Source organism: Tiliqua scincoides, chromosome 1 (genome assembly GCF_035046505.1).
Source record: "Tiliqua scincoides isolate rTilSci1 chromosome 1, rTilSci1.hap2, whole genome shotgun sequence".
NCBI lineage: Eukaryota > Metazoa > Chordata > Lepidosauria > Squamata > Scincidae > Tiliqua > Tiliqua scincoides.
This window is the reverse complement of record NC_089821.1, coordinates 43,134,014-43,255,909: the sequence shown is the minus strand read 5'-3', so window position 1 is coordinate 43,255,909 and position 121,896 is coordinate 43,134,014. Positions and strand designations below refer to the sequence as shown.

General features: G+C 42.3%; 3 protein-coding genes across 5 annotated transcripts; all 3 read right to left on the bottom strand.

The window, feature by feature from the left end:
* Nucleotides 1–4,164: 4,164 nt before the first annotated feature.
* On the bottom strand, nt 4,165–21,590 carry DEPDC7 (DEP domain containing 7). Its single transcript, XM_066638404.1, has 9 exons — nt 21,518–21,590; nt 17,360–17,753; nt 13,784–13,914; nt 12,500–12,689; nt 11,771–11,985; nt 6,239–6,381; nt 5,602–5,727; nt 5,438–5,516; nt 4,165–4,379 (listed from the first exon to the last, which is right to left on the bottom strand). Exons 1-9 carry the CDS (start codon nt 21,588–21,590, stop codon nt 4,165–4,167), a joined length of 1,566 nt encoding a protein of 521 aa, XP_066494501.1.
* Nucleotides 21,591–29,396: 7,806 nt separating this feature from the next.
* QSER1 (glutamine and serine rich 1) lies at nt 29,397–69,325 on the bottom strand. Of its 3 annotated transcripts, none has more exons than XM_066638066.1 (13): nt 68,845–69,325; nt 56,418–56,524; nt 55,395–55,556; nt 49,735–53,388; nt 48,652–48,920; nt 46,632–46,748; nt 45,023–45,156; nt 44,247–44,446; nt 43,146–43,283; nt 36,959–37,056; nt 36,452–36,604; nt 35,471–35,566; nt 29,397–33,920 (listed from the first exon to the last, which is right to left on the bottom strand). In XM_066638066.1, exons 1-13 carry the CDS (start codon nt 68,973–68,975, stop codon nt 33,780–33,782), a joined length of 5,400 nt encoding a protein of 1,799 aa, XP_066494163.1. In that variant the 5' UTR covers nt 68,976–69,325; the 3' UTR covers nt 29,397–33,779. The 3 variants fall into 3 exon arrangements, with proteins under 3 accessions (XP_066494163.1, XP_066494179.1, XP_066494172.1); XM_066638082.1 differs by lacking the exon at nt 68,845–69,325 and adding an exon at nt 66,837–66,873; XM_066638075.1 differs by lacking the exons at nt 29,397–33,920; nt 35,471–35,566; nt 36,452–36,604; nt 36,959–37,056 and adding an exon at nt 39,007–41,434.
* Nucleotides 69,326–72,939: 3,614 nt separating this feature from the next.
* Nucleotides 72,940–85,160, bottom strand: PRRG4 (proline rich and Gla domain 4). Its single transcript, XM_066611773.1, has 5 exons — nt 85,055–85,160; nt 79,308–79,471; nt 78,001–78,049; nt 75,931–76,066; nt 72,940–73,153 (listed from the first exon to the last, which is right to left on the bottom strand). The coding sequence occupies exons 1-5, from the start codon at nt 85,158–85,160 to the stop codon at nt 72,940–72,942; spliced, it is 669 nt and encodes a 222-aa protein (XP_066467870.1).
* Between the last annotated feature and the right edge of the window lie 36,736 nt (nt 85,161–121,896).

Sequence of the window (121,896 nt, the reverse complement as noted above, 5' to 3'; positions counted from 1 at the left end):
AGTGACTAGGTTTCAAGATGAGTCAAAATATATGAACCCAGGCTTATAAAACCAAGAATAGGATGCTCCTTTAACTTAGTATAGCACTTAGGCTACTCTACAGTAGCACTAGCTACTGACAGGGACCTGAATACCAGACATTCTTGAACAAATCATTTTTCCTGCTGTAGGACAGGAACAGTCATAACCAAACTCACAAATGATGAATGTGCTAGGACTGAGAGCACTTTTGAACATTAGCCTTCCAATCCTGAACATTTGTGCCAGCCAGCATGCCTGCAGTATTACATCATTGCAGCTGACATTTTGCTGGCACAGATCACTACATACACACATCCTGCTAGTAGCTCTTTGCTGATGCAGCAATTTGTGAGAGTAAAACACAATGTGGAGAGGTACTTCAGGCAGGCAAGAATCCAGTGTGTTTTTTTCATTTTTTCCTCCCTTATAGCAATGCCTTCACCTATTCCCCCTCTATGACAGGGGGAGTGATGGTTGAGAGAAATTGTAAGCTGAAGTGTTGACGACTGGCTAGTCACTATGAAGGTTAACCACCACTGCTCAAAGGGGCCAAAAAGCATATTCTTTCTATATAGAAGGCCTCAAGTGTAATGGCTGCTGTCTCTAACTAGGACAGTCCTCTGCTCCTGGCACTGGAATGCCACTGCCAGTTTGAGAGGTCATAGTGGACAGGTAGATGACCAGACAGCCTCTTCTACCCACTATGACTTCTTAGCTCACTGTATACAAATATTTAAATTTGCATAACATTGCAAAAGGAGAAACTTCCTCCTTGCACCTGGATGCACTGGCTAATCTTGAATCTCTCTCTCTCTCTGTGCCTAGTTTGCCTCACAGCTTACTTTGTGAGGATCAAAGAACAGCAGAAATCATGGATGTCACACTGACTTATATGGAAGAAGGGTAGACGAAAAGACAGAAAATAGTATCAGTGTAGTAATTTTTGTACTGATGTTTTAGCTAGGATGAGAATATTTTTCCTCTTTAATACATTAGCAAGAATTCCCAGAAGGCAAAGGACACTTAACTCCTTTTCATTGACTGACATTTTCTCTGCAAGCTTCTCCATTGTTGGGACAACTTTTGTGAACTGTTCCAAAAGCCTTTTCTGAAGAAAATACACAGTAAAAATTTGTTTTTCACACAAGCATCCCAACTCAGTTAATTATAGTTTAGTAGACAGAGGTTCATATGTTTTACAAACACTAATGTTTTACTTTCTTTTATTTAAATGCACTCCTTTTCTATTAAACTATTCAAAGTGGCTTGCATAAAACGCAAATAATAAAATTTAAAACTGGCAAGGACAATAAGAGTCTTCAACAAGGCCAAAGCCATTTAAGCAGAACAGAAAATGGCAGCAGTATTTTAAAATATTTATAGGCTACTTTCCAGTTAAAAATACCTCCTTTTCAGTGGCATAGCTAAGGGGTGCAGGGGGTAGCAGTTGCACCGGGCATCAAGCTTTGGGGGGCAACAAGCTGAGCTTGACACAAGTGACCAAAATTGTGAAAATCTTGGTATTATGAATAATACCATCATGTTATATATCATTGGAAAGGTAATTTAATGCAGACTAATCAGCATTGGAATATCTATATTCTGTCAAACGTTATGGCCAATTAAATAGAAAATGAAAACACAATTGCCTTATGGAACAAGGTAATAAGGAACAAGTGGATTTCTTTAACTCAAAACCAACCTATGAGACTGATTGTTCTGAGAGCCAGTGACATATTATCATGTTATTGACATGTTGCAATGACATGTTATGATACAGCATGAAACCAATAAGGTGTTAATATAGCTCTCATTTCCATGTATCATAATACAGTTACCCCTGCTAACTTGGTAAAAGGCACTTTCTCAAGTGGTGCCCCTCTTATAGTTAGCAAGGGGAGAATAACCATCTCTTTTCACTCCAGCACAGTTTCTTGAACCTATCAGGGGCACACTTTTTATTTATTAATTTGATTTTGTCAGAGGGGGCTACAAATCTTCTTTGACCCCAGATAGCAGATAGATGCCTTAGCTATGCCAGTGAGTGGGGGGAGGCAGCAGAGCAATTAGGTGGCAAGCTGCTGGGGAGGGAGGAGCTGGGTTTCTCCCAATTTTCACTTTTAAGAAGCCTGGGCATGACATCACTTCTGGTTGTGACATCATTTCCAGGGCAACATTCTGAGCTTGACACCAGGCTACATGATCATTAGCTATGCCACTGCTCCTTTTTAGTAAGTTAATGCGCAAATTTTTCTGGGACATATTACAGGACAAGTAAAAAATAGATCAAAATCTGATAAAATCACTATGGACTTATCTAGATCCCTGCTTTTTGCTTCTGAACATCATGGTAGTTCTGCCAGAAAGAGCAGTTACACAATGAGGAAATAGGAAAAACTCAGATAAGAACTATGGCTTGGGTACTAACCTACTCAAAGCTATCTGAATGAAATCCATGGCTCATTCAGAATACAAATGCAGGTATTCAGTCTCCAAATTTAAAGTACTCTCTCCTGACCCACATCAGTACTGTTCCCTATGTAAAGAAGGCACTGCAGATCTTTCTCTGCAGTATATCCCATTCATTTTAATGGACTGACATGTTTAAAATGCAGGCATTTCAATTTCTCATATTAGTAGAAATGTATTCAGTAGAACATGCAGTAATTTGTTTCTTTTTGCTACTGCTCTCTGGGGCCTGTGCATTTGCAGTCATCATATACAAACTTGTTGCAAGTAAGCTCGGAGACTGGAAGGCTGTGGGGCAGGGCATTTAAACCCAAGTAGATCCAGCACACCACTTACAGCAAGATCAGGAACACAGGTATTTCAGTTGAGAGTTGCCTATTTTTTGCTATGTAGGATGGAGTCTGCCTTCTGCCCATTAAGCAGCAACATTAATTGATAATTCAAGCGGTACATTGTGAACCAACTATAAAACAAGCATTTCAGACACAGAAACCAAATAAGGTTTCAACTGTGACAGGATATGTTGGAAACTTACTCAAAGCCAGTTAACACTGCCTGTTTAGTCCAATAGAGTTAATCTTCTGATTGTTACACACAATAGCAATCGCTACTAACAGTCCATTTTTACATGGATGAAGTTCTTTGCCTTGGCAGTTGAAGAGCAGAAGCAGCTCCATACTACCAACAATGATTTACAATTGCCCTCTCTAGTCAGAGAAGAAAAACAGAACCCTCCTATGTTACAGTTCATTAGGTTTCTACTGCGGATTCATGTATGCGTTCCATTGACCAAGATCATGTTTTAAACATTCTTTCCATGCTATTTATTCCAAATCACCATCAGCTGCAGTTTTAGGTTTGTAAATAGAGAAGCCAGAAGCAAGTGCTCAGTCGCAACTTCATATAAGCCTCAGCAATTCTGCTTTTTCATCCATCCTGCACTGAATTACATGATAGTTGGCACAACTGACTGCTTACTTTTTAAGTCAACATTTCCTCAGATTGGATTTTGCTGTGCCTAAGGAAATTTATGCCCATAAGCATCATGGGCATAAATCTCACTGTTCCGTTGTCCAACAACATTAACAGCTGAACCTCAAGTATGTTTACTCAAAAGTAAACCCCACAGAGCTTAATGGGTAACAGTGCATTGGACTGCAACCCAACTGGGATAGAAACTAAGGGAGTACAGGAAAGAGCAAGGGGCACATGAACTAGCCCATGAAGCAAAACCCAGGAATTATCATAATGCATACAGCCCAATCATATGGCTATTGATTCCAATGGTTCACAGTGTTCAGTGATGCTTTCATTCAAATATGCAGGCATAAGATTTCAGCCTTCAACTCTTCTATATTCTTGGAATATAAGATTCAAGGAATCAAGGATTCAAGGAATCTTGACATTTGGGGGAAGAGTCCTCCAAGACAGACATTAACTAATGAGCCTACATTAGTGTAGGAACAAACTGTAATGCATATACTTGTTGCTCCCCACCACCAAAAATGAAAATCTCTTAATAAGGTGATAGCAGAAACTTTATTTTAAATATAATGTAGTGACTGGTGCATTCCATCCATATTTACAAAATAATTTTATTTAAGTAGAATAGAAAAATCTCAAAAAGATACAAAATGAGCATTTCAAAAGATATAGTATTCACTATGTCTAAAATTATACTGCCCCATCTGAAGTTCTTTCACCAAAATACTGCAGAAAAATTGCTGGATTACTGGTATAGAATTGATTTAGTAACTTCTTTCGTTCTTTGGCAGTTAAGTTGGAGTCCTCATCGATAGATTTTAACAAAATTATGAGTTCATCTTTTGTAGTCCTCTCAGTACTACAGCGATACTCACTTTCATCAAGCCTCTGGCAAAAAGTGTAACCTAAAGACAAGCACAATGGGTTTTTAATACATGTAGTTATACAGCCGATTCATCTCCATACTGCTTCACATCTATTAGCTGTGCAATCTACACAGCAGCCTTGGATGGGGCAACAGTACTATCTGCATTTTAGAGATAATGGGCAAGGCAGAGGACATTAAACCAGTCATTGCTTATGCTTTGCCTGTCTACAAATAACCTTCCCTCCCTCTGTTGTCTCTCATCTCAATATCCAGATTGAAAGCCGCTTGGGGCAGGGACCCATCTTTTCACTCTATGAAGACCTCCACCATGTATGTCAATGGAACTAGATATGTAAATAAAGTTCTTCATCCCTAATTACCTACTTAACACAAGATATAGTTTGATTCCAAGACCATGTTTGCCTATGATCACCTAATACGCTCAGGGTTGATAAAAGATTTGAACCAGATTTTTCAGCTGATGATCTTCATCGGGGCCTCCAAAGTCCAGCCCACAGGCCAGATCTGATGCGCCAGAAAATCAGCTTCGGTGCTATGATGGCAAAGCCTTGCCATTCCGCCCTGCAGCCTCTTGTCTTCATGCCCAATCTTTGCAGAAGCTCATGCCAGACAGCCACTCCCCCTGAGAAATTGGGGCACAGAGCCTTCTGGGGCAGTGTGCAGTGGAAGCAGCTGCCCAGTGTAAGGTTCTGCAAGGATCAGACACCAAGAGAGGAGGCTGTGGGGCAGAACGGCAAGGCTTTGCCACCGCTACACCTGGATCGATAATCCTGGTGGGTCAGTTTGAGATCACTGCTCTTAACCATTACAGCCATTTTCTTCTCAGTCTAATATATTTACTTTTGTAAGCACGGAACAATGTTTGACTGACCCAGTGCATCACTATCCAAATCCCTGTCTGACGAGGTCTAATCCTATATTAAAAATTTCAGGATCACTGTATTCACAATTGGATCACTCTCTGTACTAGTTTACAAAAAGACAACTGGGTAAGACACAATTTTGTATTAAGACATAGAATAACTCAGGTTTACAAGGCATTTCTTCAGAAGCAGAAGTTAGAGTGATAGTTACCAGTTTTCAGGTTGGAATCTCTCCCTTGCTGCATGGCCACAAGCTTGTCACTAACCATTTTATGCAAGGTCCCTGGGATCTTGAGTAAAATAATTTATAAGTTACTTTAAATCAATAACATTTAAGTAGAACAATTTTTTTAAAATAAGCTTTCAGGCACTTACCTTAAAAACATCTTTTTGATGGTCCACCAAAAACAAAACCAGAAGATCAGTTTTTCCTTTACATAACACTTTGTTGTTGACTATGGCTTTAGAAAAAGTTCTCTTCACAATCATTCGGTTGTCACTCTACAAAACAGATTTTTTAAAATCTTTTTTGGTTTTTTAAACCAATATCTAGTTCTTCATTTGCCACACAAACACATATCCTTCAATTTCAATATATATAATTTTCAGCATATAATTTGCTTCATGAAGTCCACTGTAAACTAGAGAGAGGGTCATATAGCTTAAATTTGCAAGTGATCCCAATCACTGTGTTAAAACAGATAAGCCTTGTATCACATTTATATACAAATACATTTAAAATCACACCCGAAGGGTTTCTTCCAATATACTTTAGTGGTGAGAGCGCTCCTGTGGTATAGTTCCTTCCTGCACTATATTTGTTATCAAATTCCTTCCTGAATTTGATAAAATTAATGTTAATTCAATGTTCAAGGGTTTGAAGAGAAGCCAACACTATGGCTTCTCATTTTAGCATTGCTTCAGTTCTTAGGAAGGCAATTTGACATATGCCCTTACCATATCTCAGATTTTTAACGCCAATAGGATGGGGCCCGCATGCAATCAAACTTGCCTCAGTTTGCAGTTTTAGCTCAGAATTCTGAGCTACAACAGCCATGAAGTAAAGCAGCCTCCTGAACTCCTCTCTTGTTGGGCTATCCAGTAGCTTCAAGTAGAGCTGAACAGCTTCCAAAGCCTGATCAGTCTTTCCATTCACTAAAACAAAAAAGAACTATGCAGTTTATGATGAACACCCACATTGCAGTGCTTTTCTATTTAAATACCAAAAACTCCTGTCACCACAGCTTGTCCAAGCCTATTTGTAAAACCACCGTCAGAATTCACCATTAAGCTACAGTATACAAATTTTTAAAAAAGATTTTACTCCATAAATCTGAATACAAGAAGTAGTCATTTGCTGAGGAATGTCACCAATTGCCTAAAAAGAGGAGATATCTTTGTCTTAGAGTCTTTGTTCCCGTTCCTTAACCAGGATTCTATACAAGTTGCCTTGCTGTAAAGATCACCCATTTCCTGCAAGAGCTGTCCTTCTGAGGTATTCCCTTATTTAGTATTGAGACACCGATTTAAGACACAGGATGTGCCCTGAACTATAGGGGGCAAAGAACCAATACAGAGGGCCAGCCACTTAACCGCCATCAAGCACCACACATAGCAACAAATATAAATATTAGATATTCTACCCATGAGAGTCAGCTGAAAATTAGTCCTATGCTCCTTTCAGGACAGCATATACAATACCTTTATAAGCACACTAGTCTTAGCTTCCCTATGTCATAGCAGAAACCAAAAACTACAGGTGCACCCCATATCCATGGGGGTTCTGTTCCAGAACTCCCTGCAGATACCTGAATCTAAGGCAAGATCCCGAGGATCAAGTCACTAACGGGGATGCAGGAACTGGGATGCACTCACCAATCCCTGCAGCAGCCATCCTGGGGTGCGGGGAGCCCCAGCTTGCTAGAAGTGAAAGTGGAACAATTGCAGTTTGCGGTTTTCTGGTTTTGCGGAAGTGGAGTGCAATTGCTCCACTTTCACTTCTAGCAAGCTGGGGAGCCCTGCAGTCGCTTGCACAGGACTCCCCTCACCCCATGCAGGATGGCCGCTGCAGGGACTGGTGAGTGTGCCCCAGTCCCTGCAGCCCCCCCCCCCCCGAGTGGCACAATCCTGGGAATCGCATCACTGTCTTCCCCCGCAGCCTCCTCCCACCCCCACAAGGACTTATAGTGGTGCAAACTCTCCATGAGAGTTTGAAAACCGCTGATCTAAGGATATGAAGGACACCTACCTCCATCCTCCAGAGGTGAGCAATGTCCCAAAGTTCTCCAAGCCCAAAAGATGCCGCAGACATCTATCCATGTCCTCTGCTGGGCTCAGACTGAGCCGTAAAAGTAAAAAATGTCACTTCCAGTTTTACAGAAAAACCAAAGTGACTTTTTTGCCTTTAAGGCTCAGTCTGAGTCCATAAAAACCGCATATGTTTATAGCCTCTGCTGGGCTCAGAGGATCCTCGCCTCACAACGCTCCCCTCGCCTCCAGAGGGGGTATGTACTGGGGCATGCATGGGGGGCCCTGCGGACCTGATCTGTGGATAAGTGAATCTGCAGATATAGGGACCCCTGTCCTTAAGAACATAAGAATAGCTCCACTGGATCAGGCCATAGGCCCATCTAGTCCAGCTTCCTGTATCTCACAGCAGCCCACCAAATGCCCCAGGGAGCACACCAGATAATAAGAGACCTGCATCCTGGTGCCCTCCCCTGCATCTGGCATTCTGACATAACCCATTTCTAAAATCAGGAGGTTGCACATACACATCATGGCTTGTAACCCATAATGGATTTTTCCTCCAGAAACTTGTCCAATCCCCTTTTAAAGGCATCCAGGCCAGATGCTATCACCACATCCTGTGGCAAGGAGTTCCACAGACCAACCAGACACTGAGTAAAGAAATATTTTCTTTTGTCTGTCCTAACCCTCCCAACACTCAATTTTAGTGGATGTCCCCTGGTTCTGGTGTTATGTGAGAGTGTACAGAGCATCTCTCTATCCACTTTATCCTTCCCATGCATAATCCTCCCCATGCATACATACATAATTTTGTATGTCTCAATCATGTCCCCCCTCAGGCGTCTCTTTTCTAGGCTGAAGAGGCCCAAACGCCGTAGCCTTTCCTCATAAGGAAGGTGCCCCAGCCCCGTAATCATCTTAGTCGCTCTCTTTTGTACCTTTTCCATTTCCACTATGTCATAACAACATAAGAACAGCCCCACTGGATCAGGCCATAGGCCCATCTAGTCCAGCTTCCTGTATCTCACAGCGGCCCACCAAATGCCCCAGGGAGCACACCAGATAACCTCATACTGGTGCCCTCCCTTGCATCTGGTCTTCTGACATAGCCCATTTGTAAAATCAGGAGGTTGCGCATACACATCATGGCTTGTACCCCGTAATGGATTTTTCCTCCAGAAACTTGTCCAATCCCTTTTTAAAGGCATCCAGGCCAGATGCCGTCACCGCATCCTGTGGCAAGGAGTTCCACAGACCGACCACACGCTGTGTAAAGAAATATTTTCTCTTGTCTGTTCTAATTCTCCCAACACTCAATTTTAGTGGATGTCCCTTTTTGAGATGTCCTTTTTGAGATGTCCTTTTTGAGATGTGGCGACCAGAACTAGATACAATACTAAAGGTGTGGCCTTACCATCGATTTGTACAACGGCATTATAATATTAGCTGTTTTGTTCTCAATACAAATGATCCCAAGCATAGAATTGGCCTTCTTTACTGCTGCCGCACATTGGGTCGACACTTTCATCGACCTGTCCACCACCACCCCAAGATCTCTCTCCTGATCTGTCAGACAGCTCAGAACCCATCAGCCTATATGTGAAGTTTTGATTCCCCCCCCCCCCACAATGTGCATGACTTTACACTTACTTACATTGAAACGCATCTGCCATTTTGCTACCCATTCTGCCAGTTTGGAGAGATCCTTCTGGAGCTCCTCACAATCACGTCTGGTCTTCACCACTCGGAAAAGTTTGGTGTCGTCTGCAAACTTAGCCACCTCACTGCTCACCCCTCTCTCCAGGTCATTTATGAAGAGGTTGAAAAGCACCGGTCCCAGGACAGATCCTTGGGGCACACTGCTTTTCACCTCTCTCCATTGTGAAAATTGCCCATTGACACCCACTCTTGTTTCCTGGTCTTCAACCAGGTCTCAACCCAGGAGAGGACCTGCCCTCCAATTCCCCAACTGTGGAATCCTTCTCCCAATATATAAAATCATCTTGTATCTTACCTAATTAGTTCCACCTAGTACCTGCTGACTGTGCTCATATTCAATTTTAAGATGGATGAAGGAATCTAGATACAATCTGGCTCAATGGATTCATCCATGTCCCACCCCACCCCCCGCGCGAAGGAATATAGCTATAGAAAGGGCCTCCTTACCCATTGTTAGCCTACTTTCTAGAAAGGTCTGAACACAGACTGACAATTTTGGTGCAAAGGACCCATCTTATAAAGCAAAACCTAATCTCAAAGACACAGCAGGGTAGAAACTGTGGGGTCAGTGAGAAAAGACACGAACTCCATGGCATAATAAAATTTTCCCAAAACTATACTATGTGGATGAGACATGATAGTTATAACACACCCACCATATTCCATAGCATCATGTCCAGAACCTAGTCAAATTAGGAGAAGGTTATGACAACTTTCTTCGACCACGGCTGCTTAAATTGGTTAAGGAGAAAAATGTCTCAAAGAATAGTAACCACTGCTCCTCAATTGAAGGGTTTATCACGCAGGTGTCAGGACAGGAGAGCTCTATTCAGACAATCCTTTGAAGATACAAAGGTCAAATACTTCCATAGTTCCCTATTCTCATGCATATTCAGTAAATTGCATTTGCTTTTCCAAGACAGGCAAAACCAATGAAGACAAGTCTACTGTCCTGACTTGATTTGTCCTTCCTAAAATAGTGTTACTTTAAAGTTAGCTGTAATGAGGTTTTGCATGTTCTCTCCCAGAATTGTGCTCCCCTCCAGCAGATTCTAGCTTTGATAAGTAGCTAGACTGCTGTTGGTTACCAGGATGAAGGAAAGTGGTGGTAAAAGTCACACAAACAAGCTGCATACTGCAGCTTGACCAACACTATTGTATTTTCCACTGGCCAAGCAAATACAGGTCCAACCTTGTTATACATGAATTTTTTATACGTAGATTTGACTCAACAGGAATGGCCACTGCAAATGAGAAGGAATCTGCTGATCCCTGGAGAAGGGGAAAGGCATCCCTTTAAAATCACAGTTTAAAAAACTGCTTTTCTTACTGTTGGAGACAGTCATACAAGTGATTACAGGTATAAGCTAATTATCCATGGATTTTTTACTATCTCAAAGCAATGAGAAGGGCCCTTTAAATTAAAGGAAAACAGTTTAACAATAGCCTCATTAATGCAAGAGAGGGCAGCCAGCTGACAATCCATCAATTAGTCTCTCACCAGGCTTCCCTCTGAGCTAGCAACCCCTCCCTTTCCCCTGAGCACATGAAAGAAAGATTTGCATTGGCATTGAAAGAAGTCACTTTGCATTGGTGAAGAAGGGTTGCAATGAAGCCTTTCTAAGCATCTGGAGAGAGACTGATTGAATTGTCTACTTAATGACTCTGTCTTGCATCACAAAGGTCAGCAAGGCTGTTTTTAAATTGCCCAGCAAAAGGACATTGTTTAAGTGGATGTGCTTTAATGTATTTTTGCCATCCAGGTGAGTTCTGGGAATGAAACCCTCTGGAATAATGAGACTCAACCTGTATACCATTCTGCTAATAAGTCTCAATCTAGGGTCTTTGAGAGCAAGGTAAAAAAAAGACTGCACAGATGGACCATGCCCTGCCAGAAAAACACAAAAATCAATACTATAGTCGCAGCCATCTAGTGTAGCAAGACCATTCACTACTGGTCATCAGGTCTGCTATTCCATTTCTTACTAAAGATTACCAACTTTGCTCTGTGGTCTGAAAATCTGTCCCACACCTGCAAGTCTCATTCACGCTCCAGGTATCTGTTAGCTGGGAAGTAATACCACAATTCATTTTGACAGATCACTGACAGACGAGTCATATGCAGACTATTAATTTACCCAAGCAACACTGCTTTTCAGCAACTTTCATTACACAAGGCAGCACTCCAGAATGTGCATCTAGTGTGCCATGAGATGACCAGCATGACAAACAGTAGCCATCTTCAATCTCCCAGTGACAAATTAAGAAAACTTGCCATGTGGTGATGCTAGAACAATTCCTAATGAGCACTCATACAATGAGGATTTGAGCCTGTGCTCTGCTATTTTTTATCTTCCCACTTGGGTTTTTGCCTTCATATTTTTCTCCCCTGCACTGTATGCAGTCTCATGAATACAAGGACTACTTTCTTCTGCCTGAGTGGTCCTGCTTTGCTGCTGTACTACTCAGCACAGGACTTCATTTTCCTTCTGGAGGCAATGTTGTATACCAGATTAAGTACCTAATCCTTCACTCATCTTTTTACTAGGCATTCTTTGCAACTACTTGCACTTACCTAGCAGCTCTGTAATTCCTGGATGGATATCAGGCGCATGCTTTAATAGTGGCTCCTTCTTTTGGTTATAGTATCTGCCAATGGCCTCAAACAGGAGCAGTTTTCCCACATGTGCTTTGTTAGGCCGATCAGGCAAACTTCGGCTGACGTCAACCACCATCTGATCGGGAAGATACTCCAAACAGTCTATTGCTGCTGACAGCCATTCGTCTGCTCTAGAAAATTAAAATTCCTACATCTTAAAAATCTGTGTGTTTTCTAAGACACTGGCACCAGGCCAGGTACATTTAGTTATGACAGAGTCCCATTGAGATTAGCAAAACAAGTGGAATCTCCCCATCTGCTGTGATTGTTACCAAAAAAATGTGGCAGGTCCTCTTGATTCTCTTGAATCAAACTAAATGTGACACAAGAGATCCAAATGAGGACCTACCACATTTTTTAAAAGGTCACACAACCTGGGAGGGGAAACAGTGTGTACCGTGTGCTCAACCCTGACTATGTCAAACACAGATTAAAAAATCAGTCCTAGCAGCTGCTATTCGAGATTCTGTTTTGAATGATTACAGCTGTCTTGCTCCACTTTCCTGTTAACTCTTTCCCTCCCCATGCTGGGATCCTGGTAGAAGTTACCTCCCATACCTCCAAAACAATTTATCTTCTGGGCAAGTAAAATATTGCATCCGTAAGTTAGCTTTTTGCCTTCTTACTCACACAGATCTAACTTACTGAGAGTCACCAAAAGCTTTCAGAATCTCTCGGTCCAAGTAATTGCCTGTGGTACTACTTTCACACTCCTGCTTGTATTGTGGAAAATTGGATCCTGTTTGCTGGTACTCAAGTAAAGAGTCTAGAAGTGGAAGGTCGATAAGCTGTAGGAGGCGGGCAATTGTTTGTTCTCTCCAGACTTCATTAATAACTGGGGGGAGGGGTGAAAAGCACAAGACGAACAGCAAGATCCAGTTAGTAATACTATAATTTATGGATCAAGAAATAACCCTACATCGCAGCATGTGTCTTCCAGACCAAGAGATTCAATATGTTACAGCAAGAATGCTTTGGAGGACAGACTTCCTGTTAGCATACTATCAGTTTACAAGTGCACTATAACCAGATTAAGAAAGCAAGCTGCAAGAAGAACTGCACTTAGAGATCCAAAATGCTTTACATTCTTTCTGGTGCAACTTGCAAGTGATCTTTTGCTGGAAAGGGAATTTGATCACATAAATCATGCTAATAAGGAGGCATAAAGAAAGGAGGCCTTGTTAAAAGCTTTGGAGCAGAAAACAATGGCACACTTAGCTTCAAGTACCTCCTTGCCATATCCAAGGGTCCCAACCCTGAAAGACAACAACTTGTCTGCTTGTTCTGTTTTCTAAGTAGTACTGAACTAGGTTTTCAGCTACAAGAAAAAAGTCAATATGCCATTTATTTTTTATTCAGCGGTGATAGCACCATACCCAAGCCTCTTATTTAAGCTAACTAGGTTTTTGAAGTAAGGTGAAATATGTTCTACTCTTTCTACATTTCTATACCACCCTTCCTCCAAAGAATTTAGGGTAGTGTACATGGTTCTTCCCCTCTTTTGTCCCCAGAACAACACTGGGAGGCAGGAGAGGCTGAGAGAGAGTGACTGGTGACCCAGGAAGCTTCATGGCTGAATGGGGATTTAAACCTGGTCTAAAGTCCAGCTCTCAAACCACTACATCATCCTGGATCTCAAAAGTGTTTATCATTGATAGTCAAGCTTTTTGGCAAGAGCACCACAAGGCCAAAAGTTGGAGGGAGCATTACCGTTGTATACACTATAGTAAATATGCATTCCTGACCTCTTCCTGTACTTTGAGATAGTTTTACCTCAGGAGAACACACCACACAGTATGCTCCTTTCACTATGAGTGCTATCATTCATAACCAATACTACAGAAGAATGCTCAGTTTACAAGTTCCTCCTGCTTTAAAGCCAGGCACTCCCTCTGGGCTGCAAGCAATTATTGTCTTTATGTCACTTACCTTGGCGAGACAAACTTGAAATGGCGCTTACTTGAGGAGAACTGACAGGCTTTAGACTCAGGTTTTCCAAAAGACTCTCCAAGCTTTCAGACTTCACTGGAGTTGAGGTAAGCAAGCCTCTTTTTTCTTGTCTGAAATAAGAAGACTGGATGATCCAAGTGCCTGTACTATAACCAGAAAGGTGCTGATAACCATGTTAACCAGTAAAAGAGTCCAGGGGGACTCAAGACCCACAAGCATATTCACTCAACAACAATTCTAATGGGATCATGCTTGGAAAAAGTGCTAGGCTTCTTGTTTATTTTCTGCTCATTCAGCGCTACCCAGCCTCAAGAAAGAGAGGCACTTTCATTGCTTCTCCATTCTCAAAAAGCCCACACATTTGGAAGACATCACTAATTTCTCAGAGAAATCCAGATTTCTAAGGCTGTAGCAGGTACAAGTCTGTCAACATTTCTGCTTCTTCACACGTATTCTGTTGCTATTCTTGACAGATAAATATTTTTTCTTCTTAGCCATGTGCCATATCACACTATGTCTTCAGCTCACAACAGAATCTGTTTTGATTAAGCTGTGCATCTCACAACCTAATTTACATTAATAACCAAATACATAGTTCCATGAAATCACATATCCTACTAGTATTTAACAGCAAGACACAACAGGACAAAAATTCATTTATTTCACTACAGTTACACACACTACAGCCAAATGAGGCCTCTGTTTACTCAGGACAATTGGGATGGTATTTATTAAGTCTCAGGAGCAGGAAGCACATTAGTAATCATAAGCCTTGCACTACTTATACAAGATTACACCCTCCCTGATATGGATACCCTGGGTGCATTCTCAAAGTCACCAATGTATTAGAATATCATTTTACCAAAGAACACAGCAAGAGGAAGACCCAATCTTTATAATTCTACCATGCAACTCCTTGCAAACATGTTTGTTGAAAAGTGGTATACAGTGTGCCCTCCTTATCCACAAACTCTGCAACTGGATTTCAGTATCTGCAGATGCCAAGCCTCAGCTCATAAAGCCTCCCAGACATTTCTGGTGGTGTCCAGGAGGCCTTCCAAGGCCAGGGAAGGCCTTGCACCTGCGACCCAGAAGTAACTTCCAGTTCACATCTGTGACTTCCAATTGTGTCCAGGAGACCTTCTGAAGACACTGCGAGGCCAACATGACCTCCGGAGGGCCCAGTGTGGCCCCCCAGGTGACTCCTGCAGAGCTGCGACCCTGGCCTCCCATGCATTTCATTATCTGTGGATTTCTGTATCCATGTGAGTTGTGGAATCAACCCTCTGCTGATACAGAGTATAAAAGTTCTTAAGAATAATGTCTTGAGAAAATGAACACACTCATAGCCAACAGCTAGGAGACAGTCTTCTTCTGCCCAAGGGTTGATTTGATAACCGCAAATGCAATGGCTTTGATCAAAAGTAAATTAGTCACATTAAGTCCTATCAAACACAGAGGGAATAAAGGGCAGCCAAAATCATCTTCTGTTTGGGAACATTACACAACAGCCATTTGCACTTTGCAACAGTTATTTTAAGGATTTAAACAAACAAACTGGGGAAGCATTCACCACTTTTTCCTATTTGCAAGTACTGTACACTGTTGGAGCTTTATGAAAAGAACTGACTGAAGAAAGACTAGAAACTTAGCCATTACAGCAGAATATGACTGGAACGAAGGATATGGAGAACAAAAGAGAAGCCAGGAACATGCTTAGCTGTAGGTCGGAATTGTGGCTGTTTTTGTTCCTGTGCTATAAATTCAATTCACCAGAAAGACAGCAATCTGACAAGATAACCAAGCAGCTGAGCTGGAGTCTGAGTCCGAGTCCAAAAATACCACGCCAAAGTCTAACTGTATCTACTGAGACAGATTGGTTTTCATTTATTCACACACAGATGTTGGAGCTCTGTTCTATTTCGAAGTGTCAAATGTCTCTCAGCCAGCAGTGCTAGTGCTATACGCCAGCCTGTTCTTCCGGGTCTTCACTGAAGGCTCTTTTCCAGGTGCTACTCCCTTCTGAGGATAGGTGGGTACAATTGGGAGACAGGGCCTTGTCTGTAGCAGCACCCAGCCTATGAAACACTTTCCCCAGGACATTTGGTCAACTCATTCTTTGTTAAGTATAAGATAATCCAGTGCTCCCAAACTTATACTTACATGACATATTTTGTTGCATTTTACTGGTGTTATTGCTTATTCCATTTTTTTTTTAAATTCATAGCTTTGGGTTTAGTTGCCTTTGAAGTTTTTATGCTGAAAGGCAGGATATTTTAAGAAGATTTTTCCCGATCAAGCAAGGGCAGTATAAGAATAAGAACCAGCTTTAGCCCATTTACCCATTTTGCGAGATGAAAACTCCTCTTGCAAACAGGAGCAATAGTGCTGGGTGCATGATTGCTGGGGTAGCAAACCCCAATCCAGGACTAAGGGATGTGCTCACAAAGCCCCAGCCAAATAGTCAGCAACAGCACTAACATTTTTTTGAAAAAAAAATGAGTAATTTAACCTTTCCCTTTTACACTCATCACAGAGCAGAGATGAGAGCAAGTTCCACAAGGAATCATAGGTTAGGAAGTGTGGTCTGGAGGTCAAACTGACACCTTGCCTGACAAAGCTAAGCAAGATCAGCTTAGGTTTTGCCTTGAATGGGTGACCAGAAGCCACTAGCTAGAGGTGAAGAAATGTGGAGGAGTCAACTGGCAAGAAATGGATAACATCCTGAGGACTGTTTTGCAGCTGCCTGTGGAAGCTTGGAAAGCACAAGAGCTATGCAGCCAGGATGATGACTGGAAACATCTGGAGAAATGGAGGGCTCTATGAGTTTAACACTTGAAAGTGAACCCATTTGAAAAAATGGGGCTTGTCATCAGCTTGCCTATGTAAACTGCTTTGAGTCTGCAAGACTCAACTCTTCAACAAGAGCAGTAAATAAGTCTTCAGTTTCTGGAGGAAAAATCCATTACAGGTTACAAGCCATGATGGGTATGTGCAACCAACCACCTGATTTTAGAAATGGGCTATGTATCAGAATGCCAGATGCAAGGGATGACACCAGGATGCAGGTCTCTTGTTATCTGGTGCGCTCCCTGGGGCATTTGGTGGGCTGCTGTGAGATACAGGAAGCTGGACTAGATGGGCCTATGGCCTGATCCAGTGGGGCTGTTCTTATGTTCTTGACCATGAAGCAGCTTGTGTGTGGTTTTGCCATTCCATAGCTGGACCCCCTCCTTTTGTAAGCTCTATGTGTGGATTTATTAATTCCATGCATTGGCTGCAACAAGTCCAACTGACTTTAGGACCTTTTCAAAGTATATAAAGGAACAACCACACTTTTCTGGTCAGTGTTAAACTACGCACAACATGAAATGGAACTTGCTTCCCTGTACATATGCTTAGGATTAAAGCCTTGTAAATCAAACCTATATATGTTTATGTAGTGGAAAGTCCCACCAAAGGCAGGGCAACTTAATTTCAAGTCAGCAATCAGGCCGTGTGTAAGCTAGGACAACAAGTCACTACACAGTCCAAAATGCTTCAGGTGGAACTTACCTTTGGCGTATTAAAGGGGCAGACTCTTTCCCAAAGGGACTATCCACTTGGTTAAGTGCATTTGGGAATCTGTAGAGGCTGCAGCTGTTATCTTCAAACACAGACCGTTTGTCTTTTCCAAAAACTTTGGTAGAAACTGCTTCAAAAACTTTGTAGTCCATCAGTGCCTGACACACTCTCACAACTTTAGTCCTGGAAATATCCACGTCACCAAAGTATTTGTTGTGGAGCAGGTGAGCATAGACAACATCCACTGCATCAGAGCCAATGAAACAATTGTTATAGCATTTGAGGTTCAGGCGCCGCTTTTTCACCTCAACTTGGGTCTGAAGTGCGTTGATAATGCTGCTCCAAACATATGTGGCTCCAAATGGTCTCTGTGCCAAGCTGAAGCCTAAAAACAAACAATGCAAGAGAAGCTTCAGCACAGCGACAGTCCAAAAACAAAACTATGAACTTCCCTAAAAATGCTGGCCTTCTTCCAAAAAGGGTGTATGATTTGTTAAGGTATTATAAACCTGCCTATGGAATTGTATCACCTCTTTAGGGGGTGGCACTAATGTCTTCCTCTAGTGGCAGATACAGGGGAATATGATAGTTATGCCCTACACCTCCAAAGAATGAAGTGCAGATTCACCATTTAGTCAAGTTGTAAGCTGCACACATATGTATACAGTCGTGCCTCAGTATCCGCAGGGGTTCTGTTCCCGGCACCCCTGTGGATGACAAATCCTGAAGATAATGAGATCTGCAGGTCAGGGCATGCCATACCTCTGAACATGACCAGAGCTGTGCTCCAGTCACATCCTGAGACCTTAGAAGTTACTTCTGATTGCCTCCCCCAAAACAGAAGTGACAGTCTAAGGCCTCCTGGAGGCCTCAAAACATCCTCCAGCTAGAAATAGATTGTAATAGACCCATGTCAGGGAGAGACAAGGTGAGAGCATACAGGTATACATAGTTGATCCCAGGTATATTAGGAAAAAAAATTGCTGGTCTTGATACTTTGAGAAGCACTGCAGTTAGCTCACTGGAAAGCAAGTTTCCTTAACCATACTGGAAGCTGTTGAATCACAGGAGTAGCATTTGCCTTCTTTGATGCATCATCAAGCTGCTGATTTGTATTCACCTAAACAAGATCTGCATATTTTCTTCCTCTGTCATTTGCAGCTAATGAGTTCCTGGGTTACAAAGTGCTATCATCACTTGTGATGTGACCAGCAAGTGCTGGTCATCACTTGCTTAATGATATTATTTCCTGCTCTCAGCAGGTACCATGAATGCTAATTTTAGCCCATTGTATGAAGTTTGACACCCCTGTTCTAGATGCTTTAGTACCATACAGTGTTGGTGACATTTTGAGCTTAGGCCCTCAGATACTTTCTTTTGTGGGGCCTTGGGCATGGCCACGCATGACACACAAAGCTTTTTCTTTCCCTTATGCAGGTGAAGAAGCTTCTCTCTCCCTCTTCAATATGTCTGTGATTCCCTCTAACTTGCCTATTATCATTGGTGATGGTATTGCTGGACCAGCTGATGGAAATGAGAGAGAAAAAATGCCTGAATGATTTTCACATTGACTGTTCCTAGCCCAAACCATGCTCATTATATTGTTTCCCAGGAAGCAAGATCCCTGCAAACAATTAGCTGGGGAGGCAGAATCATTGCAAGCTTCACACTGATCCTCCCACTTATTTTCATCTCCCTCCCCACCAGTCAAGTTTATTCTTCAAGGTCCAAGATCCCCAAAGCAAACAAGAAAGCAGGCAGTGACAGAGCAATGAGCTTGTGGGCCCAATCCTATTCAGATTTCCAGCATTGATGCAGCTGTGCAAATGGAGTTATGTGCTCCATCTTGCACTGGAGGGGCAGTCACAGAGGTCTCTTCAACATAAGGGGATGTTTGTTCCCTTATCCCAGGCTGCATTGAAGCTGGAAAGTTGGATAGAATTGGGCCCTGTGTCACTCCACTGTTGCTCTACATAAAGTTGGGCACAAGGATGCTTCAGAGGTAGAGCAGGCAGACTCAATGCTCAACCTACTATTCAAGTAGTCTATTCAACCTACAATAATAATAACCTACTACTCAAGTATTATTATTAAATACTGTTAATAATAATAATTAATAACCTGGTCATCCTTTGATGACTCCTATAATACTGGGTACAGAGCCTGGATTGGAATGGTAGAAAATTGACTTTAAAAACATGAAAGACTGTCAGTAAGGTTTAAAAGGTCTGCTGTTGCATATAAGCAACATAAAAACTCCAAAAATAAAAGTGCAACTGCAACCTAAAAGCATTTGTTGTTGCACCATTTGTACCTTATAATTATAACAGAGCCATCCCACACAGGATGACTGTGTTTTGTTTTTCTTACAGCAGATGCCTTTGGCATGCTTACCTAGTACATATGGTCATTAAACTACTAGCAACAAGAAGCATGAAAAACGAGATGGCCACAAATATGATTATTCCTCAGGATTGTATATATATATGATACATGTCCCCTGACATAAAGGGGGTAAAAGGCTCTCCTGGGCCCACTGAAACATGATTCTCAGTACTATGCAACCAAGGTAGTACAATTTGAGTGCCTATATACTTTTTTTTATTCAAGGAGAAATTGCATATTTATATTTTATTTAAAAAGTGTAGCTAACAATAGTACTTCTTACTATTGGTGCTAAATAACCCCCACCACAACTGTGTTCATTAGCAACAGCAAACTGGAGCAGATTCTCAATGGGCAACACAAAGTGGGAAGACAATACACGCAATCCCTAGTAAAAAGTTCACAAGAGGCCTATTTTTACACTTTCATCTGTGTAAACATCCCATAGGAATCTCATAGCAAAGGTGCAGCTCCTCATACTTGTTGTAAACAGCAATTTAGCCATGTGCAAGAAAGAAAGGCATGCAATATGCCCATTAACCCCACTTCTGCCCCCCCCCATCTATAGGTGAACAATTCACACCCAAAATAAATGAAAGCTTTGGCTGGATCAGATGCATGAAGCAAAATAGTTGGATTTTTGTTTTGTCTTCTCCTTTCCCCCTTGAATAAATGTTCTTAAAGAGGCACCAGCCAACCTTTGAAATAGTCAACGAGGGAAGCAGCCAACCAGCTCTGCACTAGTCAGAGTCTAGCCTGCCCAGGGTCAGGAAACAAATATGCCAGCGCTGGGAGGAGGGGTGGAAAGCTAGCAGAAGCACAGAGACCTCTGGCCAGCCAGGCCCCCGAGGCAAGGACTTCACCTGCAAGCCCCCTCAAGCGATGGAGGTGATAGCAAAGGAGTCACAGTCAGCCAGCCAGTCCCCTCCCCACCCGAACAGGGGCAGCCACGCTCAAGGCCACTGCAGGGTGACCTTCCAGCAAGCCGTGTCCCCAGCAGGGCAGGTTAGAGGGCAAAGACATCAGGGCCTGCTCGATCCAAGCAGGAGTCCACCCAGCCCAGCGTTCCTTTCTCCACGGTGGCGAAACATAGGCGGGGGGAACTTTCTTCTCCCCCACCCTACCCTACCCTACCCAAGCAAGCCCACCCGAATCCCTGGCGTCCCACAGTCTGCAACGACCCTGGAGGGCGCGTCCCTTAAGCGCAACAAGCCAGAGGGGAGCAGGGCGCACGTGTCTCTGTCCTGAGAAGGTGCCCTCCTCCAACGCTTCCTTTCTCTCCCTCTCTCTCTTTATGGATGCACCTGACACGGGCTGCAAGCCCAGCCACACTTTCCTGGGAGGAAGCGCCATTGACTCTGATGGGACTTGCTTCTGAGTAGACAGGCGTAGGATGGGGCTCTGAGGCTGCAAGCCTAACCACTTTCCTGGGAGAAAGCGCCATTGACTGATGGGACTTGCTTCTGAGTAGACAGGCTTAGGACGGGGCTCTCAGACAGGTGAGCCTGCAGCTCTTCTCCAAGCTCACCGAGTTCCTCTCCGCAGCGCTTCCCCATCCCTGGTCTTCCCCACGCGCACCACCCCACCCCAGTGCCAACCCTTCTTCTCCAACCCACCCTCAACGAGCAGCTCAGCTGAGAGGTTCCCTCCGCAGCGCTGCCCCGCCGGGACCCACCTGGTCCTCCCACCCCGCTGCCAGCCAGCCAGCCAGCCAGCCCACCCACCCTCAGCGGCTAAGGCGAGCAGCCCCGAGCCCACCTGTACCTGGGGGCTTGTTAGCCGGGCTGTACACGGCGCAGAGATTCAAAGCTGCCGCCTTCTCCTTCACCGTAGCCATCGCCCGCCGCTTCCCACCAGCGCATCCGCCCGAGTGCCTTGGAGCGCCGCTGCCTGCGAGTGGACTTTTCCCGCGAGGAAATGGGCGGCGCGACGGGCAGCGGGCGCCCCAATTGGCCCGCGTTCCGTGCGAGGGCAGCGCTGCTCTCCGCCGTCAGAGTTGGGGTGGCTCTAAGGTTGCAACCCTAAGTAATGGACCCACCTGGGAGTAAGAGCCATTGCATTCAGTGGGGCTGAGTAGGCATGCCTGAGAGACTAACAGCCCAATCCTATCCACACTTCCCTGGGAGTAAGCCCCATTGAGTCTAATGGGACTTACTTCTGAGTAGACGTGCAGAGGATTGGGCTGTTAGAGCATGTCTACTCATTGTTTTTAATCCTTACTGGGCTGGGTTGGAGCACCTCCCTTATGAGGAAAGGCTACAGCGTTTGGGACTTTCAGTCTAGAAAAAAGGTACCTGAGGGGGGTGGAAAATCTGAGAAACATACAAAATTATGCAGGGCATGGATGGAGTGGACAGAGGGGATGTTCTTTTCCCTCTCAAGCAACACCAGAACCAGGGGAACATCCACTGAAATTGAGTGTCAGGAGAGTTAGAATAGACAAAAGGAAATATTTCTTTACCCAGTGTGTAATTAGTCTGTGGAACTCCTTGCCACAGGATGTGGTGATGGTGTCTGACCTGGATGCCTTTAAAAGGGACTGGACAGATTTCAGGAGGAAAAGTCCATCACAGGTGACAAGCCATGATGGGTATGTGCAAACTCCTGGCTTTAGAAGTAGGCTACCTCAGAATGCAGGTACCCAGTGGCATAGCTAATGAGCATGTAACCTCCTGCCAAGCTTAAAATGTTGCCCTGGAACTGATGTCACACCTGGAAGTGACATCGCACCCAGGCTTTTAAAATGAAAATAGGGAGGACTCCACCTCCTCCCCCCAGCAATTTGCCACCCAATTACTCTGCTGCCCAGTTATTGGCATAGCTAAAGCATCTATCTGCTACCTGGGGTCAAAGATGATTTGTAGCCCCCCACAGACAAAATCAAATTTAATTAAGTAAAAAAATTAAAAGTGTGCCCCTGATTGGTTCAAGGCACTGTGCTGGGGTGAAGAGGGATGTTTATTCTCCCCCTGCGAAGGGGCACCAGTTGAAAAGTACCTTTTTACCTAGTTAGCAGGGGTATGATACATGGAAATGAGAGCTGACTCATATTAACACCTTATTTGTTACATGCTGTATCATAATAACATGTCATTGGCTATCAGAACAATCAGTCTTGAGTTGTGGAAATTCATTTTTTGTTCCATAAGGCAGTTTTTCATTTTCTGGTTAATTGGCCATAACTTTTGACAGAATATAGATATTCCAATGCTGTTTCTTTCATTGCATTCTGTATTAAATTACCTTTCCAATGATATATAACATGATGGTATTATTCATACATACCAAGATTTTCAAAATTTTGGTCACTTGTGTCAAGCTCAGCTTGTTGCCCCTCTAAAGCTTGATGTCTGGTGCAACTACTACCCCCTGCACCTCCTTAGCTATGCCACTGAGCTATGTACCTTGTTGTCTTGTGCACTCCCTGAGGCATCTGGTGGGCCACTGTGAGATACAGGAAGCTGGACTAGATGGGCCTTTATCCTGATCCAGCTGGGCTCTTTTTGTGTTCTTATTTTTATCTGTTGTTGCACACTAGATCCCTTCCAAGGGCAATCTGACTAAGAGAGAACACAGGTGCTCTCCCACTATGGGTACTAATAACCCAGCAAGGGTAGGGTGATTGTGAATCACCATTACTGCTATTATGCATAACCACTCTGCCTGTTTTATATACACTAAGGCTGTAATCCTGCACACACTTTCCTCCTGGGAGTAAGCCAATGGGGCATACTTCTGAGTAGACATGCATATGATTGTGGTGTTAGCCCCCAACATACCTACTGGTTTTGTTCCAGAGGTCTCTGTCCAGAAATGGGAACATACCTAGGAACCTAGGTACCTAGGAAAAGCCGGCTCTTTGCCAGCCCAGCACTAGAACACCTGAACAAAAACAACACAAAGGACATTAAGCACAACTGTCCAGAGCTCGGATGTCTGGAACTCAGGGACATTGATGTAGAATTGTCACAGAGTGTACTGATTGCAGTTTATCAGTATTTGACCCCACTGCTCCCCATTTCCCTCCTTCCCCCCCCATATCCATGCATGGACATACATATATGAAGATAACAGTTCATGCTTTGGATGAATCTAATCCACAGAAGCTTATGCCACAGTGCCAATGCCAAAATTGCAGTGACATGCAACATCCATCATATCTAAAGTGCATCCAGAACAAGGAGGGAGAGGAAAACAAGAACCCAGGCAACCCACTCAGCACACTTAACACTTGGAGCACACTTGGAGTGCTCCACACTTGGAGTGCACTTGGAGTGTGTGTGCTCCACACTTGGAGTGCAGCACACTTGGAGTGGTGGCCTGACATCAGTGCAATGTTGGTACTTTGTCAGCCTGCTGTCAGCATGAGGGCTGCCCAACCACAGCCTACCAAGCAAGGAGCCAATTCCTGAACCTACCCAGCCCCAATGTCCCAGAGAAGCACCCCCAGGGAGGGCAATGGCAGGCGCAGGTGCAATGAGATGACACCCCTGGTGGCCCTAATAATGAGTAATGATAGAGATTTTAAAGGGTTAACCTAACTTCTTCAGATGAGGAAAATAACTGAAATTAGAGCCAAAAACAGGACTAGTGTTTCTGTTAAAAACAGGATAGCCATTATGTCAAGTTGACCTGCACACGAGAACATGCATGTCATAGTTTTCCCAAAAGGGAAATTCCAGGGTCTTGTGTAACCAAAGTTGTGGGACACCACCTGGAGCTAGGTTAGACCGCTAGGTGGTGGTAGGGCTTCAGAGGTGAGGAGGCATTTGGAGTGGGCAGGGTGAGGAACCAGGGTGGGAGGAAGGTGGGACTGGTGGAGCAGGCTCTGCTGTATCCTGAACTATGTATTGGGCCTTCCTGTTTGACCTGGAGTCTCTCAACTCTGCACTGGCAAAATAGCCAGTGCAGACTTGAGAAACCCCATTGCAGGGCTTGGGGCTTCCCCGCAGAGACCTCTGGTGGCTGCTGTGATGTCGCAGGATTCAGCAGTAGCTTTGGAATTTATTTTGGGGTAGACATACATAAGATTGTTCCTAAATCTTCCAGGCGAACAAGTGTGGCTTTTATGTGGGGTTGAACTCTAGTGCTTCAAATGAATTAAGCACTACTGCATTCACAAGTAAATTCACAACAAAGGGTTGTGCCCTTCTGTCTGAAAGTGCCATTCTGTCTAAAAGACTGATTGAAATTATTGTACATAACTGAAACTGACAAGCTTATCTGGGTCTAAATAATTGTGATAATAGGATCTTTAGACAACCACTTCAACCTGGACTTATCTCTCAGTGTTATTAAGAATTGGTACCCAATAATTAATCACAGATTGTGCTACTATAACTTTGGGACAATTAATTCTCAGAGAGTTGCTGAGACACTCCACCAATCAAGGGTGTATACACGTTTGAACTATAATATCCAGGATTTTAACATTAACCACAGAGAATTTATAGGCATACGTAGCAGCATAGCAACCCATACAACGCGTTGTTACTCAAGAAATGAGTTGCAAAAAACTCTGTGCCTAGTTCTGAACATACAGAACTAAGCAAGCACATAGTGATCTGGAATCTGTGAGGACATAGCTTTCCTTGTTTTATTTTTCCGGATATAAAACAGATAAAGGAAAGCAGTTGGAACTCATTTTATCTAGTAGCACTTCAGCTAGATTTCTCTGTTTGTTGTGTGTCCGAGCGCAAGCATTCATATTCAGTATACGTGAAATATCTAAGTGTTTGTAATATATAAACTATATAAAAGTTTTATAGGACTGCAATCCTAAGCAAACTTACCTGGTAGTATGCTCAATTGAACGCAGTGAGACTTACTTCCAAGTATAAGATTGTCTTGTAAGTGAATTTAATGTAGCTTAAATCAACTTGGAAAACCTCTATTGCAGAAGAGTTTCACTTGGGTTTGCAATTTTTTATTTAAAAACAACAACACAAAAAACCTGAACCCTATTTGAGAATCACAACAGTGGAACCTAATGGATGTTAATTATTTCAGATCCGAGCACATTATGCCTTTTAAATGCTGCTGTGGCTTCCTTTCCACACTCCTTACTCAATGGGATTATGAAAGAAAACCATCTTTCTACTAAATAAAGGTCATCATGAGAGATTCAGTATAACACCTGCCAACACTTACATGCTGCCAATAATACAATCTTCTTGTTGCGGTGTAGTTGACAGCATTTACTGTTGACAGCATTTACTCTTGTCTTTGGCAGATCAAGGGACAGAGAGCAAAGCAACCTTTATATCTTGCCCTTTGGAAGTCTCCAACATAGGAGTAGCAAGGCAGTTATATATATATAAAAAATACAACATTTTACAGAAGTATAAATTTACACTAGACACTACTAAAAAGTGGAGTTACTCATACCTATGCAGATATTAAGATAGTGGAACCGATCAGCACTTTGCATCCTATCCCATTTGTAAAAGACTGACCCAATCCTAACTAACTTTCCAGCACCAATACAGATGTGCCAAGAGGATGAGTACTCATCCTGTGGTGGGAGCACAGTCACAAAGACCTCCTCATGGTAAGGGAATGTTTGCTCCCTTACCTCAGGGTTGTATTGAGGCTGCTGGAAAATTGGTTAGAACTGAGATCCCAGAGGTATTTGTATGGGAATAGTTTGTAGGTTCAGGGTGCTTGCCCACCATTCTTGAAGACATGCTTTGCATTTGATACTACTACTTAAAAATAGTGACTGTTCCCCTTAAAAGTAAGTTTTTTTAATTGAACATTGCCATAAGACATTAGCAGTCCAATCTTATCCTTTCCCCCCATTGATGCAGTGATGCCAAAATGGCTACCACTGCATTCTGTGGAGGGCAGTCATGGAGATCTCCTTTAGGTAAGGGAACAATTGTGGCAGGTCTGCATGGACTGGAAAGGGGGTTGGATCTGGTGGCCATTGCTGCTGCCAAACTTGTCCCCTTCTCAGACTGCCTCTGTCTTGTTCTGGCCCCCCCCACCTCCTACCTGTACCAGCAGATCTGCTGGTATGTGGGGAAGGCTCTGGCCTCTGCTATCTCTCCAGTAGTGCACAACTCCTCACACTGCTGGAGAATTCTTTGCTACTGCTGTAAGAGTCTATGATGGCAGAACACTTGAACCCAATAGGATTGGGCTGTAAGATTATTTCAGAGTATTGACTGATGCAGGCTTTACTTTATAACTCTTTTAAACTTCATGTTCAAGAATAAAGCTTCTTCCCATTTCTGAGACCTTTTTTTAACAAAATGAGACTTTAGATCCTATATTCTGTTGAATTACATCAAACTGTATTTACCATAAATATTCCAGCTATTTTAAAGGCCTTTTGTCTGCATCTTACTTAGTCATATGAACAATGGTTTTATTCAACCTAAATGAAGCCATTCTGAAGAACCAAGCACAAGGGATACATTTGCAAAAGTTGCTAATGAAAAATGTGCTCTATACCCAATATCCTTCAAATGCCACTAGTGAAGTTTTGCCAAATAGTTGCATCCTCACAAGAAGTACTGTAGAGAACCAGCTATATGTAAGTTTATTGCTTAAAACGAGCAAATGTTACAAATTGCTTAACAGCCAACATAAAACTTTGCTAATTGCCCAGGCATTCTGGTGCTGTGTGAACTCTATTGTAGATGTAATGGAAATGACACCTGCTATATTTCTAGGAATGACACAGACTGACGGGAATGGCCAGATTGGTAAAACGCTACTGACTGGGTAACTTTAATATGAAAAGTAGCCCAGATCTTCAAATGTAATACATTCTGAATAGCAAATACATTCTGTAGCAAACTATCCAAAGATTAGAGATTCTATAACATTGATTATAAAAAACTGACATTCATCTTCACATTAGTTCTTTGATTATATGGGCACAATCCTAATCAGGTTTACTCAGAAGTAAGTTCTATTTTGTTCAATGGAGCTTACTCTCAGAAAAGTGTGGTTAGGATTGCTGCCAAAGTCTATTAACAATAACTGTGTGTTGAGTCAAGCATACTGCAGTTTAAAGTATGAGAGAAACTGAGGGCCCAATTCTGTTGAACTCTCCAGTGCCGATTCAGCCATGCCAATGGAGTGTGTGCTGTATCCTCCTGTGGGTGGGTAGTTATAGTGGCCTCCTCAAGATGGGACAATGTATGTTCCTTTACCTTGGGGCTGCATTGCAGTAGCACTGGTGCTGGAAAGTTGAATAAGATGAGCTCCCGAGGGTGATTCCAACCATCGCACCTTGGTAACCAGCATGCAGTTTAAGAGAATATATCTTGGGGTTGGGCAAATTGCAGCACAATCCTAACCTGCCCTGGATTAGGCAGGCCGGCAGGCCTGTGCTGCATCCAAGATAGGATTGGGGCTAAAAGTGGCTCAGCTCAGGGCAAGGGGAATTGCTTCCCCTCCCCGGGTAAAGCGGCAACCCCAATGGGGCTATTTGGATCTGCACCACCTCAATTGGTGGTGCAAATCCAAGCAGCCCGGGACTAGCCCAGCCTGCCCAGGAACAGTGTCAGGATCTGGCACAACCACTGGATCCTGGCCCCGCCTCCTGCTTCCTGCCTGCCCCCAGGAACACCTGCTGCCTGCCCTTCCCCACCCTAAAATGCCTCCCTCCCAACTCCTCCCTGCCCTCCCCAGACCCCTGCATTGGCCAACGCAAACTCATCCCCCACCGGCCCGCAACTGCCTCTGGAGTGCACGAAAGTGCTTTACAGCACTTTCATGACACTCCTGGGCCAGCGCAAGTCTGCCAGCCAAACAGCACGTTAGGATTACACCCTTTAGTAAATGCAGTGAAAGAAGATCATGTAGGAAGGAGTGCCCTACACTATGAATCACAGACATTATGCAATATGCAGCAAAACTTACTGTACTTTTGCAGTAGATATATGGTGGGCCAGTGGGAAATCTCTTACTGTAACACAGGGCACAGTGCAGAAAAATTAAAACTACAGATTGATTAAAGATACCTTGGCAACCTCCTTCTAGATGGTTTACTAATGGAAGAAGTTGACTCACTCTAGGAAACATGTCTGGTTTAAAAGTAGATCTTCAGTGAGCCAGGCTCCCACTATGCATTATGAGTGGTCAGCTGGCAATGCTGTTCACATCACTTATCTGTCTGACAGATAGACTGAAGAGTTGAACCCAACATTTTGGTAAAAATAAAAAAACTAACACATCCTGCCGTCACCCTGCCCAGCCACTAACATGTTTCTTTTCCTGCGGGCATGCTGGCCATAAGAGCATGAATATGATTTACCAGCGTTAGTCTTAACATGGGATTTATGCATTATTATTATTATTATTATTATTATTAATACCCTCAGAGATTTAATTTGCTGGTTTGTAGGAAAGGGACAGGCATTTACAGCTTCCTAAAATAGTAGCACCTCTCCAAGGTACTAATTTTCCTGGGTTACAAAGAAAGGAAGATGTCTGGGGAAAGCTGCCCCACTAGTGATCAGAATTAGCTTCTTCCAATACATCTGTTTGCAGCTGATCAGAAGTGACCATAGCTCCATTCCTGCTAAGCAGGGTTGCTCTCAACACTAAATAAACAAAGCACATGCAGCACTCAATTTCCCAGTTTAACAATAAAACCACAGAACAGGATTTTGAAAAAAGTGTTTTCTCTTTAATGAGTTTAGTAACATCAAATCAACAGTACAAAAAATTGTGACTTTTCCGTAACTCTATACATTATTATGGACCACCTGAAAATTGGACTAAAAAGCGTAAGGTCTCTCATTAGTCCTAGCCTACATTTTTGCAGTATACGAAGAGATAGGTATGACCATGCATTTGTGAATGACACAATTCATTAAATAGGAAGATAGAATGATGTGCATTGTATAATAATATACAAAAACATACATTAGTGTATGAAGCCAAATGTTAATTGTGATCAACAAAATCTGAAAGTTACTACACACTGATATTTTTCAATTTCCTAGAGTTTTGGCTTGTTCATTTTTAAATTATTTTAAATAGTAGTAAATTTTTAAATATTTAAAATATATTCCATCTATGAAGACTGTTTACTGGAAGACAGTTTGAGTTTCCTTTAACATATATTACTTAAATCAACAGAAGAAAACAATGCAATGTTCTGGCAAAGATGGCTGTACAATTCACTGATGATGCAAGTAGGAATTTCAACAGAAAAGGTTAAAGGATACATGGCTTCAGATATTCATTTTTAACAGAAAACATTTGTTGGAATGCTAAAGATGCCTATAAATGTATATCCTCTTGCACTGTGTGTCAGTTTGCTTGCTCAGCCTCACTGACACCACATTCTAAGCACATTAGAAGATCAATTCAGGCATTGTTTTAGTGGGTACTGAACGTTTAAAAAAAATCACTTGAACCTGTCTTTATCACAGGAATCCAGGGGCAAGAGTCAATCATTATGTTATAATGCCTGCTTAAGGGCAATATCCAATTCAGCTATACTCCAATCCTAATTTCAATAAAATGGAAGCAGCATATTTAGGTTAGATCTCATCTGCACAACCCTGTGGAACTATCATTATGTAAAGATGTTGAAAATTCTCCAAAGAATTTCCAGGGTACACTCATAATTACTATCTATAAGCAACCAACTGTTAATTCTCAGGTAGCACTGTGGTTATTCTGGTAAAATAGTATCTTAGTCTGGACCATAATCTGGTATTATTTTCCACAATTAATCTTTTAAAAAATTAGGCTTATACCCTAAATTTTACTTTTGTTTGAATAGGGGATGGGAAAGATTTTTGCTCATCTCCTCTAATTTTGCAGCCCTATGTAGTCCTAGAAGACCTCTGAGCCCCCCTCCATTTGGTGGACATGGAGGGCTACAGTGGTGAGGAAGTTTCCTTCTGCAAATTCCCTCGCCTCCCAGACATGTTTCTTAGGGCACAAGCCTTAAAATTCTCACCTACAACTTGTTTTACACAAACGGCATTTCATTCCCCTAAAATTGGCACGCTTTGAACACCTCCAAACACCGCAACAGATTTTTTGTCTGTCTAGGACAGTAGCTCTCCACCCATGTCCAAGGAACGCCTGGAGTTCTCTGGAAGCTTATTAAGGGATTTTCAATGAAAGAATCAATAATGGTAGACAATTGTGCCTGAAATAAACTACCACTCCAGATCCTTTCCTGCAAAGTAGGGCCACAGGCAGTGTTGCATGTATTCTAAGATGCACTCTCAATTCAAGGGGCAATGAGGTCCAATAGGCCTGATCTGCAAGGATAGCCTGCACAGGAGTTCAATGACAGATATGACTGTGCTATATGAACTGTCAACAGACAAGTTCATCTAGAAAGGGTTCTCCAGAGGTAGGAAGTTTGAAATCACTGCATCTGGCAGAAATCAGAAGTGTCCTTTACATTCTGTCATAGTCCTGAGCTGTTTCTTCTATCACTTGATGGAGTTGCTATCAACCATCTTGGGAGTGAAACACAAACCTGAAACTACATTTCTTTCATGGCACAGTGAAACTCCTAGTCCTTTATGCTTCTTGAATAGTTAATTACTTCAGAGCCAAATCTGAGGGCTTGCATAAAGCCTACAGGCCTCTCAGAAGTTTATTTATAAGAACAGAGAAACATAACATTTAAACAAGTTGAAACAACTATTTGGGTTCTTTGCCATCTTTTGAAGAAACCATGGTTGGCAAGTTTCTAGCTTATTATTGTATCATTAATGAGCCAAATAATTTATTCACATGTGCCATTAAAATGCATTTTATACAAAAGCTTGTGCTAAAAGTGTATATTTACTGGTTGCAGAAGAATTATTTTACATTTATGAAGCAGTGACTAATTCTTTAGGCTTTTAATCCCCAAATCAGGAATAAATATGGCAACTCCACCTCCTTTCTATACCTTCCCCCAAATGAGTGGCCTATTTGCACAATGTCCCTAACAATATTGCATTTCTATGACAAAAGGAGGTTTCCACTCCCTCTTCTCAGCATAAAATATGTATAAAGTTTAATATGTACACCTATTGCCAAGGAACATATGTATGCAGAGGTTTCTGAGATATTTAGCAATATTAGCTTCTTCCTTGGGGGTGGATGTATGTCTCACAACAAAGCACATTTGTTTTTACAGCAAAGTTTCAGGATACAGCCCTAACAGCATATAAACCATTAATTTTTCTACATGGCCTGTGAAAGTATAATATACCTACAGTCATAGTAATACAATCTGGCTTTTTCCAAGGCAAGTGTAGTTTGAAATTTTAAGACAGGCAATAATTTAACAAATAACAACAGGATAATATCAAAATTTTCATTTGAATATTTTTTTCTTCAGAGAAATGAAATGGGGGTATCCCATATCCAACATTTTAATTTTTAAAAAACCTTTGAAAATACAGAGGTTGTTCAATGTAACAGAGATATTAAGATCAAAATGCTGCCCTTTGATATTCTGAAATCCTAGTTTAATTGCTCATGATCACAGCCCTTCATTATACTTTACAAATCTAAGGTGCAATGAATATATGTACATCTAAAGAAAATACACCATGCTACATATAAGAATATCCTGGTTGGCTAGTGAATGAGAAATCCTACTTTCTTGGTTGAAATTAAGGCACTAAGTGGCAGTGAAAGGACAAATTTAATTATTTTTATATATTATCTGATGAAGGTACAATAGGATCGGTCCTTTCACAAATCCAAGGACTCATACATTTTGAATCAATGACTGAGGTAAGGCATTCTGCTGGCAAAACAAAGAAAGTTTCCAATTGAACTGAGCTTAACATATTTGTAGTCTTAAGTGGGACTACTAGTCCTACTGAATAAGAACAACTTAGAGGAGAAAGTCAACTACAAAAGTACGTCTGAGAATTTGAAAAGGCACCGAGAATCAAACAGTTCTGCCATTACCAGTTCTAAAAAACATTTTGTCAGCTGTGTTTAACACTGCATATAGTCTATTCAATCATTCATCTTCACTGTTCAGAAGACAAATGTAGTAGCTGTTCATTTAAATTTTCAATTAAGCATGCCATTTTAGTAAGAATGTTTCAGAAAATAAAATGCAGTGTCTAAACACAACTATGCTTATAAAGCCAACTTATAAAGTCTAGTATGTCTTTTTCCTGGGTAACACTGAAGCAAACCTGTATAAACAAAAAGGTTATCTCAGAATACATAGTTTATAATACAAAATTAACATATAAAATGAATAGGATTTACTGAAAACAATGGAAAGTGTATTACAAAGATACATGAAAGAATTTTAAGCCACAATATTTTCTCTGTGAAAAATACAACTGTTATTGAGATAAAATGTACAATTGATTTCTTTCCAAAGGAAAAAAGCACAGTATAAATGAAAATATGTTTTTCTTAAAAAAAACAGGGAAAATAGTTAAGGTATTTTTTTTCAATACAATATAATTTGACACTATATAGCAGTCACAGGATTGCACCAACTCCATGTCCAGTTTCCTGAACATAACAGCAGTAGGAGAAGTCCATAAAGCCGACTGACATTTCTGAATTTGTGATGGTGATAATTCATACACAGAATTTTATATTGTACTTGCTGTGTTTTCAAAATGTACAAGACTTTACTTGATTAAAGTCAGACCAATGTAAATATTAGTTTACCATCCAGACTCTTTCTACTGTTCAGAGTCAGAAAAAGCCATGATCTCCTATGTGTTATTTTTATCATAACCAAAATATATATATTTATATAGTGCATGCTTTAATCATCTGTCAAAAATAAACCTAGGTTATTTCAATACGAGAGTTTACAAAATAGAAAAAATCATTCTTCAGGTTAAAAATGCAGTGAGGTTCATTTGTAGTTCCATTTGAATGGCAGCATGATTTTTCCTTATCAGAAGCCAAGGAACAAAAAACACCACAAATTCCTCTGACTGAGAACAGAATCTGGCATGATCAGAATAAAGCTTCTCTGAACTTACAGGGATGTTGGATTTTGCTTTGTTTTTAATGTGTGCTGTAGGAAAAAAGATGAGTTCTGGGATAATATTTGTTATGAACACTTCTGCTGTACATGATTCAAAAGTTCACCAAATTTCTCAAAGAGATCTTCTACCCATTTTACATTTTTCATGCACTGCTGTACAATTTCCTCCTGGCCTAGATCTGCGTTCTTTTTTTGGACAGAAGAAATCTATTGAGAGTAAAGAAAACAGGACATCATTAGTTTATTGGTATTTACATGCTTCTCATTGCAGAGAATTTCCATGTTTCTCACTGTAGAGATTTTGCAGAGAGATTTTGTTTTAATGTATATCCCAACCCACAAGTATTTTAGTTCAGTTTTATGATAGATGAACAATTTCAGCATAAACAAATGAAAACGAACTTAAAGGGAAGTTTCTAGCAAAACAACAGTATTTTAGCGGAAGCAACTTTTCCAACTTTCCAGTACCAACGCAGCTGCAATGCAGCCCAAGGTTATTTATTTATTTATATTTATTTTATTTACTTTATTTATACCCCACCTTTCTCCCCAAAGGGACCCAAGGCGGTATTTGTTCCCAAAGGAACAAATGTTCCCTTACATTGAGGAGGCCTCTGACTGCCTCCCCTACCACAGGATGCAGTGCATGCACCACTGCATGGCTGCATAGGCAGTGGAAAGCTGGATAGAATTGGGCCCCAAGAGACATTAAAACCCTGCCCGTTTCCTTTCATGCTAAAACTCACAGTAGTGCAGTTCCAGGAATAAAACTCTATCCCATTCTCCTGGAAAAGAAGTGAGATTACTCTTGCTGCTGGAGGGGGGGATAGTTGTCCATCACTAATTTTAGAAATAAGAGGGGTGGTGTTAAGTGTGTACTACATTCCAAGCCAGAGGAGTTCTAGAAAGAAAAAGGATTCTGAGGGATCCCTCACCAGATAAAACCTAGATAGACTGAACATTTTTCCTCTGGGGGGGTTGATTTCACTCTTCCAACCTCATCATCCCAGTATTTTGGTAAGATCAGAATTCAGATACAACTATTGCTTTGTTCTTATGTTGTACACTTTTAGGAAGGCTTCTGTTGGCATTTTTTAATGGGTTGTATCCTAAGGTTTTGCAGGGCACTGCTTTATCACTGAAAGCTCTTTCCATTCCTGGAAATAGCATTCTGCTTGTGCAAAGGACCCCTTGCATGAGCAGGAGTTCTTGCACAAGTGGAATGCTCTTTCTGTTTTCCGCCTACAATGAAGCAATGTTCTGCAAAATCTTAGGAGGCAAGCCCATTCTTAAAGCATGATTTCAATATAATGGCTAAATAACTAATTGCCTAAGATCTTTTAATACTGCTATACATACATCTGATTTTTGCACTGACTATACTACATTAGGTAATGAAAACAAATGACATAAGCTAGAGCAGGGGACTCCAAACTTTTTGGCCAGAGGGCCGCATCAAATATCTGGTACGGCGTTGAGGGCCGGAAAAAAATATTTAAATATAAAATTTATTTAAATAAATTAGAGATGGAACTTAGATGAGTGAATAAGTGAATGAATTGGTTCATTCATTCAACCTCTCTGGCCCTTGAACACCCTCCAGACGCAACCAGAGCATAGTTCCAGGCATATTTGGCCAAGTGGGCCAGAGGCTTTCAGGAGACAAAAGGCTGTCTGCGGGCCAGACAGAGGCCAGCCGTGGGCTGCATCTGGCCCCCAGGCTGGGGTTTGGAGACCCCTGAGCTAGAGAGACTCACCTCTACTTTACACCTCAGAAACATGTGGTATTTGTAATGATGGAGGGAGTGATATAAAGAGCACAATGGTATTTTTTCTGGATCTACAGCAAACTCCTGCAAAGACCAATAGACACTGTTACTCACAGAACTAACTATAAACAACAGGTTTTTTCATACTAATTTGGACCACTCAGAAAAAAACTATATTTGTAAATATTCTTCCTGATACATGAAAAAACATGAAATCACAAATTTTAACATCAAATTGAGTGTACTTTGTCCATTTTGTCCTCCAGGGCAGGAGGTCTGGTCTAGATGGTAGAGCCTCCGTCTGCCTGAAGATAACATCCACAAGGTCGCCAGTTCGCGGCCACCGGCACTGTGTGACCTTGAAGCAGCTGACAAGCTGAAGCCGAGCTATTTCCATCTGCTCTGAGTGTGGGAGGATGGAGGCCAGAATGTGAAGCCAGATTGGAATGAAAACACCTGAATGTAGTGGTTCTTGAAAGAAAGAACCTTCTTTCAATTGTAAAAATCCCTATTTAATAAGGGATTTAAATAAAGCCTGCCTATGTAAACCGCCTTGAATAAAGTCTTGAATAAAGACCAAGAAAGGCGGTATATAAATACCTGTTATTATTATTATTTATTATTATTATTTTGCCTGCTGTGTAATTTTATTTTAAGCAAGCTGGCTAGTTCTTTCAAACAGCAGATATGTTTTGAATTTTCAAGTAGTATCCCTTTTGTTTTGATGGCTGGAATTGGAGACAGAAAGATGCAGACTTCCCTCTTGTGCAGCCTGTCCTCAGTGATATAATCTGTAACACTAAATATACTATCATGTAATTTAGGAACCAATTATTTTTAAAAAGGCATGACTAAAGTAAAACAAATTTAGCACTTTTTGAAAATGTACAAAGAACAATAAAGAAACAACTATGGATTGATACTGTTGTGTTCAAAATATGACAGGGGAAAAACATTAGACACACATACCTGGGCTAATTTAGTGGTTGCTTTAGAGAGCCTCAATGTTTTCTTGTTATAAGCTTTCCCATTCATTTTGATTCTAGAAACTGCACTCACTCCGGTTTTTGTTTTAGAATCACGAGTGATTATTGTCAGTTCAGGAAAGCTTTCCAGAGCAGCCTGAAAACAGAACATAAAAGCAGTGAGTAACAGATTGTGCAGGGTTTACTGGAGAAAACTGGTCTAATATGCCAAAAATTCAACATCAAATCTGGAACTTATTTAAGTGAAGCTACAGATTCATATAATGCTAATAGATGCATATAGCATTAACATTTAATAATGCAGAATCACAGCCAATCACTTTATAAGAGGAAATAAAAACTAGAAATAGAAATCCTTTCTATTTTTAGAAAATTATTGCATTTTTAAATAGCTCCCAACTGTTTTGTTTTACTAACAATGTTATCCATAGAGATTTCAACTGATGTAAAAAGAGCAAATGACCAATGAAAGTATTTCAACTATCAGTACCTTGAATGAGCGCTCTAAGTGTAATTTGGAAAGCAGCCTTCTTCTATTGTCATTTAGCATGCCATCAATTTTTCTCATGTGAGGCAAAAGCAGCTCATCTGAAAAACAAAATGCAATACATTGAACATAGCCAAGCAAGGATCAGCTTAGTACTCATACCCCAACTGTGGTGTCCAGCACAAAATGATGTATTTTCTTGACTGCAAGCTTTGCGGAATGGCACTGATGTGCTTAAATGAAATCATGGCAGTAAACATGGCACATTAGAAGTTACATCATGGTACTAGACAAATTGAGCTACCATGGTGCTGCGGTTGGCTATTTTGAAGTGTGTGCTCCAGGCTGTTGCATACCCACATCTTACTGCCAGCACACTGCTGTCCCAAGCCATCTCCACTTCTGGTGGGATCAGACCATATAAAGCAGTGCAGTACAATACTCTCAGCAGCACTTGAAACATATGCAGAATAATCTACAAGGCCAAGTACCACTTTCTATCCTGTGACACAACACCAGAGGTACTCATAATGGTACTGCTAAGGATAAGGAACAAACAGGATAAAACTCACCCAGAAATTGCAAGAAAATAATCTTATCCATATGGACAAAGTCACCAGCCAGTTTTGACCAACATTCCTCCCTGAATCCAAATATAATGCTCACTTTGGATTGCCAATGAGCATGAAAGTAAGGCCTGTGTAACTCCATCAAGAAAATACTATACAGGGCCCCCCATATCTGCGGATCCTGTATCTGCGGTTTCACATATCACGTATTCAGGATGTGAGGACCACTCTTGCCCCCCCCCCCCATGCACCCAATAAATTATTTTTAAAAGTTATTGGGGCAGAAATCGGTTTGCTTCAACAAGTCAATTTCTTCCCTGGTAACTTTTTAAAATGATTTAATGGGTGCAGGGGGAGGGCATGGGGGTAACACATCACATGTCCATTAAACTATTTTAAAAACTTACTGGGGCAAGCCTTCTTGTTTAAACAGGCTGCCTTTGCAGCTGGCAGGAACAGCAGTGAGGTCTTTGTATTGACCTCACTTGTGTTCTCTGTAACCATTCTGGCTGCTTAAGGAGAACAAAGCAGCCAGAATGGTAAAAGAGAACACGAGTGAGGTCAATAGAAAGACCTCACTGCTGTTCCTGCTGGCTGCAAAAGCAAGCTGTTTAAACAAGAAACTGCACCATGATAAGTTTTTAAAATAGTTTAATGGGCTCACAGCAAGTGGGGGCTGGCAGTTATGCGCTCCCCCGCATGCTCATTACATTGTTTTGAACACTTAACTGGGGCAAAAATTGACTTGGTAAGTGTTCAAAATGGTGTAATGGGTTTTGGAATGGAACCCCCACAGATACTGGGGCACGCCTGTACTGCAACAATGTCCTATAGCAGTAGTGTCCTATAATGCCATGACCTGTTGTGATGATTTGTTGCATTTCAACAGTAAACAAAAATTTTTCTCCCTTGTTTTTAGGGAGACTCTTTGGCTTATATACCAATACAAAAATTAAAGGTAACCAATCAAATGGACCTACCTGTATATTTGCTATAGTCAATGAGGCAAGTAGTCTTTCAAAACTAACATCAAATCAACAGGCAGACTAATACAGCCTCTTCAACACTCAACATTATTTTTAATTAAGCCCTTTTGGATTAAAGTTTAATCATTTTGTCCTGTTCTGAAACAGGTTTTCAGTATTTTACAGTATTAAGCAAAGAATTTTCCAATGTTTTTCTTGTGCACAGTATCTTGGACAAAAATAAAAGCACCTTCAAATATGCTGCATGTTAATAATAAAACACATTAAGTTTCTTATTTGATGAGTAGGCAATTAGTAACCCTTCTTAGAACATACCAAAAACAGGAACCAAATATCAAAGAATGAAGCTGCTTGAGACAGCTTACGAAGGATAAATTTACTAAAAAAAAGAAGAAAATCTTTCATTTTCTTTACTAAAACATGTTTTATTTGTACTAACATACAGAAACAAGCAGGTATCAAACAAAATTCAAAAGCCAGCATACAAATAAACTGAAACTGATCAGAGTGGATTTGACACTACTCAAACCATCTTCCTTTACAGTTACAGTGGGTTTGCTGTATCTGTGAATTTGGGACCCAGAACTTACATTATCCATGGGTCTCTGAACCCATGGGGTCAGACCCATGTGAACCATCTAGAGGTGACACAGATCACCCTGCAGATAAGGAACCATGCAGGTGATTAAATCTGCAGGTTTCGAGGTCCCTGTAATCCCTGGCTTCAGAATGCCTTCTAAGGCCTTTGGGAGGCCTTAGAAGGTCACTCCCCTTTTTGGAGGACAAACCAGAAGTTAAAAGCCTTAAAAGGCCTTCGGAGGCGACCAGCGTGAAGTTCCCATTGCCTCCAGAGGATTACAAGGCCCTCAAAACCTGATTTCATCATTCATAGGTTTCTTTATCTGAGGGGTGTCTAGGAATTGAACCCCCAAATAACACAGGATGCCCTATATATACCATTATATAAAACTGAATTTTAGATTTTTTTTAAAATTCAGATATTCAAACGCAGTCTCATTATTAATTGTCTGACACCAGTTGTAGACATCTTTAGTAAGACAAAACTGCTCCATGATATGGGGACAGGAAGTTTTTTGTTTTAATTTATGTAATAGTATTACTTGAAATGTGGAGTGTTGGGTCATGGAACCAGTACTCTCCAAACTAAAAACATCCAATGGTCTCTAAGCGGGACTACTGTCATAGCAGAAGAGGGGAAGATAACTACTAACTGAAGTGACTAGATTGGAAAGGGTCATCTATAGCTATCTCCATTGCTGATAGCTAGCTGATTTTGAGGAGTCTCTCTCTTTGCTACCAGTTAATCTAGTGCAGGGGTGTCAAATGTAAGGCCTGCAGGCCAGATCAGGTCCACAGAATCTATTTATCTGGCCCATGTGGTGCTTGCCTTATCTCCTGGTCTCCAGCAGCAAGCAAGCAGTAGCTGGAGCAATAATACAGTACAGATCGCGCCTCGTTATCCACTAGTGTTGTTCCGGAACCCTCAGGGCATAAAAAAAATCAGTGGATACCAAATCAATGGAAAAATAGCTTTAAAGACCCACTTCCAGGTTTCTTGCGTCTTCATTGTTGCCCCAGAATGCATTGGTATAGACACTATACGACATTCAGTCACTAGATGGGGTAAATAATGGAATCTAATGGAATGAAATTATAATTATTTATTAATTATTATAATTATTTAACAGTGTGAAGATAGGAAATTTTTTAGGAAGATAGGAAATTTTTGCCTTGTTACAAGGCATTTAAAGGTGACGAGTCAGTATCAGTGGTGAGTCAAATCAGTGGATAACGAGGCATGACCTGTAATGCAGCCAGAAGGAGGAGCCAGCAATAATGCATGTGGCCAGCAGGGGGAACCTAGGAGAAGGAAATGAAGCTCCCAGCAGAGGCGGAAGCTACTTTAATATAAAATGGCCAGAACATGTGTGCCTCACTGCTGTTCCTACCCCCTCTCCCCTGGCTCCTCCTACCAGCCAGGTATTTGATGCAGGTCAGTCTTTCACAAGCTCCAAAATCCTTGATTTTAATACAGCAGTTTACTCAGAATTGAGCTTTTAAATGGGACATAACTATCAGCTAAGCATGTGTAAGGGCTGCAGTATTGAAGTATTTTAAGATGGTGCGAAAGTCTAGTGGATCTCTTTGTGGAAAAAGAGGACTGTGCCAATTGGCCTTTTTTTGGGGTGGGGGGTAATTTTACATTTGTTAGGAATATGAAATATCTTACCCTGGTCTCTCTGGAAGTGTTCAATTCCACCTGTTTTTGCTTGGCCCAGTAAGATGCTCTTCTGTTTGTTATTTGAAAGATGGATTTGGTTTGTATTAAAAATGTTTACTGTTTAGAGATTGTGATCTAAGAGTCTTTATATATTTCAGCCGGTGTTTAATACATCTTATGAATAGGAACTGCTTCGCTTTTCAGTGAGTAGGTTATGCTACTGTACAATTTTTAAAATGATAGTGGTTATGTATTGCTCATTAGCTGCTCTGTGTGGTAGGGAAAATACTAGAGGGAACAATAACTGGGCTCTCCCATATCTTGAAAATATGATCAAGATTTGCACATTTTCTCTTCCATCATTTGCAGCTAATGAATTCCTAGGTGAGAACAAAGTGCGTATTTCTGGTCGCTTCTTGCTTAATGATGTCATATCTGCCCCTCAGTAGGCCCCATGAATGCTAACTTCAGCCCTCTGTGTGAAATGAGTTTGACACCCCTGATCTCTTAACGTAATCTCTTCTCAGCATCTCACATCTTCTTGAGTCCTTCTGCCTGAGCTTGCCTTTCCTTTTTCAGAAAAGTACTGCAACAAGCCCTGCATAGCACTGGAAACATTCTGAGAACATCAGTAGCACAGAAGACACTGGTTTGTGGTGGGCCTTTTGATTGGTGTATATAGCTGTAAAGAAAGATAGACATACATTACTTGACCTGAGCAGATACTAGAAACAACCCTAAACAAACAAACAAAATCTACAGACAATAGATAACATTTGATATATCCTATGCATGCCAGGAAGGGAAATGGAAGAAGCATAGGGCCCAATTCTATCTAACTTTCCAGTGCCAATGCAGCCGCAATGCATACCTGAGGTAAGGGAACAAATATTCCCTGACCTTGAAGAGGCCTCTGTGTCTTGATACCCTACAGCAGGATGCAGTACATGTCCCATTGACATGGTTCCAGCAGCACTGGGATGTTGAATAGTACTGGGCTCAAATAAGCTTATGAAATAAAAGCTGTAGTTGCATGTTGAAAGGTAAACAGGATAATTGGAGAGAACCTCAAGTGCTAGGGATGTCTTCAAAAGCTATTTGGTTTCATATACCTTACTTTGCAATATACATAAAAAGCTGATCTCCCTCCCACCTCCCTCAATCCTGCTCAAAGGGACATCAACCACAATTTGCTAAAATATGTTTTTGATACTTACTCATTTTTGCTGTCAAGTTAGTACTCGGATTCCTGACTGGTACTTGCTGTCTTGCTGTTTAGAAACACATAGGGTTTTGCCTTGGTTCAAGCAAGTGTTCTGCCCCATATGATGGGCCTGGGCATTTTGCAGTGAATCCTGAAACATATCTGATTTTGTGTCAGCCACAACTTCCCTGTGCTTAGTATTTAAAAGGGAACCTTTGCAAGTAGATCAGGTCACCTTCACACCCAGAAACATTTCCACTTGTTCAGTGTAGGAGTTTCAGATCTATTATCACCCTCTGTTTCAGAAGTATAATGTTACTCACAAAAGCTCTCCTGGAGAGGAATGCCTGCCTCAGAAATGCAGCACAATAAGGACAGTATCAGCCCTCCTTTCAGGTTAGAGTCAGGTAATTTCCATCATTACACTAAACTTCTGAGGCCTTCTAAGCATCCCAGAAGTACAGCACAAATTGGGGAAGGTACATCCCCTACTCTACAGCACCAAGATTTGAAGGAAGTGTGGGACTTATTACACTTGCCATGTGGACTCTGTAGATCACCATAAAAAAAGCCACATGACAATTGTATGCAAAGTGCTTTATATAAACCTGGCCTAGGAGAAGAGGATAAATCCAAGCAGTGTAAATCTACTTACCACCACACAACCAAAAAACAATACATCAATCCTGTACATGCCTTCTGTTTACTTAACACTATCAATATTAGACCCAAACTGACCACTTCATTAAAAATTCAGGAGATCCATCTTTCCTCAGAGTAATTGTTTAGTATAAATGATAATTCTTTTAAAGCAACATTCACTCCAAGTACTATCTATTCTCCGTATATTTATTATGTATAGTACATTATGGACAATACCAGCTGTAAAAAATGAGTTATTATCTGTACTTTAAATTTCTAATGATAAGCGGAATAAATTCAAGCCAGCAGCTAAGATCCAAAAAGCTACACTTTTTAGTACTCTGTACCACCAAAAACCATCTAAAAGCTCCATGACCCTCCCAAGTGATGAGGAATGAAGGGCCATGGTTAAAAGAAAAATCAGTAGGCACTTCCTGCCTTCACACAAGTGCTATGCACATGCATTCTGGATAATATGTAGCTTTTGAGCACAAGTATAGAATCATAAATAGTAAAAAGATAAAGCAAGCAAAAGGTTGAACTGTACCATTGCTCTTCTCCAATGCCGCCATTGTATCAGGGTCCAAGGCAATGCTAACAAGCAACTCCATAAAACTCCTAAAGGTTTCCTTCATAGCTCTGGTATTCAAAAAGCGAGCAACTAAGGGTGCTGGAGGTCCATTGTCTGAAATATCAGAATACAAAACCATTGTTCCAATTGTTAGGGGACGAGCTCTAGGTGGGGAAACGTGTTGCATGCAAAAGGTCCCAGGTTTAATTCTTTGCATCTACAGGTAAGGCAAAGAACAATTTCTATCTGAAACCCTATAGAGCCACCACGAGTTAGTAGACAACACTGAACTAGAGGGACAATGGTCTGACTTCACATAAGACTACTTCTTAACTGCATTTTTTAAATTTAAATTGTATCTTTACTAGCATAAAGAGATTTCTTTGCTACTACTCTGGTGACCTCTAGTGGCCATTTGAATGAACAAGAAATAGCAATATCAACAGCAGATGCTACTTTAAAGCAATACTGAAGGATCCATAACAAAAGCAAAACTTCAAAATTTTCAGTAACAACAAATTATGCAATCTCAGATTAAGACAATGAAATAAATCTAATCGGAGAAAGATTTTTAAACAAAATTTTTTAACTTACATTGTAAACACAATCTAGCTCAAAATGTTACTCATTTAAGAAAAAAATCACACAGTTCTTTCTTTGAAAATTTAGGTCAGCAACTGCTGATATAATGAAAATATCAAATTAACATCCAAATAATGATTCTATAAGGGAAAGGTTAAATATGCATTTTAATCGATCATGTCCAATAAAGACAGCGATACCAAGATCTAGTATAGACTTTTCTGCCATGGCATAAATTGTAAGTTGGTCTGGCCTCTAAGAAGGTTTCCTTCCAGTCATACTACACTGTGAAACAATACAGCAAGTTTCAATCCTCACAAATGATGAAACAAGTATTAGACTTTGAAACTGATTATGAACTAGGACAGGAGATGAAATCTCAAGACTACAAACATTCAAAATGTTCCCATTTGCCAAAAAGTTTGCAAAGCATATAACTTTTTGAGGGTTAGACATAAAGAGGAATACAATTACTTTTGACTTGGGGACACGGACCTTCATCGGTTTTGTGCTGAGGTGAAGAGGGAAATTCTTCTTTCCATATCTTCCGTTTCTTTGGTGGCGGTTCAGCCTTTATCTTTGGCTGTTTAGCTTTGGGTTTCACTGAAGAAACTTTTGTTGTCACTGTAGTCATTTTTGGCGCTGGAGGATCAGGGACTTTACTGACACTAGTACTTGGCTTAGAATGTGCAGTCCTGTCCATTAAAAACAAGTAACTGAAACTGTTGCAAGACTGAGCTTCATTTACCTTTAATGCCTATCATATAAGTGAGTGACCAGGGTGCTAACAGATATCCCACAGCCTCACCATCTTGGTCCATCTGCCAAGAAGGAGCAGGACCATTGCTAAATAGTGCCTCCCCTGCTAAGCCCCAACCCGATCCAGAAGGACACCATGGTTGATGGTGTCAAAGGCCGTTGAAAGGTGCAATGGGACCAACATTGACACACTTTTCCTGTCTAGTCCTCGGCATAGGTCATTAATCAAGGTGACCAAGGCTGCCTCCATCCTGTAGCCCAGCCTGAAACAAGCTTGAAGGGGGTCCAGATAATCCAGATGTTTGAAGCAACTAATAATAAAACTTATGAATCTCCACTGTTATAATAGTAAGAGTACAAAAGATTAAAAAATTGCCTATAAAAATCTACACATGTGAAAATAAAAAGTATGAAAATGCTTCTACCTAAATATTAAATAACTTCTACCTAAATATTAAATTTGTTGAATATTCAACATCAAGACACAGAACAATTATATCAAAGTTAAATACCTTGTAGACTGTAAAGGTTTAAGTACTGGTCTCTTGGAACACACTCTGACATACTCTTTCTTGTTTGTGTTGTCTATTAACTTCACATATATTCGTTTGTACTTTGATTTTGCGTCTCCAAAATACCCAAGATACTACAACAAACGAAAACAAAGACACACCACAAAGTATTTCTACATTATACTTAATTTGCACAGTAGACTTTATTAAACAAGAAGGTTTACAAAAAATAAAAAATTAAAGTGACTGAAACACAAATCATAGATTTGACACAGTGAGGTCTATTTGGTTCACCTTTTTCTAAGTACACCCTCTAGCCCAGTGCCTTTCAACCAGTGACATGAATTTCACGGGTGGTACTTCACAGTATGACAGGTGGTATTGGGTCCCACTCCCACAGCAACTGCACAACATTGCTTTGTCTGGCATGAACCCACCAGAAACGGGGCAGCAGTTAACCAGAAGCAAGGTGTGGCTATGTGATGGCCTGGACCTTCAAAAGAGGTGTAGGTCAGATAAGAAGGGTGCAGAGCAGGGATCCAGAAGCAGCAACAACTGAAGAGGCTTCTTCCTTGCTGCAGGGCTGACTGGGGAAGTCACCCATTTTTGCACACAAGAGCACTCAGAAAAGTAGCACCTACAAGGTAGTACTTTGAAAATGGAATTTGCAAAAAACAACAAACAAAAAAACCCCCAAAGACCACAAAAATCACAAAATTGAAAAGCCCTGCTTTAGCACATTAAACCAATTGAGTTTAAGTCAATGGTTTGAATCCTTTGGACCCTTGCAACACAGCATGTCTAGCACTCCCTCAAAATCTGATACTGAGAGAGGACACTCCAGAAAGAATGGCACACTGGACAGAGGGTGGATGATTCACAAAAATTTTACACATACATGCATGCACAGCAAGCAGAAATGCCTTCTCTTGCCGATCACATGCCTTCTGTTTTGAGCAAGAGCCATACTGAATCCAGGCAAAGTCACAGAAAGAAGTAATGTGCTGTTTATGCATGAGTATGAGTTCTCCAACTTAAGTTATTGATAATGGGCAAGATCAGAAGTAATCCACTGGAGAAAAAATAAAACAAAACACTCAATTTTCCTGATTCACACATCACAGCAAACTATGGTTACTGTGAATCAAAAAGCGAAGGAGGACAAAGGCTTCTATTACTGAAAGACCCAAAATCATCACCTTTGACTAAATGTATACACAAACATTCAACTTTAAGAATCACATGCTGTTTTATTTTTAATGCCCTATGCCAGCAATTTTCAACCCTTTCCACCTCATGCCACTCTGACAAAGCACTGAAATTGTCAAGGCACACTATCAGTTTTTTGACAAGGCACACCACACTGCCAACAGGGGGTGCACATCCCCCAATGGCCCTACTAATAAATAACCCTCCCCCACACCTGTGGACCATTGGTGGCAACCAATGTGCTATGGCACACTGGTTGAAAATTGCTGCCTTATGCTGTTCAACACAGAACCTGTTAGGTACTATGAGATTAACCCATTTTTGCCCAGCCCACAGATGTATACATTTGGTCGCTGTTGTGTATATTTAACGTTGGACAGTAGGGACTCCCTGTACTTACACTGTTAGTAGCTGCAAATTCTCTCTGTCCATCTCGCACTTCAGGAACAAACTTCTGCAACAAAGCTTTCTGAACTTTCCAAATGGCTGGAGGCTCTTTTCCTGCTTTTAAAGCAGCCTACAATGAGGAACATTGTTAAAATGAAGAGCGCTAATTGGTTATCTTTTGCCTTTACTCAGCTGCAGTAATTACCTGTAACTGTACAGCACCGCCAGTACTTATTTTTTATACTTTAAACAACAACTATTTGGCTCAGGCCAGGATGTATATTGGGCAGCAACAGTGTGACTGATACTGGTTTCCTGTGAAAAAATGGCCAGGGAAGAGTCACTGGAAATTGGTGACTTTTCTTGCACCTGGGCAGCGGAGGAGGTGTATAGGAGGTCCTAGATCCTACGTTTCCGACCTTCAGACTGCCAAGATAATAGAACCCTAATTCCCAAACATCCCTTAAAAATGGAAGATTGGTTTGAGAATGTGCATATTTTGTTTCAGAAACTGCAGGGTTAAGGCTGCTCACACTGACATGCCCCTCCAGTCGAAGGAGGGATCTTCAGCCTACATGGTTTTAGACAGGGACTGTTTGATTAGACTGCTTTGCTTTGTCTCTAATACCAAGTATCTATTTTTTCTGCTTTTGAAAATAAATTTTCTTAGGAAACAACTGACTTGTCTCAAGCTCAAAAAGTGCCTCCCACTTCTCAACAGACTGCTCACAAGGCTACAAAGTCTTACAGAGTGTGTGCACATGCATAATATAGAGGAGGTAGAATATGGTCAAAGAACAACCTCTCTCTCCAGCAACCTGTTTTTATGTTGAATGATGCCTAGGCTAACAAGCTCACCACAGGGAGGAAAGACATAAGAGGGAGCCAAAAAAGAAAATTCCTCTTAGGTGGCAGTGAATTTACCCACAGCATTAGGCTGTGACAGCGCAGGCACAGCCAGGACAGATTGTCATGGTATGCCTTAGTCTTCTCTTGAGAAACCTGTTAATATTTTTAGGGCTGTAAAGAATACAAGCATTAGAAATACACATTCATTAAAATATACAATTGGCTCAAAAGCGATCTTATACTGTCAGGCTGAAATCAAACAGAGTGAAACACTGGTCTGTGCTAGCCATAGTTTGGATCCCAAGCCATTTTTTGAGTTTTTAAATGTACAACAGGCACAGATTAGAGCTGCAGGTCTGCTTTTGTTTTTCATTTACTTAGCACTCAGCTTCATAAATTCATATATTAGTGAGTTCACTCTCATTTTCAGGTGCAGCAGAGCAATGGCCACAACTATGGTTTTTCAATTCAAACATCATGCCAAAGCACAGTCAGGACAAATGGTGACTTACAAATCTACTCTAAAACATAACTTGCAGTTCTGGTTTGCTGGCCAACTGCAAACCATGGTTTGCTAATTCAGAAATCATGCAAACCATATACTGTAACAGTTAAGTTTCCTTAACCATGCTATACAGCAGTGTTTCTGAAAATGTGGGTCAGGACCCACTAGGTGGTTTGAGAGCCAATTTCAGGTGGGTCCTCATTCATTACAATATTTTATTTTTAATAGATTAGACTTGATGCCACCATAATATGTGACTGCATTTGGGGAAATATTACAGACCTGTACTTTTAACAAGCTACTATGTACATTCTTTTAACAATGACAGTAAATGAGACTTACTCCCAGTGTGGGTAGGACGGTAGTTTAGGATTGTTAAAAATTTTCCTTATGGTGGGTCCTGACAGATTCTCATTCTAAAAAGTGGGTCCCAGTGCTAAATATGTGAGAAGCACTGCTATATAGCATAATATCTGAATTGAGCCTCTATATGACAAGCAATTGTAAAACTGAAAAGTAATTTTAAAATTATGAACTCTAATCATGAATCATTGAAAACAATCATTTATAGTACTTGATTTTTTTCAGACACAAGGGGTTATATATAGAAAGTTATATCAAAAAGTCTTTTAATTTTAACAAAAGGGACTACTCATTCAAAGCAAAACTAATAGATTACCTTTAGTGACTCTATATCTTCAATCTTCACAACAAATTCATCACGTTCTCTGTACATGCCCTCACCTCCACTGTCCCCATTCTCGTCCTCAATATGTCCTTCTATTGCAGCAGTTGCCTGTGTTTTTGCTAACAGGTCTGTAGCAACATTGTCCTTCTCAGACTGCACTAAACAGGTTTTCACCTGGGGATCTGCTGGAGCAGTAATATGAGAAGGTTCCTTCTTTACAACAGTACTGATGGTGGCATTAGATGCAGTCTTTTCCATTTCTGAAGTATAAAAATGAGGAATCAATTTACTTTCATATTTGAAATATGAATAGTTATTTTTAACCTATGGTAAATCATTTGAAAATTGTTACTGCACAAATATTAGTTCCACTGCTGACATTAACAGAGCTCACATTTGGTGGAAAAGTCTCAGCTTGCTCAGTGCTTGATGGAATTGCTTTTTCATAAAATTAGTGCAGAACATAGGGGGAACATGAAGCTTCAAAACAAACTACTATCAACCCCTAAAACCTCAGGAAACCACAGATTTTATTGTGGCATCTAGGAATGAGAAAGGTTTCCAGGTTTAAGCAGCATATTTAAGTTAGTTTAAGTTAGAACAAGACTTTGCAACTATTTCTTCTAATATTGGTCTGCATGTTCTACAAGAAATGCACATCCCTTTCAATATATGTGACCTCTGTGTTTTGTTAAAACGAAAGACTGCTTTTAGATTTGTCTGCTTCAGCAGACAAAACTTGATACTCAAACTTGAGAGTTTTGCTTAGCAATTAAAGTGATTCATAAAAACAGACGGCTCCTTTAAGATTTTGTAAACATAATAATAAAAAGCCCTTGAAAGAGGAACTTAAATCATATCAAAGCAGAACACTAGTTATCCAAAATGTTGAATTTGTGAGAATTTATGTCAAAGTACCTTTTCACCAGACTCGATCCCAGTGTCTGAAAAGTAGTGGGAGACAGATATTTGTTTATCGTAAGCATTTTAGCCAAACAAGAATGAACCACATATACCTTTACTTAAAATTCTCTTTCAACTTATGCATGCAATTGTGAACATAATAAGTTTTACCTGACTTTTTCTTTTTACTGGAAGTATCGTCCAAAGTTGATAGTGCAGAAGTTATGCTTTTTTGAAGATCCTGGTTACCCCCTACAGAATCTTCATCAGAAGAAAATGAAGGCAATGCTTCTGAATTTCTCTTGGATTCTTCATTACCCTTTTTGTTTGAAATCTCAACATTGCCCTCGAGAGGTGCAGGAGCTACTGCCACCTGAGGTTTTGAAGGTGGAGTATGGCAAGGAGCTCTGATGACTGGGGCAACAGGTCTCCTGACACGATTAGGCACACGTACAGCAGGAGCTGAAAACTGTTGTTTGGGTCCAGATTTCAGAAAATCTAAAAAAGATGCAATGAATCCTGTTCTGACTTCTGGTTGTTTTTCTTCTACTTCTTTGATTTTTTGTCTCATTTTTTCTTGATGTTGGTAAGTTTCATAAGTTTCAGAAACAGGAGAAGAATATGGCAAGCTGACATCTGTTCCTCTTGAATTCTGACGTTTACATTGTCCTACTCCTCTCCTCAATTGCTTTTGATTTGTGTCATCTTCACCGGCATTTTTAATTTGATTTTGACCTTTGTCCTTTTGCTTCGGAAAGTCCTCATGTAATAAAACCTGGTTCTCTTCTTCAGTTTTGCTACCATTTCCATCCCCTGGCTGCTGCATAGATATCGGCTGCAAAGACACTGTAGCCTTACTTCCAGCCACAATGCTGTCACTATCCATGTTAAAATTACTGCTTGATACAGCACTCCCTTCATTTAGAGTCCTTCCACTTGAAACAAGGTTTACATCTTTTAGATTTATTGAACCATCCATTTGAACATTCTTTTTTCCTTCAGATTCATTATTGATGCTAGACTGTTGCTTAACTATGCCAGAAGCCTGTTCTTGCCTCTGTTCAAGTTCTGATGTGGCAACTCTAAGAGGAATGCTTTGACCAGAAGTTTCTATGTGCTGTTGGTCAAGATTCATATTTTTTGAATGCACTGCAGATACTGTTGTCAGATTTAGGGTAACCTGGCCTCCATTTAAAGAAATACTGTTGATGCCCAGTGGTTTTCCAACAACTGTTGGTGAGGTGCTGAAGCTGGGAGTTGCATGTCTGACATCTATTGTCTGGAACTGAGACTTTGAATGGTCTCCATTTTCAGCTGAATGAATTTCTTCTTCATTAGATGCTGACTTGGCAAATTCAGATGGAGTTACACCACAAGCTGCAGCTGTTGCTGCCAAGATATCATCTACATTAGACAGTATATTTCTGTCATCACCAAGAAGCATAGACTCTGGAAAACATACTGAACCAAGGGAGACAAACTGATTCTTGGATTCATGATCTGGCTGAACAAAGTTATCCTTTGATGTCAGGTGTTGTTGTAGTGGCTTTGAAGGTTCAGGGATGTCCATTTTCATAACTTCAGAGTTTTGAGGATGAAGTTGCTGCTGGGAATGTCCTCCATTACTCTGAATCATATGACCATCAACCTGAAGGAACTGATGAGTTACTTGCTGAGGACTCTGAATGCGCTGGACTTGTGGAGATGCTTTTGCATGTCCTAAACCAGACTGCAATATTGACTGCTGAAGCATGTGTAAGTCGCAGGCAGATTCTAAAAGTATCTGTGCACTAGGCAAGCACAGCTGAGGGCCATTCCGTATGGCCTGTGTGTGAAGCTGGGATGGTGAACTAGTGACTTGGCTCTGTTGCTCTGAGGCTTTTGCCTCATGCATGTTGTGCAAAAGAGAATGCGGTTGGCTTAGTTCTTTAGTATCCACATTTACCTGGGTTGGCTGCATCAAATTAGCTGTCTTTTTAATATCTTGGCTTACTACATTAGTGACGTGGCCAATCTGCTGGGTAAGTTGTGCCACAGAGCTAACCATTCTTTCATCTTTTTTTGTCTCTTGAAAAGTAAGTCCAACAACTTGGTCTTCAATACGAGAATTACTCTTGATTACGCTTTGAGAATACCGATTATCTGCTTTGGAAACCTTGTACGTTGCATCCTGAGCATGAACTTCATTATTGGTTAGCCCGTGAGTAGTGGAATCAAGAGATGTTTGAGACTGCAATGACTGCAAATCTTGCATTGAGAACTGATCATCTTGTTTTGATGTTTGATACAAGTTAGGGTCAGATTTCCTTTTAACATATGATTTTGTATCCATGGAAGATTGGCTGTTCTGCAATGCTTGTGAATGAACTGGAATTGCAAAAGAAGTTGACTGCACAACTGGCAAAAACTTTTGAGACTGTGGAGAGGATGACTCTTGTGCCTGAGAATGTAAAGAAATGTAGTTCTGAGGAGGGCTAGAAGTGGACAAGTTTTGAACATGAGAAGAAGAAAATGGAAGAGATGGTGAAGTTAATGTTAAAGATTGCCCTGTAGTATACGTTTCTGAAGGACTAATAACTGACAAAACCTGTGATTGAGATGAATAGCTAACCTGTGATTGGCTAACTGTTGATAAACCCTGAGAATGACTAGAAGAATAATTTTGAGATTGGCTGTCTGAAGAAAGATCCCTTGTTTGCCCAGAGTAGTTCTCATTTGAAACTGAACTTAATACCTGTTGACCAGAAGAATAACTTAGAGTCTGGCTACCAGAAGTAATAGCTTGTGATTGCCCAGAAAAAGCAAGAGTTTTGTACAATGAAGGCAGCTTCTCAACTTTGATGGCTGAGAATACTTGCGCAGGGCTGACAGATGGCATATTCTGTGACTGCGTCGAAACATAATTTTGTGATTGGCTTACTGACAAGAGGCTTGGGAGTTGTGCTATAGAATAGATTTGTGCTTGACCTGCTATTACAGAATTCTGGCTTTGTGCAGTTTTGGAATAGCTTTGTGTTTGCACAGTAGAGGCTATGCTTTGAGGCTTAGGGGTCTTTGTTGACCTTGATGGCTGCTTCGTAGAACAGTGTTTTGCCTTGCTATTAGAAACAGATGGGAAACCAGGCGATGTTATTGCAGATGTGTATGACTGAGCAAGTTCTACTGAAACTTGAGAGGTCTTCTGCTGTGGTCCACCATTGCTCACCTGAGCAGCATCGCCAACTGGACTACAAGATAAGGATGACTGCCGGGATGTATCCTGAAAATCAGGTCCACCTGAACTTGATAAATAGTTGTGTAAGGAATGCTGTGAACCAGTTAGTTGTGCCTGAACAGACTGTGTACTTGAAGGCCGCTGATGGTGTTTAATAACACTACATTCTCGCTGCAGTGCTCTTTCAATAGAGGCAGTAGAACCAGTAAAAAGAGATGAACTATACACCTGAGGAGCTTGCTGAGCGCCTCCAAGTGATGAAGGCAACAAACTAAACTGTGGTTGCAAGAGATGGGGTGCAGATTCTTGAGCGGAGCGATATGTTGAAGACTGTGGTGGTACGCTGGTACTTAACACGGAACTGCCAAGGCGCTCAAATGTCAGTGCAGTAGGAACTGTGCCTTGGGATGTCTTGATCTGAACTAAAGGATCATGAGCAGTTAGAAGCCCATTTGACGTGCTGAAAGTTGCATCTTGAAGTGTCAGAGAAGGTGTGGTAGCAAAGCTTCTACTGTTAAACACATTGGGATGCTGATAAGCTGAAGTTGGTGGAAAAGCTGCAGAAGCAGGCAAGGCTCCAGTAACAAAAAGTTCAGTTGAAGAATGCATACCTGTTTAAAAAAACCGAGAACAGGGAATGAGATGACTCACTAATAAACATGAAACTGTAAGGCTACCATCTATTCATTCTGTGCAGTCTTTGGCTTACTCTAAAAATATTGACCACTATAGTATATTTGGAAATAAGATATTATTAACAGTATTTATATACCGCTTTTCAACTAAAAGTTCACAAAGTGGTTTACAGAGAAAAATCAAACAACTAATGGCTCCCAGTCCCAAAAGGGCTCACAATCTAAAAATATGCAAAAGAACACCAGCAGACAGCCAGTAGAAAAGACACTGTTGGGGTCAGGTGGGCCAGTTACTCTCCCCCTGCTAAAAAGAGGAGCACCCACTTGAAAAAGTGCCTCTTACCCAGTTAGCAGGGGTAGATATTAGTGACGTCACTAATATAGGAGTAGATATTTTGATATTTTCTACACAGCAAAGCTAGTGATGAGATTGTAGCCTTCCTGGCAGCAGTTTTGGGATAATATTTTTCAAACTCATTCCTTATCACAAGTGTATTCTATTTAAGCCAAAGTCCTAAGAACATGCATCTATAATTGAACTTTAGGATCAGTACTCAAGACTCATACCCATGCAGCAAAAGAAATATAGCTTGCTTAGTAGTAGTATGGTTCTTTTCAAATGTTATAACTATTTTAATAGCAAAAGATTTGGATTGGGAACCTCTTCCTATATGAAACTATGCTGGAATTTTTACTACAGTGACATATCTTAGACTTAGCCTAAGGTAGCTAACCATTCAATGAACTTTTTGCGAGTTTTCAGGTTTTATGCACTGAACAACATATCTGATTCAGATATCTGATTCAGATAGCATTAGATGCTTTTATACTTTCAATGTGTTTCCCTTAAACTTTTAAAGACTCCTGAGGTGGCGCAAGTCCAAGGAGAGCTGAGCAGCTTGAAGCCACTCCAAACACCCCAGGAACGGGGATTGGGATCTGGCAAAACTGCTGGATCCCAGCCCCACCTCCCACTCCCCATCCACCACTCACCCTCCCCCCTGCCCTGGAATGCCTCCCTCCCACCTCCTCCCAAGAGTCTTGCATTGGCCAAGCTCAGTCGACACAAGACTTGGAGCCTCCGTCAGCAGGGAGGCTTATTCCAGCCTCTGCAGGCCGGCACGCCTTCATGTGCTGGCCTAGCCCACTCAGGAGGAGATGCAAAACTGCCTTATGGCACATTTGCAACCCTCCTGGGCGGGCGTAAGGGACTTGTGCTGGCCCATGTGCAGTTTAGTATTGCGCTGCACATACAGTACACAAAATAACTCTTTAGCAAGCCACTGACTCTATGCTATGTTTTCACAATGCATGGCTACATAGAAAGGTTCTGGTGATTGATGTAATAATCTGTTCCAAGTCCAACTTCCACATTCAGATCCAACTTCTACATTCAGGGCCTCAAAGACTGCAGACTAACATAAAATCAGCCTTGGGATCACTTAGGTTAGATTAGTGCAAGGCTCATTTTGTGCCAGTTGTTTTGTTACCAATCTGACCTTGCAAGGAAGTTTCCAACTTTTGTTGGAAGAAGTGTTTATAAGTGGATTCTATACTGCTTAGGGAGCAATAACAGAGTAGACCAGAAAGCAGTTCAATTACTGCCTGGTCTACAGGTGTACACATTTAGTCCCTGTTGCGCATATGCAACGTTATGCAGAAATGGCTTACTATTGTTGCAATGCCATCAAAACATCCAGGTTAGCATCCCAAATAGTAATTCTGCCATCAGGAGCTTCCTCCATGAACAGGAGGAGTGTTCCAGTTGTGCAAGTAGAAGGATCCTTTTGACGCAGGTGCTAGTTGGGATGCTACTCCTGTTTAACAAAGGCACCAAACATTTTATATCGAAAATAAATTGTTCTTAGAATGATATGACTAATATAAAACTCTCAAGTTTACAACACTTTCTTTAATACTTTTATAGAAAACAACAAGTGAAAAAGAATTGCCACAAGCACCAAAGACTAGGAAAGTATCACCTGGCTGCCATGTTGGAGACCTGAACTGTGGTAAGAGAGTTGCTCCTGAAGAAACAGCCTGAGCATTGCGGGATTCTATTGCAGTCAGAAAATTCATAACTGATGTTTCCTTAGTGTTGCTATTGCCACTGTGCATAGAGTTATCAAAAATCCCTGAAAGACCTACATGAAGAAAAAGACAAACATAGCATATGTAAGTATGAATACAGATAGTACATAAACAGTAGGGAGCTACACCTATAAAGTGTCTTAACAATACACTCATTCACACAAACTTCTAACATGACATTGCTCAGTTGTCCTTAGATTAATAATCACAGCCTAACTCCCCACACAGGTTTGCTGTAAGGAATGGGGGGGGGGGAGGAGAACACATGGAAACAGTGGAAAGCAGGGGTATGAATTATGTAAGCTTTCAATTCTGAAGTAAGCCCTATTAAACATAGTAGAATTTATTTCTGAGTAAACATGAATAGGATTAAACTGCAAATCAATTTTCCATCTATATTAATTGTCAGTTATTAACTCAGTTTTTCAATGAATATTCAGACTGAATGCTCAGACTCAATGTTCCGCTGGTTTTCAAGTAATGCCACAGGACAGCACATGATTGCATATGGAAAAAAGTATGAATTAGGCATCCAACTATAGTAACCAAGACAAAAGTGGGCAAATTATATGAGGCTGTATCTTTAACCTTCAATTTTTTGAAAAGGGGTTCATATTCAAAAGTAATAGAAATTCTATTTTTAATCGTACATGTAAGGGAGACGGGCAAAAAAGATGGGAACAAAAATACTTAAAGCATGTAAAAATTACTTACAGAGTAAAAGTATATTATGCTAGTACTTTTTTGATTGATGAGACATATATTGGCATTACTAGAAGCAATGTGAATGGTAGCTAACACACTCCTTAAGTATTTTCCGGTGAGGTTCTCCCTGGTGAGGTTCTGATATATGTATAATTGACTATATATGTAGTTGAGAAATTAATTTAAACTGAAATTTCATAGAATATTACCAGTGGGGTGAGGTGTGGTAGCAAATGCAGGAAGCTGATGAGAAGCTGTGTATGTTTGTCTGTGAAGCAGATCCGTTTCTGATGGATGCCCGCCTCCATAGCTTAAACTGAAAAAAGAAAATTAATACTGGTACAACATACAACCAGGAAGAAAAATATAGATGAGAACTCCTCAAAAAAGACAGATAAGACCAAAAAAAAGTCAACAAGGTACAAAGTTAGCAGTTGAGCTGTGTTGGATCTGGCTATAGAGTCAAATATTATAACTTAAGATTGGTTTTGAAAAAACTAAGTGGGCAAAGTAGGATACATTGCTTAAAAAAACAACAAAGCAACCTTTGAAACATTAACATAACAAAAACAAAGATTTGTTTCCTTCAAAAAAACATTAAGAGCGGCTATACAGGTTTGGCAACTATTTACAATTCTGAAGCCTTCGCATATCCATTCATGAACCATTATTCTAGTTTTTTGTTTGTGGTTTAACATACTTGAGCACACAGATTTAAAAAGTTGAATCAGTTGAGAATATCCAGATAGGTAGGTATATAAAAGGTTACATAAAACATGGATGCAAGAGGTTTTGCTTCATGGGTTTCTGGCCTCTCAGAAAGGAAAGCAACAGGAGGGGGGACGAACACACATTTAAGGTCCTCGCTCATCTTAAGAACACATATCTGAAAAACACCCTGAAAAAGGGTGTTACACTGTATAACGGTGGAATTTTGGAATTCTCTCATCCTGAAACCAGGATAAAAGTATACTGACAAAAGTGATGGTTACTTGTAGGTTGCATATTGCCAGAACAATAAAGAGCTTATCAGATTCTGAAAAGTGATCCTTACTTTGCTACTCAACTTTCAATAACAAGAATAACTTTCAGCAATAAATTAAGATGTCACATCCAAATGATATTAAGTGAAGTTTCATTCTTCACTTAAGTGAAGATTTTTAAATACATATTTCTATAATAAATTCTTATTTCAACAACTTACATGCATATATACATTCTCTTGTCCTTTCAAACCCACGAATTACATTTTTGAGCATGTGAAAGCACACAAAAAGAGCATTATGCATTTTAAGGAGACTACAATCCTTTTATAACACATTCTTCTAATTAGTCATGTGCTCTACACTAGTTAATAAAATTAAAAAATCTACATCTGTCCAAATCCTTGGAAAAATCTACATTGTTACCGTGGCTGTTATCTATTGGCTGTAATACCCAATCTGCAGAAAGGATACCAATGGTTTATCAGATAAAAGAATCTGAAGAATGAATTGGCAGCTTGACCAACACAGGGTCTCACTTGCACACATTCTTTAGGAATTCATTTGAACAATTCATTCCTGAGGTACCAAGATAGCAGACCATGAGTCTGACCAGAATCTCCATGCAACAAGTATAAGGCAGGGCATAATAGCTACTGCTGAAACTAATTCATATGACTAAGTCACAAAAAAGGGGGAATACAACTTGAAGCTGTACTGCAGTAGACCAGTATTCTACCAAATAAGTAATTTCTATCACAGCAGTCAGATTCAGATGCTTTAAAAGCTCAAGGAACTAAAGGCCCAATCCTATCCAACTTTCCAGTGCCAGTCCAGCCACAATGCAGCCCTGAGGAAAGGGAACAAATGTTCCCTTACCTGGAGGAGGCCTCCATGACTGCTCCCCTACTGCAGAATGCAGCACATGTCCTGCTGGCACAGCAGCACCAGTGCTGCAAAATTGAACAGGATTTGGCCTAAGTTCTCCATCAGCAATTGACATCTCACATACTCCTTTTTAAAGAAACGGATGTTTCTTTAAAGAAAGAGAAACTGATGTTTCTCCAAAGGTCTGGAAAATTACTTTAATTATGCCATCTCTGATACACCCACTTTCCAGGTTCAAATGTGTCCCAGATACCCAGTTAGCTTACAACGCAACAGTCAAAAATCAATAGGATTAATTTAGAATTTAGTAACATTTACTAATGTTTCAACTTCCAAAAAAAATTAGACTGCTAATATGATATTGTACCTATGTAAATTTCTGCTGTGGTCACATTTGGCTACAAATTCTGACATCTTCTGGTTGCAGTAGCTTATAATAGTAATGTGCTGCTTTGTTGTAAATTTTGCTATGAAAAATCTATCTATATGGTCTGAATTCTGATTTTTCAGATATTTTTCACTAACATTTTATGCATTTGGTAAACATTTATTATGATTATTTGATTCGGGGAAGGGAAGAGCAGGCAATGGACAGGCCAGTGGGTGAACTGGGTCTTGGAGATGGGTGGGACTGGCCCCCCGGCACCTAGGCTGGATCCAAACCCCTCTCTTGAGCAGCCTAACGTTACACCGGGCTGCTCAGATCAGCACCAACAATTTAGCTGCACTGGATCCTCCGCCTACTCTGAGTGCAGACTCATCTAAGATTTATATGATATATATAAATGTCTGCTATATTTTGGAATGAGAATAATTTAAAGTGGGCTCATGGTCTCCATTTTATTGCAATTTTCTTATCCTTAAATTCTATCTTGATCCTTAAAGAAGGATCATGCTGTATGCTAATTGAAGGCAAATATAAATCTTAAGTATTTTAATACCAGAAAGCAAGTACTAACTTGCCTGTTTAAGCCCTTTAAAATCTACAATGCTTTTAATAGTAAAAAGAATAATAGTTGACATGGAGTCCAGCAGCGTGGTATGGCTCCTGTGTGGTGGGGCAGGGGAAGAAGCACAATGCAATGCATGACCCACTGTTTCTCTCCCTTCCCCTGAATCTCTGGGTTCCTGAAACCACACATTTATATGAGAAATAAAGGGAATATGTCACAGATTTTTAGCTTAGGGAACTAATTAACCCCTTCCTTATTGAACTGAGAATGATTTAATTCTAGATCAGAAAGTAGCAGCCACTCAATTTTGTTACTGAGACTACTCACAAATTAAACCATGTGTCACCACTTAGTGAATGTTATTCTCTCTATATTAGTGAGAAGTCAGGAAAACAAGTAACTACAAATTATAACCAGCAAGCGACATAGCTTTGAGAATATCTTGTTCTACATTATTGCAGAATTTGTTCTAAGAAGGATTTTCTCCACTCCTATTTTAACTTGAGACGCTCCAGTAGCAAAACCAGGAGTGACAGAAGTATGTTATGAAGTAGACAGGTTATTTATAATCAACCTAGATCTAACAATTTTGATTTAACTAAAATTATAATCCTTGTTTTGGATTATGTAACAAGAAGAAAAAAATATCAAAAGTAGAAAAGAATACTTTATTTGACATAAAAATGGATGGCTAGGATAAGCACCACTAATTAGGTGGTGCTAAGGTTAGTGCAAAAGGACTGTTTAATGAGATGCTGACAGCTCAGATGAATTTTACAGAATAAAAGAAAGGCTTATCAACACTACGCTTGGCAGTACTACACACATTTACAGAAGACATTGATTACCAGAAAGTGACACTAATTGATTTACAGCATAAACCTATGATTGCATGCACAGGAAGCAAGTCCTACTGTGTTCAATGGTGCATACTCCCTAGTAAATATCTTTAGGATTGCACCTTATTATTTGAAGATAAAACAGTATCTCAAAGGACGCAATCCTAACCAATTTTCCAGCACTGGCATAGCCGTGCCAGTGGGGCATATGCTGCATCCTGCAGTTGTGGGGCAGGCATGGAGGCCTCCTCAAGGTAAGGCAATGTTTGTTCCCTTACCTTAGATTTGCATTGCCCTTATCTTGGTGCTGGAAAGTTGATTAGGATTGTGCCCTAAATCAACTTTTAGTGGTAAGGGTTGGGCATACAGTATCCTTTCCTTGGCCTGCCATGTTGCTTTTCTTCAGATAAAGAATATCACAACTCCATATTAACTATTATAGTGCAGTAACGATATGCCTATCTTTCTGTGACAGGCTCAAACTGGAAATACAGCAAGTCCTCACTTAAAGTCATTTCTGCCCAATGTTGCATATAAGCAACAGGGTTCAAATGTGTATACTTGTGAGCTGGGCAGAAATGGGTTAAAGTTATTTCATTATAAAGTTGTTGAGAGAAAAAAAATTCCTAGCTGGGGCCACTGTCTGTGTGAAGTTTGCACATTCTCCCCATGCACATTTATTTCAGCATTTAATATTAGAAGTGTTTTTGAGTCTTTATTTACGTGTTTGGTAATGCTTTTGTGATCAGAGTTATGGGAACATAACTCTTGTTTACATATATCAATCAACCTACAATAAAATTGGTTTCATTATAAGTTTTGCTTAAGGTTAACGTTTCCAAGAACCTATCAACAACTTTAAGTGAGAACTTGCTATACTGCTGAGCTGGGGACAAAGCCAGGTCTGAGACAACAGCTATGTTCTACCCTGCTATCCCAAACTGCAACTGTCAACATTCTCCTATAAAGAGACAGTAATAAATGAAGGCTTTTCACTTATACAGTATTTGACAGGATACATTTGGTGTATTATTAAGAAGCCTGCAAAAAACACACCACATATGACAGAATGAAAGCAGAACTGGCTGCTCTTGTCACCCAAGAATACCGCCACAGAATACTGCTAAAAGGCCATGTTATTGAGTGAAAGAAGATTTAGGGCCTATCAGACACACTCACATTCCCAATTCTCATTTTTACGTAATGTACAAAGAACAATAACTTCATTGACAATTTCAAGAGTGCTCTTAATTGGAACCTGATGTTCAAGAACTTGTCCATACCTAATGTTCAGTAGATAAACAATAGCTTTGGTTTTTCCAAGGCAGATCACATGCAAGCCATTTAGAAAGTGAAGTGCATATTAATCAGGTTTTTTGACCCAGAGATATATTGTGTAAACATTGTGTTATCTGGCACGCATGGAGAATAAGGGTTGCCAGTTTCTCAAATATGTGAGTTAGCACAGTTCTTATAACCCCCTCCCTCCCACAAACACTCAAGGAAGGAAGTTGAACAGCTACAGGGTGTCTCCAAAAATCAGACACACATTTTAATGAGTACTAATTCATAAATACTTCCTTGTAGAAAACCTGGCACACTCAAACATTTAGGGAAGCAATTGAGGAGATGTGTGGAACCATCCCAGCACACAAGCCAGTGCATATCTGCAGATCCTTTAACAATGTCAGGGGTTGTACAATGGTGAGCATGTTGAGTACTTGGTATAATTAATTAATCTGGGTCAAGCAACTGTTTCTGTGAACACCACATACACTGCATATGTGAATTATAATAAATTTGACACTTAGGATGCCCTGTACTTTCCCCTAGAGCAGGCTTGTCCTCCATTGTACCACTTCACATGGTCCACCTATTAGAAGTATCACTGGAAGTAACTGGAGATGACATCATAATCAGTTACTTCTGGGTTGGGAGACTAGATGCAATGCAACAAACACCAGTAAGAGGCTCAGGGTGGAAGCGAGGCTTTTTCGAGCATGGAAAAGCATGCTTTGGGCCTCTGACCACTGAGCCAAGTCTCCTACTGCTGTTTGTTGCATCATGTTCCTAGACTCGCTGCTGGGCAGCAGGTGACCAGGGATCCTGTGATTACCACCAGACACCATCTCAAATACCACTGGTGGAACCCATACTAATGGTTGAGAAACACTGCCCTAGAGGGCCCTCATGAAAAAGGAAAGAGGGCAGAATGTTACCACAGAGGGAGTCCTGTCGAGTGAGATCAGAGGGGGCTGTGGAGCTTGCTTAACTGATGCTCCTTTAACTGGCAACTCTGCCTGCTTGAGGTGGTGGGTGAAGAGTCTGGTTCACCAATTTTGCTGCTTAACCAAGGACAGGATGACACAGCTTTTACTGTATAACAGAAATACATATAAGCTCATATCTTTTGAGTTATAGTATGTCACAGTTAAACAAGGTGCACTACGCAGGGGTTTTTGAAAGGCAAGGAATACATTTGGGGGAGGGGAAACAGCAAGCTTGGAAAGTCTAGTTATCACTGATAGACAAAAAGTCAAAACACAAGTCAACTGGAAAGGTTGGAGTAGAACCCAGAAGCACGAATTTGTCAATTTCTAACACCACCTTTAATAATGCATAAAATGTCCTTTAATATATTGTAACAACATCTTTATAAGAAGCATTCATTTGTGGATCCAGGAGAAAAGAATCGTGGCTATAATCTTATAAACACCTATCTGCAAGTAAGTCTCACTGAACTACTTCCAAATAAGCCTGTAGAGAACTGCACTATTCTTAAGACAGAAAGTGTACAGCAGTGGTTCTCACACATTTAGCACTGTGACCCACATTTAAGAATGAGAATCTGTCAGGGCCCACAGGAAGAGATGTCATGACCAGAAGTGATATCATCAAGCAGGAAAATTTTTAACAATCCTAGGCTGCAATCCTACCCACACTTACACAGGAGTAAATCCCATTTACTATCATTGTTAAAAGAATATACATAGTAGCTTGTTAAAAGTGCAGGTCCGTAACATTTCCTCAAATGCAGTCACATACCATGGTACCATCAAGTCTAATATACTCAAAATAAAATTTTGAAATGAGTGGGGACCCACCTGAAATTGGCTTGCGACCCACAGTTTGAGAAACACTGGAGTACAGTATACATGTATATTATGCAAGCATTGGCTATGATAGAGCAGGGCTGCTCGAATCCCAGGGTTCAGGGGGATCTGTCCACCCAGTGAGCAGACCTTACTGTTCTGCCCAGGCGCTGCATGAAGTCCTCCATGTTGATGCATGAGTCAGGGATGCTCTGGGCAATGATGTCTGCCCAGAAATCCTGTCGCATGGCCTCCTGGAATGCCAGGCAGCAGATGTGTCCCCTGAACGTGGAAGACTTTGCGCAGTGCCTAGGTGGAACGGTATGATGCAATCTGAATGGGGACCGCATTTTTGTAACACAGTGGTCGCGACCTTCAGTGCCGCTGCAATAGAACATACTATTCTAGATATACTAAAGGCGCTTTGGCTTCCTGATTTTTGGAGAGGTGGCTGTAATGAAAAGCATGGGTGTTTAGGAACAGCTGACTCTGTTATACTTCCTAGGCATAAGATAGTACTTCTAAGTGCCATAGTACAAATCAGTGTGCAGCTGTTGTGGCTATAAGATAAGCAAATGTTTCTTTTTCTATTGCTCATTTCAGTTATTTGTGCTCTGTAGATAGAGACCTTTGGGGAGGAAAAATGTAAGTCATTTTTGGCTATCTATTGCAAAATTCTGTAATCTAATATCAGAACAAAGAGCAAAGCTGGAATTAAGGGGAATTCATAACTGCAAGATCCCTATATGTTGGAAGTGCTCTGAAATTATTTTCCTTCATTTTTTAAATGTAACAATAGAGTAACAATGGAGTAACAATAAATTTCCACCACAAATGTTCTTCCTAGAGATGCAATCAGCTTAACAATAACAATAATGCATGCTATGTTACTGGATGTACAACTTCTTGACCCTGTCTTATACTCTGCTCTCACTTCATAGGGCAGTGGATCACAGCCCAATTTTGGTGGTTCACCAGACTGACAAAGTAGGTTAAGCTATGCACATCAAGGGTTGAACAAACTGCTGGTGGGGGAGCACTGCTGCCCAATTACCATTATAGCCACAAAGGCTTGAGGGGCTGGTAAAGTGAAACTTTTTAAAGATGAGTTCTGATGCTAAAAGGTTTGAGAACCACTGGGGCATCTGAGTAATTTTGCAGCCAAATGCATTGCAGAGGAAAGAAGAAACTAACATTTTCAACTTCTTAAAAAAAAGTGTCAGTTTGGTGTCATGTGTACCATGTATGTGGAGAGGGATGACTATATGAATGGTTCTTCGTTGCATTTAATGATTAATTGCCCTTGGCTGTAGTCTCAGGATTGTGTATCTTTTTTACGAAGATTGTGAAATTGGTTTAGGTGAGTAAATAGGCTAGAAAAAAGTACAAAGATTTGTATTTAATGGAGATTTATTTTATATTAATAATTTGCTTATTTATATTCCATTCTCTTCCTTAAGGTACTCAGGTAGCTTACTGAAATGTGTGACATATTCCAGACTTCTCTGAGTGTTGAACTAGCATTCAGTGCTAGATCTACAAATTCAACGCTTAGCTCTACCAATGTTTAATTTCATTTATGCTCTTTTTCTTTGAATAGAATTTTTTTTTCAAACTGCCATGGAGAATGAATTATAAGAACATAACATAAGAACAGCCCCACTGGATCAGGCCCCACTGGATCTAGTCCAGCTTCCTGTATCTCACAGTGGCCCACCAAATGCCCCAGGGAGCATACCAGATAACAAGAGACCTGCATCCTGGTGCCCTCCCTTGCACCTGACATAGCCATTTCTAAAATCAGGAGGTTGCACATACACATCATGGCTTGTAACCCATAATGGATTTTTTCCTCCAGAAACTTGTCCAATCCCCTTTTAAAGGCATCAAGGCCAGATGCCATCACCACATCCTGCGGCAAGGAGTTCCACAGACCGACCACACGCTGAGTAAAGAAATCTTTTCTTTTGTCTGTCCTAACCAGCCCAACACTCAATTTTAGTGGATGTCCCCTGGTTCTGGTATTATGTGAGAGTGTAAAGAGCATCTCCCTATCCACTCTGTCCATCCCCTGCATAATTTTGTATGTCTCAATCATGTTCCCCCTCAGGCGTCTCTTTTCTAGGCTGAAGAGGCCCAAACGCCGTAGCCTTTCCTCATAAGGAAGGTGCCCCAGCCCAGTAATCATCTTAGTTGCTCTCTTTTGCACCTTTTCCATTTCCACTATGTCCTTTTTGAGATGTGGCGACCAGAACTGGACACAATACTCCAGGTGTGGCCTTACCATCAATTTGTACAACAGCATTATAATATTAGCTGTTTTGTTCTCAATACCTTTTCTAATGATCCCAAGCATAGAATTGTCCTTCTTTACTGATGTTGCCAATGGAATTTAAAGCTTAACTTTTGTCCTTATATTTGCACTACTACTCTAATATGAGGTTAGTTTAGTGGTGTAATTGTTTCCATTGCCAGTGGCAAAGGCTTAACTTTCCTGACCATGTTAACATACAAATAATCCTGTGTGGCATCTATACCTGCCCCAATGAAATCAGATTACAAACAACTACAGTTGCTGCTACATCTGATCTGTGGTGACTCTATTAGCAGAGGTGTTTGAAAACAGTGTTATTTATTTTACTTAGAAGCAAGCCCATTATGTTCAGTAAGACTTAGGCTGTCTCACTAGAAACAAACACCTCTATCTATTAGTAGCACAAGGGGTACATTTTGACATATTGAGTTCAATATTCCCTGTAAAGGGTCCATGCCACTGTGTGGACCCCTTCACTTGCTGTGCAGAGGGGTGCTTTCTGCTGTTCAGCAATGGCATCATATGTCATCACTGATCAGGGACTCTTTTATTACCCTTTTATTTGTGTACCCTTTTATTAAGGGGTACAAGGTTTATTTTGGGCCCCTTCCCAAAGAAAGAGGGGATGAAACAGAGTGGGGGGTGGCAATAGGGGAATAGGGGCAAAAGGGGGAAAGTGGCAACAGCTAGAATAGTCTTTGGAGTCCAGGTCTTCCGTCTTCCCAATGCAGAGCTCAGGTGTACCTGCCTGCCCAGTGCTGGCAGCTAGATATAGTAATAAAGAAAACCAAACACACTCCCAAGTCTCTAAAATCTTTGAAATACAGAATATCATTGCAGGAGATTAGTATCATTATATTTAGGCTCACACTAGAATGGAAAGTGTCCTGTGTACACCAAAATGGACTTCTGAAGTAGCTGCAGCCTCGCAGCTGTGTCACTGTTTAGGGATGTATGCATTCCTGGACCTCCTGTGTACAGAGTGCGGCAGTAGTCCTCGCTATGTGACAATAGTAATGCCCCCAGCATCTGGCATGAGCAGTGAGTCTGAGTGAGATTGGAAAATGTAAGATCCCAGGATATTTCTGGGCCCCCTCCTTTGGCTCATGGGCCCCCTTTTTGACCCTGGGCCCTGGTACAAATTATCTCCACCCCCCATTCCTAGGCCCTGTCACTGAGTTCCAGTTCACCCAAGCTCCAAGATGCATGGAGCTCAGCTTTGAACCAGGCAGCTTAGCAGAAACAATGCTTGTGTTGGTGCTGGGAACTCCAAGCCCACTCTTATGCATACTAGCAGTGTAGTGTAGTGCAAATGCAGGCCAATGTTATGGAAAGTTTGTGTACTCTCTGCAGAACACTACTGAAAAGCCCCATAACCTCAGGGCATTTCAAGTACTAATGTTCAGACATTGTGTTATATCCTGGATACATAAGTAGTAAACAGCTTCTCTATGCTAATACCTCTTTCTTTGTTTTGCTACTCCTCAGCAATGAGATGCCTACTACCAGTGTACACACCTGTCATTCAGATTAGGTAAATAGGATGTTTTGTACTAAACCTGAAGTAGAGTTCCTGACTGAAACATCCTTCTGAACAGTTTCGCTAGTTCTTCTTAGAACAGCTTGCCTCCTAGACAGATCAAGCATACAAATCACACCACAGTTTCTTCACATTTTGCATTGACTCTCAAATGAATTTCAGGTTCAAAGTGAGGTACTGAAAGCAATCTGCAAAATTCTTCAATTGTTCTAAGAAGAATTGCTAATTCTTTATTCATTTAGGGTACATTCCTACACACATTTTAAAAAGAAAAATCAGTCGCAATAAGACTATATTTTAACACTTGAAGGATGGCAGAACAACATTGCCACTCTGTCTAAACAAATGTCCAGAAAACATAAAGGATCCCACACAATATTCCACATATTATTCCTACAGCCTCTGGAGGTTGAATACCCCTGGGCAAGTTTCAGCATGAATTGAGTTTTAAGCTGCTGAGCGTAAGCATTTATAATCAAAGTGAATAAAAATCTTTATCCAAAGTAAAACAATTGATGGCACAATAAAATCCAAATGATGCAAGGATGCTGGGAAATGATTTGATGAGCTCAAAACACTCTCTGGTGGTTCAAGATGAGATCACCAAGAGTTAGCAATGCCCATCCCTGGTTGCAAGCATTTGTAGCTTGGCAATTCTGCAGCCTGTAACCTCCAAGGCTCATGGTATTGTCCTTTATACTCCTTCCCTCCTCGAATCCTGCTGTTAACAAATTGAGCCACACCTTCTTTGGGGCTTTACTAAAACACGTTTGCACTCATTATGATACAGACAGATAGAGGAGAATCCTCCCCACCCCCTGACCCTTAAAAAAGAAAAGGCTATATTGTATAGCAGTGATTTTCAATCTTTTTTTGTCTCAAGGCACACTGACAAGGTACTAAAATTGCCAAGGCACACCATCAGTTTTTTGACAATTGACAAGGAACACCATGCTGCTGGTGCGGAGCTCACACCCCCACTGGCCCTATTAACAAATGAGCCTCCCCCAAACTCTAGCAGCACACCTGCAGACCATTTGCCACCAGTGTGCCATGGCACAGCGATTGATTGCTGTATAGCATACTGGGCTTTCTCCAGGTGAGATAAAAGGTAAACATGAACTCTTGAACCCAAACTGCCTGATGAACAAACACCTTGAGAGGAGGAGAAGAAAGTGGCAACTTTCTCCACTCAGTTGAGGGCACCCTTAAAATCCTTCTGCACAGGCAACTGTAAACCCCTGCTAACTGGGTAAGAGGCACTTTTTCCAAGTGGGTGCTCCTCTTTTACTTAGCAGAGGGAGAGTAAATGGCCCTCACCCCCAGCAGTGTCTTTTCTGGTGGCTCCAATGTTTCTCAAGGTTTGACCTCCATCATACCACAGCAAGTAGTGCTTGCTCACACCACCTCGTACCACCACCACCTGGCACCACCACCTCACCTACCACCTGGTGGTACCAGTAGCATTGGTGGTGGAACTACCACTGGTTGAGAAGTACTGCTTCAAGCCTCATCTCTATGGCAGGGGTGCAGCAAGCCAATGCCCCACAGCCCAATCCTGTGCACACTTTCCTGGGAGTAAGCCCCACTGCCATTAATGGGACTTGCTTCTGAGGAGACATGCATAGGATTGGGCTGCCAAGCATGGAACACGTGTGTGCCTCTGAACGTGTGGCGTGGCTTGGAGTTACAGGGCGGCAGCCAGCCCTGCTCCACGCATCAGAACCCCCTTTGTAACCCTCATTTCCAGAGCTGCCCCCCAAACCACCCTCTACCGCGGGGTAACGGGGCTGGCTGGGGCCGAGCGCTCCCCTACTGGCGGCCCAGCTCCAGGAACGCGGCTCCGTCCTCCTGCCGCCCTCAAGAGCTCCCCTTCTTGGCCCGCGCAGCGCCCCGGGCAGGGGGAGCCGCCCCCACCGCCACCCCCAGTGCCGGAGGGAGGACGGAGGCCGCGCGCGATCCCCGGCCTTTCCTGACGCAGCCCCCCGAGCAAGCGGGTCGGCGGCGGGAGGGCGGACCCTCCTTACCTGGGCTTGAGGCTGCTGGCGCCCCGGTCGTAGGCCCAGGCGGTGGCCGGCTGGGAGGACGCGGCGGCGGCGGCGACTGGAGCCAGCGGGTCGGGGAAGCCGGGGGCCGGCGGGTAGTTCCTGTCCATCATCGGAGCGGGAGAGGGGCCCGCCGCCGCGGCTCCGCTGAGGGCCTGGCTGGGCCGGGCGTGCGCGGAGGAGGGAGCGGGCGGGCTGGCGGTGGGCGCAGGACCGAGCACTCCCCTCCCGCTCGCTCGCTCGCTCGCACGAGGAGGGCAGCGGCGGCCGCCCCCAGCCCGGTCCTCCCCTCAATTTCCGCTGCGCGGGCGGCCTGGCGAGGGGGGCGCTGCGGCTCTCGGAGGCGGCGGAGGCTGCCCGCAGCCCAGCCCAAGACCCATGTCGGGAGGCTGCCGCCGCGGCTTCCACGGCGCCCCTCCGCCTCCACAGCACCGAAGCCCACGGCTCTCTGCGGGCAGGGAAGGGGCCGCCGCCGCGGTGGCTGCGAAGGACGCGGAGAGCCCGGCAGGCAACGGAGCGGGGAGCAGCCCGGCCGCCACAAGGGGGGCCCTGGGGGGGGGACGTGGAGGCAGCGCGCCTCCTCTCCACGGGATTATAAATTGATACATGTATACGTGTGTGTGTGTGTGTATAATGCATGTATGTGTATACACCCAGCCACACACCCCATTTTAATACAACTTGCAGCCCAATCCTATTCACAGTTTCCTGGGAGTAAGCCCCATTGACTGTAATGGCACTTACTTCTGAGTAGACAGGCAGAGGATTGGGCTGTTCTAATCATATGGAGCCCTGCTTTCATGTTCATAGACAGATAGATAGATAGATAGAGATATATAATCAGCTTTGAGAGACTGGCAGGGAAAGAAAGCAAGGGAGAAAACTTGTAAATTATATATATGTGTGTATGAAAGCAGGGTGGAAATCTTGTAAATTGTGTGTAAATTGTGTGACACACACACACACACAATTTACAAGATTTCCACCATGCTCTCTCTCCTTGCCAGGCACTCAAAGCGGATACACACACACACACAACATTTTAATATAATTTATAATCCTATAGGAGGAGGAGCCCTTGCTTTCATTTTCCAACCCCAAGAGACTGAGGCGATGCTTCTTCCCCAAGAGAGATCCACATTCTGAGCTGGCTGGGCTACTTTCCTCATTCTGTATCTGTGTGTGTGTAGACACACACACATTTTTACATATTTGTATGTATTTTACATATTCATAGTCATTTTACTTATATATACATACAATATATTCAGTCATTATATATGTGACCCTTGGACCAGTCACTTTCAGCTTCACCTACCTCACAGGGTTGTTGTGAGGACAAGAAGGAGGGGAGCAACTGTGTACACCACCCTGAGCTCTTTCGACTAAGGGCGGTATAAAAATGTGAAAAATAAATAATGACTATGAATATATATAGCGTATGTACATATATGTAAAATGACTATGAATATGTAAAATACAAATATGTAATTACATTGAAATCCCAACTCTACTTATTACGTAGCAAGTTGAGGAAAAGGACTTTGGCAAAATTCTGTTTTGTTGGCAGTTGTGTGGTGAAAAACTCTTTTTGGTGAGTGTGCGCTTTATACCTCTGTGTGCACAGGTGAAATGTTTTATGTGCGTGCACAGAAATGTGCAGAGTGGAGAAGCCAGCACAGCTCACACTTTACAACTCTGCTACCAAGACACTAGCATGAGCAGCTTCCCACCCCCTTACCCTTCCCTACCCAGGGTGACCAGATGTCATAACTGCCAAAGAGGACAAGGCACCCCAGGATGTAGGACATCCAAGAAAATGTAGGATATGACAAAATAAAAGCTAAAAACACTCAAATATTATTTCATGTGGTTAGTTTAAACAGTATATTACTTGTTATTAAATTTAAACCTATAATACATATAATTTATTAATTACAAGAAGCCTATGCACTGCCTGCAGGGGCCACTCACAGGGAAAAGGAGGACAGGGAAAAGGAGGACACAAAGCTAAAAAAATAGAACATGTCCAGGAAAAAAGACATCTGGTCACACTGTCCCTACTCAGCTCAGCTCTTCACAATTACCCTTTATTCGTGTATTTGATTTACATCTTGATCTTCATTCAAGAATCTAGGAGAGATACACATGCTTTGTCTTTCCCTATTTTATTCTTACAACAACCCTGTGAGGTAGCCAAGTCATACATCTATTATTTTAAATTATTTATCTAAAAATGTAAAGCAGGGATATGACAAACCATTGTGAAAACATATGCATAATACAGTATAGTCATTAGCTGCTTCACCTTGTCGGTGGTACACAGGAGCAAAACTGAGTTTGTTGCCATGTAATATTATGTGTGAAATGCTCCAAATATTCAACAAACACCTGAAGGGGGAGAAATTGTTCCAGTATTGTAGCACTTGAAGAATGCAGACTGGACAGTACATGCACAGCCAGTGTAATCTCATAAAAAGCTGCTCAATGAGTATTTTCCCTCTCATATGAGAAGGGCAGTGGCAGCCACCAACCAGTTCTTCCAGTTTCCGATGCAAGGGGTAGGAGGGCAGCTTGGAATGAGCGGAGCTGCAACCCACAGCGATGGAGGTGGCGATGTGGGCTGCAAGCAGCCCAGCCTGAGACCCATATTAAATATTTTAGAAGATTCCCTGGGCAGAGCATGCTTGTTTAGAGCAGCAAAAGCAATGAGTCTTGTCAAACTACCTTATAATCGTATAGTCTTCTGTTAATTACTGTTCACTTCATCACATGCATGAAATGAAATCTTCAGGAGGCAATCCCTTTTTTACTCAAATGGGAAGCTACTGTTTGAATCATGGGGCTGGGCTTAGCTTAGTCAACCTCTCCACCATGACCTCTGTAACCTGCACATTCTTTGGAAAGGCATAGCATGTGTATGACGGCACCAGTTTGGTTGATACCCGTCCCTAGTAGAATAATTGGCCAGGACAAAAACAGCAATACCACACAGTGCATTGCTCATTCCTGCCCACTGGTCAAGTCTACCTACTTCACCATGGCTGAGAAGGACTGAGCTAGGTCCTGCTGTTGAATTTAATAAGCCACTTATCCAATTCCATGCATCCAGGGCAAGTAACAGGACTGTATACTTCAGATTACCAGATGCCCGGAACAGGCAGATAGGAGATAAGCTCTGTCTATCATGCCCTCCTTTGAGCTTTCCAGGGACTAATATAATGGGCCTGAGAGACAAAGAAAAGCAAACTGCAACAGAATTTTGACTATAGCATCCTTTGCTGCCAGTAAAATTAAACTAGCAAGAAAAATAAGAAACCTACTAATACAGCAATATGGTTACCAAAGTGTGAAACAGTTAATATGTTGCTAGTTCTTCTGTCCGTCATGGCCAAATATAGTTCATGCTGCCTTACTCCATGCTAGTTTGTGTTTCATCACCAATTTGATTAATTAAAAATGAACAAGTGTAACTGTAAAAATTTAAATAATTCACATTTGTATATGGCTTTTGAGTGTTCAAAGTTCACATATATTATTTTGTCATCTTTACAACCATCCTGTAATTATCATCAATGCAATAATTATAAACAACCCTACATTATTATCCCCTTATTGCAGATGGGCATGTTGAGGCTAAAAGGCAGTGGCTTGCCTTGAGGCCACCTAGTGAGTTCATGGTAGAGATGAGACTTGAACCCAAGGACTTCTTGATTCATAGCTCAGTTTCTTAGCCAGTGTGCTACATCAGCTTTTTTCAGTTTAGATGAAAGTGGAAGTGTGGCATAGCAATTCATTCTTTGGCTCAAAATGCATGGAAGCCAAAGTCACTGCAGTTCTTAGCACCTAAAAAGAAGCTTAACAAAGGAGTCTTTCATCTTTGGGCATCAGAACATTGCAGAAGGATGCCTTTCTTGTTCACCAGACAACTCCACTTCCTCTGAAGCATGCTGAGCAGCCATATCCCTTTCATACTTTGGAAGGTTAACTTGAAGTGACCATAATACCACAGCATTTCAGCTATACAACTTTTTGTCAAGGTTCTCTCTCAATCATTCCAGAAGCCAGGCTTGTTAATTAAGGGCCAGGAAGTGATAAAGATTTCTTGAACGCTTTCAACACTCCTGCAGGGCCTGGATATGGTGGAGGTGGAGAATAACTGTCTCTTAGCGCCACTGCTTGTTCATAGGTTGGCAATCCTGTCTGTTCTGCATGTAGAGAGAGTGGATGCAAGGAAAATTCTTCCTGTCTTCTTAAGATGGAAGAGTTACGTCTCCTACTGCTTCCATGCCTTAAAAAAACACACACAAACACAGAATTACAGTACCTTTTTTTTTTTTTTAACAATATAGCATTTTGAGAGGGTGGTAACTGGCCATTACCACAATAAACCAAAAGCCTGAACCACCCAGTACCTTTCCTGGGAGTATGCAACTTCCACTGGCTAGCACTTTATTTGTGCTTGTCTGTGGCCAAGATGTATCCATTCTTACAGAACAGAAGTAGATGGAATTAGTCTTGTTGACAATATATCCATGTGCTCAGGTAATCTTTTTTAAAAGACTACTGCGAAGTGTTTGTTAGTGTTAGACATGAGGAACACATACATTTTGAAGGAAAATAAAATGCAATGGATAAAAGGCACAAGGAAGTGGTTCTGAAACTGGATACCTCACAAAATGGCACCAGCTGACAGTTTAAAATGTACTCCACCCTCCCCACCCCTGCAGATTGTCTTGGTTGCAGAATCTGAATGCAGTCTGTTCTTAGTTTTGTACTGCTGCTTGATCTTCTAATATTATTTACTGTTTAAAAAAAATTTCTTCTGATGATGAAGGGCCTGCATTGGCCAAAAAGCAGCATATACATTTTGTACATGTACATGTACATGTACATGTACATGTATAATGAAATTGTGTCACCATGTCCCAACCATAAGGTGCTTATGACTCCAGCATGGTCACCTTCCTTGTGGTGAAACTTCCCAATTTCCCCTTATTTTTCACCTAGTTTGGACTGTTCTAGCACTACAGAGACCTCCATTGTGCCTCCAGAATGCCCCACCATCCTAAAGGGGCTACTAAATCATTCAGATGCAGGAGTCATTATCTTTGTTTGTAGTTTTAAAATTTTGTTCTTTTCCAATTGGCTGGTAAACAAAGAACTGGTATTTTAGCCTGTTAAGAATGGAGCCCATCTAATTTCCAAGACAGGGAAATGAAGGAAATCAGGTGACCCCCCCCTCCAATCCCACAGCAGAAAAATGATTAACCATCATAGGTTATATAAAGCAGGATCATACACACATACACATGCTTTTGTGCATTTACCGAGCCCAGAGTTGGAAAGGCAGGAGGTCTGGTCTAGAGGGTAGAGCCTCCATTTGCCTGAAGATAACATCCCCAAGGTCGCCAGTTTGTGGCCACCGGCACCGTGCGACCTTGAAGCAGCTGACAAGCTGAGCCGAGTAATTCCATCTGCTCTGAGTGTGGGAGGATGGAGGCCAGAATGTGAAGCCAGATCAAGAAAGAAACATCTTGAATGTTGTGGTTCTTGAAAGATAGAACCTTCTTTCAATTGTAAAAATCCCTATGGGGATTTAAATCGCCTGCCTATGTAAACCGCCTTGAATAAAGTCTTGAACAAAGACCAAGAAAGGCAGTATATAAATACCTGTATTATTATTATTATTATTTTAACATCCAAAGCTTCAAAAGGGCTTATCCATTCACCTTGCTGCAAGCGTGGGCGCAAGGATCAGCAATACAGTATGAGTCAGTAGCATACAGATTGTACCTACAGTTCTTATTTTAAATTTTCCTTTATCTTTCAGCATACCTGTCAAACTTTCTCAGGGGCTTTCTTCCTTTTACTAGTTGATCAGAGTTTTGTTTTTATTCTTTAAACAAAGAATATTTGTTCTTTGCATTTTTTATTCTTGCATTTTTCTCTTGATAACCTTGATTTGATTAGCCTTTTAATAAGCTTTTTACTGCTTATCTAGTCTCAGTTCACTTGGGAGGGAGCAGGTTGCCACATTTGTCAGGCCATGTTCTGCTACTAGTTGGTTTTAAGGGGACCTTCCTTGGATCCTGGTGATCTCTGTTAACCTGAGAGGGAGAATTTCAAAAGGTGGTCTCCTGTCTGGGTTTCCTAGCTTTGAGCAATAGTAATGAAGACTAGTTCAGCTTCTGAAGTAAATTGGGGGTGCAAATAAAGGGGGCAAAGTAGGCAGCAGGAGGTAGGGTGCCAGCTGTTAACTGTTAAGTGCTCTGTCCATTTTGTTCTCCATCTTACATTCCTGCACAACAATAGCCTGTAGCAACTACATTAGTTGAAGGCAAGAATTGCCCTTTGCCAACAACTTCAGTTAGAGGTACTATAGATGTTAAACAGCAGTTCACCTGCCACAGGAGCACTGTTACTTAGGCTGCAATCCTAACCACACTTTCCTGAGAGTAAGCCCCATTGAACAAAATAGGACTTACTTCTGAGTAGACCTGGTTATTGTGCTCTTAACTGCTCAAAATTCACCAATTTTGTGAGGACAAAATTGTCTGAAGTTCTGGAAAATGCCACAAAAAAGTCCCCATGTGTGATTTTACTTCTCCCCCCCCCACTCTCTCTCTCTCTCTCACACACACACACACACACACACACACACACACACACACACACACACACACACACACACACACACACACACACACGTCTCAAGGTATAGAGACACCATTAATTAAAGCACTAGGGATTATTTTATGCCATCTATGCCTTTATGCCATCTATACCACTGAAATTGTGGTAGTTAAAAAGCATATTTGTTCCAAAGGATGCAACTGCTTAACATATGGATCCATAGATTCCTTGATAAATCAGTTCACTTTTTCTGGGTGCAACATACCTACATATATACAGGTCTTTCAGAACATGCATCCTGGCAGGACATTATAATTTACGGTATTTATTCACTATGTACAGATACCAATAAGTGTTTAGAAGGCAGAAATGACTTGTCAGAACCAAATACATGGAAAATAGAATTGGCAATTCCAAAATTCAGTTCCTTACCCTGATAGTCTTCTTGGTTTACATTTCTTTTGACAGAGATAATATATAAGTATTCCAGCTATTACCAACAGTATTCCAGTTGCAACAAGCCCAGTCAAAAGCCCGATAACATCAATCTTCTGTATTGCTTGTTCACCTGTCAGAAGTCAGAATTATTAAGTGTATTCAAAACCTGGATTGTTTGTTGATCTATTCTGAATTACATTCTTAATCCAGTACTAATTCAAAACATTAGTATCCATTCCAGTTTTTTAAAAAAATGACTTCTTAAAACTGTTTGACTTCTTCAATAAATTAATAAATGCAATGTCTGTTAAACAAATATTGTACTGCAGCAATCTCCCCTAGTCTACTCTGAATACCATGCATGTATGATATATAACAATGGCCTACATTTTACTGAAGAGAGAGATCAGACTACAATAAGAAAATGCACACAATTACAAACAGACTGAGGGCCCAATCCTATCCAACTTTCCAGCACCAGTGTAGATACAATGCAGCCTTGAGATAAGGGAACAAATGATTCCGTACCTTGAGAAGCCCTTTGTGACTGCCCCACCACCATCCAGTAGCAGCGCACGCTCCATAGGCACAACAGCACTGGCATTGGAAAATTGGAAAGGATTGGGCCCTAAGGCTGCAATCCTAACCAACTTTCCAGCACTGACATAAGGACAATGCAACTCTGAGGTAAGGGAACAAACATTCCCTTACTTTGAGGAGGCCTCCGTGAGTGGCCCCCAACTGCAGGATGCAGCACATGCCCCACTGGCACAGCTATGCCAGCTCTGGAAAACTGGTTAGGATTGCACTCTAATCCACATACAAGGATCTCTGTGTACCATATCAGACCAAGATGCCCACAGAGCAAACAGCTCCAGGTAAACAAAGGCTGCAAGTTGAACCACGTTAGAAAAAACAGGCAAAAAGAAAAAGCAGTTGCCCAAAGTTACTAGGTTATGTGCAATTTTTTTCCCCAAGCTTGGGAAATATCGAAAAAACAGAAGTTAACACATTTTTGTTTTGTATGTCTTTTCCTAGCAAGAACAAAGCCACTCATTCCAATTGTCTGGAATTCCCCTAGCCTACAGTGCAAATATCAAAAGCAATAGGATTCACCATGCATGGATGAAAGGTGGCATCTGGGAATCAGTAGTGGAGCCAGGAGAAGTCTTAGCTGTAAGTCCTGCATGGCTCCAAAACTCACCATGTAAGCTGCCCTTCAGCCTTGCACTCAAGGCCATTCAGAGTGAAAGCAAAGCGGAGGTGACTCCTCCACATTGCTTTCGCCCCTGGACAGGCTCCGAGAGAGAGGGAAAAGGGCAGCTTACACGGCTAGTTTCTGAGCCGTGCGGGACTTATAGCTAAGCCCTCCCCTGGCTCAGCTACTGCTGTAGATGCCCTAAACTATATGATTAAACAGCTTCTTTTCCCCTCAAGTCCACTGCAGGAATGCCTTTAGTTCAAAAGTAAAAGGAGGTTCCACTGTGCAACTGGACCACGTAACTTGTTGTTCTATTTACCAGAGATACAAGAAACATACATTGCGTTATTTTATTTGATGTCTTGTGGAATCTAACAGCCCAATCCTATCTGGTGATGGCACGAGAGACGCAGGGCTGCTGGTGCATCACCCACTCCACCCTATGCGCCACCCAAAGAGGCCAGATGATAAGTCGAAATATCACTATCCTCTGCAGCATGGTCCTTCATGAGACTCTTCAGATCTATGCCAGCTCTGAGGAGCCTGATGGTGTGTATGGCTTGGGATGGGGGTTCAGGATCTGGCAGCCGCTGGCTCAACCTCATCCAGCTTTGATCTTTGCCCCTCTGCCAGCAGAACCCTTCTGCTGGCTAGTCTGCACCACTCTGCTGGTGGCATGCAGCAGCTGCCAAAGGGGGGGAGGGGAGCTTCCATGACAGTGGGGCCCTTGCTGCGCCAGTATATCTAGAAGTATACTGGCATTAAACAAGGATAGCATTCAAAAGTGTTTGAATTATCTGCATTCATATCTGCAATACAAAAGCAAAATACATTAAGATCTGATGCAATGTTTATTTTCTTACCCATCTTTGTGCCACGAGCTGTTTTGCTATAGTTATTCCAGAAAGCCATCTAGGACAATAAAAACATACACTTCAGATCAAATCTATAGGAGTATAACAACTAACCCAACTGCTACAAAACTTTAGACAAAAAAAAGTCAAGCAAGAATTTAATGTCTTCTGAAGTTTCAAGAGTTGTATCACTGGACTGAGTTTAGTTAAGGATGTAAGAAGATTTGCCTTTACATTGCATATATGCAACAGGGATCAAATTGTACACTTGTGTGCTGGGTAGAAATGGGTTTTGATTTTAATTAACCTGCTATTTCCACAAGTATTTATAAACAGATCTGAAAAAACCATGTTTTCGCGGTATAACGTGACAAGAGAAAGAAAATAATTCCTTAACCACGTTAGTTAGTAATTATCTTGTACTGCTACTCCTGCAAACTGACATTACCTGTTTGCATTAGTTAACTAATGTTTTCACTATCTCCTTACTGGAATAAATGCTTTCTCATTGAATTCTTTAGCATGCGTACTTGAAAGTAATAGACTAGTCATGTGAGGGCTCAACATGTGCTATTGTTTCCACATGTACGACATCCCGTCCTATGTAGAGTGTGTGTGGGGAATATGACGGTGCAAGTGTCACAGGCATCTACTGGATAGTACTCAGGACATATACAACAAGCAACACAACTATTCCTGCCCATACAATTTTTCTAAATGTTATTTTAAAGCATTATATTTTTGATGCCTTATGAGTATGCTTATACAGCACTAGAACACTCATCCACTACTAGAACCACATATATATGGAAACTTTTCATACAGCATATTATGGAACATTCTACCATATTTTCAAAAAATTTCCTGATGGGAGTGTACTGTCCCCCAACACACTGCCAAACTGATCATGCCAGTTAAGAAAAAGGAAAACGAACAGCTACACAGCTGAGTTCATGGCTATCCCCACAGGGAAATGCTCCAACAATCCATTGGAATTTCAACTCCATTGGGATAAAACACTGGGCTAGTCTTAATCCAGAGCCAGTAGTGCAAGTACAGTAGTGTAGAAAAAAATGAGAATGTGACTTATGTGAATTCTTTTTCTGCATATTTGATGGTTAGCAATCTAGATTATGGGTTCTCTCTGTACAATGGTTTACAAACAACTGAAAAAAGTTGGTCTAGGAGGCACTATCCCTCAAGACCAATAATTTCTGCCCTGCAATAATTCGTTGAACTACAGTAGAACTTCATATCAACAGGGTCTTCAACATTGATGTTTGACATGTCTCCTACACATACCGCCAAGTAATTACCGTTTTTTCTGGATCTCCAAGAACTTCCCTTGCTTCCTCAATAGTGCACTGTTCTTCTAGGCACTCTCTTTCCAGATTACCGGGAATAATCATTTCAAAGTCAAATCTGTTGTAGAGAAGGCGCCGTCCAATGAACAAATTGGCTTCCTCTGCTGAGGTGAACACTGACAAAAATAATTAAAATGCACATTTACATCCAGAAATATAGCTATGGTGTTTTAGAATATATTATACAAATGGGAAAAAAATACATTAAGGGCACACTCCTAACCAGGTCTACTTAGAAGTAAGTCCCATTTTGTTCAATGGAGCTTACTCTCAGGAAAGTGTGGTTAGGATTGCAGCCTAAGGTCTATAATTTGAATTCAAATGTGTTAAATAAACCCAACATGGTAGTCTTGTTTTTGCTTTGCATGGTTGTCGCTACATGAAGGTAGTAATACATACTGGTGGATCAGGTAGCTTCTCAGCAATGATTCACGTCTGCATATTTTTTTACCCACCACCATGCAAATCAGACCCAGAAAACTGTGTATTCTTGACAATGCATACATTATGAAGCTGCAATAATGGGATCATTTTGCATGGCAGATTTTAGTGTAGATTAGCCAGGCCTAGGAACCAGAATCTCTTTACAGCTTGACTACTATTTTATGTTACATTTGCTTTGGTATTTAAATGCGAAAAGTTTCCAAGCTGAAATTTCATTTTCACAGCAATCCAGAGCTAACACATACAAGTCTCTTCAGGGAAATAATGGCGAAGCTGTGAAACAAGTTTTTCCAGGACATTTCCTAAATGGCACATAAGTCACAGGTTTCGTGAACCCTGACACACAGAGATTTGCCCACTATTCCAATTTAAGACCACACTAGTTGCTCTGACTTTGTTGGCTTCAGCTTCACAACAACCCTTGCCAGAAGAGGCTGCTTTCATGTTATTTGACTTCCTTGACTCGACTCAAAAAGAATTCCTCTCAAATCTTGGTTACCTGCATCCCGATCTGGTACTCTATCCCAAATATATCTCAGTACTGCTTGGATCTGATCCTGCTTGTGACGTGCCTGCACCCAATTCCGCGGGCCCAGGCACACTAGATCTAACTGTGGCAAGTCTTGTTTACAGTTCCAACCCTGTAAAAAATTCTGGAGTCTATTCAAACTTCATGGCATGGTTTATGGGACACATTCTCCAGATTAGACAGGAAGCAGCTGATATCAAAAACGGAGAAAAAGTAATACTACCTATGACTTGCATGAGGGTCTGAAACGTGTAATTTTGCAGAGGGTGCACTTAGTAATAAGCTTGTTTACTTTAGATTGTATTCCGACTACATTCACCTTCCTGAACACAATAAGTGGGGAGGAGGGCATACTTAAGAACTGTAGCACAATCAAGAATCTTATTTTGGGATGCTTTTAGAAGATCTATGGGATCGGTTTCTTTACAAAGGACTCAGACAGGTGCCATCCTCCTAGAATTTTCTCACAATTTAACCATGGAAAGGGATGGTTATACTAGTACCCCTGCCATGAATTTAAGTAATAATAAAAGTAAACCTCAAACAATTTTATCAATTAAACAACGTAAATATTGTTCACATAAAATGTATTTTATAGAGAGAGGCTGTAAGTATTGTGAATCAATACTGTACTCACTACACCAGGCTTTAAATTTAACATTGAAAATATGAAAACATCACTGGCATGCTTAAGGCTGCAGTTCTAAGCACACTTAGCTCCACTGAACATAGTGGGACTTCTGAGTACATATGGATAGGACTGGACAGGAGTATGTTTAAATTTAAATCTTTACATTTCCAAATGCTGTAAGATACAATAACTCCAGGAAATATTCTTAAATTAACCCCTTTCCTTATAATTCTAAAGCACCACATACTGCAAATATAAGATATCAGCACATAGGCTGTAATAGCAGAGACTGGGACACTGAATAGAAAAGGCTCCTCATAAGCTTAAGTGCTCTTTAACTTAATGCGATCTCTTTCTAAGACTGCCTCCAATCCTGCTTGATGTAAGAAGACCAATTGATATCAATATCTAATACCACTTTCCCACTAATGATTTGGGGGGGGGGGTGAACATTGAAACTACCAAGATGCTTCCAGATATCATCTCAGTTAACAATTCCAATCAGTGAAGCAAACTATTTGAACCACAAGGTACATAAACCAGGTTCTGATAAATCTCTGAAGACTTGTAATGCACATTCTTCCCATAAAAAATATATAGCTTTTTATGTCTCTAAATTGTGCCTCAACAACAGCAGAAAGTTGTGTGTCTGTGTGCATTCTGTTCAACTGGGAAGCTTACAGTTGGGCAAGAGTTTGAGAAGTACCTGAAAACACCTTCTGAGAGTGCACGTGCATGTCTGTGTGCTTACAATTACATCACTTAGGAGTGTTTCCTTGTAAAGCCACCGCTAAAGACTACAACCACACCTCAAAAGATGCTTCCTTGACACTGTCTAGGAAAAACCCCATACACTGAACTTGTGTTGTTTTTCTGACTATTCATATAAACACCAAGGACAGTGAACTTGATATGAATTGTATACTAGAAAATTTTTTACAGCGCTTACTACAGCATTTCATCATTTAATAACAGAAAGAGGAAAATATCCATAGGAAAAACCTGAGTAGAGATAATATAGTGAGACTAGCAGGTGACAGGAAGCTGAAGAGTCTCATACTGTGAAGGTTTTCCATTCTTAGCAAAAACCTACCTACTTTCCAAATGCAAACAGGATCAGACATACTTTACTGAGACCATTTGGGCTGGAAGCTATTTCCCCATGGCTAGCTTTCCTTAACCACCCATGCAGCTTAACCCATTGCTTCTCATTCTGCTACCTGTGCAAAAGCAATTTGTTCCTTTTCACTTTTGCAAGCCAAGGAGGAAGTGGGATAGCTGTAGAACACCATCAGCAAATGTGAGCATTTCTCTCATAATGACAGGCACTTGGGATTATAAAGAATTCTATCATTTCTTTTTATTTCTAGCCATTTCTGTCCTCAAAGACTCAGGACATCAAGCTACATTATCCCAAGACTTTTTTCTCATGATAATGGGGCACTTCCATCTGCGGATCTGTAGCCAAGAAAAATCTGTACACAAAATCAGTACTGTAATTTTCTTTGAATGTTTGTACATATCAGCACATGACCATGTAGGTCTGGAAGACCCAAAGAGAGCCACCCTCTTTTCTCACCTTTGAATAATGTCTAAGCCACACATGTGGAAGGAGTTTTGTGGAAGTGAACATCTCTGCTACATTCTTGGTACAGGTGCCCTGTGTGACTGCTGAACATATGCTCTGAAGGGATCAGTGGGCCCCTCAGAACAGAGCTGCACAGACGGTTGCAGAATTAAGGGGAGGTCAACAAAAATTGCTCTTCCTCTTTTGCTCAAATGGAAGTGCCTTCTGTTCACAGAAACTTAGAATATAAGCCACTATATACAAATTGCTGAGGAAAACAGGAGGATAAAGTTACATGTGACATTATAAGATCATAAGAACATAAAAACAGCCCCACTGGATCAGGCCATAGGCCCATCTAGTCTAGCTTCCTGTATCTCACAGTGGCCCACCAAATGCCCCAAGGAGCACACCAGATAACAAGAGACCTCATCCTGGTGCCCTCCCTTGCATCTGGCATTCTGACATAACCCATTTCTAAAATTAGGAGGTTGTGCATACACATCATGGCTTGTACCCCGTAATGGATTTTTCCTCCAGAAACTTGTCCAATCCCCTTTTAAAGGCGTCCAGGCCAGTCGCCATCACCACATCCTGTGACAAACAGTTCCACAGACCAACCACACGCTGAGTAAAGAAATCTTTTCTTTTGTCTGTTCTAACTCTCCCAACACTCAATTTTAGTGGATGTCCCCTGGTTCTGGTGTTATGTGAGAGTGTAAAGAGCATCTCCCTATCCACTCTGTCCATCCCCTGCATAATTTTGTAAGTCTCAATCATGTCCCCCCTCAGGCGTCTTTTCTAGGCTGAAGAGGCCCAAACGCCGTAGCCTTTCCTCATAAGGAAGGTGCCCCAGCCCTGTAATCATCTTAGTCGCTTTCTTTTGTACCTTTTCCATTTCCACTATGTCTTTTTTGAGATGCGGCGACCAGAACTGGACACAATACTCCAGGTGTGGCCTTACCATAGATTTGTACAACAGCATTATAATATTAGCCGTTTTGTTCTCAATACCTTTCCTAATGATCCCAAGCATAGAATTGGCCTTCTTCACTGCCGCCGCACATTGGGTCGACACTTTCATCGACCTGTCCACCCCCCCCCAAGATCTCTCTCCTGATCTGTCACAGACAGCTCAGAACCCATCAGCCTAAACCCATTCTAAAGTTTGAACCCATCAGCCTAACCCATTCTAAAGTTTTAGGAAACAGTACTTATAAACAAGCTTCATGATCCAGAACAGAGGTGAGCATCAGGGGGAGTGAAGCTCTTGAATTTAGGTGGGTCTGGAGTATGTCAAGATAAGCAGAAGGTAGTTTGGGAAGGTTGAAAGACGTCTGAGAGCAGACTGTTTGAAACACTTTTAAATGAAAACTGGTGACATCTTCCTGACATTCTTCCATAGTGATTCATTTTTATAAAAGGGATCATCACATGTGTAAAGGTGAGATAATCCAAAATGAAATCCATCCACTGGGAGTTAATGTCATTATAAATAATAATGTAAAGGTTGCAGGGAAACTTCATAGCCACATTTTCTTATAAAAACAAATTCTTACATAAGCTCACCATGAATTTGGTGGTGAAAAAAGAGAAGTAGCTTGAGTCTGAGGGCTGTAAATCGTATTAGGGATACTTGGTATAGCCACCAATGGTGTTGGTGAACTCCCAATACAGCTTGCACTAAGCTGGCACTAAGGCAAATATACCAATATTGCTAGTTGCACATAGTGAACTAGGGGCTATTGTGGTCTACAGTCTCCTGCAAAACAAGTCTGGTAGACAGCAATTGTTCTGGATTTAAACAGCACCTCCCAGACAATGTACCTTTAGCATGTTCAGCTATGACTACCTACTGTTGCAACACACTCTTTTTGATTTCATATCCCATGTTGGTTTTTTCTGGCTAAACCATCTTGTGAAATAGCATCTGGATGACTTTCTCCCTGCATCTTTACAATCAGGTCTACAATTCATAATTTTGTGTCTCTTGACCTTCTGTGCTTCATATTGGAGACAGAATCTCAGTACAAGCTGATAAAACAGAGCCTTTGTTTTCAAGGCATAACTAGCCATGAGGCTGATTGAAGCTGTCACTTCGACTAGTGGGATGGAGGAGAACTTTAAAGGGGTGCCCCACCGCAGCCTGCAACTTCACTCAGCAGTCCAGCCCTCTATTCCCTTGCTGAGAGAGGAATCCTCTTATATTTCCAGCATGATCTGCAGGGCCTGTTAATTGAAATGCAGCCATGTGAGAAGAAGGAGGTTACAGCATGAAAAAGTAAGGATGAAGAGGAGATGGGAAAGAATGCAGGGTCTCTCCACTGCACTCCTCTCTACTCCACTCCAATTCTTGTTCATCCAGCTGTTTGCTTAGGCAAGTACCACCAAAGGAGGTGGTACAGGAAAAAAGGAGGATTACTGAGGGGGGGGGGGGTCATGCTAGCAGAAAACAGTGGATCCATGCCAATTCAGGCAGCAGATCCACATGGACCACCCCTGAGCACAGCACAAAGAAAGAAAGTTACCTTTCTTCATTGCATTCTTTGATTCCTGTAGTTGTCTTGAGTTATGAGGAAAGGCAAATGACGTTAGCAGCAGTTGCAGCAGCAGCAACACATGAAAAAAGAACATAACCTGGTATCTGTAAAGAAATGATTAATAAATGAGTCACTAACAAACTTTAAAATGGTTGTGTTGGGCACAGTCAGCTCAGCCACATGTCCCCACAAGAAATCTGAATACGGTGTCAGAAACAGGCTACAACCCTTTGAAAACCAGTTTAGCATGCACATCATCATGGTTGCATAATAATTACATGAACTGTTGGCAGTCGCTGACACCTAGAATTCTAGTATCAGAGAGAAAGACCTATCCTGCTTAAGAGCCCAATCCTGGGCTTGGTGCACCAGCATGCACTGTTGCAAACGTTTGAGGACCCTACCACTGGAGCCCACCCAGTGGTAGCCCGGCGCCAACCAGCGCTGGGCTACCACCAGCACTCACCTTGTGGTAGGATCCGCAAACATGCCTTATGCGGGGAGGTGGGGAGGAGGTGTTCCAGGGAAGGGGGAGGCAGGTGGAGGGCAGGGGGAGGTGTGCAGGTGGGAGGGAGGGAGGCAGGACTGGTAGAGCTCCACAGGATCCAAAGCCTCTGTGTTGGGCTCGCTGCCCATTGGGCAGCAGCCATTTTCGGTGCCACCACAGTCGCGTATCCCGGGCAGATCAGGATTGGGCTGTAAGTTATTTCTACCCAACGTTGCATATATGCAAAAAGGATCAAATGTGTACACCTGTGGACCAGGGAAAAAGGGGTTAAAGATACAACATCTGTTATGAGCATAAGAAATGCCCTCCTACTGGATCAGGCCAAAGCCCCATCTAGTTTAACGTTTTGTTTCCCATAGTGGTTCACCAGTTGACTCTGGGAAAACCACAAGCAGGAGAGTAAGGCAGACTTCTTGCTTGTTGGCAACTGGTATTCAGAGGCATACTGCCAATGAACCTGGAAGTAGTGCACAGCCATTATGGATGTGTTGATAGGCATGTCCTCCATGACCTTGCCCAATCCAATCTAGGCTTGGTTTGAGATGTGATCATCCCACATCTTGTGGCAACAAATACCACAGATTATGTGCACAAATTATGTGTTGTAAAAAACAAAAACAAACAAAAAAACTTCCTTTTATCTGTCCTAAAGTTCCCACCAATCAGTTTCATTGAATGATTCCTGGTTCTAGCGAGAGAAGGAGAAAAATGGGTGTGCATCAACTCTCTCCAAGCCATGCATAATTTTATGTCTCAAACAAGTCAGTCTCCTTCCCCCCATCTAGAAAGCCCCAAACACCATAGTCTTATTTCACTGAAGATGTTACAGCCCTCTGACTACTTTGGTTGTCCTTTTTTGCACCTTTTTCCAGCTCTACACTATTCTTTTTAAGGGTGTAGCAACCAGAGTTGGGCAGAGAATTCCAACACCACAGATGTATATTGGGACAAGATAATATTAGCAATCTTATTCTCAATTCCTTTCCTACTAACATGAAATTTGCCATTTTCCCTGCTGCTGCACACCAGTTGACATTTTTTATTGAGCTATTCAGCAAGATCTCTTTCCTGGGTTTGTTCCCAACAGATCTCACTATTATATGCGATATATAAATTTGATTTTTTTTTACCCCAACATGCACCACCTTCCACTTATCGACATTGAACTGCACTTCCCATTTAGCTGCTCATTCACCCAGTTCAGAGGAGCCCTTTTAGAGTCTTTCACCATCTGCTTTGGTTTTTACAAACCTGAACAGTTTTGTGTCATCTGAAAATCTGGTAACTCACTCTTAATTTTTGCCTGGCCCACAGGTGTACACATTTGGTCCCTGTTGTGCATATGCAACGTTGGGCAGAAATGGCTTATAACTCCAGATCATTTATGAACAAGTTAAACAGCACTAGTCCCATTACACTGTGAAAATTACCCATTTATTCATATTCTCTGCTTCCTGTTCTTTAATCAGTTACCAAACCAGAAGAGGACCTACCCCATTTCATGCCTGCTTAGTCCATGCAAAAGTCAACTTTGTTCTGTGTGTCTATGCTTGTCTTTGCCTGCGAGCAGTTTCTCACTACAAGTGGAGTCTTGCAAACAAAAATTGTGTAGTTGACAGAAATCCAAACACATGACAAGAAGTATTACCGGTTGCAACATAGGGCTACAGAGAAAGCTGTCTATCACATACCCACTGGTAACAGCAGAAACCAACAGGTGCTAATGAAGAGGATCCTAAGATATCATGTAGGCAAACCCAAGAGTTTTTGTGTACACCTCCTGGGATTTTTTATTCCACTTCCTTCTTTCAAGAACAGACCCTAGGACCATTTTGCACCAAGCTACTGGAAATTCCTATCAAAACCAAATTCCTGATGACGCTTTGAGGTGCTATGTTTGAGAAGAGCCCAATCTAAAGACCTTGGGCTAGTTACACTGTTCTTTCCCTCCTGGCCCAAGTACACAAAAGCGGTTTGCAACAACTCAGAAGGGAAGAAGCCTAGTCCTAGCCTAGTGAAAGGACCATTCTTGAAGACAATTACTTCTGTTTATCCAATGCAAATTTTCACCCTCTCGAGTTTAAGATTAAGAAAACTACATCGAACTGAAAATTCAGGTCTGCTTACATAAGAACATAAGAACAGCCCCACTGGATCAGGCCATAGGCCCATCTAGTCCAGCTTCCTGTATCTCACAGCGGCCCACCAAATGCCCCAAGGAGCACACCAGATAACAAGAGACCTGCATCCTGGTGCGCTCCCTTGCATCTGGCATTCTGACATAACCCATTTCTAAAATCAGGAGGTTGCGCATACACATCATGGCTTGTACCCCGTAATGGATTTTTCCTCCAGAAACTTGTCCAATCCCCTTTTAAAGGCGTCCAGGCCAGTCGCCATCACCACATCCTGTAGCAAAGAGTTCCACAGACCAACCACACGCTGAGTAAAGAAATATTTTCTTTTGTCTGTTCTAACTCTCCCAACACTCAATTTTAGTGGATGTCCCCTGGTTCTGGTGTTATGTGATGATGATGAGGCAGGAGGGAACTCCATTCATTTGACTGTTCAGCCCATGTTCTTGGAGATCCCCTGAACTGAGCCCTTCCCTATAAGAAGAGACAGTAGGACAGAAGACCCAAAGGGACGCTTAATTGGGAAAGGCATTTTAGAGGCACGAGAGCAGGCTGGAGAAACCCAGAGGAGCTGGAGAAACCCAGGGGGATTTGCCTCCCACCCTGCCCCAGCTCTGCAGAACAGCTCTTTGGACCCTCCAGGCGGGATGAACTCTGCGCTCCGAATTCTCCGCTTCCCGCACAGCTTCTCGTTCCCTCTTGCGGACTTACCTGCCTGGCTCGCAGCTCGACTTCCCAAACGATCCGCGCCGCCGCGCTCCAGGTGGCTTTGTGCTGGAGCAGGCGCTCGCCTCCACTTCAGCTCGCAGGGTGGGAGAGGCTGCCAGCCTGCCTGAGTCACATGACCTCCCCATCTCTACCTTTGTAGTCTCCTCCTTGCATTCCAGGCAGGCTCTTGAAAAGAAGATGAATCAGTGAAAGGGGAGGGGGGGGGAACGCATGTTGAAACAGTTCAACCGGCTAAGTAGCATCCTCAACTAACTTCCCACTTCAGGAACGTGAGCTTTAGTTGTTCCTGCCTGAGTTGTTTGACTTTTTTTTTTTTTTAAAGCTATTTGGCATCTTGTAAAAAACCAGGCACAAAAGTTGGAGGACCACTGGAGGAGTGTCCATTACACGTTGGATAGCAAGACTTTCCTATCCACTCTAGTCAAGGGATAGGTTATCTGCTTTGAGGGTTGTAGCAATTTCCCCAGCACTGCTGCCAGGCTGGTGGCAGGCGTCTGGGGCAGGACATCTGCCCCCAAGGAACCATCTCCTTGCCCACACTTGGGGCACCTGTGTCGTCTCTGCACAGGATGACCATTTGTCTTAACCGCAAAGGAGGACGAGGCACCCCAAAATGTAGGACATCCAAGTAAAACTGCAGGATATGACAAAAGAAAAGCTAAAAACAATTGTATATTGATTTCATGTGGTTAATTTAAGCACTATACCACTGATTATTAAATTTAAAACTAAATTACATACAATTTATTAATTACAAGAAGGCTATGTGCAGCCTGCAGGGGCCCACTGACAGGGAAAAGGATCAAGTTCTTTTCCAGGACATTAGGCTAAAAAAAGAGGACATGTCCTGGAAAAAGAGGGTGTCAGGTCACCCTGACTCTGCTGGGGTAGAGGCGTGGATATGCCCTTTGGATCCAGAAAGTGGAACCCTTTCTTGGGAGTTAAGGAGAGTTTTTGAAGCCTTCAAGCCTGTTCTGAGAGGCTGATGTGGATTGCAAGCCACACTAGTGCCAGCTCAATTTCACAGGGCTGGAAGCCAGATTCTCCCAGGCAGTTGTGTCACTAGGATTTGTGTCACCCGGTGTGGGACACACTTTCCATAGGGCTCCATGCATTTTTTCTTTCTGGTTTTTTGGCCATAACTTTTTAAGGAAAGGAGCTATTTCAATTATGTTTCTTGCTTTGCACTCCACTGGACATTCCACATCCAACGGTGTATGGTATGATGGGGTAGCTCCTAATGCCGCGAAGTTAGCGCATCATCCCCAGGGCGCGTCACCCCCCGGTGTGTCACCCGGTGCAGCCCGCACCCCCCGCACCCCCTAGCAATGCCACTGCTCCCAGGGAAGCTAGACTCACAGCAGGGGTGGAGATCTGAAGTGCTGCAATTACTCCCTTCCCACCCATACTCTGAGACCTTTCCCTAAGGCAGCCTGGGAATAAGACTTGACAAGTGAAGAAGGAACATGAACTTGATGTCCTCCCACTGCAGCGTGGGGTGTCACAATGGGTTATTTTTAGATGTTTTGCTAATAATTGTGATGGTTAAGACTACCTGGAAGGAAAGCAGCCCAGGAGACAGATGAGACAGGTTAGAATGCTAATGGTGCATAAGTGGCACTAGTATCCCTGGCATACCAGAGACATGTCTGGGCAATGTCCATCATACCCTAAGCAGGAACTTCCCAAGACCTCCTGATGCCTCAGTGGGCATGCCAAATGCTGCCCCCCACCCCTTGATGTGCTCGCCTCTACTCTTGCCACTCTCCAATGTTCTACCTCAGTTCTCATGTTTCCACTCTGTCCCTCTCTTCCAATCCAGGGAGGAGAAGAAGGAGCAGTAGAGGCAAATAGGTGGTTGGGGATGGGCACCCCTTCTACTACTTCATTACCTGAAGTGAATGGTTCAGTTGGCCTCACAGATGGGCCAGCCCAGACCCTAAACTTCTTCAGCACAAAAGGGGAGGGGAAAAGAGCCTGAATGACTCCAAAGAGGCAATTTTCTCAATAACTCAGTGTCCACTGACCCTACCCACCAAACATGGAATGATGGCCCCATGTTAGTCTGGCAACAGCTCCATATCAATCAGACATGCAAGAAGCCAATCACAGCAGCCAGGGAAAACCAAGTTGGGTGGGTGGGGGAGTGGCAGCAGTTGCAGGTTTAATGAGTGACTGCTGATGGGCTGAGGCCCCCAGACAGTCCCTAGCCAGGAAGCACCAGCAGCAACCATCACCAATGAGTGGCCATTGCTGGGGTGATGCCCCACTGGTAGCCTTGAAAAAGAGTAAGACAGCAGCTGTGGGAACTTCCCAACCGTGGGAAGCTTCCCTCATGACAGCAGCGTAGCCCACACATAACATGCCTGAAAAAGGTTGTTACAGCATCTCTCATTGTAGAAGTTACTGTGGAAAGGGAGCAAAATCAGTGGGCAACCAGGCAATCCAACCCTCAGGCTTCATGTCACCTTATGCTAGTCATGCAAATGTACATTGCCAACAAAATACCTGTTTGATCAAGGGGTGGAAAATAGCTTCCAAAGCAGCTGGTAGAATAAACACACAAAATTTTATTGTGTTTATTTACTCTTCCAGGCAAGATTTCCATCAGCTGAATATAACTCTTTTGTCTGGGAAGGGGATAGATAAACCACAAGTGGGATCTCAACAGCATTCAGGGAAGTCAGGGTCAGCTTATCACCATATTCCACTACATAGACATTCAGGCATGGTACCAGGTGAGGCAGAGTTGAGCCTAGCTAAGGACCCTGTCAAAACGAACATCAGAAGCACCTTTGCATTCCTGGACACCATGTAAACACCTATGGGCTGAGACAAAAAAGGAAGTGAAAATGCTCACAGGGCTCACAGCTCACAGGGCTGGTTGTGAACTGCTCAGCCATAACGGAAACAATACAAAGAGCCTTTCATGAAGCATTTAAAATCTCACACCAGCACAAACTGGCACACCTGACTCGGAGACTGTAGCACAGAACAAATCAGAGGGACCATTGTGTGACACAGTATGCAGCCTGCCCATCTAGGCATATGCCCTTTGTATCATTGCTGGCATTTGCTGTGTAGTAGCTTCAGCATAGCTCTTATTGTGCTATATCTATTCCCCAACTGTCTACATGTATCAGACAGCAGTGAACAGGCAGCTTGTGATTGACGAGAAGCTTCCCCTCCCCATTGCAGCCCAAGGAGTCAGAGAGTGAGGATGCTACAGATCCTGAATCCTGGTAGAAGATAGACACCTCTTCCCAGGGCCTCTGAGAGGAATTTTATCAGGGGGTACAAAGTTTCTTTTGGTTCCCTTCCCAAAGGTGGAGAAGGCAAAAGGGGGGGGGCAGGGGAGCATGGCAACAGCTGGAATAGTCTTTGGAGTCCAGGTGTACTGGACTTAGAGCCCAGGTCTCTGATGCCCATGTGGCATCAGCAGCTTGATAATCTGGAAAACCAAACACACTCTTAAGTCTCTCTAAAATCTTTTAAATATAGGAAATCATTGCAAAAAAATTAGCATCATTGCATTTCTATGCACATGAGCGTTTTGTGCATGCATGCCCACTATGCCCCATAAAGCAGGTGCCCAAGGTGACCTGTTGCTATTCCTGTTGGATGCCAATGCAGAGAAGGCCCTGTCTGCCGGCAAACATCCAGAAAGGGAAAATGATTATGTTATGCCTGGCATTGATTTTGCTACAGTGGATGTTATGATCAGTTGTTGTTATTGTTATTTACTCTACAATTTAACTGTGGATGTCTTAATGCTTCGACTGCTAAGATACTTGTTTTCATGCATCACAATATAAACATGATTTAAAGTGATAGAAGGCTGGCCATAGCCTCTCCCTAGGGTGGGGCTGGCCCATCCATGGGGCCAACTGAAACAGTCGCCTCAGGTAGCAGGTTGGTGAGGAATGCTCATCTCTGCTACTTGCCACCACTGCTCCTCCTCCTCTTTCCAGTCCCTGAGTGGGGGGAGGGAGGGAGGGAGGGAGGGAGAGATGGGGAAAGGGATGGTGGAATGGATGGGGAAAGGGATGGATGGGGAGAGGATGGATGGATGGGGAGAGGGAGGGATAGAGGGATGGATGACCGAGTCATGCCAGGGGCTGAACCACATCCCAGCCCAAACCCCTGCCCGGAGGAGCTGCCCGTGGTGCCCGCTTTGCTATGGAGATATGAGGGTGAGAGGGGTGGCTGAGCTCCCAGGGACCAGGTTTGCCCCTGCCAGAGTACGTTGCTGCCGGAGCGCTTGCAGGGTGTGCTTGGTGCAGGCCCTTCTCTCTCCCCGCCTCCCTCTGCGGACACACCGCTCTGCTATGGCATCATGGGGCTCCCTGATGTCACCGCTGCTCAGCTTCCGCCCCACCACCTGTGCTCCACCTGCCCAGGCTCTTAGCAGAGACCCCTTCAGGTGGGCTGCGCCTGTAACATCAGCGGGGGGTGGAGGGTTGCCCCACCTATCCCTGTCCAACCCCTCGGTGCAGCCCCTCATTGCAGGCAGACTGGAGGGGGAGATGCTCCTTTGCCCCCCACCTCCAGGGGTGCTGCTCTGCCGCCTCACCTAGACCTATTTTCCCTTCCTGACCTCCCCTCCAGCTGGGTGACTCTCCTCCTCCTGGGAGAGGAGCTGCCTGGAGCAAGGGAGCCAAGAGACCCCCTCTCTCTTTCCCCCCACCCTCCAAGCAGGACTGGTCCAGCCTGTGCCTGCTGGTGCAAATGGACAGCATCCCCCAGGGAGGCATCCCTGACTGCAGCAGTCCAACAGGGCACAGGGGCTCTGCACTCTTCGCCCCTTCGCAGCCTGTCAGGTGCTTCCATCTCCGAAATGATGGCACCTGGGCAGGATGGGCTCCAGACACACAGGGAGACCCAGATGGGGTACTTCAGCACTCCAGAGAGCTGACCACGAGAAGGCCCACCTCCCCACAGAACCTGCCCAACACTATGAAAAGCCCCCCCCCGCCAGACCCTGAGATCCAAGGGTGGAGAGGGAGCGAGTCCGCCAGCCAGCCAGCCAGCCCCTGTGTCCAACACCCCTGACAGTCCAACCCCCTTTGAGAGACATCTAGGCCATCAGGTGCCATCACCAACACCTCCTGGACCAACTCCTCCTGTGGCAAGGAGTTCCACAGACCAATCAGAGCCAGGCAGCCCCTGTCTAGACTTCCCGTTCAAGAACCCCTGTCTGTCCAACCCACTTTAAAAGTCATCTAGTCCACTGGATTGAACTCAGCAGTTTCTGCATTCAGTACAAATGAACTACTACTGAACTATGCCCACCCCTCCAAGTTAAGATGCATAAGTAGGCTGAAATCATAGACAGGAATGTCATCAGGTCTTACTAGACCCAGGGAGTGGCCTGCCCAGCGGACACAGGACCAGGTCCCGGAAAGGCATTGGGACAGGGCGCAAGCTGTCAGCCCATTCAGTGGAGTGCACCTGCATATGCTGGAGCAGCAGAGGAGCAGCAAGGCATGGCAAATGTCTGCAGGAGCCTTCTCATCTCCCAGAAGTGGGGGCTTAAGGCTCAGAAGGAGACTAGGCTGGGTGGGCAGAACCAGGAAGGGGGAGGGGCCAACCAAGGCCAGGGGACTATAAGGAGAGCATCAAGACTAAGAAAGGTTTGGAGATCAGCTGGATAGGAGCCCTATAAGGCTAGAGAAGGCCCTAAGGTGGCATCAGGCAGGGCCTTTGAGAGGAATTTTTATCAGGTGGTATGAAGTTTCTTTTGGGCCCCTTTGCAAAGGGGAGGGGTGAAACAGAGCGGGAGACGTGGTGATGGGCAAGCAAAATAGGAGCAGGGAGGGGCAAAAGAGGGTGGATGGGAGGGTAGAAACAACTGGAAAAGTCTTTGGAGCCCAGGTCTACCCACCCATTGGCATCAGCCGCTAGCTTCAGTAATACAGAAAACCATACACACTCTGTAAAATCTTTTAAATATAGAAAATCATGCAAAAAATAAGCACAATTATATTTAGGCTCACACTAGAATGGAAAGTGTTCTGTGAGTACCAAAACTTGCTCCCGCAGCAGCTATAGCCCCACAGCTGTGTCCCTGAGCGCCTATACACTCCTTCATGGTAAGCAGATCCACCTGTCAAGGAGTTATTGTAGCAAGCCAGTTTCCTCCAAGATTTGACACTGTGTTAGGGAGTGTCATGTATACATTCCTTGGTCCAGCATATATGGCTTGCCAATAGCTGCAGCCCCAAGCTTGTGCTAGTATCCCCAGCATCCTGTGTGGACAACAAGTCTGAAGAGATAGGAAAATGTAATATTCCAGGAAATTTCTGGACCCCCTCCATTGGCTCCTGGGGCCCCTTTTTGACCCTGGGCCCAGGTACAAATTAACCCCTTTACCCCCCCCCCTCCTAGGCCCTGCCTCCTTCTTCCCCATAGAATCACACCCTGAGGCCAACCAAGGTAATAATTGATGGGGAAGGGAGAAGGGATTCCTAATTGCCAGTAACAGGAGAACAAGCATGATCAAGTCAAAATCTATATTAATATGTATCAGTGATAGAAAAGCATCTGAAAGGAAAACAGACAACCATTTCACCCAGCAGGGCTCTTGTGCCTTTCCACATTGTATGTTAGACTGGAGCAGCTAGACTTCTGCTACTTTTCAGCCTATCATGGAGTTTACAAAGCTACAGGGGCCTGTCTGCAACAAGTAGGTTAGCAACCTGTGACTTGCGCCTCATTCAATAAGGCCATAGTTGGTGCCATTTTTCAATGCCCCCCCATCTCTTCCCTTCCTTGTATTTCAAGCTGAGCGATGACCCTGAGCTAGAATGTGGTTGTGAGGGTTGCTGTTGTGCTGTGTCTTCGTTTAGTGTCCCAAGCATTTTGCAAGCTCTCCTTTATGTAAGATGTCAGGAACTTGCTGAATCAAGACTGCCCTGTATGAGCAAACTTCATTGATGATGTAAGCAGCACAGTTGAATCACAGTCATTGGCACTGTCTTCTACCTCCTACTCTTTTCAAAAGGCAAGTTACTTTTTGCTGGCTATATGATGAATGCATGGTTAGGAGAGTGATGCCCTCTAGTGAGACTGCAGAGATTTACATCTGCATGGCCTTCCTGGTTTTTAAAAGTTTGTTGATAGCCATTAGAGCTGTTTGTTACTGAACACAATGGGCTTACTTCTGAGTAAAGTAAATAGCACTGTTTTCAAACATCTCTATCCATTATTAGTTGGTGGTGTTCTTTCTGCTGCTTTTGTATCTGACTTTCTTTGCTCAGATTTGTTTTCCTTGTTTTCAATATTTTAATCTCATCTTCCCACATAGTTCCAAAGAGTTAAATCTACTCCCAAAATTTGGCTACGCAGCAGTGGGCGCTTCCAGGCCATAGACTGAACAGTAATTAAACTAACAGTTATTAAACAAACTAACTGCTCTGCAAGGTCCAAGTTCTGAGTAGCTCTGACAAGTGAGCTACTCTACTCTTGTAGATATAATAGTAGCAGCAGGGTCCAGCAATATGCAGGTGGTCTGTTTCACTGACTATACTGTAATCCCAATTTTTAAAACACCTCCAAACCACTTCCAATTACAAAGCATATCACACCATTGGCATAGTGCCAGTTGAAATGTCTGTGGTGTCACATAGATAAGAGAATGCATATTTGCAAATTTTAAAAGTTTGTTGTTTCAGAATTATATATATATATATATATATATATATATATATATATATATATGTGTGTGTGTGTGTGTGTGTGTGTGTGTGTGTGTGTGTATAATATATATGTGTTATAAAACAGCATATTATAATATATACAGGTTATAATATATATATATATATATATATATATATATATATATATATATATATATATATATATATATATATATATATATATATAACCACTGCATAACCTCTTTAGTAAATGGTTCAAGCAGCTTCCTCATGAGGAAGCCTGCACCATGGCTTGCTCATGAGGAAGCTGCTTGAACCATTCACTAATGAGGCTATCCTATATCTCCAAAACTAGACATGTTAGGGCAAAACGGATGCCAGTTTTGGAATCGGCACCCCAAATTCATATCAAACCACCATAAAGTTTGGGAAAAACTTTTCTGACCCTCAATTTTGTAGGCCATATGGGGACTGATTTTATTTACAGTATTTATTTATTTATACAGATATTTATATAGCCCCTTTCTTTGGTCGTCAGATTTCTCCTCAGACTTTTAATCCAAGGCTGTTTACATAGGCAGGCTGTTCTAAACCCCCATAAGGATTTTTACAATTGAATAGTTCTAGTCTTTCACAGAACTCCTCATTCCAGCTGGATTCCTTCCTGGTCTGGCCTCTCTCTGGCCCTTCGCCTCCCACGCTCCACTTGACAGCAACTCCTCTCTGCCAAGGAGGGTCAGCTTATCAGTATATCAGCATGTCCTCAGTTCTCGGGTACTTCCGGTTGTTTCGAACTGGCAGCCTCAGATCTTCAGGCATACAAGGCGGCAGCTCTACCAACTGAGCCAGACCTCCTGCCCATTATATTATAATATATAATATATATATTCCACTCCCCCCCCTCCCACACAAAGACTTACTGAGGGACTCCCCCCTCCCACACAAAGACTTACTGAGTAAAGCCCCCTCAAAGTGTGAGAACCACTGTTGTAGAATAATCGCTCACAAATTAGCTCTGGTATTGAATGCATGTATATTATGCCAAGTGTTTGCCAGTAAAACATTTTAAGTTATCTTTGACATCAGTACATTCTATACTATCATTATCCCTAATCCTACGATTAGTGCAGGGGTGCCCAAACCCCTTAGATGAAGAAGAGTTCTGCCTCTTTTTAATATAATTAAAACAGTTGTATGCCATATCAAGTAAATCCCTTTTGAAAGAGATGTGATGGTAGCTTACTTATTTGTTGAATAAAAGAAAGTAGAACAAAACAGAGACTTGAACAGCAGGAAAATGTATGCACTCAAAAGTCAACAGACAAGTGGTGACTGGCTGATTCACTAAAGCAGCAATTTTCAACCACTGTGCCACAGCACATTGGTGTGGTATGAATGATCCACAGGTGTGCTGCAGGGGTTTGGGGGAGGAACATTCATTGGGGAATATGAGTTCCCTGCCAGCAGTGTGGTGTGCCTTGTCAATTGTAAAAAAAACTAATGGCGTGCCTTGTCAGTTTTTTCACCTTGTCAGTGTTCCATGAGATGAAAAAGGTTGAAAATCTAAAGATACAGTTATAATTGCTATTCATAATGTTGAATAGTGCTGGTATAGCTGAGGATTTTGTTGTTAATTGTGAGTAATGTCTCTGGATGTGTAGAACTAGATACAGATCATGTCTTGTTATCCACTGGGCATTCTGGAATGGAACCCCCAATGGATTAAAAAAAAAAATAAGTAGATACCAAATCAGTGGAAAAATAGCTTTAAAGACCCACTTTCTTTAAGTTTCTTCCCCCTTCACTGTTGCCCCAGAAAGCATTGGTATAGATGCATTCAGTCACTAGGTTACAGACTAGATGAGGTTTACATTCACTAGATTACATTAACTAGATGGGGTGGATAATGGAATCTAATGGAATGAATTTGTTCCATTACATTCCATTATTCACCCCATCTAGTGGCTGAATGTGGTATAGTGTCTATACCAAAGCATTCTGGGGTGATAATGGAGGAGCAAGAAACCCGGAAGTGGGTCATTAAAGCTATCTTTAACTAGAAGTTTGCAGCTAGTGCTGTTTAACAGTGCAAAGGCAGGAAACTGAATTTTGGAGATTTTTCCCCTTGTCACAAGACATTTAAAGATGGGTGCCATTATTAGTGATGAGTCAAATCAGTGGATACCGAGGTCCCACCTGCAAAATTAATTATTAGAAATGTGCTGTTAAGACAGAGAGATTTGAGACTACCATGCACTGGTAGAAGGATGCTGTTATCACCAATTGCTGGTGTAAATTTTGTCATGTACTTCCTACTGAGGATTACAGTCCACTCGTCCAATGAAGTAGACTGTAGTCCACAAAAGTTTATGCTTAGGCTTTAAACTGCCACAGGATTATTTTTGTTGTTTTTCAGCCAGTAATCAATAGATCTTTGAGTTCAGCTGTCAGGAGCTGTTGAGAAGCACAATCATGCACTTTGGTTCATAGATGTTCATGGAAGATGGGATTAGAAATGCTGTAATTCCTCACCATTTATTAGGGCCCAGCATTTGTCTGAAGGTCTGCACATATGAACTTTCTGATTGGATTTGTCAAAATCTATTTCTGTTGCTTGTTCTCTATAGAGCGACTGGTTGTCCTGTGCAGGGAAGGACTCCCCTTTGCCACAGTCCAATGTCCGTAATCTACACACCAGAAATTAATAAGACTTCAGCAAGTGCTTGTATTTTTTTCACAATTGGCAATTGATTAGCAACATTCATAGAAGTTAAACATAAATTTCTGGTAGTATTTCCCTTCCAAGCTTTTATTTGGCTGAACAATGTTAAGTTGAAAGCAGCAGAATCCCAGTTTTGTACTTGCGCCATTTCATTCTTCCACTGAATCCATCCATTACTTTACATACTTGAGTGAGTGTTATCTTTTAAATATTTTATTCACAAAATCTTTTATTAGTTTTTCAGTGTAATGAGATTGCTTGTGGACCAATAATTGCATTTTTGTTTCTAAGAATGGGTCTATCCAAGAAGTGATTCAGAATAAGCATCTGGGATTTGACAAAAGAACCTTAATGTTTGTCTAATGACTGCTAAAGTGTCCCTGAATGGGCAGTTGACTTGCCTGACTGTGTGAGGTGAGTGGGTGAGAATACCTGATGAGTCATCATTCAGTGCATACCATTCAGTGCACCTCCTCTACGCTTTTGTATTTGCTTTTGCATTTTGTATTGTCTCCACCAAATGTGGAGTATTTTGTCTTCCCAGGATGTGTGGCATGAGCATGCAAACAGTTCCTTGGGCTTGACCTCACTTTGCAATGTTCATAGTCCATGATGCAATGCAGGATTGGCAAGGGCAGGTGGGTTCGGCTTGAATAGTGCTGCCTGGCAGATACTATCAGTGATTGCATATAGTACCAAGAAAAAAAATTCATTTAAGAAAAAACACAACAGGTAACACAAGGTTCAGACTACTCTTAGGCTCTAGTCATGCTGTGTGGTAGTTATGCTTATATGTTATAGACTAGGGGTGTCAAACATAAGGTCCGGGGGGCTGGATGTGGCCCTTGAAAGCTTTTTATCCGGCCCTCAGGCTCTCAGCTTCTGAGCAGTGCTGAGGTATTACTGCTGAAAGGGCAGTCCACATGAAAATTGGGCTGTCTCTTATCTTGAAATATGATCAAGATTTACATGTCATTTGCAGCATGTCATTTGCAGCTGAGTTGCCTGCAGCACCCAGGTTCGGCGGCTCCATGGCGGGCTCCCACCGGATCCTGCGCCTCCCTTGCTACCGTGGGAGGCTTCTCGGGAGAAGGGGACGTTCGTCCCCCTGAGTAAGGGAAGCAGCCCCACAATGGGGCTACTCACTTTAGCGGTGCCCAGAAGGTCGGTGCTAAAGTAAAGGCGCTCGTGTAGGGCGCGCAGCCCTACCCAAGTGCCTTGGATTGAGGTTCCGCCTCTTCCCCTCCCCTGACACGCCTCCCGCTTGCCCCGGCCACGCCTCCCGCCAGCCTCCTCCCTCCACGGAACGCCGCCCCCACGCCCCTGGCCACACCCCCGCCTCCCGTTCCACAGCCCGGCAGTCCGGGAGACCGTGAAGATGCGGAACCCGGGCGACCGCTGCGCACTAGCCCAGCGCCAGCCAGAGCTGTGCTAGCTCCAGCGGGAGCCCGGCGGTAAGCCCCGCAAACGTTCCTTATGGCACATTTGCAACTGAGGTCTGCGGTGCGGGGCCTTGCCACGGATCTCAGGATTGGGCTCTTAGTTCTGTTTAGAATTAATTTAGACCATTATTTCAACGCCATCCCCCCTGTATGTATAACTATGGAGCTAACGAAGAATTATTTTAATTAATTGGAAAAGGCACAGTAGGCAATTAATTTCCCTCCCACATTTAATGAAGAAATAAAGCAACTACTGTAATTTCCATTGCTGTTAGAGGAGCACTCTACTCCTTCACATATTTGAAAATTAATGTAACATATTCACTCACCCAAACAGCATTTCTGAATTTCTCCATCGGAACTCTTGAGCATCAGCTTATCTTTCATGGGATGAAATAATAGGGGATAGGGGGAGAAGTCAGCATACAGTATTCTGCCTTCAATCTCTTAATATTTTAAAACATCAGCACAGACTAATTCCGGTCTCAGAAACTCTTCATTCTGATATGGACTTTAAATTTTTGTTACTTTTCCAGCAGAATTCTGTGTTTACTCACAAGTGAGGTTTGTTCAATGGTGCTTATTCCTAGGCAAATGCACTGAAGCTTGTAGCCTAGTGCAATGGTTAAGAACATAAGAACATAAGAACAGCCCCGCTGGATCAGGCCATAGGCCCATCTAGTCCAGCTTCCTGTATCTCACAGCGGCCCACCAAATGCCCCAGGGAGCACACCAGATAACAAGATACCTCATCCTGGTGCCCTCCCTTGCATCTGGCATTCTGACATAACCCATTTCTAAAATCAGGAGGTTGGGCATACAGATCATGGCTTGTAACTCATAATGGATTTTTCCTCCAGAAACTTGTCCAATTCCCTTTTAAAGGCATCTAGGCTAGATGCCAGCACCACATCCTGTGGCAAGGAGTTCCACAGACTGACCACACGCTGAGTAAAGAAATATTTCCTTTTGTCTGCCCTAACCCGCCCAACACACAATTTTAGTGAATGTCCCCTGGTTCTGGTATTATGTGAGAGTGTAAAGAGCATCTCCCTATCCACTCTGTCCACCCTCACACATTTAGCACCCACTTTTTAGAATGATAATCTGTCAGGACCCACCAGAAGTGATGTCATGACTGGAAGTGACATCATCAAGCACGAAAATTTTGAACAATCCTAGGCTGCAATCCTACACGTATTTACCCAGGAGTAAGTCCCATTTACTGTCATTGTTTAATATACATAGTAGCTTGTTAAAAGTACAGGTCTGTAACATTTGCCCAAATACAGTCACATACCATGGGAGCATCCAGTCTAATATATTAAAAATAAAATATTGAAATGAATGGAGACCCACCTGAAATTGCCTCGCAAGAAGACCCAGGTGGGTCCCAACCCACAGTTTGAGAAACAGTGGCCTAGTGTATCTAGGAACAATATACCATCAAGGACGTATAACAAAAAGGTATCCTTACTTCTTGCACAATATAAGGGAATCATAATCTCTCATATTATGTTATTATTATTATTGTCCAGGACCCAAATGATCTATAAACCCAAAGAGGTATGAAAATGGTTTTTCTCTAACAGTAATTCCTTGAAGTCTCTATGGCAATATGTCTTTGAAACTGAGGGGACTTCTGAAATGGTTTTTAACTTTGCAATGGAGTTAGCTTTTTAAAAAAAAAACCTTCAAAAATTACATTGGGCTAGCATATTGTTTATTTATTTACATTACATCTTCCCTTTCCCCATATAATCCCAAGATACCTCACAACATTTGGAAAAAAAGTCAAAAGACTAACTATCAAGAGCATAGTCAAGAGCATCAAGAGCAGAGCCTCTGAGAGGAATTTTATCAGGGGGTACAAAGTTTCCTCTGGGCCCCTTCCCAAAGAGAGAGAGGTGAAATGGAATGGGGAGGTGGAAATGGGGGTTGGCAGAATGGGGGCAAAACAGGCAGGGGGAAAGTGGCAACAGCTGGAATTGGTGCCCAGGTCTACCAGTCTTCCCAATGCAGAGCTCAGGTCTACCTGCCTGCCTGGCGTTGGCAGCTAGATACAGTAATACGGAAAACCAAAGCACCAATCCAAGTCTCTCTAAAATCTTTCAAATATAGAAAATCATTGCAGGAAATTAGTATCATTGTATTTGGGCTCACACTAGAATGGAAAGTATCCTGTGTACACAAAAACTGACTTCTGCAGCAGCTGCAAGTCCCGCAGCTGTGTCACTGAGCTCTTCTACATTCTTTCATGGTAAGTGGATCCACAAGCCAAAGAGCTACTGTAGCAGGTCATTTTCTTCCCAGATGCGAAACCATTTTTGCCCATCCCACAGGTGTACACATTTGGTCCCTGTTGTTTATATGCAACATTGGGCAGAAATGGCTTAAGGAATGTATGCATTCTGGGCCTGGTGTGTATGGTTTGTGACAGTAGTCGCTGCCATGTGCCCACAGTAATGCCCCCAGCATCTCACGTGGACTGTCAATCTGGGTGATAATGGAAAATGTAATATCCCTGGAAATTTCTGGGCCCCCTCCTTTGGCTCCTGGGCCTCCTTTCTGATCCTGGGCCAGGGTACAAATTACCCCCTTTATCCCCATCTCCGAGGCTCTGATCAAGAGCATCATAGTCAAGACCTATCACGAGCATAGTAGCAAACAGCAGCCATCTTCAGTGTTAATGGCAGTCTAAACGTCTTGCAAACCAAGTAGGTTTTTTTTAAAAACTGGCTTTTAAAAATGAGAAGAATGAGCATGCCAGTTATGTCTCCCTAAGCAGACACACACAAAACATGGTGTCTCCAAAAATCTTAATGGGCGGCCATCTTGTGTAAGCAACTCTTGGATCCCTGCCTTTGTTCAGTCTCTACTCTGCTTTATCACAAAAATGCTAACTACAGTTTGCCTGGTCGTGTTGCCAACTGCATCAAAACTTTAAAATGAAATGGTGCTAAAACTGCTGAAGGGCAGAATGTAAACTTTGAAACATGTGATAAATGAATGATAAATCTGAGAGGAAAACAGATGTACTCATGACAGAAAGACAGAGGACTTCCTCTGAAGTATATTTTAGATTTCTGTTAGAAGAAAACATTATGTTTCTTTGGAAGTCGAAGCCCTCATAACAGGCACCTTCCTATCCACACTTGTAAGCCAAAAAGATTCAGGCTGAGATTCAGTTAGGGGTCAGCTGGGCTGTGCCTGCACTTCCAGTCATGGCCTCCAGCACTGAGGTACATGATTCAAGTTTTAGGCCTGTATTCTTTTGAAGCTAGTTTTTGTTAGTGAAACACACTCTTCTAGTTAGTGTGAGAAGGCAAAATTTTTTCTTCCTAAAACCCAGGCAGTCTTCTGCAAGGCCTGAGGCTTCCTAATCCAAGGCAAGAAATAGGGCCTTCTCAGTAGTGGTACCAACGCTATGGAACTCCCTTCCCCTTGACTTAAGAATGGCTCCCTCTCTTGATACTCTTCGGCGAGGCCTGAAGACCCTTCTGTTTAAACAAGCCTTCTGAGTTCTCGGCCTATTTAAACATGTTTTAATATTTTTTACAGGCCTGATTCTTATGATTTGCTGCTGCTCTATGCTCTTTTTTACCTATTTTTTGTCTGACTGCTGTTTTTATGATATCTGTTAATATGTTTTTATTTGTTTTAAACTATGTTTTAAATCAGTTTTAACCTGTTGTAAGCCGCCTTAAGTCCCTTCGGGGAGAAAGGCGGGGTAAAAATAAAGTTGTTTATTATTATTATTATTATTATTATTATTATTATTATTATTATTATTATTATTATTATTATTATTATTATTATTAATCTTGCTGAAGTTGATGGACCATGCTAGTCATAGACATCTTTCTCTGACAGCATGTTTTGAGGAGACTTGAAGGGGTATCTGCATCTGTACCCCTTCCCTTCTGCTCTTTCCAATTCTGGGGGCTTTTTTTTTCTGTCCTGTCTTGGTTGGAAGACCAAGACAATTGTATATTGTGCACTAGTTGTGCTGGTGCCAGATTGCTGCAGGCCTCAGGGTAATAAGGCCTTGCACACCATTGTTACCATGCTAACCAGCAACAGCAATTGGCAGCAGTTTCATCCAGCCTTCCCATCAGCAAATAGGGGTGTGTGTGTGTGTGTGTGTGTGTGTGTGTGTGTATGTGTTGTATTGGTGTTACAGTGTTTTTTCCTACAGTTAACACATAAAACACACACATCTTTAGACACACACATGCATGTTGGCCATGTGTTGCAGAAAAAATTGGTGTAACACTAATAAACATGTGGAGATTGTTTTTGTTGTCTAAAGATATGGAGTGCCCTCATTTTTTGTTATAACTACACCAAGTTCAAATGCTTAGCTTGTGGACATATATAGCAGGAGAAGGAATGACCTCTAAAAATGATCTCCCTGCCACTAGCAGAACATCTTTGCTAGTGCTGGTAGATGGCTTGAGCTTGAATTGTAGCTGCTGAATGAGCACATGGACTTTGGCCGCAAACCTAACCAACTTTCCAGCACTGACATAAGGGCAATGCAACTCTGGGGTAAGGGAATCAACATTGCCTTACCTTGAGGAGGCCTCCATGGCTGCCCCCCAACTGCAGGATGCAGCACATGCCCCACTGGCACAGCTATGCCAGCACTGGAAAGTTGGTTAGGATTGCACCCTTTATGTACTTCTCCCATGAGCTTGCACATGTAGGCTTGCAAAGAATTTCCAGGAATCAGCATCAGTCTCCAGGAGACTATTGAAAGCAATCATGGAGATTTTAACAGAGCCTAGTTGTTTCCTATCCTCCCACTCCCTGCTGGTGCAGGGATGCTGAAAGAGAGCTCGCTGTATCCAGCTTGGGGGGGGGGGAGAGTTCAGGAGGCTCTGGAGGGAAAAGGAGATTAAAAACCCCTTACCTATCCATAAACTTCCTGCTCCACAATTGGTCTCCTTGGACCTGCACCAGCTCTTTAGCTGGTGCAAGTCCTGGAGGAGAAAGGGGCTGGGGAGGCTGCAAAATGAGTTGATATGATCCAGAGCACACCAGTGCTTCCAGATCCACCCACTCCCATCGCCTCCCGGTCTCCATTCCTCCCCACTCCTGCCATTGCCTTATATACTCTGATGGCTGTGGTTGGCTACAGTGACAGATGGGGAGTGCTGCCCCCTCTTGATGCAGTGTTCCCAAATGGCTGCTGACTGTCTGTGTTCTGTTGGCAGCCATTTTGCAACAGTACAACTTTGTTCTGCTGTTGCAAAGTGCTCCAGCTGGCAGCCTAGTCCAGTCGAAGATTGGACTTCCCAGCTGCCGTGTTGTACATACTTACCTGAGAGTAAGTCTCATTCAACTCAGTGGAGCTTACTTCTGAGTCGATATGCATAGGACTGCAGTATAAATGACATTACACCATGTTGTGAAAAATCTCCAGGAACACCTTCAGCCAGAGCAGCAATGCTATGTACCATGGAAGAAAGCATCTTCCGATTTCAGAACCTACTTTGCTCTACCTCTGATATTTTTGTCTAGTGTCAATATGCTTAGTTCTATTAGCCCTGAGATCAATTGTTTCAGTTGGTATAGGTGAGAAAGTTTTACAGTTGGCTCTCATTATCCATGGGGGATCTGTTCCCAGACCTCTAGCAGATATTTGAATCCGTGGGTATGGGCCATCAGAACACCTATGGATGCGACCACCTCCCTGCACCTCAGAAGGCCTGCTGGAGCCTTCTAAGATGCACTTTGGGTTTTGCAAAATACCAGAAGTGCATCTCATAAGGCTCTGGCAGGCCTTCTGAGGTGTGGGAAGGTTGCACTTAGCCTCGCTGCACCTCAGAAGGCCTTTTCCCCAATGTGACCAGAAAACTCTTCCAGTCACATTTGGGAGGTACTGTGAAGCCCTCCTGACCTGTGTTGGGTTAAATCCACAGGTTCTGAACCCGTGGATAAGGAGGACTGACCTGTACTAGGTTTTTACAGTAACTCAAGGATTTTTTTTTAAGCAATTGACAATCCTACTGTGTGATGGCAAATTTTTGGATAGCTTGCCCTAATATAGGGCACAAAACATCCATATTATGACCCCCTTTGCCCTAAACCTCTCTTGCCTATAGTCTTTTAGTTGGGTATGACATTCTTGTGGATTTTTCTGACTTGATTTATTTTTTTTAATAGCATTTTCATACTGTTTCATTTAGGTCATGATGATTTCTGAGTACTATACTGTACTTCTACTAAGTATAACTCTGCAAAGTTGTGTAGTTCATTATAATGACCACTGGATGCCAGTAGAATATTTAAAACAAGCAAACATTCTTTATATTTTTCTGTAGGTTAGAGAAGTTGTAATTTGATCAGATTTCTTCAAAAATGCCTCAAGAGACTATCAGGCATGGGTTAGAGAAAATGAGAATTGCATCTCTTTCCAAATTTGTTTTTCTTATTTGTCTTGATTTCAAAGTATGAAAATATGACCTGTGATTTGTTTCAATAGGACATTGCATGTCAGTGATATTTGGAAGGGAGTTCTGTAAATATAGAACTTCTCTTCCCAGAATTGTTTTCAGTTGCTTTGTTGGTGACATTCACACACTGCAGGAAAGTCCACTACATGCATCAAGTGAAAGAGAAATTATTTTCTGTGAATGAGTCTTTGGTTTTGCAAATGCAAATACTTGTCAGTCCTTTAATGAAGGGAATTTGCTAGTGGTCCTTAGTTCTTTCAGAATACTTTAATAATCACCCTTGGTTTTTTGGTCTTGTGCTTTGCTACTTAAGTGTTCTTGTGCTTTGCTACTTAAGGTGTCTTCACATATTACATTTGGGGTATACACTTATTACAAGTGTATGCCTAAAATTGTTAACTGTAAATGTAAGAAACACATGTTTAAAAACATGGATAATATTAAAAACATGTATTAACATGGATAATACAAGTACACTTGCCAGGAAGTGGCAGATCTGCGCTTACTGTCCATGATTTGTGAAATGGCCCCTTTATTACACTTTTCTGGCATCAGAAATGAAAATAGTAAAAAAGTTAATTGAATAAAATAAATGCAATCCCATTATATTATGAAAAAGAGAAATGTTAGGTAGCTCAAATAATCTTCTTCTTATGAGAACTGAGAAAACAGTACTCGGTGACTCAGATGAATCTGGCAGCTACTACTGTGAAATTATAGCCAGAGAATGGAATGACATTATATGGTGTACAGGACTTTCAGTAGAAGAGGGAGTGGTGGTCTGTGGCAAGATAAGAGTTATAGAGATATGGTTAAAAGTCAGGAAACAGAATCACCTGCAACAAGCAGCAATGAACTGCTAAAAACTCCCCTTTTAAGCTCAGGAAAGCTGAAGCACAGTTATATCTGCCCCCCCCCCCATAAATATGACCCTCTTTTTGCTGAACCCAAATATTACTTTAAGTCAGGGGTCTCCAAACATTTTGGCCAGAGGGCCGCATCAAATGTCTGGCACGGTTTTGAGGGCCAAAAAAAAATTTAAATATAAAATTTATATAAATAAATTAGAGATGGAACTTAGATGTGTGAATAAATGAATGAATGGGCTCATTCATTCAGCCTCTCTGGACCTTAGAACACCCTCCAGATGCAACCAGAGCATAGTTCCAGTCCTGTTCAGCAAAGTGGGCCAGGGGCTTTCAGGGGACAAGAGGCTGGCTGCAGGCCGGATAGAGGCTCATCGCGGGCCGCATCTGGCCCACGGACCGGGCTTTGGAGACCCCTGCTTTAAGTAATTCTAAAAAGAGGGACTCCTTTTCTGTGGAAGAGAACAGGCAACAATTGGTCCTGAATTCAAAACATAAGTGAAAGTGTGTTTCAGCTTATAGACTAGATCAGGATGCTCATTTTTTAACCTAATTTTTTTAATTAAAGATTTTTTTTCCTTACAGAGTTAGTGTCAAACTACTGAATTATAGGCATCACGTGTTCTATTTGTTCTCAACTTCCAGGTAAGTACATGTTGTATTTCAATATTACATCTGTAGATTTTGTTGGCTATTTATGGTCTGAGTAGCAGATGGGCTAAAGTTATATCCCATTCCAATGAGGAACTTACAGCACTGGATCTAGTGATCTGCTGCCATATATTGCCATGCAACAGTGCAGACATTGCACCACCATTGCATGCTACAGAGCTGTTGGTAGAAACAACCAGAGGCTCCATGTGCATGCCAGAACCACCCAGATGTTCTGCTGGTACAGGTATAATGGTGAAGGGGATGGTTTATGAGAGGTTTGGGACGAGGAATGGGCTGAACAGCAGGGGGGGGGGATTTGAGGGTGGGGGTGGCAGTTGCACACATCACATCCTATCTGCCTTTCTGGGTCCTCTTGCAGACCATCCCCCTCCCTTTGCTTGCAGTGTGTGATCTGTTGGCATGGCTGCATGGTGTAGGATGATGGGGGATTGGATTGGGCTGTTCATAGCTGTTAAAGATAACATATGCCAATGGCCAATACAGACAGAACACTGTTTACACATGTATAAAACATGGTTAAACAATCAGGATAATGCTGTGACATTTCATGTTTTCTCTCCTACTGTTTCCCTTCTGGAGTGAAAATTCTCCCTGCTGGTCAACTGTGGCAAATGTCAGCCAAATTAACCAGTGTTAACTAATGCTTAATTAATCATGCAAGCTCTGTAGACCTGGATCTTGGTATGTTCCGTCAGCTTCTTGTTGGACCAGACTCTCTTTGTGAGTCTGGAAAACGTGGTAGCTGCTTTACCGATGCGCTTGTTTAGCTCGGTATCGAGAGAATGAGTGTCGGAGATCGTTGAGCCAAGGTACACAAAGTCATGGACAACCTCCAGTTCATGCTCAGAGATTGTAATGCAGGGAGGTGAGTCCACATCCTGAACCATGACCTGTGTTTTCTTCAGGCTGATTGTCAGTCCAAAATCTTGGCAGGCCTTGCTAAAACGATCCATGAGCTGCTGGAGATCTTTGGCAGAGTGGGTAGTGACAGCTGCATCGTTGGCAAAGAGGAAGTCACGCAGACATTTCAGCTGGACTTTGGATTTTGCTCTCAGTCTGGAGAGGTTGAAGAGCTTTCCGTCTGATCTGGTCCGGAGATAGATGCCTTCTGTTGCAGTTCCAAAGGCCTGCTTCAGCAGGACAGCGAAGAAAATTCCAAACAAGGTTGGGATTTGAGTACACTTCTGTACTGCAGCGAGTCATGGACTCTTCGCTCACAACAGGAGAGGAAACTGAGCGCTTTCCACATGCGCTGCCTCCGACGCATCCTCGGCATCACCTGGCAGGACAAAGTTCCAAACAACACAGTCCTGGAACGTGCTGGAATCCCTAGCATGTATTCACTGCTGAAACAGAGACGCCTGCGTTGGCTTGGTCATGTCGTGAGAATGGATGATGGCCGGATCCCAAAGGATCTCCTCTATGGAGAACTCGTGCAAGGAAAGCGCCCTACAGGTAGACCACAGCTGCGATACAAGGACATCTGCAAGAGGGATCTGAAGGCCTTAGGGATGGACCTCAACAAGTGGGAAACCCTGGCCTCTGAGCGGCCCGCTTGGAGGCAGGCTGTGCAGCATGGCCTTTCCCAGTTTGAAGAGACACTTTGCCAACAGTCTGAGGCTAAGAGGCAAAGAAGGAAGGCCCATAGCCAGGGAGACAGACCAGGGACAGACTGCACGTGCTCCCGGTGTGGAAGGGTTTGTCACTCCCGGATTGGCCTTTTCAGCCACACTAGACGCTGTGCCAGAACCACCTTTCAGAGCGCGATACATAGTCTTTCGAGACTGAAGGTTGCCAATACAAATTAATCATGGTCTGAGATTAGGCAAGATCTTGGGTATCTCTAACATTTGTTAATGTTGTTGCTGATGTAACAGTTGACTTGAGTTAAACCTGACAAAGGGAGCTTGCAGTGCAGAAGGGAGCTGGTAAAGGGAGGTAGTGAACAATCTCAGCACTTGCCCCTGATTCATAGTTAAGAAATCAGCAGTTTTGCTCTACCTCAGTGTACACAACTAAAATAATGTGCATAAAGGAGGTATTATCTAAGACATATTGACAAATATGAATTTTATGTATTATTGAATGTATCACATAATTACTACACAAAAAAACTCATGCTATTGGTCTATGTGCTTTGCTTTCTATTTTTGTATGAATAATGAAGGGTTTTCATGTCTCTAGGAACACATCTTACCATTTTTGCCTTCTGAGTGCTGTCTGGAATTCATGAACTAGGTTCTCATGGATTTTCTATAATTTATACAGCTAATTGAGTTCCGAAGGCAAGATTTTCACTTTTGTTCTGTGGTAAATTTGTTCATAATTGTATGGTTAATTGTGTAGATAGAGAGCAGGAGTGATCTCCTGCAAATAAAGGCCCACTCCTATCCTTGAGATATGCCAGTGTATCTGTATGTACACTGGCACAAAGACAGCCCTGCAAGTGTGGAAACTTACCTGTAGATGGAGGCATCATGGATGCTGGTGCAATGGCAGAAAAACATTATGCCACTGTAGCTCAGATGTCACATGGATGCCGTGAACTCTGCTGGCAGAAAAGTTAAAACAGGAAGGAGATTGGGGCATGCTATGCGAGGGACAAGGAGGAATTGGCATACACCATATCCTAAACCTGTTTCAGACAATGGATGCACTGTTCATATTGTTGCAAGGTGTTGCAAGGTTCAAAAGCAAACTCAGTAGGCAAGTGTGGTGATCGTCTGCAAGCTTTATTCCGTTGCCAGCAATGGGCTTCTCAGGAACTCCTGTCCAAAGCGAAGAGAGACATTTTTCTAGTGTGAACCTCTTGCTTATATTTCATTTTGGCTCCTTTGTCTGAGGAGTTTCACACCTTTCATTGGATGGAATTTGACATCATAGATGGGGCTTTCTCTGGGCTGGCTACAGATAGCTTTACAGTCATGTGATTGGTTGGCTTCAAGTTACAGGTTTCAAATAAGGCAAAAATATACATTGAAACATATACAATTTAAAGATTTCAACAACCAGTAGATGGCACTCTAACCTCAATTATTATTCAGAACTGGCTTTTTGGTATGTCTTTGTACTTATCTTTTGGCTTCTTCCAACTTGGGTGTCCTTGGCATGTTGCAAGGAGCCACCTGTGCTATCTCTCCAAATTCCTTCTTCCAGACACCGTGGGGCTCTGTGCCAACATTGTTTAAACCAAGTCCTCTGATTTGCCTCTGTTCCATGTTGTGATTCTCTATATGTGACCTGTTACCTTTTTGAGATGCATAGTGGTGTACTTTCATTAATACAAGACAAACTAAACTCTTATTGTACAAAAGGATTCTCTTTTAGAACTCTTCTTATTTACTTTTAAACAAATCTCATTTCCCTTTCTCTTTGTCAGCTTTAGCTCAAACAAATGCTCTCATGGATGTTTTGGCTTAATCAGGAGGCTTTCCCATAGAAAACTTTGTTATCTGTTTCTGTCTAGCTGTCTCTGCAGGTGTTTGTAGAAAATTCTATTTTCATCTGCCAACAGATAAAAAGTTGCATTGCTAAGACATCTCCATCAATGTTGCAAGTCTCTCCACCAAAATGTTGCAAACTTGTGTATTCTTAGCCTTATACCATTCCAATTTCCCCGTTTCTGGTGCCAAGACAGATAACATTTTTCATCTCAATGTTGCAAGTGCACTCGCTTTTGCCCGCATATTGTTGCTAAAAGTCTGTCTGAGATGCAACAAATTTTGCAAGACTTGGAGTTCTCAAGGTCTACAGAGGAGATACAGGCTTAGTGAATGCTTTTGCCAGACATCTGCCTCTCAAGGTTGCATCTGAATCACATTCCAGACTTGTGGCTTAAGCATCTTTAATCTAATAGCTTTTTCACCTTTCTGTGTGTTTCCATGCTTTTACTATACATTCTAATAACATCAGGCAATTAAATATTACTCTAATAGCTAATTTATATATTGGTTACACTTTGAAGACAATAACTTGAAGAATATTTGGCAAGTATGCAAAGATTGGCACTTCTATGATGCTTTGGTCTACATAGCTCTCTTAGTGTTCAATTTATGTATATCAGACTCTTTTTTCTGGTTTAAGGAAGCTTGAATGTATTATGATTTTAAAATGGCAAATGTTTCTCTGTTTAGAAGCAGGGAGCCTATGTTATGTGAAAATCCCCTTTTTCCTTTTAGCTGTAATTTTCTCTCTATATCTGGTTATGTTACTGAAACATCATGCAGGCCACACTTCTCCCAGCACACGTTTCCAAAAACTCTGGTCAAGTCACAAGCTGATACAACCTCCACCTCTCTAGGAAGATAAAACCTCCACCTCTCTAGGAAGAAGTCTGGCATAGTAAATCATTGTTTGAGTGTCTCCTATTCATTGTATTGTTTTAACTCAATCACCGTTTAAGTACTCTATGCAAATTTGAACTGCTTTCCTGAGTTACTGTATTGTGTAAGTTCCCCCAGCTAGGAAGACAGTCATTTGACCCTATTGAATTTTGCTGATAATCTTTTCAATGTTTTACATATTCCAAGTACCCCACTGTGTGTAGTAAGCAAGCACATCCAGGTCAGCTCTAGGTCACATCCAGGTCATCCAGGTCAGCTCCAGATCTGGAAAAAAAACCCCTTTTAAGAGAGGGCTTCTGCCCACATGCTCTCTCTCTGGCTCTCCCTCCGTGTCAGAGGGTCCTCCACAGGACTCTTCCCCCCCATTCAACTGCTCTACAAGTCAGGTAACTATCTCGCATCTGGGACTTTTTCCTTTCTTCCCCCCCTTTTTTTCTCCCCTTCTCTCCCCTTCTTTAGTTAGCAACTGGGTTTGGCAGACCAGGGACCCCTAAAATCCTTCCCTACAAGCGTTCCCTTACTAATTTCCTTGGATGCACAAAATACTTTTCACGTGCAACCACCATAAACCACTAGATGCAAGTACTAGGACCAAGACTCATCATTTTTCATGTGCATTATGTTTACCTGTGTGTTTTTGTAATAAAAATATAATCTTTTATTAAAAGTTATCTTTCTTTCAGTCTCCTCCTTAAGCTAAAAGGGAATTTCTCTGCATTATGCCATCTTGTTATCCAGCCCATGGTCCTGAAGTTTCCAATAAGGGCAGTGTAATTATTCCCCTATACAAAACAGCCCTTTTTGGTAACACCTAGGGTGGAATTTCCCTCCCATCCTCCCTGTTCACAAAACCTTGTATTGTTCTGCTATCTCCTAGATGCCCTGGCACGCTGCCAAGAGCTACTTGACAGTCTGCCAAAGCTGCCAGGTTGCAGTTTTCAAACTTCTTCCTCAGACAGAGAAAATAATGTGGATTTAAGCTTGTTTGTGAGATGCTAAGCATATGAACATTTTCCCTATTTCTTAAGCATATAAACTAATAACCTGTTCCAATTGCCTAGCACAAGTGGCTTTCATGATCCTGCATTAATATGGTGTCGCCAGGATGGGCTTAGGATATGTTGAACATTGCACCACGGAATAGGATTGGAATTCCTTCCTCTTGGAAGAAAAAGAATCAAAATGGGATCACAGTGGCCCTCTCCACTACCTTCTCTAGCCTCTCTGCCTCAGTCACTTGCTCACAGAAGTGGTGCTGGATGTGGAATCAGAAAGACTCAGAGAGAAGAGGATCAAGGTGTTAGCAGAGTGAAGTTGCTGGGTAGCCAATGGACTGGTGGTGGTAAAGGGGAGATGTAGTGTCAGCCTTCCTTCATTGCCTTCCTCAATTCACTGCTTGAACCAGCCACTGTACCAGACCCCATGAGTGGGCTGGCCCTGAGATTCCAAAATGTTAGAGTGGAGAATATTTTGCACAACCCTTGTTGTTTATGGTAATTCCTCAGAAACCCAGTATGTTTAGGCATTGTCCAAAATTTATGAATACATGCTAACTGTTTGCATCTCAGTGCCCTTGAATAAACCAGGTATTTTAAAATACAGTGGACCTTAATTTAACAATCTGTTTACTTTACAATCACATCACTTTACAATGGACTTGCCAGAGTAAACATGGTTCACTATACAGTAAATTATTCACTTTACAGTGGCTCATGATTGCCATCAACAGGACCTTGCGAGTGATAGATAAAACAACCAGCTGTGTGAATGCAAGTGTCTGGTAACATCTCAGCCAATAACAGTATTTTTAATATCATGGCTGTGTGTATTGATGGAAGGATACAGTCTTGTGTGTTTTGTAATTACAGCACTGTAAACTGATAAGCCTGGCCCTTAAAGAGCACAGTAGGTACCTTTTAAATAATCTTTTAGAGAGGGAAATAAGCTTTGGCTTGCAGTAGAAATGTCAGCTTCCAAGGGAATGAATTACCAAAAAACAACATGTTCTTGGGTTAAAATTACAATACTTTCACAATACAAAATTTAGAATGGATTGTAAAATGATGGTACACTGTATACCATTCACTCCAGTGGTTCTTAAACTGGGGCATTGCGACACCCCAGCCAGAAAGCCCTGGCTGCTTCCCCCTTAAGGGGCGGGGGGAAGGCAGCAACACAATTCCCAGGATTGCATCACTAAGGGAGGCGCAGAGGCTGACATGTACTTACCAGTCTCTGCAGCAGCCTCCCAGGGGTGCAGTGAGCCCTGCACAATCCTCCACAGGGCTCCCTGAGCTTTAGAAATTGAAAGTGGAGTGATCGCACCCCACTTCTGGTTTGCGATCACAAACTGGAGGTGGAGTGTGATCGCTCCACTTTCATTTCTGAAGGTTGGGCTGCTGCAGGGACTGGTAAGTACATGCCAGTCCCTGCATCCCCCTTAGTGACGCAATCCTGGGGATCATGTTGCTGCCTTCCCCTCACTCCCACTGCCTTCCCTGCTCCCCCCCACACAATTTCAGCAGTTCTTAACCTCCCTCGGAGTTTGAGAACCGCTGCATTCACACTGATGATAGTTAAAAACTACTATAACAGTGTTTCCCAAACATTCCAGTGCTGCAACCCACCTTGTCTTCTGTGGTGTGTCGTAACGCTGCTGGGCAGAATGACTTACCATGGAGCCTCTGGAGTCTTTGTCTAGGTTGTGCCAGGTCAACGACCCACTCTGCTGGCCTCTGCGGGCCTCAGAATGGCCCACAGAAGCCTCCAAAAACTATTTCTGGTCAATTCAAAAATTACCTCTGAAAACTGGAAGTGGAGTTTTTTGGAGGCTTCTGCTGTCCATTCTGAGGCCCACAGAGGCTAACAGAGTGCGTTGCCAGCCCAGCACAACCCGGAAGAGGGTTCAGGAGGCTTCCTAGTAAGTCATTCATATCCTCTTCTCCCAGAATGGCTCCAATTTGGAGCCAAAGGGCGCAATCCTAACCCCTTATGTCAGTGCTTTCCAGCACTGGCATAGTGGTGCCCATGGGACATGTGCTGCATCCTGCAGTTGGGTGTCACTCACGGAGACCTCCTCAAAGTAAGGGAATGTTTGTTCCCTTACCTTAGAGCTGCATCGCCCTTATGTCAGTGCTGGAAAGCACTAACATAAGGGGTTAGGATTGCGCCCAAAGAGTCCTAGGGCAGGTGGGTGGGTAGCCTGAGAAAGGTGGGTAGGTCTAGTCTTGGCACTTTAGGCCGGATCCTATCCCCCCTCCCAGTCAGCCTGTCATTACATCCAGCTGCTCAGATTTGCGTCAGCGAATTGGCTGGTGCAGATTCAAGTAGCCTCATGGGGTGGCAGGCACGTGACACACGGTAAGGAGATAAATATCCCCTTACTGTGTATCATGTGCCAACCACCCCATTGGGCTACTTGGATATAAATATCCACTTACTCCTAGTTGTGCTCCTGCGACCTCCTAATTTGCGCTGGATACCGTGCGGGCCACTTGGCCTGCCTGTTCCAGCGCAGGTTAGGATTGGGCTGTAAATGCTACAAAAAGCATCTATTAGTGCTTCTGTGAAACAATTACAGGGGAACTCTGCAAACTGGCATCATGGCATGTGAGGGGGAAATGATGGTTAACCATCTGCCCTTGTGATGATCTGCCCTCTGCCCTGCTCTAGATCATACTCCCAGAACTGTTTACCCTCAAGAAAAATGCTTCCAGTGATTGTAGATAGCAGCTATAGGTGACAAAACCCAAAGTGGGAAAATGACTTGGCACAAAAGTAAATGCCTCCCCTCCGACACATCACAATTTCAGTCCGAATCACACTCCTGTCCCTCGTGACTTCTATTTACACTTAAAAAAAACCCGGATGCAAAAACACTGTGTCCACCTTGTAACATATAGTTGGACCCTCAATGGTAAACAGGTTTTGCAGATCTGCTGTACGTTGCTAACCTGCAAAATGTGTGTGAAAAGAGGACACAGTAAAGCAAAAGAAAAGAGTGTGTACACCATGAACAAGGATACCTCTGATATACTATACCACTTCAACTGGACAATCCAATCCTAAGTAAATTCCCGTGTGACCATACAGCAATGCCTGTACAGCCTCTGCTGTATCCCATGGGGGTTTTTGGCCACTAGAGGCCTCCTCGGGTTAAGGGAACATTATTTCCCCGTCCCCGGGGTAACCCCCAACAGCCACTCAGTCTTGTGCCAACTTGATTGCTGATGCAGGTCCTAGTTGATCAACTAAGGTGGATCAGGCCAAGAAAGGGGGTCAGGATTTGGCATGTGCCACTGGTGCCAAACTCGTCCCCTCCCAGGCCTGATCCAGCCGCCTCCTCACACCATCGCTGCCATTCTGCCCACCCTTGCTCCATTTCACCTCCTGTGCTATCTTACCTGCTCCAGTGGGTCTTCAGCTGTCTGCCAGTGTGAGGGAGGCCACTCCAGCCTCCCTGTCAGCTTCGGGCAGTGTATGCTAGCAGAGGCTGCTTTGTGACTGTCATAAAACAGCCTCCACCGGCGCAGCACCAGCTCAGTCACGGTTGGTTCATTAAATACATAGATTTGTACAAATTAAGCTGACTATACAGTGTGGAAGAGACGCTATGATGGTAGTAAGGTATGAATATAGGGGCTCAATCCTATCCAGTTTTCCAGTGCCGATGCTGCTATGCCAATGAGGCATGCACTGCATGTTGTGGTGGGGTAGCAGTCACAGAGGCCTCCTTAAGGTATGGGAACATTTTCCAGTGCTGGAAAATTGGATAGGATCTGGCCCTTATACCACTCTGTGATATTTACCATAGGCCACAAAATACCCATTTGTTATCTTTACTGTGAATATTAAATTGAATCAGAAACTGATGTTTTTGTCCAATTTTCTTCCATGGAATAAGCTTTGACACAGAAACTATGTATTTTTATTTTTTTCCTCTTTTTCCACATTTATTGAACATCCAGCCTGGTGAAGAGTTGTTTGTAACCCAAATAATTGGGTCTGTGTTGTTCTGGAACCAACACAGCTTTGAAAACTGATTTTTCTCCTGTATTCTCTGCTTAAAATGCCCCCAAACACCCCCATCCTGCCCTTCTGCCACCCCCTCTCACCCCCTAAGCTGACTGCCCTTGGCGGGTGCAAACTCAGCCTCTTCACTAGCTGATCTGGCACTGGCAGGCCAGTGTGTGTCCTCACGCTGGCCTAGCCGGCTCACAAGTAATCATGAATGTGCTTACAGCATGTTCACAACGGGCTGGCCCAGGGGACTTGCAGCGGCTGAAGGGCAGGTCTGGATTGTGCTCTCAGTTTCATTCTCAGTTGTGCTCTCAGTTTCAGAGGGTGAGTTTGTGCCAACTGAGGATGGCCAGTGCGGGGGGTTGGAGAGAGTGGCAGGAAGTTGGAATGGAGGTGTTTTTGGACATTTTAAGCTGAAAATACAGAGGAATAAAAGTTTTAAATCTGTGTTGCTTCCAGAACAACATAGAGCAAGTGAGCTAATATTTTTGTTTGGGTCAAAACTGTTCAAAATGCAGATATGAGAATTTGAGTTACGTACAACTCTTCACCAGGCTGGATGTTCAACAAAAGGATAGAGAGGAAAAAAATAAAAATACAAGTTTTTAGTTTGGACCAATGTTGAGATAAGTGAGTAATGATGCCTTTCATGCCACCTTCAGAGCGGGCGGGGAGGAAGCATGCTAGGAGGAGGGAGAGGTGGAGCTTTGCTCCACTGCTTCCTGAGCCTCTGTGTCAGGCTGCCCATCCGACATGGAGGCTCTTCATTCTACACCGACCTTTGGGTCGTCATAGAATCGAGTAGCCCCAATGCGGGGCTACTCGCTTTACCCGGGGGAAGAGGATGAAGTTCCTTTCTCCCGAGGAAGCAACAGTGGCTGCCTGGATGCAGCAGAAGCAGCCATTTTCAGTGCCTCTGCAGCCACGCGTGCCGGGCAGCTCAGGATTGGTCTGTCAATACCTGATTTAGCTTTTACCAAAATCCCATGTATTATTATAATAGTAAATTCCTTAGACAAGTGGCATAGTACTAAACCTTTTGAAAATATTTTTAAAAAGAGAAATGCAAGAAAACTGCATTAAAAATAGGTATAATATTGATAACTATTGTGGGTGTGATGTTTAGTTGTTTTAGGTAATATCAAATCCTTCTCATTGTTATTGCAGTAAAATGATAGTGTGAAATTGATGCTGTTATAGTATAACAATAAGGACGTGACTCATGTATTTTATGTACACATGCATTCAACTGTAGTGACAAATGGCTTCATGCTGAGTGATTAAATGCATATTAGCGTTTGCCCTAGGCATTTGATTATTACCATCTTTACTTCATTACATTTCCACACTGTATGGCCATATAATTTATAAGATAATACAGACATCACTTTGTTGCTGATAGGAATTATTCTGTTTTATGGATGGTGTCCTTTAATTTTGCCTTTCATGGATTATAAAATTGGTTAATATCTGCTGAAGTGAATCACTGGAGAAGCAAATAAAGATGTTGGCCTCAGGTCACAGTGTCATTTGTGATACTGGCAAAATCTTACAGGCTCATTTATCCCTGTACATGATTGATAATACCATGGGTTAAATGGAGAAAGCTTTGCTTCCATTAAAGGATCATCATGAATGAAGACCTCCCACTTAAAAGTCAGGCATGATGAGAAGACAAGAGACTATCTACAGGTCAAATTAAATAACTTAAATAATTTAAGTGGAATGACAGTGTAATTTGTCCATCCTGTGTTATTACCTTGACCCCTATCAGGCTTATAGGCTGCTTTACTTTCTAGTGTAGAGTATTTAATATGTAATTTTTAATAAGTGTTGTTCAAATATATAAAAACCTTTATGGCACTTAAAGGAGTGGTAAAAAGAGATTTTATAATGCGCTTTCAAGAAAGCCATTTTTACCATGTAATATTGGTTAAACATAAAATCGGTAATAGGAAAGCAGATGCAGTGGATGCTTCAATGTAATGATTTTAATCATTTTTTTCAGTTTTAAATGTTTGCTTTATTCGTTTAAAACAGAAGAAAATGCCTATCTTCGCGTAATATGTTTACAACAAGACTGTGATAAGAGCATTCTTTTCTAAGAACCTGATATTTTCTTAAAGAAGAGTTTACATTTTTACTGTTCTATTCAGCTAAATGCACAATGTTAAATATTTTTAAAAGTTTGACTAAGGGCCCAATCCTATCCAATTTTTGAGTGCCAGTGCAGCTGAAATGCAGCCTTGAAGAAAGGAACAGACATTCCCTAACTTCGAGGAGGCCTCCATGATTGCCCCCCCCACGACAGGAAGCAGTGCATGCCCCATTGGAACAGCTGCACCGGCACTGGAAAATTGGATAGGATTTGGCGCTAAAGGCGCAATCCTAACCAACTTGCCAGCACTGGCATAGTCAAATACAATATTTAAAAAGATGGCATGTTTAATTATTTGAAAAAAATTCTTCCCCACTTTTCCTCCTATAATTGGAATGTTCAGGCACACAAAGCACAGTGCATCCTTAGCTTTTGATTACTCTTTGATAATAACTGTATAGCATCAGACTAATTTCTTTGTAACAAAATAGTGTACAGTATAAAGTGGTGTGGGATTTTTACATCTGAAGATGAGCAAAATATCTTACTAGCAGCTCCCAAAAATCCTTTTGTCTTAATTCTTGCTGTCTGGATTGTTTGCAGCATCCAGCTCAAATGGATACATATTGCAGAGAAACTGCAACCGGTGCTGCATCATGAGACCCTGCCAAACAAAAAAAAGTTAACCCTTTCACTCCACCCCCAACCCATTTCTGAATGTACCCTCCTAGCTGCTGGTGCTGGACCTCAGGGGTGCAAAATACGGCTTCCCATATGAACACAAGAGGTTTTTCATGTGAGAGGGTGCAACCTGTGTCTGTTGGGGCATGACTTGAGTCATTGGAATGGAATACAAGTCATGTGTCAGGGGGCCCTGACTGAAGTGTTTTTCCAAGTCTTCCATGCATGTGACTCACAAGTTCACAAGTCAGCGAAAAACACACATATTCATGACTTGAGTCAAAGTCACCTGTCTCAAATTCTCCTCCCTGATTCATAGTCAGAGAGCCAGAGTGGTGATTCATAGTCAGAGAGCCACGGTGGTGTAGTGGTTTGGGAGGTAGACTCAGAACTGGAAGATCCAGGTTCAAATCCCCCCTTAGCTATGAAGCTTCCTGGGTGACCTTGGGCCAGTCACTTTCTCTCAGCCTCACCTACCTCACAGGGTTGTTGTGAGGAAAAAAGGAGGGGAGCAGCCGTGTACACTGCCCTGAGCTCTTTGGAGGAAGGTGGGTATAAAAATATGATAAATAAATGAATAAATAACAAATAGTCCTGCATAAACGTAGCCTTGTTGAGCATAGGTTTATGTTGGAAACAGTGAGGAAATAAAATTTTGTGGAATCTTTTGAAAATCTGAATACTGATTTTATGATCCAGAAAGGAAGTTTATTTTTCACATTTTTATACGGCCATTTCTCCAAGTAGCTCAGGACAGTGTACATGACTCCTTCCCTCCTTTTCTCCTCACAACAACCCTGTGAGGTAGATGAGGCTGAGAGACTGACCCATGGTCACCCAGGAAGCTTCATGGCTGAGAGGGGGTTTGAACCTGGATCTTCCAGGTCTAAGTCCAACTCCTTAATCACTACCATCCTGTTTCTCTTTCTCATTCTAGAAAAACATTCAAGACTTTTATAGTGTGCATGAGTGTTGGGTTGTAGCAAAATGTTGCCTCAATCTTACTGAGGTTTGTAGGTAAGCAACTCTCTGTTTTGTCTTTAGTGGGAATACTTATTCTAGATTAGTTATGGGATTCAACCTTAATGTTAATTCTTCACTTTCCTTCCAGAATTTTGTTTTCTTGTTGACCAATTTGATTTTATTTCAGCAATCGTACATAAGTCTGAATACCTGGTCAGCAAGCTCTTATGAGTTTAGATTTCAAAGACTGCAAATAGTGAGAAGTGACTGGTTTCAGGAAACTTTTGCTCATGAAATAATGCAAAGGACTAGACCGGGGTGCTCAACAGATGGATCACGATCTACCAGTAGATCGTGAGGCAAAATGAGTAGATCGCGGAGTGCCGACCCCCCCCTTCAGGTGCCTCTGGGAGGAAACGCCCGGAGTAAGGCCCATTGTACTCAATGGGGCTTACTCCCAGGTAAGTGTGGCTAGGATTGCAGCCTCACAGCCTAATCCTAGGCATGTCTACTCAGGAGTAAGTCCTGTT

Excerpts from the sequence above, each read along its gene's own strand:
- DEPDC7 (XM_066638404.1), bottom strand. The coding sequence starts at position 21,590 with ATGGCTACGGTGAAGGAGAAGGCGGCAGCTTTGAATCTCTGCGCCGTG. Across the intron at positions 17,754-21,517 it reads CCCGGCTAACAAGCCCCCAG|GCTTCAGCTTGGCACAGAGA; the intron begins GTACAGGTGGGC and ends GTTTGTTTTTAG. Across the intron at positions 6,382-11,770 it reads AGGAATTACAGAGCTGCTAG|TGAATGGAAAGACTGATCAG; the intron begins GTAAGTGCAAGT and ends TTTTTGTTTTAG.
- QSER1 (XM_066638066.1), bottom strand. The coding sequence starts at position 68,975 with ATGATGGACAGGAACTACCCGCCGGCCCCCGGCTTCCCCGACCCGCTG. Across the intron at positions 35,567-36,451 it reads CAACCACTAAATTAGCCCAG|GAGTTTGCTGTAGATCCAGA; the intron begins GTATGTGTGTCT and ends TGGTCTTTGCAG. Across the intron at positions 33,921-35,470 it reads TTCTGAGGTGTAAAGTAGAG|ATTTCTTCTGTCCAAAAAAA; the intron begins GTGAGTCTCTCT and ends TACTCTCAATAG.
- PRRG4 (XM_066611773.1), bottom strand. The coding sequence starts at position 85,160 with ATGTTCTTTTTTCATGTGTTGCTGCTGCTGCAACTGCTGCTAACGTCA. Across the intron at positions 76,067-78,000 it reads AGCTCGTGGCACAAAGATGG|GTGAACAAGCAATACAGAAG; the intron begins GTAAGAAAATAA and ends GACTTCTGACAG. Across the intron at positions 73,154-75,930 it reads AAACCAAGAAGACTATCAGG|GCATGGAAGCAGTAGGAGAC; the intron begins GTAAGGAACTGA and ends TGTTTTTTTAAG.